Below are 144,179 nucleotides of genomic sequence, written 5' to 3' on the forward strand. Positions count from 1 at the left end.
TGAAAGTAATGAAGTAGTGATATTGTGATCTCGAAGAAGGTAGAGGTCCACATATATCAGTATGAACAAGATCCAATACGTCATGAGAATGAGTTGTATTTGAAAGAGAAAAGGGTTTACGATTGTGTTTTCCAAGAGCACAAAACTCACAAATTCCCATATGGGGATCCATGCCATGAACAAGAGCACGACGCTGAAGTTCAAGGAGTTTAGAGAAATCAGCATGAACAAAACGGTGATTCCATACTTTGCAATCATGATCACCTGGAGCAGTGACAACATTTGCTACAACATCGTTGAGAGAGAGTTCAAACAAATTACCATTTTGAGGAGTAGTGGCTATAGTCTATCCATCTTTCTCAATTCGCCATTTGGTATGATCAAATCCAACAAACAGACCAAGATCAACAAGTCTAGCAACTGAAAGAGATTACGTTGAACATCTGGTATATATAATACTCCTCGCAAAATTCGAGCGAAAGAAGATAAGGTACCAAGATATAAGTCTCCAATACCCTTCACTTGACAAGTAGTATCATCAAAAAGATAAACAACACGTTGAACTAGTAGTGGATGATAGTTATGAAGCCACTTAGAATGATATGTCAAACTTCCTGTAGCACCAGAATCGACAATAAAAAGTAATCCATCATGTACATGAAGTATTCTTTCTGGAGAAACTGAACATACGACGCATCTTGTTTCGAGTACAATATTGTTTCAATATGCAGTAGCATATGCTCTATTACGATCCGTGTCGAATCGACGCTTATAGCACATATGAGTGGGATGATCAGATCGTCCATCATATTCACAAGAAGAAGAAGAAGAAGATTCTCTAGATAAACGTGGTTGTTTCATGGTAATATTGTGTTCTTCATCATATTGACGTGCCCAACAATCATCTTCAGTATGGCCATTTTTGTTGCAGTAAGAACATTGCTTATTGGGAAATTTGAGACGAGAGAAAACATTATCGTGACCGCCACCTCTGCAGTTTCCTCGTTGAAATGGACGCCTTCGAGCATAAAAAGCACATTCCATCTGTTGTGACTCGGTCTCCTCTTGTGAAATCATAGTTGTATCATGACTAGCATTATGACGTTGTCGTGTTGTGGCACGTATATAGTGGGAACGGGCATTAAACGTTTTATCTTGTGACTTTTTGAGGCATAAGTATACTTCATATAATACTCATATGCATATATAAAATCTTTCTACCATACCTTAGTATTTACCTTTGAAGTAATATAAATGTACATACTATTAGAAAGTACTGCAAGAGAAGTATCAATGATTGTGCCTCTTTTTGTCTGGGGGAAAAGCATTTGTATATTTCTTCTAATATCTCAGCTATACCCTACCATATATAAATTATTTTCTTATTTTCACGTTTATTTAATAATATAACCCTTCAATAATGCATACCTTCTTGGATACATACAAGAGGGAAGGGCCTACTAGAAGACTTTATGAAAAGAAAGATCCAAAGCTTCTTGGACCATCCCAATTTGAAAATCCCGACCTAAGGGCATGGACAAAAGGCCAAACCCAAGTAAATCTCTTTTAGTAGGCCAATTTTTCTTTTTGAAGCATGTCAATCCGAGTTACAGGTGAAAAGTTACAAGGAAAGCAGTTAAAAATCCTCTCACAACTACACTGCAAAAAGAGATGGTAAACAGGTGAATCAAGTGAAAAGAGGTAATCTTTGTCTTTTTCCATAAAATAAGATATTTTGAGGATAAAAGACCCAAGCATGTGAATGTGACACCTCAAAGATGCCTTAAAGGACAAGACACACAAGTTGGGACCCCTTGCTGGAGCCACACAGAAGATGCCTAGGTGGGACTCACATACATCATGCACCCACATGGAGCCTCAACGACCAAAAATGCTGAATTTCATTATATTTTGAGTTCTAATAATACCCATTTTAAGAAATATCCAAAGAACATTTGATTTGGGCTAATTCTTTAGCCTAATCAAGTGATTATGTAAAACATGGCTCCCTCACCTATAAAAAGGGCAACCTTCTCTTCATTGGGGCAAGTTATGAGTGAGTGAGAATAGCTCAATTCCATAGTGACACACTCATCTTAGTGTCACACTTTCTCTTGAAGAAATGTTGAAGTCTTGCCTCATCTTCTCTCTCCATTAAGGTGGTGGCGATTGCTCTCATGTAAGATATATGTTGCTAGTTTTTCTTTCATTTGCATATCTAGTCCAATACTTGTCTCTAACTCTATCTCCATCTCTCATTATCTATCATTAATACCACCACCACACTTAGATCTATCTCTAGTTCTATCTTTACTCCTCCTTTCATCTCTCTTGTTGTGTCCTAATTGTTTCATTGGAAGGTATTCAAGCAGCAATCTTGTCAATGTAACGGGCACAACCTTCTTGCAGGAAACAATTATGTGCACAAGGTTAGTAACCATATCTTCATCTTTCACAAGCATCTCTCTCTCTTAAGGTTCTCATTCTCTTCCACAAACTCTAGAATCTCCTTGCTACAGGTACTTCTCTCCCCGCAGTATCCTTATTGCCTAAGGGCAACAATAGGGCTTGGGAGAGAAACTCTCTTCTTCTTCTCCTTTCACTTCTTTACACCTTTATCTTTGAACATACTAAGCATATCATTGATGAATAACCATAATCCACATGGAGGCAATTTCTTTCATTTCCATTATGTGCAATCTATTAGGGTCAACATTTGGATTAGTCGAAAGATTCACTTTCAGCAACGCATAGTGTTTCTATTTGTCCTGAAAGGCTCAGCGAAATACTTCTCTCACCAAATCCCATCATACTACCTATTATTGACTATGACTTCTCTTTTGATGTGAATGTGGTTATTTTATTATGAATCAAGAGGATTTGTACTCACAACTAATCCCAATCGCTAGACAAAACATATACATTGTAGTAAGCATAAAGCTACAGTTCCAAAGAGAAATCCGTAGCTTATTTGGACAACAAAGATTAAATATCATTAACTTATCCATTAACCTTTTTATCCTACCCATGATACGATATGATCGTAATCTCGATGTTTTCATTTTTGTTTTGTTTTGACTATCTTTCATGAGTTCTCTCCATCACGTGTGTGTTTGTAAGGGAAAGTGATCGGCTTCTTTGGCTACATTTATTGTTTAGCTCTAGAAGCTATGTTATCTGCATCTTAGCTCCTTCTGATAACCCTTGAGCTTCCTCACAAACTCTCACAACAAGAGGCCCGATGCCTTCCTGGCAAGACCGTCGATTTCTTCACATATTTTTGGTGAACCCGACGCAAATATGCTAGGGTGAGAGTTTGGGGGTAACCATGGGTGATCATGTTGAGCTACAGGGTATGCATTTTGACCCAGCAACAATGCAAATGTTTCAAGCATTTGTAGTTTCATGCAACAACAACATGCTACTGAAAGAAGGGAGATTTCAGCAACGAAGGCCATACAAGGGGTCGTCAACAGAATGGATCAGTTCAATAGCAAAGATATAACCAAGTACTTACACGAGTATGTGAAGGAGATGGAGCTGCATCGCGTGTCAGAAGGTGAGATGATTCAAAGCTTTGAGCTAGTTGTTGCTCCAAAAATTAGGGAGCATGTTAGGGCAATTAAAGATGGGCATGGGAGAAATTGGGAAGAACTCAAAGTAGCTTTAAAGGAGGAATATTTCATGGAGGACTCGGAGAGAGTGACCAAAAGGACATTCTTAGAATGGGTAGTCAAGCCAAAGCAAGGACTATCAATAACAGAGCTACTTAGAGAATTTGAGCGGCGCTATGCACAACTCACCAGGACAGAAAGGGCCACACTAGATGCAGAGAAGACATATCTTTTTTTACAATCCGCAGGTAAAGAGTTTCAAGAAAATTTGGAACTTCTTCTTGAAGATAAAGATGCTGAGCAAGGACTAAAGACCTACTGGAATGAAGTTGAAGGTGTTGTCTCATTGCTTGCCAAACGACAAAGAAGAAGAGACAAGATGGTAGTTAACACTACAAATCCTTCAACCTCAACTTCTAACAAAATGGTAAAGCCTACTTATATAGCTCCTAAGTTTGATGAGTCTATGCTAGATGAAATTGTGAAGGGAATGCGTGACTTAAAGGTGAAGCTTGCAAAGCTTGAAGAAAAAGGGACACCATCAGGGCCACTTCTTAGGCAAAGACAACAGCCCAAAGAAGGGTTTGTTAATAGATGTATTTGGTGTGATAGTATAGACCATGTAAGAAGGGATTGTGATGATTTTAGTGATGCTTTGTCAAAATATGTTGTCTTTTTTAAGGATGTTAAAATCCACTTAAGAGAGACAGGTCTACCCTTGAGAACTAACTTTGGGAAGGGGGGAATGCAAACCTTAGTTGAAGATATGGCAACTAACCATGCTAGCTCTTCAGTTGAAGCAGCTACTTATGGAGTAAAAATTGAGCATCTTAGTGATGAAGAGGTGAATGACCATCATGGTCAAATTTGGCCAAATGTCATGCAATTAGCTAAAAGGGAGAGCTTACAAAAGAGATTCTACATGAAGCAGGTGATTGCATACGTCTAGAAACAAGATGGAATGATCCAGTGGACTCATTGTCAGTGCATGCCTACATTACAAAATTCCAACAAAATGAGGCTATTGTAGAAGAAAAGTGCAGGCGTGAGAATGTTAATGAAGGACCATCAAAAAGAGCTTCTAGAAGTGGGGGAAGAAGTGACTCAATGCCTTCCCAAACAACCCCGACACAAGGAGCGTCTCCACCTGAAGTACTCATGGAGGAGTCTACAATAGAAAAGAAGAAAGTGCCAACAAAAGGTAAGACAAAAGGCCCAACTTATAAACTACAATCTGATATTGAGGTTGCTACAAATTTAAAGAAAGCCTTGGAGGAAAGGATTTTGAATAGCAAGATTGAGTTCACTCTGGGAGAAGTCCTTGGCATTCCAAAGCGTGAATTCCACGAGGAGATCATTGACATCATCAAGAGAAAGAGGCAAACTCTTGCTGAGGTTGCTCGTCCACAGATTGACGGAGAAACCTTGAAGACACAAGGGATGCAGTTGCAAAATAAGGAGGATGATGGAGATGTTGTAGGATGCTACCAATCTAGTGGGAGAGTGAAGCAAGTGCATTTCTCAAATGATGATGAAGAAGTTGAAGCTATTCCTAAGAGTTACTATTCACGAACTCACTGGGCAAGGGCTACTACAGAAACTTTGGTCAAGGTAGGTGATCTTGAAGAGCCATTTTTTGCCTTGATTGACCATGGTTCAGAAATAAACATAATGTCAAAGAGTCTCTACAACAAGTGAAAATGGCCGATGGTTGGACACAGATCATGGTTGGATGGTGAAAGTGGCAAACAATTCATCCGGTGAATTGTGTCCAAGTGTGAAGGTGACAATAGGTGATGTAAAGATTGACCAAAACTTCTTTGTACAGAATACATCTTCATATCATCTCATCCTTGGACAACCCTACATTGTGGGAGTTCGAATGGAAACAAAGGTTATGGATGATGGTTCAACATATGCTAGGATACGTAGCAAAGATGGTAAACGAGTTGTCCAATTTCTCACAGTTTGTGTAAACCATGAAAGAAATCGTGACAACCTCAGAGAAGATCCTCTACCAAAGGTGAGCAAAGAGTTTCATGATCATAGAGAAATGATGGGTTTTGGCCAAGTACCATTGTAAAGTGAGATTGCAATGGTACAGAAAGAAAAAGGGTCTCGCCTGATCCAAAAATAGGTGAAACTTTTCCAAAAGGCTCCTTGGTAACAAGGAATGGATCAGTATGTTTTACAAAACTTGAAGATTTGAAGAGATGTGAGAGGCAATATGTGCATAATGTACAAATAGGCATGAAAAAGAGTGGGTTGCTAGAGCCAACTAAAAATGTTTTGGGTTTGTGTGAACAAGTTTCTTTTGTAGATACTATGGGTGAGCTTGATGCTATAATGGGGTCTAGTTTGCATCTTGAAAATGAAGTTGTGGAAGTTTGCTCTATGGAAATGTATCAAGAAATAGAAGCCTTTAAAGAAAACCAAACAGTTGGCCCAGAATTCCATGTTGAAACTAAATACAAGAGTGTAGCAAAGAAGGTGAAACAAGTAGCTTCACCCTTACCACCCAACAATAGGGAAAAGATTGAGCAGGCTTCTTTACAACCAAGTTTGAGGAATCCTAAAAAGATTGGACATACCTTCACAAAGGAGTCTTTCCAAGAGTTGCAGATTGGTCGCGATGAGTTTCTAACATAGGAGGAGACAAAGTGCTTCAAAGAAATGCTTTCAAAGCATGGTAAGGCTTTTGCATTTGAGCCACATGAGATAGGATGTGTTGATCCTTCTATTGTAGCTCCTATGGTAATTTTCACAATACCTCATGTGACTTGGAATCTGCGGCCTATTCCGGTTCTAAAGGCTCATTTGCCAAAGTTAATAGAGCTACTAACTGAGAAAATCAAAATGGGAATCTTGGAGCCTTCTTGTGCTCCATACTCAAACAGGTGGTTCACAGTTCCAAAGAAGAATGGTTCTCTACGCTTCATCCAGGATATGCAACCAGTGAACAAGGTGAGAATTAGAAATGTAGGCGGGTCAAATTGTGGATGAGTTTGCAGAGGTGTTTGTAGGGAGGGCAATCTACTCAATGGGGGATGTCTTTTCAGGGTATGATCAATTTCAGCTTGCAATCGAAAGCAGAGACTTGACAACCATGAGGACACCTTTGGGTTTTGTAAGGATGTGTACCTTGCCACAGGGAACCACCAACTGGGTTTCACATATGATGAATGGGATGAATAAGGTCTTACGTGACTTTATTCATCAAATCACAATGCCTTTCAGTGATGATTTGCCTGTCAAAGGATGTGAAGAAAGTGACAAAGATGAAGCTTTGGAACTCAAGGGATGTCGCAGGTTTGTGGTAAATCACATAAATGATTGTGATAAAAAAAATTCTAGGTTGGAAGGAAGTGAATCTTACATTGTCAGGGAAAAAGTCTATGTTTGGTGTCAATGAAGTGCTCATTGTGGGGCACATGTGTGGGCCATATGGTAGGAAACCTTGTCCAACAAAGGTAGATGCCATCCAAAGAATGAAAGAAACATGCACTAGCATCACTGAGGTTAGAAGGTTTCTGGGAGCATGTGTCTTCTATGTTATTTGGATTCCACATTATGCACATGTAGCTGATCCTCTTTATCATTTTCTTAGAAAGAATCAAAAGTTTAAATGGACAGAAGCACATGTAAAATCCATGAAAAAGCTAAAGGAGTTGCTCCAACTTTGAGAAAGGTAGACTATGAGTGTCAAAGGCCAGTAATTGTAACAGTAGAGACCGGTCCTACAGGGATTGGATGGGCAATAGGGCAAGATGACAAAGAAGGACATAGGTATGTGGTAAGATTTGGAGCAAAGGTACTAAGTGCTCGCCAAAGAAACTATGCACAAATAAAGAGAGAGCTATGGGGTATGGTTACTGCCTTGAAAAATGGGAAAGTGTACCTAATTGGTGCATGTGTGGTTGTAGAAACCGATTGTATACCACTTCTTGGGATGATTACAAGCTGCTCAACACCAGACATTGCTATGTTGCGGTGGATTGCCTACATTAAGTCCTTAAATCCTGAGTGTAAGCACATTGCAGGTAAAGACAATACAGTGGCAGATATGCTATCAAGGGCAAGGTATGAAGATGAGTCACAAATGATTGATGAGGGAGATGATGTAGGCACAAAATTCTATTCTATCTCTCATGTCAAAGGTAACAAGGTCTGCATGACTAATTCACTTGAATTGTTCTTGAAAGATCTTTATGAAGGTGATTGGCTTCTTATTGGAAGCTACTTGAGTACTCTAACAAAACAGGATGATTGGTCTGAATAAGAATTCAAGAGGATACGCAGAAAAGCATATGGGTACTTTTTGAGGGATGGTTACTTGTGGAAGCATCCTAAACAAAAGGGTGCTACACCACAACGGGTTATATGTAAAAAAGAGACTCAAGTAAAGCTCATGCAAGAGGTCATGAGAGTCTATGGGCTGGACACAGAGGTGTGTGGGCAACCTTCTCCAAGTTGAAAGAAAAATACTGGTGGAAGGTTATGTATAAAGATGTATCTCAGTTTGTAGAGTCGTGTGTAACTTGTCAAATGTATTCAAATGTCCGACATCGTGATGGATTGCACCCTACATATCCACTAGTCATGCACTATAAATGGGATCTGGATCTAGTCACAATGCCTTTAGGACTTTGGCAGATGAGATACTTGGTTCTTGCATGAGAGGACCTAACTAACCAGGTTGAAGGAAGAGCATCAAGAGCTAAAACCACAGAAGCTGTGTGTAAATTCCTTCTTGATGAGGTGATTTGCCGTTATGGTTGTGTGAAAAATCACTGCAGATAGAGGTGAACTGGATGCCGAAGAAGCAAGGGAGTTCTTTTCTAGATTAGGAATCAAGCTTTCTCTTACTACAGCTTACAACCCTGAAGGCAATGGAAAGAGTAAAAGAGGGCATCCTCCTATCATCAAAGCTTTGGCCAAGGCTTGTGAAGGAAGAGTTGGTGAGTGGCCAAAACTGTTACCATATGCTTTATGGGCTGATCGTACAACACATAGCTTAGTAACTGGCTACATGCCTGCGGAGCTAATGTATGGTCAAAAGCTAGTGATGCCGATTGAAGATACAATTCCCACATGGAATGTACTACCTTGGCAAGAGGGGCTTAGCAGGGAAGATCTCCTTGCACTGCATATAAGGCAACTAGAGAGAAGACCTAGAGACATTGAAGCTGCAAAAGAACGACTCAAAAATGCAAGGTTGAAAAACAAGGACTACTTTGATAAGCGACATCGACTCAGGAGCAAAGCAATTGACAAAGGTGACTGGGTTTTAGTGTATGATAGTAGCCTTGATAACCAGCACACAGTCATGCGTAAGTTCTCAAAAAGATGGTTTGGACCGTATGTTTTAAAGCATGTGCATGAAAATGCTACTTACAGCTTGTCTGAACTAGATGGTACAGAAGTAAAGATTCCCATTGCGGGAAAAAGGATCTAAATGTTTAAGAGAAGGGGAGACAATGATCTAGAAGATGTTGATGACGAAGAAGAGCAAAACATAGGTGAAGATAAAAGTGAAAATGAAGCTCTGGAATCATCCAGTGAAGAAGAAAGCAAGGAAGATGTACAAGAGGGCTGATCTTACAAAGAGACAATGTGGCACATACCGGAGGATGTGCAAGTTTAGAGGGGGTGGATGTCGTGCTGTGGCACGTATATAGTGGGAACGGGCATTAAACAATTTATCTTGTGACTTTTTGACACATAAGTATACTTCATATAATACTCATATGCATAAATAAAATCTTTCTACCATACCTTAGTATTTACCTTTGAAGTAATATAAATGTACATTACTATTAGAAAGTACTGCAAGAGAAGTATCAATGATTGTGCCTCTTTTTGTCTGGGGGAAAAGCATTTGTATATTTCTTCTAATATCTCAGCTATATTCTACCATATATAAATTATTTTCTTATTTTTACGTTTATTTAATAATATAACCCTTCAATAACGCATACCTTCTTGGATACATACAAGAGGGAAGGGCCTACTAGAAAACTTTATGAAAAGAAAGATCCAAAGCTCCTTGGACCATCCCAATTTTAAAATCCCGACCTAAGGGCGTGGAGAAAAGGCCAAAACCAATTCAAGCTCTTTTAGTAGACCCATTTTTCTTTTTGAAGCATGTCAATCCGAGTTACAGGTCAGAAGTTACAGGGAAAGCAATTAAAAATCCTCTCACAACTACACTGCAAGAAGAGATGGTAAACAGGTGAATCAAGTGAAAAGAGGTAATCTTGGTCTTTTTCCGTAAAATAAGATATTTTGAGGATAAAAGACACAAGCATGTGAATGTGACACCTCAAAGATGCCTTGAAGGACAAGGCACACAAGTTGGGACCCCCTGATGGAGCCACACAGAAGATGCCTAGGTGGGACCCACATACATCATGCACCCACATGGAGCCTCAACGACCAAAAATGCTGAATTTCATTATATTTTGAGTTCTAATAATACCCATTTTAAGAAATATCCAAAGAACATTTGATTTGGGCTAATTCTTTAGCCTAATCAAGTGATTATGTAAAACATGGCTCCCTCACCTATAAAAAGGGCAACCTTCTCTTCATTGGGGCAAGTTATGAGTGAGTGAGAATAGCTCAATTCCATAGTGACACACTCATCTTAGTGCCACACTTTCTCTTGAAGAAATGTTGAAGTCTTGCCTCATCTTCTCTCTCCATTAAGGTGGTGGCGATTGCTCTCATGTAAGATATATGTTGTTAGTTTTTCTTTCATTTGCATATCTAGTCCAATACTTGTCTCTAACTCTATCTCCATCTCTCATTATCTATCGTTAATACCACTACCACACTTAGATCTATCTCCAATTCTATCTTTACTCCTCCTTTCATCTCTCTGGTTGTGTCCTAATTGTTTCATTGGAAGGTATTCAAGCAGCAATCTTGTCAATGTAACGGGCACAACCTTCTTGTGGGAAACAATTATGTGCACAAGGTTAGTAACCATATCTTCATCTATCACAAGCATCTCTCTCTCTCTTAAGGTTCTCATTCTCTTCCACAAACCCTAGAATCTCTTTGCTACAGGTACTTCTCTCCCTTCAGTATCCTTATTGCCTAAGGGCAACAATAGGGCTTGGGAGAGAAACTCTCTTCTTCTTCTCCTTTCACTTCTTTCACACCTTTATCTTTGAACATACTAAGTATATCATTGATGAATAACCATAATCCACAAAGAGGCAATTTCTTTCATTTCCATTCTATGCAATCTATTAAGGTCAACATTTGGATTAGTCGAAAGATTCACTTTCAGCAACGCATAGTGTTTCTATTTGGTCCTGAAAGGCTGAGCGAAATACTTCTCTCACCAAATCCCATCATACTACCTATTATTGACTATGACTTCTCTTTTGATGTGAATGTGGTTATTTTATTATGAATCAAGAGGATTTGTACTCACAACTAATCCCAATTGCTAGACAAAACATATACATTATAGTAAGCACAAAGCTACAGTTCCAAAGAGAAATCCGTAGCTTATTTGGACAACAAAGATTAAATATCATTAACTCATCCATTAACCCTTTTATCCTACCCATGATACGATATGATCGTAATCTCGATGTTTTCATTTTTGTTTTGTTTTGACAATCTTTCATGAGTTCTCTCCATCACGTGTGTGTTTGTAAGGAAAAGTGAGCGGCTTCTTTGGCTACATTTCTTCTTTAGCTCTAGAAGCTATGTTATCTACATCCTAGCTCATTCCCATAACCCTTGAGCTTCCTCACAAACTCTCACAGCAAGAGGCACGGTGCCTTTCTGGCAAGACCGCCGACTTTTTGACAATGTTCTTGACGTTGAGAGTATTCAATTAAAGACATGCAGGCTTGGTCAAAATCCAGACCATCTTTATTGGAGAGAATAGTAACAATGTTATCATAAGAGGAGTCCTTCACCGTATCAAGAAGAAGTGTAATCAGTTGTTTTCGTGGAACAGGATCACCGGCAGCAACAAGTTGATTAATAATAGATTTGAAAGATTCAATATGTCCTGTCGTGGCAATACCAACTTCATATTGTAACTTGTTAAGCAACCCTCTCAAATAAAGTATTTCTGCAACAGATTTCTTCTGAAAGTTTGCAATAAGGTACTTCCATACGTCATGGAAAGTAAGCAGTTCATACACATCAAGCAAAAGGGAATCAGTAAGAGCAGAAAGAATATACAGACAAGCTGCTTTATCACGTTGTTGCCAATCCGTATAGGCAACATTCCAATCTTCAAATATAGGTCTTCAATGATAAGCATGTTATCATGATCTGTATCAACAGACTAAGGCGGACAAACACGATTTCCAAGGACAACATCAGAGAGTTCATCAGCTTTAAGAATTAACAACATCTTTGCTTTCCAGCCTGGAAATCCTTGGCCTTGGAAAGGAGGAACAGAACGCTAGCCTGAAGGAAAGCCGTTGACGAGAATAGTCATAGCCATATCTTGTTGCGAGAACACGTATAAGATAAGATCGGAAAATCTGCACACCATTTTAGTGAAGGCCGCAATTGAGAATGAGAGAAATATGACGACTGCGTTCTGTCAACGATAAACGCAAGAAGTATGCTCAATGAACGTCCAAAATATGTGAGAGACGTCACCCAAAAAGCAAGGAAAAGGAGACGTTAATAATAAAAGAGTCCTCAAAATAGAGTGGCGTGGGATGCAAGATTGACGGCCACAATATGAATAGCAAAAAGCTAAATTTGCTCGAAAAAGTCGATGCCAAAAGTAGAGAAACAATCACGGACGCTTCACAAAGACGCACGAGGATGAAAGCTGCGTCAAGCTCAATTGCAATAAAAACAGCATAACTTTCTGCTGTGAACTCTGATTGATGCAAACCTAGAACTCAAATTGAAGAGCTCAAGGAGACGAACAAGTTTCGTATGAAAAGTGCCATGTACGCTACGCTCTATTGCGCTTTTTCCGTTTCTCCAAATTTTGACCAGAAGACCTCCAAAAATTGAGATGAAGTTCAGGGTGTCATCAACAAGAAAACGTAATCAAGGATTCATTAGATTGATTAGCAATAAACACCACACAAAACACTAATCATATTCTCCTTAACACAAAACAACCACAGTCAACAAGAATCAATGCTCAAAAATAAAATTTATAGCAATTTTGAATCTTACTGCGAATCGCATACACATACTGTTTTGTCACCATGATCGAATTGAATCGGCATGTGATCGTTACCACCCTGATACCATGTTGAGATGTAGAGATAAAGAGAGAGAGATGAGACAAGAGACACACACCATGTACGCTCCCAAAGACTGATTCATATTGAGAACAAGATACAAATATATAGGTGAGAAGAAGTTGAGTAGAGTGAGCCATATATAGCTCCAACAGAAGTAGAGCAGTAAGAACCCAAAATATAGACTGTATATATATGCATAACTTGCCAACAATAGAACATGAGCATCAAGTAGGAATCACTCGTACATAGCCTATGGCGAGGTCACAAAAAGGCTGCTCCAGCCACCTATATCACCGAAAGGATCTCACTTTTGAGAATCCTCTAGCTCAATAAAACCTCACGCTATCGGCCCTCTCATGAAAGCTTATGCAAATCTCGTATAGTCAAGTCTCAGAAATTACTATCTTCCAGACCAAGTCTTAGAAATGGCTAGGACCACCCAATAAAACCAAGTATGGCTCCACAAAGGCGTACATTGGTAGTATCCACAAGTAACATACAATACAAGACAATGCACTCAAACAGGTGCCAATTGATGCATACCCACAGCAATTGCAAATGACTCCCACTTCCCAGTGTATCACTCTACTCCAGCTACACGTACCTGTGTGAATCACCTGCACCCGTACATGTACCAATACCTATCCCTGTAACCTGTAACCTGTAACCTGTAGTCTGCAATTTGTACTCTCGAAGCTGAAGGTACTCGAAGAAGATCCTCCGTTGTGAACGGGATGGAAACACACACAACGTCCCTATAATGACCCAACACACACTCTTGGGATGATACACACACACACACACACACACACACACACACACTATGGGGCACTACTCGGCTTACACAACCCACCTGGCCGAGACAGGGAGCACACCGATGGAGTGAGAGGATAGAGACTATCCATTTACCCACTCAGCACAGACACACACACATACACACACACACACACACACACACAAAAAAAAAACTCAACTCAAAAGAGAAATATTTTTGATGATTAGATACAATTGAGCTTGGGCCAACACCAATGGGGCAAATAGCTCACACAATATGGATGAAATATGCCAGATGCAATCACAAATTGGAGCAGAGACTCCTTCGCTCTCACAGGAGAAACTTACACAGCCAAAACAACAGAAAAATAGTGAGGAATTTGGCAAAATGGATAGCGCCATTGCGTTTGGAACGGCCCAAATCCCTAGTCTACAATATCAAAGTGCTCAAATCCGAGCTGTTTATGGCCAAAACAGGCTCCAAAAACAGCAAAAACACAGTTGCAGTTGTTCCTCCTCTTCTCTCCATGTTTTTCTGGTCTTTTTCTTAGGTTTTCAGTGTCCACACTTCACGTTATCCCTTGGGCACCTTTTGTAGACATGTAGTAGTGTTAGTGTGTATACGCGCTTCACCAGGGGCACTTTTCTCCCACTGGGTTTTTCCCCCTGGACATCTGGTGTGAAAGGACACCTTATCTCTTAGGGTTTCATATAAGCTTTGTAGCTCTGATTTTGTATACACTATTATTCTAATACAGAGAGATAGACTACAGAGATCTCGTACGCAAGCTCTGTGTCTTCTCCTTCTCCATCTTCTTCCTACTCTGAGTTGCTGTCTTCCTTCTATTTCATGTTTCATCATCTTCAACAATTGGTATCAGAGCGAGGTGATTTCCAGAGCCTCTACTTGCGTTTTCGCGTCTGTGCGCGCCATCGCAGTTTTCAGGCAGTTTTCGGAAAATTTGCTCGTGGGAGCATCCTCGACGTTCCGGGAATATTCTGATCAGGTGACCAGGTGACCTGGGGTTTTACCCCCCTTTCGAAGCCATTCGAGCCCTCAGAATTTTTTTCTAAGCAACGTAGCAGAAGTTACTTTTCGGAGGCGTTTAGATCAAGAGGGTGTGCTTTTTGACAGATTTTCTTCAGGTACACAGTTCTTTTGGGAAGCAGCTTGTCTTAGCTTTGTGCTGAGATTTTTTGTAGAGTTTTGCTTGCATTGGAGAGGAGATTTGTGAATCTCTTGGAGGTTCTTTTGCTCTCTTGTGTGCATCCACAGTATGGCTCAATCTACGGAGAAAGAGATTTTTGGTGCGTTTACATCCGAAGACAAATTGGATGGTACCAACTATTCTCTTTGGTCTTTTATGGCCAAAAATGTTTTGGTTGGTAAAGGATTGTGGGATTATGTATCTCGAGATGAAGTTCGTCCAGTTAGCATTGCACTTGCCACGCCTGGTCGTGGTGCAGCTGTTGGTGCAGGACCCTCACAAGTCACTCCAGAGCAAAAGAGATGGGATACTAAAGATGCACAAGCTATGGCTATGATTGCCTTAACCATAAAGAGGACAATCACACCACATATCAGATCTTGCAGAAGTTTTGAGGATGCTTGGAACACTCTGCAAGCTATGTTTGGAGGAAGAAACGCTACCAGAATAGAGTTTTTGAAGAAACAACTTGACAAAATACAGATGGACGAAGGTGACGATATCGTCGAGCATCTTACAAAAATCAAGGATCTTAAAGAGCAATTGCTTAGCATTGATGAAGTGATTCCAGAGAAGGACTTGGTTTCCAAAACACTCAATTCACTACCACCATCTTATTTGACTTTTCAGACTTCCTTGACTCTGTCTTTGCGAGCTAATCCTGAGCCTCTTCATTTTGAAGAGTTAGTGGCTTTGCTATTGCAGGAGGATCAATCACGTAAGAACAAGTCTTTACAGGTGGATGGTATGGATCATGCTCTTGTTGTACAGAACAAAAACAAGGGTAAAGAGAGTGCTCATTACTCCAAGTCTAGTGTAGGACAATCTTCAAAGAAGTCTAAAGGTGATTCCGACAAGTCCAAGAAGAAAGGTAAATGTCACTACTGCAAGAAACCTGGTCACTACATTAGTGAGTGTAAAAAGCGAATTGCTAAAGAAAAGAAGAAAGAGTCAAGTTTGGTTGTTTCAGCTTCTGGTGATTCTTCTACAGCTAAAGAAGAGTCTGCAAACTTTGTGCAGGATTCTTATGCTTTTGTAGTATGTTCAGATTTTTTTGCTTACAGTGTTGACTAGACTCAAATGATTTGGTACTTTGATAGTGGTGCATCCAGGCATATTACTTCAAGGAAGGATTTGTTTTGTTCATTAGATGCAGCTCGAGCAGGAAAGAAGGTGACATGTGCAAATAATGCTTCTTATCCAATCAAAGGCGTTGGTAAGATTTTGATTACCATTTCAGATGGTTCAGATTTATGCTTGCCAAATGTCTTATATGTTCCAGGGATCAAGAAGAATTTGTTGTCTGTATCCTCTCTTGCAAAAAATGGTCTTCGGGTCATTTTTGAGGATGACGGATGTGTTGTACGAGATCGAGAGAATGGTTATTCTCTTATCACTACAGGTACGCTGGAAAATGGACTATTTTTGCTAGATCGTTATGAAAAGCAGATTCAGGTATGTATTGCAGAAACAAAGACTCAGGCCATGCAGGATGCTGAGTTGTGGCATGCTAGATTTGGGCATGTTAGTTATGGCAGTTTGATGACTTTACAACGTCATAATATGGTGCATGATTTGTCTTTATTGGAGATGCCACCAAGACATGTATGTGAAGGTTGCGTTCTTGGAAAGATGCACAGATTTGCATTTTCGCAGGATGGTTCAGTTAGAGCGACACGAAAGTTGCAGCTTGTACACAGTGATGTATGTGGTTCTATGAGGACGCCATAAATAGGAAACAGCCTTTATTTTGTGACCTTCATTGATGACTTTTCCAGGTTTTGTTGGGTGTATCCACTCAAAGCAAAGTCAGACGTGTTTGCATTTTTTCAACATTATGTCGCCATGGTTGAAAATGAAACAGGTTGCAAAGTACAGACTCTTCGTACCGATCGAGGAGGTGAATACATGTCAGGTGCATTTAAGGATTTTTTGGGAAAGAAAGGCATTAAACACCAATGCACTATGCCATACACACCACAACAGAATGGTGTTGCAGAAAGGAAGAACAGGTCTTTAATGGAGACGGCTAGATGTATGCTCAAGGCTAAGAGTTTGCCTCATAAGCTATGGATGGAGGCAGTTTCTTGTGCATCACATGTTTTGAACAGGTGTCCAACTCGTGCCTTGAAGACCATTACTCCATATGAAGCTTGGTATGACAGAAAACCTTCAGTCAGTTATCTTCGTGTTTTTGGTTGTCTTGCTTATGCTCACATCCCTCAGCAGTTACGTGGGAAGCTTGATGATAAGGCAATCAAATGTATATTTGTGGGGTACAGTAGTGGAAGTAAAGGTTATAGACTTTACAATCCTGCTACAAACAAGATTTTTGAAAGTCGTGATGTAATTTTTGCAGAAACTACTGCTCAACCTATGGTTGCTTTTGATGTACCTCATATGCAGACACATGATGTATTTGAAGGTTTGCTTCCTTCTTTTGTGGAGAATCAAGAATCACAACAGGTTGATAATCTTGATCAATCTTTTGATCAGCATGTGACACCTCATGATGTAGAGAAATTGTGCGTGAAGAGCAAGAAGTTCTCAGGGAAGAAAGAACCTTGCCTAAATGGGTTCAGAAAACTTTGCAAGATAGCAAGTTGGATGCACCGTTGCCACGAAAAACACGTGCTGGTACTACTTTTGGCAGAGAGCAAGTAGATTTGGCTTGCTTTAGCACTCTTTGTGATGCAGATGAGCCTGATTCATTTGAACAAGCTTTAGAGTGTGTTCAGTGGAAAGATGCTATGCAGCAAGAAATTGATTCTATTCATAAGAATCATACATGGGATCTAGTGGACTTGCCTACAGGTAAAAAGCCTATCGGTACAAAGTGGGTTTTTAAGGTAAAAAGGAAACAAGATGGTACTGTTGACAGGTACAAAGCAAGGCTTGTGGCAAAAGGCTATGCGCAACAGAAAGGCATAGATTATGATGAAACCTTTGCTCCTACTTCTCGTGCGTCCACAGTTAGATCACTAGTTGCAATTGCTGCTCATCATGGTTGGAAAGTGCATCAGTTGGATATCAAAACTGCTTTTTTGAATGGTGATTTGCAGGAAGAAGTTTATGTAATTTAACCAAGTGGTTTTGTTGTAAAAGGTCAAGAGCAAAAGGTATGTAGATTGCGTAAAGCTTTGTATGGTCTCAAACAGGCTCCAAGAGCATGGTATGAGAAGATACATACTTATTTGATTGGCCAGGGATTTCAGAATAGTCCAACAGAAAGTACTTTGTATGTCAAAAAGAGAGATGGAGTTCTCATTATGCTAACACTTTATGTGGATGATATGCTTCTTACAGGCAATAATGCAAATGAAATTGAAGCGTTTAAAGATGCTTTGAGAAAAACCTTTGAGATGTCTGATCTTGGTTTGCTACATTATTACTTGGGTATTCAGTTTGTGCAATCAGAGGATGGCATATACATGTTGCAGGCAAAATATTTGCATAAAATTTTGGACAAGTTTGGTATGCAAAATTGTAAGCCAATCTCTACACCCGTAGAAACTGGATCAAAGTTGAGCATGCATGATGCTGGAGAACCTTTTGATGTACATACTTATGCAGCAGCCGTTGGTTGCTTGATATATTTGGCAGGCAACACTCGTCCAGACATTCAATTTGGGGTTTCACAAGCAAGCAGATTTATGCACAGCCCAGGTATGCATCATTGGCAGGCTGTGAAGCGCATACTTCGTTACCTTTCCGGTACCCCTAATCTTGCCATGTTCTTTCCAAGGGGGGATATGTATAGAAAGCACAGTTCTATGCAGCTTCTTGGTTACAGCGATTCAGATTGGGCTGGTGATTTTGACACACGACATTCCACAAGTGGCAATTGTTTTTTCTTGGGAAATGCATGTATATCTTGGCTAAGCAAGAAGCAACCCACAGTGGCTACATCAACTTGTGAAGTTGAGTACAGGGCAGCTTTCACGGCAACAGTTGATTGTGTATGGATATGCAGGTTATTGGCATATCTTTGTGAGTGTCAACAGGCACCCACTACCATTTTCACTGACAGTCAGAGTGCTATGGCAGTTGCAAGGAATCCAGTATTTCATGCAAGAACAAAGCACATAGAGGTTCACTACCACTATGTCGAGGAAAGGCTACATGCAGGGGAGATCACACTAACTTACTGTCCTACACAGGATAACATTGCAGATCTATTTACGAAGGCGTTATCACGAGAAAAGTTTGAAGCTTTCCGAAAAGCTTTGGGCTTACTCTCATACACATGATGATCTGCTACCTTGTACGGATTCACACTATCACTACAGGGGGGATTTGTAGACATGTAGTAGTGTTAGTGTGGATACGCGCTTCACAAGGGGCACTTTTCTCCCACTGGGTTTTTCCCCTTGGACATCTGGTGTGAAAGGACACCTTATCTCTTAGGGTTTCATATAAGCTTTGTAGCTCTGAGTTTGTATACACTGTTATTCTAATACAGAGAGATAGACTACAGAGATCTCGTACGCAAGCTCTGTGTCTTCTCCTTCTCCATCTTCTTCCTACTCTGAGTTGCTGTCTTCCTTCTGTTTCCTGTTTCATCATCTTCAACACCTTTGGCCTTTAAGTTGACCTCAAACGGACCCCAAATAGGCCAAAAACTGGCCACGTAGTGCATTTTTGTCACCCTTCTACATCCATCCGCACACCTGGCACTCAACTTTTTCCAATAATGCATCCCTCAATCACGTGAAGTGGCCCCCAATTATAGTCCTCATGATGACCTTTCTGCATAATCATCACAAGAAAACACCCACGTTGTGTCCTCGCTTACCCACGTGCAAGTATTGACCCCATTCGACCTCCTGACGCCACTCGATGCCATCTGACGCACCTGCTTACCTCATGCCATCAGCCTGTGCATAGCTTCCTCGAGAAGTTTTACGTGCTACCACTCCTCATTATTATAGAAAAACATACTGGTATCGGTGATAATGAAAATCGATGTACTATGTACACACTGTCCTACATGTACACATATGGGCCCCACGTAACCACCTGGCTCTGGAAATGGGCAATTCTTTATTTGATGCACCATACATGGGTATATACATATGCGCAATCACTTCTTCTAAAAAAACTCATAACAACGTCTTGTACATCCCTTTCAATTTCTAACCACGATATCTCAATGTGAAATCATTCTCAAAAGACGATTGATTCCCCTGAATGACAAACCCCTTTATGATCAAGCAATTCGATAAATTTATTTTTTAACAACATGCACTAAATAATATAAACAACTAGTGTAAGTATCGGTTTGACGGATTTGAAGAGTCTTCACTTCTACAAGATCACTCAAATTCAAAGCCCAAAGAAAATAAGTCTCCTTTCTTGGAGGGAGGTCTATGCAAGCCAAGCCATACAATCTGTCTTCTTGGACCCACTTTGGATGTGAGTTCCAATCAATTTTTTGCAAAGTCCTGCAAAACCAAAAAAAAAAAATCTATGTAAAACAAGCATGTAATAAATAAAACTATCACAAAGATAGTATCTACAAACGCAAAATCAAACAATCATAATGGACCTCCACCAATTATCTCCAAGAATTGGGTCAACTATGGCTAGCGTGTGCTTTGTCATTCTTCAAGAAGTGCCATTTGTTGCAAAGAATCCTTCCTTGTATTTGTCTTGGAACTCTCATGGGATCATGGACTTTTTCACACATAATCTTCTTTAGGACTAGAGAGTACTTGTTATATCCATGTATGATTTAAACACTTCCATATATTATCCATGAGAACACTGTACCATGCCTTTTTTCCAACTCTTCTATCTATGCCTACATGCATCCAATTGTATACAACACATGGAGCTTTGTTATGATAGCATCTTTAAAGGATAGTCCCATTGCCTGCATCATCCGCGGAATTTCTCTGTATGATGTAGCCAAAAAACCTATGTCGTTCAATTTGCAATCACATGGATGTCATAGACAAAGTCAAAATTACATTAATGCATAAAAAGAGTGCATCAATAAAAGAAGTGTAGCCTACTTCCTTATATGCATTACAATATTGAGAAAATCTACCTCATTTGTTGAGTCTATTATTACTAGCTCCACTCGAACAGAGTAATGTCTCTCTCATAAGATGCACCTAAAACAAAAATAATACCAACACTCTAAGTGGGTTGTATTGATTTAAATTCTACTAATAAGGTATTACAAAACAAAGAAACATATTGTCTTTTAAGACCTCCATCCAAGCATCCAATCAATGGTTTCCATCCCATGTGTATAGATTTTTCTAGATACATCCACCCAAAAAGTTGTCTTAATGCCTGCTTCAAACTCATCATTTATCTCTTGTCATAAAGGGTACCAATGTTGCATTTTTTCATGATCGACATCGATGAGTGGATACCTCAACGCATCCAACAAACAAATAAAGGAGCCCTTGGGCTTGTAATACCCTTTGAGTAAGAATTTGTCTACCAAGGGTTTCAATCGTTTGGGGTCCCAACTCACCTGCCTTGCTTTTTCCAACCATGTTAGTTGACATAATGGAACCCATGGCAATGGAGTTTCTTGCTCCTCCTATGTGTTGTGCATTATTTCATAAATCAATTCTTATTATAGATAACCAGGTTATTGGATTTAAAATTTTCTACCTTTAAATTTTTTAGCTGTTTTGATAACATGTCTTGACGTAGAGTAACATCTTCATTTATTAAAAAAAATCACCACTTATAGTAGCTCCACTTTAGATGTATGCTTCTATCTCTTTGTCGTCAATTTAATCTCTAGAATCTTCCACTTCTATGAGACAGCTTTAGTGGAGGTACCTTCAAACACTGTTGGCTTCTCTTTTGCAACCTTGGTGAGTGTAGATTTGGTTGTAGTGTGTGGTGTAGGCACACTCCTTGCATGCATGTTCTGGGAAATTGATACACTAGATGTTGGGAACATCTCTCATTACTTATCCATTTTCTTGTTGTTTTTGAAATTCACTATAAATCATTCATGTTTGAATCTCAAAAGTTTTAGTGTCAATTTAAAATTAAGCTAAGACTCAAAACTTGAAGACTCTCACCAAATTGTCTTTTGGCCATGCTAAGATGTACTTCTCTGCTTTTTTCAAGGTGTCAGTCTCCATGTACATCTACAGTAGAATGCAAAGAGGCATCTTTGTCATTGTACATTTCAATAAAAAAGATAGGATAGCAACCTGATTGTAGCTTTCTTCCATGCAAGTAGGCTAAGTTTGATGTTTTCTCAAATTGTCCTTGTTTGACTGCTTCTCCATTAAAGATGAACTTGAGAAAAGCTCCAGCACCATGTTTATTTGTAGGTGCCACTTCAAACCTCTTCTAAAACAATTATACAAACACACAAAAAAAATTAAGCTATAACACATAAACACATCTCTCTCTCTCTCTCTCTCTCTCTCTCTCTCTCTCTCTCACACACACACACACACACACACACACACACACACACACACACTTACAGTACCTTTTTGACACATTGGTGACATCGGTTTTTCTTTATGGAGAAGTGTGGGACAAGAGCATCTCAAAGTCTACTTAGAAATAGTTTGAGAATATCCAAGAGTGTTTTCTCACAAACTTCTCAAAGTTTACTCACAAACACCGTGTATGCTCTTACTTCTTGAGTTGGGATGTTCTCCAATTGAGGTTATGCACATGGAATGGTTGTGGAGTACATGATAAAGATGTGTCAAAACCCCTCACATCAACCTCCTAAATTTCATGGGAAGCAAGGGAAAAAAGTTAAAAGATTAATAAAAGCAAGATCTTGAGCATGGGATGGATGTAAGACATAAGGAAGTGGTTTGGGAAATGGGATGCATTACACTTGCTACATGATGCCTCAATAGACTCCAAGGTGAATGAAGCTTTTCTACAATACCAATGTATTACGGCTTGAGAGGAATCCGGTGGGTCACGCTTCATACATTACACCACCCATATTGTGCCCAGTTACAAAAACATGCTCTTTGTTGAAAGAGGAAATTGTACTCAACCTTGCATGATTGAGCCTATCCCCTTGTCAGCGATACACATTATCGTATCCATTTGGCTTAAATAGCGTCCCCTTCAATGCAAGATAGGGCATTGGGGCAATGGAGAAGAGTCAAATTGATTGTGCACATCATGCTCATTGCAAGTTCGAGAGTTTGAGTACCACACACTACTAGAGTGCTCAACTTTTGGTCACATCCAAGCTTGCTTCCTTCACATTTTTATCCATGACTGAGACCTACACAATTTCCTCTCCTCCATAGTTTGAAATCTCCATTGCAACTATCATCACCACAATTTTGGAGAATTGAGAATCACTTATCATCACCATACATACTACATCACATGTAACTTTGGTTCCATAGGTCATATTTGATCTTTGAGGATGATATTAAAGTCTATCTATCTCCTCTCTCTCTCTCTCTCTCTCTCTCTCTCTCTCTCTCTCTCTCTCTCTCTCTCTCTCTCTCTCTCTCTCTCTCTCTCTCTCTCTCTCTCTCTCTCTCTCTCTCTCTCGCGCGCGCGCGCGCGTCCACAATCGTTTTTGACCTAGTAGATAGTTGTTCACTCTTTTGATCATAACTTCTTCATTTGAACTCCGATTTGGGTGATCTTTAGCCTCAATCAAAGAGCATGATGCCCTCTATGAGTGATGTAATTTTTAATAATGAAAGGTTTTTTGCAGTAGAATTTTTAAAGCGAACAGGTTTGGGATGTTGACTCTCATTTCTTATTACATACAATGTCTTTCGGCACGTGCAAGGGTTTTTCTTCTTCAACAAGTTCTACAACCATTGTAGAAAATGATTTAAAATCTCCTAAGTATAGAGATAGAAACACAACCACTCCACAAACAACATCAAAAACCATGATTATGGCATACTTGTTGGTATCACTACAAGAGACTATATGAACACGCATGGTGAAGACTTATGAGCTCTTGCAATGGCAAATGGCATGCTAAGTGTTCTATTTGTTGAGAATTAACATCTCAAAAGGACACTTGAGATGCAAACAACATGTTTGATGCAACTTGAAGAGAAGTTCAAAGAATTTAAATGCTCTCTCATGGACTTCAATGCTTTGAAGGAGCACATGAGCAAAGTGGAGGATGACCATGTATTGAAAGAGGAGAAATTTGACACCATGAGCCATGAACTATAAAACATGAAAAATGTATCCACAAACAAGTCTAAAGCTGATGAATGTGGTGGAAATGTGGTGTCTAATTACTCTCTCATACAAGTTGTGGCTTGAATAAAGAATGTTGAGAATTTGAATATAGAGGAGTTGAAGGAACGAGAGAGACATTCCAAGAACTTTTTTTTGTGGAATTCCCAAAGAAAGGTTAGAAATGCCTCCTTCTCTTATCATTATTATCAAATATTCCTTCAAAACCCACTTTGGCATGCTAGGAGTTATAGTTGAGAGAGAAAATAGAGTGGGGTAAGCAATGATCCCTCACTCAAGAGAATGGCCAATCGTATGCACCATGTTGGATGAGACCAAATGAAAGATTATTTTTTATAATAGTTGGATTTATTTGAGGGATACAAAATGTTTTGTATGTGAATATCGCACTATTAAGCAAAAACACGTGCATTGTTATTGGAATTAGGGCTGCAAGGAAACGCACACCCAACTTGGAGAAGATGAAGAAGCTCAAGGCACATAGCAAAGTTTCTATTACTTAGTGCACAATGGAAAGATAAGTTAGCCCTATAATGATGGGCATATATATGATGCACGAGGGAAGAAACCTCCTAGTGAGGGAAAAATACCCTGGTGGTCCTAAGTATGTTCACACACATCACTACCATGGTAGTAAATCCCCCTCGGTAGTAAGGCAGTGAAAGAGAGGTGGCACATAGTGTACATGGAAGTGTCATGCCCTAAGGACATGATCAATCCACAAAGGGAAGCAAGCCCAAAACTTTGCGGAAAGCTTCAAACTTCTCGCAAGGCAATGCCTTTGTGAATAGATTTATAAGGTTGTCCTATGTCGGCACATAAACCAAGCTAATCTCTCCGTCTGAGAGTCTCTCTTTGACATAGTGATAATGTAGCTCATGTACTTTGTGTGATCATGAAAAACTGGGTTTCTTGCAATTGCCAATGTACTCTGATTGTCAGTGTGGATGATGTTGGCAGTGTCCTACCAACACCTAAATGAGTCACAATAAATTATGATCCCTACATCAACCATAGCTATGAATATTTCCCTATACTCAACTTCACAATTGGAAGTGACCATAGTAGGTTGCTTTTACCTAAGCTATGCATAAATCTGCTAACCTGTGAGACTGCAAATTGATTATCTGGCCATGTATTGCATACATAAAACAAGGCATCCAATTTCAGTTTGAGAAAGAGTGACATTAGTAGGATCACTAACAACACTCAATTTCAAATTTGTTTCCATGGTAGTATCAATAGGTTTGCAATTCTCAAGTCCAAACTTCCTTAGTAATGTCTCTATGTAGCTTGTTTGACACAAGGCAATATCTCCATCACACTAGTTAAATTGTATGCCCAAGTAATGATGCAAAAGCCCTAAGTCTTTCATCTTGAAAGTGGCATTTAAATCACCCTTGAATTCAGAAGTGTGTGTCTCATTCAGACAAGTAATAAGTAAATCATCTACATAGAGAACAATGATGTGAAATACATCACCCTCACGCTTGGCAAACAAAGTGCTTTTAGTTGCACTATTACAAAAGTCTATTTAACCAAATGAGTGTCATCTTTCTCATACCAAGCATGAGGAGACTGCTTCAACCCATGCAAAGCTTTATTATATTTGCACACTTCTTCTCCATTCTTGACAAAACTGCAAGGCTACATTGCAGTAACTTTCTCAAATATAACACCGTTCAAGAAAGAACTAACAATAGCTGATTTGTAAGGGTAAGCCCAACTTGTGGCACCATGTGGGAAAGTCCTCTAGCCACCCATGAAGGGATAGATGTTGACATGGTCCTATAGCAAAAGTATGCAGCCCATCTAGCCAATGATTGTAAAGCACCAAGACTTATATTAGAGGCTACTTTCAATGAATCGATTTCTCTTTGAGTCCTATCATTGTGTTTATACTCTCTCTTTCTCTCTGCATTCTTGCTTTTGGCATAACCTAACCCTAATCACCATCTCTCTAAACCCAACTCTAACATCATGGTTAAGCTAAGTCTTCATCCTCCATAGCCCAATGCTAATCATTGGTGATTAGGGAGTACGCTTTCGCATCAACTAGCCCATCAAGTGGTATTAGAGCTCACTGTTTACATCTAGGCCTAATTAACCTCTCCCTCTCCCTGATCACTAGCATTGCTACATTGACTAGCTTGAAATTGTCACAAGCTATAGCAAAAAAGGCTCAAGGCACTTCTACTGATAAAGCAAGGGAATTACCTAGTACTCCACTAGAGACCATTGTGGATAAAGAGACTACTATAGATAAGGAAAAACATAGCATTAGAGTCAATACTTCTCAAAAAACTCACGTAGTTCACACTCATGTTCACCAACTTGGGTTAGATTGGCTGGAGAGACTTCAGAAGAAGCCCATGGTAGGAAATTTGATGATCAAGACGCTAGGGCAACTTCAGTGCCCTACTAGACTTCTCTTATGGTGTATGAATCTGATCAAAGTGAGCGCGATTGTGTCACTGATGGGTGTGTAACGACGATTCAGGCAAGTTGGAATAAATTGTGAATGCTATGGGTCACATAATGGAGGTCCACTAAAGTTGTCTTATTACTTCTAATTTGACCACTCTCACAACAAAACTAGAAAAACCAGATCCCAGGTTGAGGAATATAAATAGGAAATGATGCACCTTAAAGACTTGGTTTTGAAACATCGGATTGACTAGGATCATAATGAACGCATAATGTCTATTCAACAAGGGAAGATTGATCAAAACGGCTCAGACTACAGTTATGGAGAAAGATAAGAAGAAAGGACTCAACAAAAATGCTACTTTAAGTTTTCTCAGAGAAGTTAATAACACCCTGAAGGAGTCCATTATGGAGAAGTACATTTATCAGTTGTTGGTTTATATTTTTGACCTCCGAATTTGGAAGATTTGTAAAACCTAGTCGGGTCCATCAAGTTTGATCTAGAAGCTAAATTTGAAGAGTACACCACCACACTGGTAAATCATGCATTAATGGATTATTTGAAGACCAAAGATGAGGAGGAGGAGGATGAAGAGCGGGAGGAGGATAGTGCAAATGAAGAAGACCAAATGATGAGGAGGAGGAGGAGGAGGATAGTGCACGTCCTAGAAGGGCGATGATGATTATCATACTCCCCCCTCTCCTTGAGCACCAGGTTTAGCAACAGGTGCTCACTAGACCAACACTGCACAAGGGACAAATGGGAATAAGGGGGACATTGGGAACCAAACATAGCAGAAGGATCATACTCAATTTGATCACAACCAACAGAACCAGCAAGAAACTAAGCAATAGTCCACCAGACAACACGGTACTTCAAAAATTTAGAATTTGGAAAAAAAGAAAGATATTGTAATAGATGTGGATTCAAACACTGACTCGGATTATTCTTCTAAACTGTTCACTTTAAGTTACAATCAAATAAGGAAGCAGAAGGATACTCAAATCCAGTAGTGCTTACATGATGTAACCGCCTATTCCTACTTAGAACCTTTCCAAATGTTGTGTGTTGGAGCTAGGAGAATGGTAGAGCAATGGCAAATGTTCAACTACCACGAGTAGAACACTTGCCTCCTCATCCAAGTACTATTCAAGTGTTGGAGAGAGTTCCATAATATATAATTTTTGCTAATGATATGGTGGTTAAACCACAATTGGACCAGCCTTCTACAATGAATTTACAAAGTTTAGCACTACAACTTGAATTCCTACTAGGTAATAAACCGTCATATAGCTGCATGAAAGATATTCGCATTGAGATCAAAGCTATTCTGGTCAAGTTGCAAATTTCTAGGAATGTTCTGGATCAAAAGGTTAGTACATTGCTAGAAAATAATGCTACCAATAGCACGAGATGTAAGCCTCAGGGAATTGGAAATGGGTCTAAACAATCTCTTTCACTTGATTTGAATTTTCAAAATAATGTTTCTACATGAGAATTAGATCATGATGTTCTTGGCTCACCTACTTTGTTATATGATTTTACAATGAAGAGATAGAATTGCCACAATTTTTCCTTCTCTATATCCAAAGTACAATGAGCCAGCTGATTAGCAAAAGTACCTGAAGATAGTGAATCGGCTAAAAGAGTGGTATGAGCATAACAAAGCAGACCAGGTTTCCTGGAAGAATGTTCTAGCTGACACTAAACAAAAATCCATTGTGTCTGAGTTGAACAAGAATGTGCATTGCTTCAGAGGGAGGATAAATCAATTAGAGAGATCAACAACTAGTTCGACTTACTAATGAGCTCCTTCAACTATCAATTTTGAAGCTTCCAAAATCCCAAAAAAGGAGTTGGCAAGTAAATCAGCATCAAAGCCTCAATTTAGAGAGATGGTTGAGTTTTTGTTTGAAGTAAGGATAAAGGCCAATCACCCATTACCAGAGGGCTAGATTCACACCGCATCAGTCCGTCACAATTGGCTTGAGCCAAGCTAACCAAGGGAAGACGTACCTTGTATGATGTTGAGACAAGTCCCCGGAATGCTCTGACACCATACAAAATGGAGATAATGAATGATCATTGGGAGCAAATAGGGCAAGAAGCTATTTTTTGGCTCATTTAGAAGGAGAATGCTGGCACCAACGCTCAAGGTATGGGTCAATATATGGCAATTCATGTTCCACCTCAATCCAACTCCAAGAAGTATGGTGCACCCAGAGAAGCTTGCAATTTGTTGCAAAAGAGCCAGCTAGAAGGAAAGTGGGTGGATTCTGAACCATTTCCCAAGGATATCATTCATTTTTAGCGGCATCTTTGAAATTTGGAAAGTATTCCAAAATTCAAAGAAAAGTGTAGATAGTGGAAACATACCCTGATCAAGAATCAGACTAGCAATAGAAATTGATAATTATCGATCTCAATTACTGCGGTAATTGTACAAGGAGCAGTTAGTCAAATGCCTAATCCGACACCTATATATAGGGCCCATCACACTTGGAGCTAGTTGTACTCTTATACTCTTTTAGAATTAGCTTAGAGCGTCCCTTTGCTCTCACTGTTGTACTTGATATCAGTTGTACTTTCTTTATCTAAATATATATGTCCCAATATCAGTCTCATGTTCCATTTCAATTCAGTCTTTGTCTGACCTTGTGTCTAAAGTGTTCTTGCCTAAGCTAGTTTGACTAACTCTAATAATCCATTCTGAAATAGCTGTCAAAAGTGACCAACTCATTCTAGACAGATTGTCATGACATAGATAGAGGTAACATAATCCCAACCTTGCACAACCATGAGCTAATGCATCAAGTTGATGACCTAGAGTCATATCATAGTTTGGAATGCGTACAATGTCCAATTTAACAAAATCAAGACTAAATTCAATTCCACATTTGGTCATCATGATGTTTTCTAGTGTACCTCTGGGCTTTCTAAAGTTTCCATCGGCAAGTTGTAAGCACATGAGGGTCTTACATAATGGTTTTTCACCCAAATGTTTTTACATGGCCTCGGTAACCATTCTCACACCTACCCCTTATATCCAACATAGCTACAGGCCTCTTGCCGTTGCACTTTATGAGCAATGTGTTCTTAATTATCTCACATTTTTCTCTTGGTAACAAGTGGCCTTGTTTAGAGGGGACCTTGGCTTGGCATATTATTTCTTCTTCACTATCTAAACCTTGTCCTAATAGTTCATTATCTCCTTTGCAAAATTCCTTGAGTCAAAATGAGCCATCTACCTCATCTTTAGGTTTGTCCACATTTTTAGTACGATTTCTAATGAAACTATACGAGGGATTGATGATTAATTTATTGATTTTGGATTTAGAATGAATTTTCCCAAGGGAGGGGCTAGCTCTTAAAGGCACTACGTTAGAGTTCTTGCTATGTCAGAGTTCATTTCATACTTGCCTTGGTGATGTTTCCATTGGTGGTACTAGCCCTTCCACATATATTTTGTGCTTCTGGGGCAATGTCTAAGACCTTCCTTGTAGCCATAGGTTGATTTCCAAAAGTGTTTTCATGCATAAATCACTTGATGAGTATCCTTTAAACTTTGATAACCTATGAATTATTTTTTAGGCTTTTCAAAGAGTAGGAACATGCTTGCTTATCTACCTTGTAAACTACTCATAAAGAGTAGGCAAGCCAAGCCACTTGATGGCTTTATGTGCTAGGGGAGTGCCACATATATTTTATCTTTACTTCCTGCAAACTAGGGTTAAGGATGTTGGGATAGGCTATGCCTTATTATCTAGATACTATGAAGTCGTTCTAGTGGTCATGCCCATAAGGTATATATCTTCTATTGTCATCATCCAAAGTACATGTCTCATAATCCATAAGTCAAAGAATCACACACACAAGCAGCCACGAGGTGATTCTACCTTATAATGCATATTACCTCCACCATTAACTTCCTTGATGACTCAATGGTTCACTAATCTACTCAACGTAAACCCCAACAATTGGTGTCAAATCTACTGCTACAGCACCAAACCCTAACCTTGCCCTAATCCCAATCATACTGTCATTAGGGCTTATGATTTATGCATTTTATAAAATTAATCTTCAATAGTATTCATTTAAGTTAGCTTAGGATTAGTCACAACCAAGAAGAGCCAAGTTTCAATTGGGGCTTAACAAGAACTCATGATTTAGGCAGAAAGAGAATATAAAAGGAACCTACTTGCCTTAAATGCCACCTATCATAAAGTGTAGCCTCCCCACCATTGCCATTTACAGCTCACATTAAGGCACCATACCATCTCAACATGTGTTCATTTACTCAAGGCACAAACTCTTGGTTGCCTCAATTGAGCTATTTCTTCTTATTAGCAAAATTTGGAATTTTTTGTGTGTGTCGTGCAACTTGTGCAGAGCATTGTGCACCTACCATACACATTATCAAGCTAATTTTCTCATAATGCTCTTTAACTAATTAGCACTAGGAGTAGGATTAGAGAGAGTAGTTGTCACCATCTATATGGTAGTCATGTGTGAACACACTTAGGACCTTCGGGACACATAATATTTTTTTGCTTTGTATGTGTGCGGGAGCTATCTTATTTTGTATTTTCACACTTAGTAATATGTTCTCTACTGTGTGCCTTGAGATTCTTCTCCATGTCTTAGTTGTGTGTATTCTTGCAGCCCTAACTCCAACAATTGGTATCAAAGCAAGTTGCATTCTCCTGGATATCGTTGCCAATGTTGCCAACACCTATTTTTAGGAGATCGATATATACTTTGGGTGAGCTCACGAAACTCGGTGCTCTCAAAATTTTGATTCGGCCTTGTTTTGGCTTATGTTTCTACTACTACAAGTAGCGCAAAGGCAATTTCGTCCTTCTGTGTAGAATTTCTTCCACTACAAATTTTTGCATAACTCATCTAAAATTGAACGGGAATAGATTTTGCTTAGAGTGGTTATGAGAACTTAAGCTTAAGCAATTACCTCAATCACCCTTTCATGGCTTTGGCTAACGATCTAATGTTAGAAGAACTCTTATCAAATTCATATAAGAATTAGAAATCCAATAAAATTAGTGTTGCAAGAAATATTGTCAAAGTCACCAAAGGTAGTGCTTGATCTAAGATGGAACTAGGGCATAAGGGAAAACGAGTTGAATTGACGCATGTGAGTTAGGTTGTCAAGAGGCCATAGAGCTCAAAAGGCCTAATAGAGTTTCTCTTGAGTTCACCATTAAATATCTCTTGGACAACCTAGTTCTGGTAACATTACAATTCCTCACTTCAGCCAATCAGTAAAACATGGCCCTTGATGCCACATAATGTATTGTAGAGCATGAAGTGTCGTTAGTTTTGCCAATACACTATCAACCATTGTATATGGCCATCTTATGAAATGGTCCGCCCTAACATGCCTCTGTGTGTGTGTGTGTGTGTGTGTGTGTGTCTCAATATTATAGGCCGAACACGGAAAGGTGAAGTTTCACAGAGGACCACTGTCCTCGAAGCAAGTGCAGATTTTTTTATGTCTTGGACTTTGCAATCATTGAAGACGAGATGACGAGGTTTTATTCTTCTTAAGAAACTAATTAGTTTTTCATATGTTGTTTTGAAAAACTTTCTGGGTAAAAATGGCGGTCATCAATTGTTTTGCTCGAGCTGATGATTCGAGTAGTTTGCAAATCTTATTAACCATTATAACATCTCTCTTTCATCATGGAGGCCAACCCAATTAACTTATTGTTGCTAATTGTAACACTCGATAGGTTTTTTAAGAATGATTTTATAGGGAAGGAGTTCTTTTGGCCTCCCTCCATGTATAGCTTACTTGTGAAGATTGGATACTTCATCAATCATCTTTAATGGTTACTGTGTGTATCATATCATTTTTGGTGTGCCTAGCGAAGGTCTATGTGATGCGTTTAGAGGCAATGCACTTTTCTCTCTTGTTTCCCTAAAGCGCTCTCTCTCTCTCTCTCTCTCTCTCTCTCTCTCTCTCTCACACACACACACACACACACACACACACACCAGAAGATTTAGAAAATTTCTCATGTAGGAAAATGGAGTCTTTTCCGGTGTTTTTCATACAATGAATAACATTATGAGCTTCTGTTCGAGAGACACCGCATACCTAGCTAGGTTGATTGGGGGCAGGGGACCGTCCGACGGTCCCCTGCTCCCAATGGTACCTAGCTAGGTATGCGGTGCCTCCCTCACATAAGCTCATGATGTTGAGGTAAGTCACAATGTGGGAATTATTGTGAGAATTTGTCCAAAACTTCTTGTGAATGTCGCTATCTCCTTACCTGCATGGACATGTTGGGATAACACTTTATAAATGTGTGAGACTTGTTGTGCTTGCCATATTACGTCAACCGATGGCATGTGTGTACGATTCTGAAATATTGCTTTCCACAAACTTTCTCCTTTAAGAAATAGGGGTTGTTGAACACCTGAGCTCAACGCGTGCAGCTCTTCGATTACTTCGAAGAGACCACGGACATCGTGCCGTTCAGCGCTTTGAGACTCAAAATGATGACCTGGTGAAGAGCATCATTAACTCGTCGAAGAATTGCACTCACCTCCAGATAAATCATGTCCTTCGTGGCTGCATAAAAAGCTCCTTGCCCGCACTCGTTACATGGGCCTTCAAGGAGGCAAGAAGCTAAACAAAGGATCGGGGTTTGTAATCTTTGAAATTCTAAATTACTGCATAAGCTTCTTACAGTCAGTCGCCAGTCGGCGACTAGATCTGTCTGTTGAAACCCTTATCCCGCGGGCGGGCGGGCGGGCGGGCGGGCGGGAGAGACAGAGACCGAGAGAAATGCCATGCTACTGTGTTCCGCGGGAGAGGGAGAGAGCGAAAGAGAGAACCCGTAATCCCGATCAAATACATAGAAGAGAGAGACAACTCAGAAGGGAAACAAAGGCTTTAAATAGAAGAGAGAGAGAGAGAGAGAGAGAGAGAGCACATGACACGGCAGCAGCCGCCTGTTTGCGCACAGGACCTCCTGAACTAACAGCATCTTCACACGGTGAGTTATGAAATTCACACTAAACTCCTATGAAATAGCTTGAGATGCATAGTTTCAGCAAAAGTTAAAGAAAGTTTGGAATAGTTTTAAGTCTTTTTTTAATCAAAACTCCAACCCTAACTCTCATCATTGGCTACACGTTCCACCTTTCTGTGAAACTATATTGTGATTGGTACATACTTGCAGCTTGATATTAAACTGCCTCGATACCTGCGTAGATTCCCTACATTAGCCTTGATTTGCTGAAGTAAAAGCATCAAGCATAAACAGGTTTCGAACCTCTGTCGTCCGCGTGTAAGACCTACAAATACTACTCATGACCTACCATGCATGTGAGTTTTACTCATCCTCTTACCTGCCACATGGCAAATCCAAAGGGGGAGCCACCCCCAAAAAACATACAAGTTACTTGAAAAAAAATATGAGCCCCTTTGGTCTCTCAACTTTCCTTTGCTCACTACTCTAGTGAAGAAGCCGTAAAGACCATCTAAAAGCTTGTATCCCAAGCTTCAGCTTCAATGCTTTATTTTGCATCCTCAGATTCACGTGGCCACAAACTGGTGGTCCCAAAACAAAACAAAAAATCATCTATCTCACCACAATCACTACCTTCTACCAACTTTGACAGGTTGCATCTTGGTGTTGAGGGCTTCAATTGCCAAGCCATCATTTTTGGCTTGCTTCCTATGCTACATATTATCCCTTGAAACTCTATTGAGCTTGAAGAGAACTCCAATGGCACATTTCTTGAGTCAACCAAAATGGTGTACACCCGATCTCCAGTAAAGCATCATCTACTCATAACTTGGTTGTTTCAACTCCCATTGAAAAACAATCAGTGTGTACAAAAATTGAACACTTCAATCCTATAGCTTCACATATCCCTTGTGTCATCACCGTACATGCACTGCTTGATAAGGATTTGCAAACCACTTCGCCCCTGAATTTACAGTATCTTGCACACTATAGCTCCAATCGATGGGCCGTTTGGATGAGCTTGGAGAGAACTTTGAAGAGCACCATATGCACCTTTAAACCTATTATGGTAAACATCCATAGCTCTACTTTCCCAAGTTTCTAGCATGGACACTCTTTGGCTACACCATCATTACCCAACTTGCTTGTGCAATATTTACGTTCAATCAAAAACCCATTTATTGAACCTAAAAATGGAAACACTGAGTAGACCCTTTAATTAAAAGAAAAATCAGCCAGTACTATATGTAAAAGTTTTTAGTCTTGCATTTGTTCCGGCATCTAGGTGGGATGCCCAACCCCTTGCATCGCATGTTGACATCTACTTGGATAAAAAAACAAACACCTCTACCTCCCTTAGAAAAGAGAGACCTCCTCCAAGACCAAACCGATAGCTTGAAGTGTAGGTTTCAATTTGTATTACCCTCATGTGCTGCCCCTTCCAGGAATCAACCTACACTTTATAACTTTTCTCAAACATACCATCATGTGGCACGTATGGAGAAAGATCAAATGTACCTGCATGTATATCCATAGTGTATGTTAATTGCTTGCTTGAAAAACCTGCATTGATGCGAGACAACCTCTCACACATCTTGTATCCTACCGAGAGCCTCACCAACATGCATATGTGACACCTCATCTATGTGAATTTTAGGGTCATCAAATCCAATGAGCTTCATTCAAGACATGCAAGATCAAACAGCTTGTGTGTGGCTTCTCAATGTCATTGGAAAATGTAGCCCATACCTATTGCAGCTCAAAAACATTCCATAAAGTGTCATAAATAGCCATGCACACCACACTCCTTGCCATACAATCTATCATAACATGTCCCATAGCATAGCTAAGAGCATCCAAAACCTGTATTTGTGCACTTACCAAGATTCTAGCTGTAGGATCTCTACCTACATTTGCTTTATTCTTGAGACCATATTTGCAACAATGATAGCCTCAATGGCCATCCCATTAACTCTACATGTAGATGTTGACCCAAATTGCCTAACCAATACTTCATACATGCATGTTTCTTTATCTTGCTCTTCATGTTATGCTCTCCACCAAAACATCATATAGGAAAGAGAGGAACTCATCGCATACCTTCTCTTCAAGGAGGAGAGAATTGCCAATGACCTCCTTGTCATCATCAAAGGATGAGTAATCATCCTCCCAAACTTCAAATTTTTTGACTCCCAAAAGCTTGAATTTGTATCCTCTTCCTCACACCATAAACTATCTTTGTATGTACATCTTTTCCTACTTGCTACTCTAAGGAGGCTTGTCCACCCCTCTGGTCTTGGACATCATTCTCTTTTGCATTTATGTCTTTTGCTAATGTAATCTAGCTCCATTTGCATGCATAAAATGAATAGGAACAAGCGCTTTTACATCTTCTTGTTGATATTCTATCTTTTCATTTGCAACAATAGCCTTTGGCACTTGAATGGTTGGCTTGACCTCCTCTACATCATGATGATCTCTACAATTTGCTAGCGATTGAGGATCCACCACATTTGCTATTTTCTTTATCCTTGTGTCTGTTACCATATACATGTGGTAGTGATGTGTGTGAACACACTAGGACCGCCGGGGCATTTTTCCCCTCTTTAGGAGGTTTTTTCCCCCGTGCATTGTATATACGCCCATCACTCTAGGGCTATCTATCTTTCCATTGCACACTAAGTAACACACTCTCTATTGTGTGCCTTGAGATTCCTTCGTCTTCTCCAAGATGTGTGTGTTTAAACCTCTGCAACCCTAATTCCAACAATTGGTATCAGAGCAGGTCACGTCCTCCCGGGCTTAGTCGCCAGCTGCTCCAGCACACGCCTGCTCACTTTCTCCGATTTCAGTGAGCTTTGGCGAGCGTTCGCAGGTCGACAAATATTTTGGGTAAGCTCGAAGAGCTTGGTTTGCTCAGAATTTTGATTTGGGCTCGTTTCAGCCTCCGTTTCCACTACAGACAGTAGTGCACAGGCTATTTCGTCATTTTGTGCAGAATTTCTATCAATGCCATTTTCTGCATAACAGGTGCCTTATAGTCTTCTACGGTTTGTGCTCCGTTTCTCCTATTTTCGGGCATTTTTCACATCAGGTGCAGTATTTACCATGGCTGACAACAACAACACAGATGTGTTCAAGATGTTTGCTGCTGAGGACAGGTTGGATGGGGACAATTACCCTATGTGGGCTTATATGATGCAACACGTTCTTGTGTCAAAGGGTGTCTAGAAAATCTGCAAAACAGGCTTGGGATATTTTGGATGGTCTTTATGCAAGTCGCAATGAGGCTAAAATTGCTTTGCTGCGTAAAGAGTTGGAGTCGAAGATTATGCATGAGGAAGATGATATGGACACTTTCCTTGCTAGTGTCAAGGATATCAATGAGCAACTTATTTCTGCAGGTGAAGTCATTTCAGACAGTTCCCTTGTGCAGACTGTTCTTGATGCCTTACCAGATTCTTACCAGACTTTTGCTAGTACTTGGAGACTTATGACCCAAGGAAATCCTGAAGTTGTCAAGTTTGATGCATTATGCACATTGCTATTGCAAGAGTCACTTTCCAGAAAAAACAAGACTAGGCAGCGTGCAGTTGAAAAGGATTTTATTGCTTCTCAAAGAAAGGGTGGTAACAGTAATGCAGCCACTTCTTATGGTTCTGCTGCGAGTGGCAAAAATTTTGTTCCTAATGCTTCTGCTGGCAGCACTTCGTCTGGCAATTCTGGTGATAAGGGCAAAAAGAAGATGCGTTGCCATTATTGTAAAGCCAATGATCACTTGATCAAGTCGTGTCCTAAGTTGAAGGCCAAAGAGGCTAAGAAGAAAGAGGGTGGTTCCACTGCAAATGCTGGTTCCACTACAAATGCAGCCATTGTTGAGTCTTCTGTGAAAGGAGACTGTGTTGCTGATGTTGATGCAAAATGGACTTTTAGCGCAGAGTGCACTTACAATCCTGCTGTCCATGATGCATGCTTGTCAGTTGCTGCAGATTCACATGTCTGGTATTTTGACAGTGGTGCTACAAAGCACATTACCTCACATCGTGAATTGTTTACCTCTCTCGAGTCAGTTCCTCATGGGAATTCAGTCACTTGTGCCAACAACGCCTCTTATCCAGTTCAGGGAGTTGGAAAGATTGTGCTCACTCCTGCTAATGGCAGATCCTTCACACTTGTTGATGCACTTTATGTACCTGGGATCAAGAAGAATCTCTTGTCTGTATCCGCACTTGCTAGACTTGGACTTGTAGTCAAATTTGTGGATGACAGATGTACAGTTCATGATCTCAGTTTCGGTGATGAAATTGTTGCATCTGGGCTTTTGTGCCGTGGGCTGTATAAGCTCACTTTGTATGACAAGTGTGGACAAAATTTTGCAAATGCTGTTGCAGATTCAAGGGCTATTTTAGATGCAAAACTTTGGCATGCACGTTTTGGTCATCTGAATTTTGCCAGTTTGCTGCGTTTGCAGAAATCTGATATGGTTGCTTCTTTGCCACCTCTTGAAGCACCTGTCAAACATGTTTGTGAAGGCTGTATTTTGGGTAAGATGCAGCGTTCTAAGTTTCCAAAGGATGGTTTAGTTCGGGCCACATGCAGGTTGCAGCTTGTGCATAGTGATGTTTGTGGGCCCATGCAAACTCCGTCCTTGGGCAATTACTTGTACTTCGTGACTTTCATTGATGACTACTCCAGGCATGCATGGGTATTTCCGCTTAAAGCGAAGTCCGAAGTTTTTATGTGCTTCAAACAATTTCTACCTATGGCTGAAAATGTCTGGAAATGTACTATGGGCACCCTCCGTTCCGATCGAGGGGGGGAGTATATGTCTCATGAATTTAATGCATTTCTGGTTAGTCATGGGATAAAACACCAATGTATAGTGCCTTATACGCCTCAGCAAAATGGTGTTGCTGAGAGGAAAAACAGGTCACTAACGGAAATGACACGATGTATGATCAAAATTCAAGCTTTACCGCATTCTTGTTGGCTTGAGGCCATCATGTGTGCCACTTATGTACTTAATAGGTGTCCTACGAAAGCTTTGCAATCTATTACTCCATATGAAGCATGGCATGATAGAAAGCCTTCTATTGAGCACATGCGTGTTTTTGGCTGTTTGGCATATGCTTTGCTTCCACAAGTGCAGCGTAGAAAATTGGATGATAAGGCTGTCAAATGTATTTTTGTTGGTTATAGTGCTGAAAGCAAAGGTTACAGGTTGTATCATCCGCAAACAAAACGTATTCTGGTTTCTCGAGATGTAGTGTTTGTGGAAGATTCTGTTCAGCCCTTGCTGTCATGTACTAGAGACCGTAATGTAAGCTCACAGGACATTTAAGACACTTTGTTGCCTCTTTTCAGTGGTGGAAATACGAATGTAAGTTCCAATGAGGCAAATGTACAGCCTATGGGGGTTTCTGAAAATGTTCTAGATCAGCCTATTATTGGTGTAGATGTACATGATGTACTTGATGAGGAAAGGGCTGAAAATGAGCAGGCTAGAGGTATGCCAAAATGGCTGGTGCACACTTTGCGTGACAGTAAATTGGATGCACCTTTGTCTAGTCGTACTCGTTCAGGCTCTCGCCATGCATCTTATGCATCAGATTGTTATGCTTTGGTTGTGTCTAGCTTACATGATGTTGAGAAGCCTCTGACTTTTGATGAAGCACAAAATTCAGAAAATTGGATGGCTTCCATGCAATCAGAATATGATGCACTTATAGAAAATGACACATGGACTTTATGTGATTTGCCTCCTGGAAAAAAGGCCATTGGTACGAAGTGGGTTTACAAGTTTAAACGCAAGCCGGATGGTGAGATCGATCGCCATAAGGCTCGACTTGTTGCAAAGGGTTATGCACAGCAAAAAGGCATAGATTATGAAGAGACTTTTGCTCCCACTTGTCGTATGACTACTGTGCGTTTTCTATGTGCATTGGCAGCTCATTTTTGTTGCGATGTACATCAATCAGACATTGTTACTGCTTTCTTGAATGGTGACATATTTGCGGAAGTTTATGTAACGCAGCCTCACGGTTTTGTCATAAAAGGACAAGAGGACAAAGTGTGCAAATGTAACAAGGCTTTGTATGGGTTGAAGCAATCTCCTCGTGCTTGGTATGAGAAAGCTGACACTCATTTGGTCAAACAAGGCTTTCGTAACAGTCCAACAGAAAGCACATTGTATGTAAAGCGTGAGGGTGATGTACTTCTCATTGTGGTTCTTTATGTTGATGATTTGGTGATCACTGGACCAAATGAGAAACATATTGCTGAATTTAAGGCTGATTTGAATGCTACTTTCAAGATGAAAGATTTGGGGCTGTTGCATCATTATTTGGGTATACAGTTTAAGCAGTGTGATGGTGGTATTGCCTTGTGTCAGAAAAGTTACATAGAGACATTGCTATGTAAGTTTGGACTTGAGGATTGCAAACCTATTGCCACTCCCATGGAGACAGGTTTGAAGTTGAGTCTACATGATGCTGGTGATCCTGCTGATGTCACTCTTTACCAAACTGCTGTTGGCTGCCTCATTTATGTATGCAACACGAGGCCGGATATTCAGTTTGCAGTCTCACAGGTCAGCAGATTTATGCATAGCCCAGGGTCTAAGCATTGGTAGGCTGTCAAGAGGATTTTCTGCTACCTTAGTGGCACTTTACATCTTGGCTTGTTTTATCCCAAGGGGGGATCATTGCCGCCAGACTTACATGCTTTTTCGGACTCAGATTGGGCTGGTTGTTTTGACACGCGAGTGTCCACAAGTGGTTTTTGTTTCATGCTTGGCAGTTCATATATATCATGGTTGAGCAAGAAGCAACCTACTGTGGCCACTTCGAGTTGTGAGGCTGAGTACAGGGCAGTCTTCACAGCTACGGTTGAGTGTGTATGGCGCAGACACCTTATGGCTGATTTGGGTGTTGGACAGGACACTTCCAACACTATCTACACTGACAGTCAGAGCGCATTGGCAATTGCGAGGAACCCAATTTTTCATGCTCGCACAAAGCACATTGAGGTGCATTACCACTATGTCAGGGAGAGGCTCTCAGCAAGAGAGATCAGCTTGGCTTATGTGCCAACACAGGACAACCTTGCAGATCTTTTCACAAAGGCATTGTCTCGTGAGAAGCTTGAAGCTTTCCGCAAAGCTTTGGGCTTACTCCCCTTTGTGGACTGATCTTGTCCTCAGGGCATGGCACTTCCCTTTACTCATGTGCTAGCTCCTGTTCACCGCATCACTCCAGGGGGGATTTGTTACCATATACATGTGGTAGTGGTGTGTGTGAACACACTAGGACCGCCGGGGCATTTTTTCCCTCTTTAGGAGGTTTTTTCCCCCATGCATTGTATATACTCCCATCACTCTAGGTCTATCTATCTTTCCATTGTACACTAAGTAACACACTCTCTATTGTGTGCCTTGAGCTTCCTTTGTCTTCTCCAAGCTGTGTGTGTTTCTCTGCAACCCTAATTCCAACAGTGTCCTCATTTAGAAATCCTTTATCCTTGATGATGAGACCCTCCTCTTTAGGCATGAATGCATAACACCCAGGGGGCACCAATGCAACACAATCTGGAATAGGGTTTACCCATGGAGTATTTTCAAACTCTGCATGTTGGCAATCTAAAATGGTTTTTGCGTGCACAGGTTTGTTGCATGGTCATCTCAAAACAAGAGTATAATCCCCATGCTTAAGAAAACCCATATCCAACTTCTTCTTAACGTTTTAAAGTTTTGCCTTTGCCAATAGACAACATTTGCGATCGTTGTTTGTAAACAAGCTAGAAATCTCTCCATCTTAAAAAGCTCATTGCTTTGTGACTATGTAGCAACTTCCAACTACTACCAAAAATCTCCAATTTTCTTTTAAAATTAGTGAAATTACCATTTACATTTTTTTTCAAAATCCTTATTTTGCATCAAATTTTGTAGGAGAATCCGTCTTCTTGAAGTCTTGGATGACCCTCACCGTTACTGTCTCCAATGATTGTCGAGCTAACTCTTGGACTTCCCTCACATCATTAGTGGCAAGGCCTTTATTTTGGCTTCATCAATCACCATTCATAGCAACATCAAGTACAATTCTATGTGTGGAACTTATTCTTCAACATCTTCGTCTCCGATGAACACATGGCCACAATCTTGCATCATCTTTGGTCTTGAACACGTTACCAAGGAGAAATCATATGCTCCTCCTTGGGGGCACCAAAAGATGGAAAGGGGAATACACCCTAAACCAGATGCCATACCTCTCTATAGCCTAGGTGGTATTACAACACCCCGGTCCTCTCAAAAAACACTAGAGATAAGAAAGTTCCACTGCCAATGCTCACCTATACACACTCAAGCACACATATGCTCATAAAAAACACCACTTGCCGCACACCAAATAGAACAATCACCTCTCAAATCTCAAGCATACACTCAATACCTCTCTCTCTCTCTCTCTCTCTCTCTCTCTCTCTCTCTCTGTGTGTGTGTGTGTGTGTGTGTGTGTGTGTGTGTGTGTGTGTGGCTTGGGGGTATCACACACCACTTGTCACGCACCAAATAGGACAACCACCTCTCAAATCTCAAGCATACACTCATCACCTCTCTCTCTTTGCACACCATAAATGGCTCAAGGAGCTCACACACACACACACACACACACCTCTCAAATATCAAGCATACACTTAACACACCTCTCTCTTTGCATACCACAAACGATTTAGGGAGCTCATATACACACACACACACACACACACACACACACACACACACACACACACACAATTGGTACCAATGCACATGAGAAAAGCATAGAAGAAGGGGATAGGGGAGGTGACTTAGAATGCCTAGGAATGGCTATGGTAGCTTGTTCTTACACAAAAATCCTTTGCAAGGCTTGCTCCTCAAAAAACATGGCTTCTCCTCCATTGTTCATGCTCCTCTCTCTCATCCCATGTGAATCCTCCCCTCTTTCTTTAGATCCATTAGTGGAAGGGGGGGAGATCTTGCCCTCATAAAAGGTTCGGGCCCCAAGGGGCCCTTGTATGTGTATTGTCCTTGAATCAAATGCCAATAAATGGTGGCACACTATGTTGCAGTAGGTAGCGATGAAAACTTCCAAAATCACCTCCGACTAGCTCTATCTACATGCATGCAAGTTTGGCATGCTCCATGGCAATGCATGGAGGGATCTCCCAAGGATGTGCCCCTTCATGATGCTATAGGGGAGGACTATGTACTTTTTATATACTTTGAAGACTCCGCTCCCCACTACATAGGTGGGTTTTACTCCTCCTCTTACCCACTAAGTGGCAAGTTCAAGAGGGGAGCCACCCCCAAAAAACATACAAGTTACGTGAAAAACATTAGGAAAAATATGAACCCTCTAGGGGCCCTTTGGGATTAAGGTTAATTAGAGGCCAGCCAATGAGAAGAGGGTGGTGGACACACTCTAAGCCCTCAAAAATGTAGGGGGACAAAGTAGTCTTACACTTTTTAAATGGGCTCTTACCTAGTGAGAAGGGGGGGGGGGGGTGGGTGGGCCATATGGAACCTCCAATTTCCCTCCTTTTTGATCCGGTTTTGAAAAAATCCCAAAAATTTCAAAACTCAAATTTCATCTTCTGAAAACCCCCCTAAAACTATTTTATGGTCAAAAAAGCATTTTTTGATCTCAAAAAGTCAAAACGTGCATCCAAAAACCCTAAAATTCAAAAAATTTAAAAAACTTTTAAAAAATCTTTTTTTGCTATCCAGAGCTCCCCCAAAATTAGTTATTAGGCAAAAAGGGATTTTCTCTCTCTAGAACCCCTTTTCCAACCCCTCCTTGGTTGCAACCATCACACTCATCCTCTACTCCAACTCTCTCTCTCTTTACACTATCTCCATTGCTGCAGCAAGGAAGCTCCTCTCTCCTCCCCTACCACCTTCCATTGCCACACCAAGCAAAGCTTATCCACCTTCTCCTCCCAGTGCCACACCAAGCAAGGGTTGTCCACCTTCTCCTCCCATTGCCATAAGGGTTGACCATTTTCTCATATCACTTTATCACACCTACATTGTAGCAACAAGCAAGGTTCTTCTCCTCCTCCTAGTTTGCTTTGCTCAACCATGGCCAACTCTACTTCGCAAAGGCGACCAAAGGATGAGGTCACAGCACTTGCATGCCACAACACTAGAGGTGTAGATGATGAGTGGGTGCCACAAGAGTTCACCAAAGGTGCTTGGGTATACATGCAACCATCTGCTATTGACCCTCATCGTGTGCGGAATCGTGCAAACTTGGATCTTCATTGGAAAGGAAAGCTCCTTGGCTTCAAGAACCGCAAAGACAAGGGGACCATAGCCATTGTGCAACATGTTTTCTCAATGTCAACCATGCACTTGCAACAACCACCTCGATTTCCAACACATTGTAAGTACATGTTTTGAGAATACAAAGCTAGGTGTGAAATCACAGTGTAATGTTATTATGGATTCATACTTAACATTTGTCATGCATTTATAGTCATATTTCCATCCACGTTCGTGGAGGAGCAGCCACTACATAGTCTCTCCGGCACATTCAATGCTATACATGCGGATATTGGAGCAATAATGTTCCCGCATCTTTGCCCAACCAAACTGGTTCAAAGAAGGATTTTCTTCTATTCTCACTCCTATATTGTCCCTACTTCTACACAAGCATTTGGAACGCTTGAACCCATCAAAGTAACTTCCTTATTAAGTATGGAGTGTCCGGTCCCAGATTTGTGGTCGGTAGCATCTTTCAAGCAAAAGATGATAATGGATGTCCAAGCTCTTTGAAATACTCTAAAGCTTCTAGGTCTGTGGGCTTGAGCTGGTGTTTGCCTATTCATTGTTTTGTGCACATTTTTAAAGAGTTTGGATTTGTGGAGACTACCACAATGTTTGTATGTAAAGATGCGCATTACGAGGAATTAGGAAGGCTTTTAGAAGAGGACTGGGGTTTTGTGGAGGGCATGCACAACGGGGACCGGTACCGTTGTAAGGTTGGAGCTTCAGGTATTGGAATGCGCTATTTGAAATCCCGCACCTCCTTGTACATACCATTTCACTATGATCGTTGGATGTGCAAGCTTGGAGTGTGGACTCCCTTACAGAGTGTAGACGGCGCTATTGCAAGCTTTGACATTGCAGTGAAGATGCCCAACGATGCTTTGGAGGCAGTCCAAGTGAACAAGCATTGGACTCTCAGTAATGTTCGAGAACATTTGGTTATTATGGGTTTTGAGGCCCTTCAACAAGCACAATTTCGTTTACAAGGTCACAAGGTGAGAATCCTTCCACCACATTTTCAATACATCATGGTTTGTCGATCATTAGATGCTTATTGTAATGAATGTCCGCAGATTGGGAAGAGAATGGAAGACAAATTGAAGGTCGAGGAGGACTGGGGGATAGATGGAACTATGCTATCGATCTTATAACTTTGTAACTCTTGCAATTTTCATATTGATCTTCGCTGTAATCAACATGATTTGCTTCGGCAAATCATGCCTTTGAATATAATTTTTTGCATTGGGATGAGAAATCATTTTTTGGTGAAAGTGTCTTTTTTTTTAATGTCTTTAAAAAAGGGTACATTATAAAAGGGGGGCCACCTAACTCATTCACTATTTTCACTTTTGCAACTCTTGAGCTCCTCCACTCTCTATCCACACCCCAGGCTAAACATGGATGCTGCCACAGCCTCTGCATCTGTACCCACATCCACCCCTTTGTCACGCTTCATCCTCTTCCTCGAGGACACCAAATACAAAGGGAAGTTGGACCTCCTCACCTTTTTTACTCGTCTCCCTGACCTTGACGCCACAATTGCCCTTTACATGGATGCAATGGAGGAGATTTCTGCGTTCATGGAGGAGCACATCATAAAATATTCTGTATCTATCCCCCCACATGCAGGGATCTGGGTGCCTTGCGATCTTTTGCGCTATATACACAAAGGTGATCGCCCATTCGCCAAGCGGTTGCAACAATTCCAAGAAATTGCAACCAATGCAGGCCATTACTTGGACGAGCAAGCCCCTGGGGTGTCAGCGCTCAAGAAGCGCAAGTTGGGGGTGGAGTACCTTTCTCGGCTCGCAACATTTATCTTCTTGGTGAGCGAGGAACCTGATTTGGAGGAGCTCCGCTTACCACACCTTCAAGTTGGGTCCTTTATCAAGGACACCAAGGAGCAGCAGGTTATCCCCATGAACCCTGCAGCGGAAGGAAAAGCACACCAACTCGAGTACCCTAGGGGTCTTGAGGAAGTGGTTGAGAAATCCATAGTTGCGGCTGGCCCTAGTGACACTCCAGTGCCACTACCACTGATGGATGTGGCTATCCCAGAGGTAGAAATTAGCCGCTTCTCCTCAGTGTTAGTGGATGGGAAGGAGTTTGTGTTCCTGCATGATTTGGAAAAAGCATTTGGCCTGCGCATGGATGAATGCTTGAGAGTGCTATGCAACAGCAGCAAATGTTCCTTAGACAATATGCCAAATGCCCTAGAAAGCAAGCTCTTGCCAGATGGGGACTCTGTTGCTGACACTATTGCAGTTGTATGTGCGGAGGTCCTGGCAGCAGAGCAGTTGCACGTGGCTGATGAAGATTTCCAAGCCACGCAAGCCAAGGTTGAGGCTGCTAGGATGCCTATGCCATTATGCAACCTCCCATCTGATGATCCAAAGCTTGTATCTGTGGTGCATGGGACCATTGACTTGGATGCAAAGGGCAACAGGGAGGAGGATGACAAGGAGCAGGAGGTAAACCGTATCCTAATTTTCATGTTACTATTTTATCCTTCGTTGTCTTTTTTCTCAACCTTCATCGGTTTATGACAGGATGTTGTGGAGGTTGATGATTTTGCTGCAAGGACGGGTGGCAAGCGGACGGGCTTTGGACCTCAAGCTTCCCTTGCGCATTACCTCGGACAACTCCCCCCTGGCGATGTGGCCATTATCCATAATGAATTTACTCCCCAAGCCCATTTTATGACTTGGTCGTTAAAAGCTTTGGGCAAGTTTTTGTGTTTGAGTACCATTGCTCAAACTGCGCATCAAGTGTTCCTAGTGCGTAGATCCCTTGTATGCACAGCGTTTGGCACTGGCTTTCGTGGTAAAGTGCTTGCCCAGATAGGGATACATGCTTCCATTGGCTCAACTGACCCAAATGCCATAGCGCAGTCCCTCTTGACTGGGGAGTTGCCTTACGCGCAAAATAGGCGCCAGGAAATGGTCAAAAAAATTATGAACTCCTCAGATACATGATGTAAAATCACCGTGCTAGAAGGAATAAAAAATATTTGAAATTGTCTCTCTATATTGCAAATTCTTTTCAATCTGATTTGTCAATCTTGAAAATTGTTTCAATTGGTGATATGAATTGTTTTTTGACTTTGTTATTTCAAGGTATGTAATTGCAGTCAATTTGAGTATAATTGTGATTTTTAAGTACCCTAGGGGGTTAGATTAGCCTATAAGGGGCAAAAAATGTCTGGCCACAAGGGCGCGCAAATGGCCCATCCATCAGTTTTGGATGGGCCATTTGCGCGTCCTTATGGCCAGGCATTTTTTTTGCCCCTTATAGGCCAATCTACCCCCTAGGGTACTTAAAAAGCACAAATTTATTGCAATGGATTGGTTTTGCATCATTCATTTAAATGCAACCTTTTTATGGCAATTCCAGTATATGTTCACACTCAAGGACACTAGAAAAGCTCAAATCAATTATGAAATGAAGTTTCCAGCAAACTATCACTTGCTTTAGGTCTACCTACTACACCCTTGCACCAAAAAGTCAAATTACATTGGACACTTGGTTTCACAATATGTTATTTGTTTTGATATCCTATAAGGAATTCAAAGCTTGAAATGACCAAAAAAAAGGTGTCCATAAAGATCCATATAAAATATTGATGCAAAACCAATAGGTTTTAGTAAATTTGGTTATTTTAAGTACCCTAGGGGGTTAGATTAGCCTATAAGGGGCAAAAAATGCCTGGCCACAAGGGCGCGCAAATGGCCCATCCATCAGTTTTGGATGGGCTATTTGCGCGCCCTTGTGGCCAGGCATTTTTTTGCCCCTTATAGGCCAATCTACCCCCTAGGGTACTTAAAAAGCACAAATTTATTGCAATTGATTGGTTTTGCATCATTCATTTAAATGCAACCTTTTTATGGCAATTCTAGTATATGTTCACACTCAAGGACACTAGAAAAGCTCAAATCAATTATGAAATGAAGTTTCCAGCAAACTATCACTTGCTTTAGCTCTACCTACTACACCCTTGCACCAAAAAGTCAAATTACATTGGACACTTGGTTTCACAATATGTTATTTGTTTTGATATCCTATAAGGAATTCAAAGCTTGAAATGACCAAAAAAAGGTCTCCATAAGGATCTATATAAAATATTGATGCAAAACCAATAGGTTTTAGTAAATTTGGTTATTTTAAGTATCCTTGGGGGTAGATAAGCTTACAAGGGGAAGAAAAAGGCCTGGCCACAAGGGCGCGCAAATGGCCCATCCATCAGTTTTGGATGGGTCATTTGCGCGCCCTTGTGGCCAGGCATTTTTCTGCCCCTTGTAGGCTTATCTACCCCTAAGGGTACTTAAAATGCATAAATTTACTGAAATTGACTACAATTACATACAGAACTTGAAATTACAAAGATAATAGACAGAGTAGACACAATTGTTGATCATATTGTCATTGGAAAGTCAAATCATTACAAAGATAAGGGTGTGCAATACAAAAAGAGGGGTAACTTCGGCTAATGCTCGAAGTCTCGTCGCAATCGTCGTGCAAGCTGCATATCTTTTGGCTGTATTGTCACTCGCTTTGCATGAATGGCACATAGATTGGTATCTTCCAACACTGAAATGATGTGGGTCTCTGCAGCTTCTTGAATAGCCTCTAGCGCTATTGCTTGCATTCTGTGCTGATTTCCATAGCTTTGAAGCACTTCCTTCACAGTGCAAACAAAGGGGGCGCGTCGAATCAAGAGCTCCGTCGTCTTCTGGTAGTGGCGGATTTCTGCAAATGCCCTTGCTATTTTTCGGCGCCGCTGCGGTTGTCTTGGGGGCACTTGCACATTTGCTGGCGGGCGGCGTGAAGGCTTCTTGAAAAACTTAGACTTGCGTCTGTTTACATGCTTAGGGGCTGGTTCTGCAGCCTATTCTGATTCTTCCTCTTCCCTTGGCTGCCGATCTTGTCGTGTGGGGAGAGCTCCCTTGCCTTGAGGCAATGTCTTCCCCCCAACGGCCACCCGGTGTGTGCGCGGTATTTTTTCTCGCAGCCATGGTGGCTCACTCTCTGATTCGGTGTCTGTATTGACCACCCGAGTCCTGGATGGTCCTGCTTGTGATTGGGGGCGCGACGGCTGCTCCCTATCGGACTCTGATGATGGTTGGCCCTCTGCTTCTCTCCAGCGCTGGGCACGTTGCTTCATTCTCTTTCTAGGTGTTATATCTTGAGGAGGTGGAGATTCAACAGTCCTTGATGACTCTCGTGCCCTACCACCATGCCCACTACCAGAAGAGTTCCTGGAACGGCCAGGTGTTCGTGGCCGTTTTCTTGTGCCTTTAAGCCATGACGGCTTCTCACATCCTTGGAGGGTGTTTTTGTTGGCGGGCGGATGCTCTTTCGCGGTTTGTTTGGTGCGCGCCATTTCGTTGGTAAGAGCTCACCCGTTCTTAAGAAATGAGTGATTTATGAGAGCATGCAATATTTATAAGGGCCCATTTAAAAAGGGCCCTGTTCACACTAATTTTTTTAAAAGAAGTATTATTTTTTAAATAAACATGTCGCTAAGAATTGGACCCTGCGTTCACGTTTAGTGACTCGCGCAGTATCCACTTTGATCCTTGTCGCACTCTGCATCGCCGCCATGCAGCATGCTTGGTGGGACCTTGCGACATTTGCCACTTGTTGCTATGCTCTTGACGACTCCATTTGCGCACTTCAATAGCAATCTTGGATTGTCGCGCACACTCCATTGTGAGCTTACGAGAAAATGTTGTGCGAAAAAACCAGTTGAACATCTCCTCCAAATAATTGGATTGCACCATTCCACCACCATGTCGAGTATTTTTGAAGTACACTCCCCTTGCTCGATAATGGGACTTCTCCATGCCTTGAGTGTTAAAAATTTCAAGCGATCCATACTTGTGCATAAAAAATGCACCATGCGCAAACAAGATATGCTGTTCACATGAGCAAACGATCCACATTAGTAAATAAAAACAATCCCTTGTAATGAATACACCATGAATGACTTACCATGTAATGTGTGATGTTATTTTCACCCCAAGAAAGGGTGAAGACCTTGGTAAAATCCGCCAAAGCTTCTTGAAATGATTGCCGTTTGTTCTTCTGTTGTGTTGTTAAGGCTCATAAGCTTGACCATTTTATCAAAATGGGCCCAAACTTGCTTGCGCTTGTTTGCAAGCTCACCATTTGAATCATTGTCAGTAGTAGCTTTGCATAACTCCTTCCAAAGCTCCCAAAGGTTACCTGCCTGCTGGTTGGAGCTGCTTTGAGCATCATATCGACTTGGCTTTCCTTGGGAAACTTTCTTCAAAAAGTGTCTAGCTTTTTGTCCAATCATTGACACTTGTTGAGCAATTTCATGGGCCTCCCCTGTGTTCTTTGCAGCAACTATAGACACATTTCCACCGTGACAGCCAATGGAATTCAAGAGTACCTCCACTCTTTCGATCGCTTCCTGGGACTTTTCCAACGGTTTCATTGTGAAAGCATAGTCAATGTGGAGCTTCAATAGCCTATCAAAAATACGCATGAATGCGTGTAATGTACAAAAATGTACATTCGATAGAGGAAATCGAAAGATTGGATTCCAAGTGTGGTCCTTTTGATCATGGTCTCGGACATTGAGCATGGGACATCTCAGAATAGACGCTTCCCATTCTCTACCTTCATCTCCGACATCATGACAATCTAACCCTTGTTCTCCATGCCCTTGCCATGGAAGCATGTAACTGGCCTTTGCAGTGCTCTTATGTGATTTTTGTCCATTAGGTTTGTACCCTCGAGTCCAAAATGGACAAGGCATGAGAGAAGAAGCCCCTTGTTTGCAGCCAAGCAAACACTTTATGGTCTTCAAATCCCCACCTAAGTGCCACTCCACATCATAACTACCAAAGCCCTCAATCCCCAACTTCTGACCTGCAATTTGGGAGTGTATTACTTCTGTGATCCATGGAGTTCTCTCAAAAATCCACGAAAGTACTCCATTGGTCTCTTTGGGCACCTCAATAGCACCCAACCACCAAATGTCTTTCTCTGATTGCACGCTAAAAGATAGGGTGGGATATGGCTCGACTGAATCCCTTCGCTTGGTTTGCAGAAGGGCCTCGTTCATTAGAGTGACACTTAGCCTCTCTAACCTTCGGCCTTTCACTATTTGACACTCATCGAGTTTCAGCACAAAAGCGACTTTTGTGCCAAGCACTACAAATAAATAGTGCTAAGACCTTAAACTTCAGCTTCTATGAAAAGAATAATACCAAAGAAAAAAGTAAAGTGTGTCACCTTCTTCAGGTAACTCGTAAAATCTAAGCATGGCTTCTTGAAGCCTTCTAAGATCCACGAAAATATTGTTCCACATTGTGTAAGGAAAGCCCTTATTCGAAGGTCTTATGGATTGTTTCTTACCTTTTCCCCTTGTCTTTGTTGCGCACGAAGCATAAAGGGAAGTTGGCATTGTGTCCTCAATGTGTAGGTATGTCCCAATGCGGGAGAACACATCTTCGTTTGTGTCCTTCTTTGCGAGCTTGACCTTGTGAGGAACGGGAAATAGGTTTTCCACAATGCCATGTTCTTTGAGGGCATCCTTTAGGAGTTGAAAAATAGCCTGATAGGCTTTGGTGCTGATTCCAGCCTCATCACAAGCTTGTTGAACGTCATCATCATTAACCACATTTCTTAATTTACGCATAAGGTCCTTGGTGACTGCATCCTTAATGTGCTTACCTCCAGGTGATTGTAAGATAGAAATAACGTCCTCGGTATTGAGACAACTAGTGAGAAGGTTGACTCGATTATCTTGGCTTGTTCCACCGCATGCCTCCTGGATGAAGTTTCTAGCAACAAATAAACATAAATGTTAGAAAATAGTGTGAAGTAAGAATGCAGCATGCAAGTAAAGACCAAATCACCTTGTGGCTGTAACTCGTCGTTTGCGTGCTCCTCCGGAATGTGCAAGAGTTTCAATGGATGAATACGGGCGTTTGCGTTCCCTTGCACCAAGGGGTGTTTCTTTCAAGTATGTGATGGTGTTGGTAAGCTTCTGGATGTGGGACTCCTTTTCTTGCATTTGTTGTTCAAGACTTTTAACTACCCTCTCCGAAGAGGCAACACTCTCTTATAATGTCATCGTCTTGAGGTGAAGAGCTTGACATTCGTGCATCCACATATGCAAAGAAGCACCTGCACCCATACACAGCCGCTTGCAATAGCCTAACAAGCCTGCTTCTCCCCTCCCAAGAAATTGAAGAAATGTGGAAAGGCTATTAAACGGTGGATGGAAGCGGCTTATAGGATTGTAAGGGTACAAATGGCCATCCACCCAAATGTCAACATTGGTCTCACAAGCGGTGCGATGTTCCTGTGATGACCTTTGATCACCTTCACTAGTGGTCTTCGGTGCAAATGTCGTGGGTAAGCGAATATGTATGCTTTTGGTGTGCGGAGTACATGGTGGTGGAAGCAAACCATTTATGATGTCCGTGAGCACCATGGAAGCTGTTGCGTGAGGAAGCAAATGATGAAAAGATAGAGGGGGAAGGGTAGAGAGGCCGAGCAGGATGGGAGGAGAGAAGGAGGGAGGGAGGGAAGGGAGAGATTGGGGAGGAGGAGGAAGGTAGGGGCAGAGAGGGAGAGGAGAGGGAGAGGGAGAGAGGAGGGAGGAGGGAGGAGGGAGGAGGATGAGAGAACAAAATGTTTATTACTTTTTGGGGGAAAAGATTTTTGAAAAAATGGACTTTCTAAGCTTGTGGGTTTAAAAATGGGTCAAAAAATGAATTTTGGGTATGTATATATGTTGGGAGGGAATTTTAAGTAAAAAACAAATAAAAATGAAATTTTTTAAAAAAAGTCAAATTTTGACTCTTTTTGACCCACGGAATTGCTGATGTGGACACACCCCTATGCTTCCTTCACTTTAAAAAAAGCTAGAGAGAGAAAGCAACCCTTTAGGTCCACATCCTACATTTGTTTAAAAAAAAGGCTAGAAAAGCCTACTCAAAACTACCTTCTTCAATGCCCTTGCCCCCTAAACCCCACACAACATTAGCCTTAATCCCTAAAAATTAGGATTCCTTACAAGGCCCATGCAAGGTTCATATTTCTCCTAATGAAATTGATCGTTTTTGGGTTCCCTTGGTCTCTCAAATTTCCCTTGCTCACTGATCCAGTGAAGAAGCTGTAAAAAGACCATCTAAAATTTTGTATTCCAAACTTAACCTTCAATTCTTTGCACTGCATTTTGACATTCCTGAGACCTTGAACCAATGGTCCCCAAACAAAAAAAGATCATCTATCCCACCATCCTTACTTCCTCTTGCCAACTTTGACAGGTTGCATCTTCATGCTCAGGGATCCGATCGTGATCCATCACTCTAGCTTGCTTCATATTCTACATATTATACCATGAAACTTTGGTGAGCTTGTAAAGAACTCTGATAGCACATTTCCCAAGGTGACCAAAATAGTGCAAACATAATCCCTAGTGAAACTTCATTTGCTCATGACTTGGCTGTTTGAACTCAGATTTTGAACTCTGATTGAAGATGAAAAAAGACAAATATGTATGAAAAATTGAACGCTTTAATCCTATAGCTTCAAATATCCCTTAATTCATTTCCGTATATGCACTAGTTAGTAAAAATTTGCAAACAAAATCGCTCTTCAAACTATGATATCTTGCATGCATAGTCTCAATTGACAAGCCATTTAGACGAGATTTGAGAGACTTTATGCACTTACAAACCTATTCTAGCACTTTGCCATACACCTATAAACATCCATAGCTCTACTTTCCTCCATTTTGTCATTGACACTCTTTTGATGCACCAACATAGATTTGTTAGTGCATTGGGGTGTTTCTATTTGGAGAAAAACCCCCTGTCCCTATGTGTGCAAGTGTTTTCTCCCATGTGTTGGTTACACCCTCAAGCTTGCCATGGCACACACACACACACACACACACACACACACAGAGAGAGAGAGAGAGAGAGAGAGAGAGAGAGAGAGAGAGAGAGAGAGCATGCCATGCAACTCATGCAATGCTCCATGAGTCTCCCTTTTCCTAGAACCTTGAATTCTTTGATACCAATGTGAGAATAAGAATATAGTATGCTCATCTCCACCATTCGTACTCCTCTCATAGGTTGTGTTGCCCACCTTTAGGAGACTCCTTGCCTACACATGCTTAGAGGACCTTATTAAGGTTGTGCCTCCCCATCCTAACCTTGTCCTAACACATCACTCAAAAGAAACAACGTTTGGATGAAGAAAAGTGATACATGAGACAATATCCTCCACTCTCGTATGCACACTAGTACCATCAACCTTAGACCTATAGCCAGGAATAGTTTCATCAAGAAAGTTACATCTTGTAATTTTCAATCTGATCAGCTTTCTCAACTTATTGAATGGCTAGATCTTGTTTACTGGTTCAAACACTTGACAATTTTCCTCAAAATCAAGAGAAATCCAAGTGCTTACCTTTCTTCTCCATATTTTGTAATCATACCCTAAAACTAGGGATGGAACAGAAATTTGATAGGAGATTGACATAAAATTTGAGCTTACCCTACACAGAATGGTTTCACCAATTTGAAAAGTCTATTTAGAACCCCCTCCCTTTCCAAGTACATTATCCACTTTGATTGTTGGAAATCTTTTGCTCAACCACATATTCATTGTCCTTTGCAAGTCCATAGATTTGAAACATGCCCAAAAACATGGGTTGGTGTAAACCATTGAATTTTGATCCATCTTGAAATCCTTCCTAATGTCATTGTGCTATGTATATCATCTTTGATTTTATCTTTGAAGCTATCTATGGTACATGTATCAAGGGTTTCTCAATCTAGTGATTTAAAAGTCAAAATTGGTAGATCATATAGCTGTCCATGTGTGCTTTCTCTAGTTGGAGCCTTATATTTGGTAAAATACACAAACAAATCATTTTTTTTGTAAAACAAAGGTGAATTTTTTGCATGCATAATATCTGAAATTCTTTTATGAATTGCTTTGAATGTGCCACAATCTTTCCACAAGTTGCCACTCTAGAATTGAGGATGGACTGACGTTTACAAATACAAGAAAACAATATTTGAAAAACCCTTCTTGTTCATTGAATACGATATGAAAGCATACTTCTTTTTATTTATAGAATGAACGTAGATCTAAGTTCAACACTGTTTTCTTGTCTAAGTAAAAATGTTGTACTCTAGCTAGCTAGCCAATGTTTGTCACTAGATGAATGCAAGGATACGACCTTTTACCTTGTTTTTGACCCCATTTCATTTGGTCTTCTTCACTCTATATGCACCTTCACAAGATGGAAACATGATTAACTATTCATTTACATGAAAAGACATAGGTTTTGAAAGTCTATTCTCTTTGATATAATGCTAAATGCACAAAAAATGTTGCTAGAAGAGAGACGAGAAAAAGTCAATGAAGCTATATAAAAAATAGATACAAGGGAAAAAATATTTTTAAAATAAACGTTTAATTAAAAGGAGGACAATAGAAAAGACATGTTTGGTTCATGCCTAGAGGGTGGGGGACGGTTACGGAGCGAGCTCAATGAAGCGAGCTTTTTTTTTTCATCTCACCACCATTATCTCCCATTGCCGCCCCTTAGCACTCATCACCACCCTCCGCCCTAGCCCACCACTAGTGGTTACTATTGCTAGTACCACCATGTGCCACCCCTACTCCTACCTCCATCGCCCATTGCCGCCCCTCCCTCCAGTGGAGTAGCAAAGGACCTACTCTCTCTCTCTCTCTCTCTCTCTCTCTCTCTCTCTCTCTCTCTCTCTCTCTCTCTCTCTCTCTCTCTCTATCTATCTATCTATCTATCTATCTTCTTGACTGTCTCACTATCTATCTTGATCTCTCTCCCATACTCTCTCTCTCTCTCTCTCTCTCTCTCTCTCTCTCTCTCTCTCTCTCTCTCTCTCTCTCTCTCTCTCTACTTTTCTATGTCGTTAAAATTCTCCTCTTTCTCTCTCAAAAAAAAAACCCAAGACATAAGCGATTTTGCTAGTGCCTTCAGAATTTTTTTTAATCATACCCTCTCACCCATCCCCCTCTCATGATCCCTCCAACCCATTCCCTCTCTCTCTCTCTCTCTCTCTCTCTCTCTCTCTCTCTCTCTCTCTCTCTCTCTCTCTCTCTCTCTCTCTCTCTCTCTCTCTCTCTCTCTCTCTTACTTTTCTATGTCGTTAAAATTCTCCTCTTTCTCTCTTAAAAAAAACCCAAGACATAAGCGATTTTGCTAGTGCCTTCAAAAAAAATTTAAATCATACCCTCTCACCCATCCCCCTCTCATGATCCCTCCAACCCATTCCCTCTCTCTCTCTCCCCCCCCCCCCCCCCCCTCGCTCTCTCTCTCTCTATCTCCCTCTCTCTAAAAGAAAGGCACTAGCGATATCGCTAGTGTCTCATTTTAAAAAAAAAATCTCCCATCTCTCTCTCTCTTGATGGGGTTTCATCTATGGAGGATGCCAATGCGGTGCCATGGCGAGATGCAGGTGCAACAGAATGAGAGTGAGAGAGAGAGAGAGACTCAACATGATAGTTGATATTGATAGATAGTTTTTTGTTTACAGAGGCTTAAACCTTCTAGCCAAATACCAATTGGATACATACGATTCCTTCTATTTCACACTTTTGTACCTTTGGGTGTATTACTTATATTCCCCAAGAGTTTCTTTAAAGATTAGAGTCTCTAGGAAAGAAAGTCTTTTTATTGGAATTTCTTGTAGCTCCAAAGGCTACAAGTTCTATGATCTTAGTTCTTGAAAGGTAATTGTGAGTCAGGATGCCATATTTGATGAGCAATCAATGGGAGGTACATGTTTTTTTGAAGATGCTGATGACACACATTCTCTACTTATAGCTTTTTCTTTTATGTTTGATAATGATTCTACTCTTGAAGAAGTTGAACAAACACCCTCTCTAAAAGAGAAATCTATCAAGAATTTGTTTTTGGAGAGAATGTTGACATTTATGTTGATGTGTCTACTGATTTGGGGCATGGTTCTCAACATTTGGGATGAGAATTTTGACAATGGCATTTGCTACATAGTTTAATTTGGAGATTCACCAAATGGATGTGAAGACTGTTTTTCTTTATGGGGTGATCTATATATGTATGTATGTATGTATGGAGCAACCAAAAGGATTCCTAACTTTTGTAAAGGAGTCCTTAGTTTGTCAAGTTCATCGTGCTCTTTATGTCTAAAGCAAGCTTCACATTCATGGTACATAAAGGTTGACTAGTTTCTTACATCACATGGCTTTACTTCCTATCTTTTTAGTCCCAAATTATATAGGAAGGGCAATGAAGCATGATGGTTAACATTTGTTTGTGATAATTGCTCTTTATGTTGATGAAACAATACTTATTTCAAAAACTTTAAAATTCATGCAACATCTGATGAAGATTTTGCCCTCAGCACTTGATATGGTGGATCTTTAAGACATACATCCATGTCTTGGAATTTAAATTTATTGACATTGTGACACTCTACAAATACTCATTGTCTTGTAACCGCAACAAAATGTATTGCATCCATTTTTGTTGACAAATACTCAACTATCTATTAGCCATATCCAACCTTATGGAATGTTTATAGTTTATGGGTTTAAACATAAGGATTGACATTCCTTTCACTGCAAATTCTCTTTCAAGCAGTGTCTAATATTGAAGGCAAAAGAGGATGGTTCCACTACAAGTGTAGCAATTGTAGAGTCTTTCGTGAAAGGAGATTGTGATGCTAATGTAGATATAGAATGGGATTTTAGTGCAGAGTGCACTTATGATCCTTTTGTCCATGATGCATGTATGTCAGTTATTGTAGATGCTCATGTGTGGTACTTTGATAGTGGTGCTACAAAGCACATTACCTCTCATCGTGGCTTGTTTTCCTCTCTCGAGGATGTCCCTCATGAGAATTCAGTCACTTGTGCCAACAATGCCTCTTATCTGATCAAGGGAGTTGGAAGATTATGTTGATTGCTATGAATGGTAGTTCTCTCACACTTGTTGATGCACTTTATGTACCTGGGATTAAAAGAACCTTTTGTCTATATTTTTGCTTGCTAAACTTGGTCTTGTTGTCAAATTTGTGGATGACAGATCTATAGTTTACGATCTCAGTGTTTGGTGATGAAATTGTTGCATTTGGCAGTTTATGCCGTGGGCTGTATAAGCTCACTTTGTATGACAAAGTGTGAGGAGAATTTTGCAAATGAAATTGTGGATTCAAAGGTTGTTTTGGATGCAAAACTTTGGCATGCACGTTTTGGGCATCTGAATTTTGTCAGTTTGCTGCGTCTGCAAAAATTTGATATGGTTGCTTCTTTGCCGCCTCTAGAAGCACCTGTGAAGCATGTTTGTGAAGGCTTAATTTTGGATAAGATGCAACATTTGAAGTTTCCAAAGGATGATTCAGTAAGGGCTACATGCAGGTTGTAGCTTGTGCATAGTGATGTTTGTGGGCCTATGCAAACTCAGTCCTTAGGCAATTACCTCTACTTCATGGCTTTTATTGATGATTACTCCATGCATGCATGGGTGTATCCACTTAAAGCTAAGTTCAAAATGTTTATGTGATTCAAGCTATATTTGGCTATGGCTGAAAATGTTATTTATCTATGGGTACCCTCTGTTCAGATCGAGGGGGGGAGTATATGTCTCATGAGTTTAACGCATTTCTGGCTAGTCGTGGGATAAAAAACCAATGTACAGTGTCATATAAACCTCAACAAAATGGTATTGCTGAAAGGAAAAACAGGTCACTTACGGAGATGGCATGATGTATGGTCAAGAGCCAAGCTTTACTACATGTGTTTTGACTTGAGGCTATCATGTATGATACTTATGTAGTTAGCTGGTGTCCTACGAAAGCTTTGGAGTCTATGACTCCATATGAAGCATGGCATGATCGAAAGCCATCTATTGATCAGATGCATGTTTTTGGTTGTTTGGCTTATGATTTGGTGACACAAATGCAGCATAAAAAATTGGATGATAAGGCTATCAAATGTAATTTTGCTGGTTATAGTACCCAAATCAAAGGTTACAGGTTGTACCATCCACAAATAAAGTGTATCTTGGTTTCACGTGATGTTGTGTTTGTGGAAGATTCTGTTTAGCCCTTACTGTCATGTACTAGAGACAATAATGTAAGGTCACATGACATTTATAACATTTTATTGCCTCTTTTCAATGGTGTAAATTTGAATGTAAATTCAAATGAGGAAAATGTACATCCTATGGTGGTTTTTGAAAATGTTACAAATCGGGCTATTACTGATGCAGATGTACATGATGTACTTGATGTGGAAAGGGTTGAGAATGAGCAGGCTAGAGGTATGCCAAAATGGCTGGTGCATACTTTGTGTGATAGCAAATTGGATGCACCTTTGTCTAGTCATACTCATTCAGGTTCTTGTCATGCATCGGATCGTTATGCTTTGGTTGTTTCTAGCTTATGTGATGTAGAGGAACCTCTATCTTTTGATGAAGCACATAATTCAAAAAATAGGATGGCTAGCATGCAATCAGAATATGATGCACTTATAGAAAATGACACATGGATTTTATGCGATTTGCCTCCTTGCCAAAAGTCCATTGGTACAAAGTGGGTTTACAAGTTGAAACGCAAGCCGATTGGTGAGATTGATCGCTATAAGGCTCGACTTGTTGCAAAAGGCTATGCACAACAGAAAGGCATAGATTATAAAGAGAATTTTGCTCCCACTATCGTATTACTACTGTGCGTTTTCTATGTGCACTGGCAGCTCATTTTGGATGGGATGTACATCAATCAGATATTGTTGTTGCTTTCTTGAATGGTGACATATTTGAGGAAGTTTATGTAACGCAATCTCACGATTTTGTCATTAAAGGGGAAGAAAATAAAGTGTACAAATGTAATAAATATTTGTATGGGTTGAAGCAATCTCCTCGTGCTTGGTGTGAGAAAGCTGACACTCCTTTGGTTAAACGAGGCTTTCATAACAATCCAGCAGAAAAGCACTTTGTATGTAAAGCGTGAGGGAAATGTACTTCTCATTGTTGTTCTATATGTGGATTATTTTTTTATCACTCGTCCAAATGAGGTTGAATTTAAGGCTGATTTGAATGGTACCTACAAGATGAAAGATTTGCAGCTGTTGCATCATTACTTGGGCATATAGTTTAAGCAATGTGATTGTGGTATTTCCTTGTGTCAGAGACAAGTTACATAGAGACATTGCTATGTAAGTTTGGACTTGAGGATTGCAAACATATTGCCACTCCCATGTAAATAGGTTTAAAATTGAGTCTTCATGATGTTGGTGATCCTGCCAATGTCACTCTTTACCAAAATGTTGTTCGATGCCTTATCTATGTACGCAACACGGGCCTGGATATTCAATTTGCAGTCTCACATGTCAGTAGATTAATGCATCACCCAAGATTTGAGCATTGACAGGCTGTCAAGTGAATCTTTCGCTATTTGAGTGGCACTTTACATCTTGGGTTGTTTTGTCCCGGGGGGGATCATTGCCGCTAGATTTACATGCTTTTTTGGACTCAAATTGGGTCGGACTAAGATTGGACTGGCTGTTATCACACGTGATTGCAATGAGTGGTTTTTGTTTCATGCTTGGCAATTCATGCATATCATGGTTGAGCAAGAAGCAACCTATTGTGGCCACTTCCCATTGTAAGGCAGAGTACATGGTAGTCTTCACAGCTATGGTTGAGTGTGTAAGGCTCAGCCGCCTTATGGCTAATTTGGATATTGGACATGACACTGCCAACATCATCTACACTAACAGTCAGAGCGGATTGGCAATTGTGAGGAACCCAATTTTTCATTCTCACACAAAGCACATTGAGGTGCATTACCACTATGTCAGGAGAGACTCTCAGCAAGAGAGATCAGCTTGGCTTATGTGCCAACACAAGACAACCTTGAATATATTTTCACAAAGGCGGTGTCTCATGAGAAGTTCAAAACTTTCCACAAAGCTTTGGGCTTACTCCCCTTTGTGGACTGATCATGTCCTCAAGGCATGGCACTTCCCTATATGTGCCATCTCTTGTTCACCACATCACTCCCAGGGGGGATTTGTTACCATATACATGTGGTACTGATGTGTGTGAACACACTTAAGACCGTCGGGGGCATTTTTTCCCTCACTAGGAGGTTTTTTGCCCCATACATTTTATATATGCCCATCATTCTAGAGCTATCTTATCTTTCATTGCACACTAAGTAATACCACTCTCTGTTCTGTGTCTTGAGCTTCCTTCTTCTCCAAGCTGTTGGAATTAGGGTTGTAGAGAAACGTGCACAGCTTGGAGAAGATGAAGGAAGCTCAAGGCACACAATAGAGAGTGTGTTTCTTAGTGTGCAATGGAAAGATAGATAGCCCTAGAGTGATGGGCGTATATACAATGCTCGGGGGGAAAAACCTCCTACAAAGGGAAAAAATGCCCCGGCGGTCCTAGTGTGTTCACACACATCACTACCACATGTATATGGTAACAAATCCCCCCTGGAGTGATGCGTTGAACGAGAGCTGGCACATGAGTAAAGGGAAGTGCCATGCCCTAAGGACATGATCAGTCCACAAAGGGGAGTAAACCCAAAGCTTTGTGGAAAGCTTCAAGCTTCTCACGAGACAATGCCTTCTGAAAATATTTGCAAGGTTGTCCTGTGTTGGCACATAAGCCAAGCTGATCTCTCCTGCTGAGAGCCTCTCCCTGACATGGTGGTAATGCACCTCAATGTGCTTTGTGCGAGCATGAAAAACTGGGTTCCTCGCAACTGCCAATGCGCTCTGACTGTCAGTGTAGATAGTGTTGGAAGTGTCCTGTCCAACACCCAAATCAGCCATAAGGCGTCTGAGCCATACACACTCAACCGTAGTTGTGAAGACTGCCCTGTACTCAGCCTCACAACTCAAACTGGCCATAGTAGGTTGCTTCTTGCTCAACCATGATATATATGAACTGCCAAACATGAAACAAAAACCACTTGTGGACACTCACGTGTCAAAACAACCAGCCCAATCTGAGTCCGAAAAAGCATGTAATTCTAGCGGCAATGATCTCCCCTTGGGATAAAACAAGCCAAAATGTAAAGTGCCACTAAGGTAGCGGAAAATCCTCTTGATAGCCTGCCAATGCTTAGACCCTGGGCTATGCATAAATCTGCTAACCTGTGAGACTGCAAACCGAATATCCGGCCTTGTGTTACATACATACAATGAGGCAGCCAACCCTGTTTGATAAAGAGTGACATCAGCAAGATCGCCAGCATCATGTAGACTCAACTTCAAACCTGTCTCCATGGGAGTGGCAATAGGTTTGCAATCCTCAAGTCCAAACTTACATAGCAATGTCTCTATGTAATTTTCTGACACAAGGCAATACCACCATCACACTGCTTAAACTGTATACCCAAGTAATGATGCAACATCCCCAAATCTTTCATCTTGAAAGTAGCATTCAAATCAGCCTTAAATTCAGCAATATGTCTCTCATTTGATCCAATGATCATCAAATAATCGACATAAAGAACCACGATGAGAAGGATATCACCCTCACGCTTTACATACAATGTGCTTTCTGTTGGACTGTTACGAAAGCCTCGTTTGACCAAATGAGTGTCAGATTCTCATACCAAGCACGAGGAGATTGCTTCAACCCATACAAAGCCTTCTTACATCTGCACACTTTGTCCTCTTGTCCTTTTATGACAAAACCGCGAGGCTGTGTTACATAAACTTCCTCAAATATGTCACCATTCAAGAAAGCAGTAACAATGTCTGATTGATGTACATCCCAACCAAAATGAGCTGCCAATGCACATAGAAAACGCACAGTAGTCATACGACAAGTGGGAGCAAAAGTCTCTTCATAATCTATGCCTTTTTGTTGTGCATAACCCTTTGCAACAAGTCGAGCCTTATGGTGATCGATCTCACCAACCGGCTTGCGTTTCAACTTGTAAACCCACTTCGTACCAATGGCCTTTTTGCCAGGAGGCAAATCACATAAAGTCCACGTGTCATTTTCTAGAAGTGCATCATATTCTGATTGCATGATAGCCATCCAATTTTCTGAATTTTGTGCTTCATCAAAAGACAGAGGCTCCTCAACATCATGTAAGCTAGATATAGCCAAAGCATAACAATCTGATGCATAAGATGCATGGTGAGAGCCTGAACGAGTACAACTAGACAAAGGTGCATCCAATTTACTGTCACGCAAAGTGTGCACCGGCCATTTTGGCATACCTCTAGCCTACTCATTTTCAGCCCTTTCTTCAGCAAGTACATCACGTACATCTGCATCAGTAATAGGCTAATTTGTACCATTTTCAGAAACCCCCATAGGCTGTACATTTGCCTCATTGGAACTTACATTTGTATTTCCACCACTGAAAAGAGGCAACAAAGTGTCATAAATGTCATGTGAGCTTACATTACTGTCTCTAGTACATGACAACAAGGGCTGAACAGAATCTTCCACAAACACTACATCGAGTGAAACCAGAATACGTTTTGTTTGCGGATGATACAAATTGTAACCTTTGCTTTCAACACTATAACCAACAAAAATACATTTGACAACCTTATCATCCAATTTTTTGCGTTGTATTTATGGCACCAAAGCTTATGCCAAACAGCCAAAAACACGCATGTGCTCAATAGAAGGCTTTCTATCATGCCATGCTTCATATGGAGCAATAGACTGCAAAGATTTTGTAGGACACCTGTTTAGTACATGAGTGACACACATGATGGCCTCAAGCCAAAAGAATGCGGCAAAGCTTGACTTTTGACCATACATCATGTCATTTCCGTAAGTGACCTGTTTTTCCTCTCAGCAACACCATTTTGCTGAGGTGTATAAGGCACTGTACATTGGTGTTTTATCCCACGGCTAGCCAGAAATGCATTGAATTCATGAGACATATACTCCCCCCCTCGATCGGAACGGAGGGTGCCCATTGTACATTTCGAGACATTTTCAGCCATAGCCAGAAATTGTTTGAAGCACATAAAAACTTCAGACTTCGCTTTAAGCGCAAATATCCATGCATGACTAGAGTAATCATCAATGAAAGTCACGAAGTAAAGGTAATTGCCCAAGGACGGAGTTTGCATGTGGCCCGAACTGAACCATCCTTTGGAAACTTAGAACACTGCATCTTACCCAAAATACAGCCTTCACAAACATGTTCGGCAGGTGCTTCAAGAGGCGGCAAAGAAGCAACCATATCAAATTTTTGCAAACGCAGCAAACTGGCAAAATTTAGATGACCAAAACGTGCATGCCAAAGTTTTTCATATGAAATAGCCCTTGAATCTGCAACAACATTTGCAAAATTTTGTCCACACTTGTCATACAAAGTGAGCTTATACAGCCCACGGCACAAAAGGCCAGATGCAACAATTTCATCACCAAAACTGAGATCATGAACTGTACATCTGTCATCCACAAATTTGACTACACGTCCAAGTCTAGCAAGTGCGGATACATACAAGAGAATCTTCTTGATCCCAGGTACATAAAGTGCATCAACAAGTGTGAAGGAACTGCCATTTGCAACAATAAGCACAATCTTTCCAACTCCCTGAACCGGATAGGAGGCATTGATGGCACAAGTGACTAAATTCCCATGAGGGACAGACTCGAGAGAGGTGAACAATTCACGATGTGAGGTAATGTGCTTTGTAGCACCACTATCGAAATACCAGACATGTGAATCTGCAGCAACTGACAAGCATGCATCATGGACAACATGATTGTAAGTGCACTCTGTGCTAAAAGCCCATTCTGCATCAACATCAACAACACAGTCTCCTTTCATAGAAGACTCAACAATGGCTGCATTTGTAGTGGAACTAGCATTTGCAGTGGAACCACCCTCTTTCTTCTTAGACTCTTTGGCCTTCAACTTAGGACACGACTTGATCAAGTGATCATTAGCTTTACAATAATGGAAACGCATTTTCTTTTTGCCCTTATCACCATAATTTCCAGACGAATTGCTGCCAGTAGAAGCATTAGGAACATAATTTTTTCCACTCGCGGGCAGAACCATAAGAAGTGGCTGTATTGGTGCTACCACCCTTTCTCTGAGAAGCAATAAAAGCCTGTTCAACTGCATGCTACCTAGTCCTATATTTCTAGAAAGTGATTCTTGCAACAGCAATGTGCATAATGCATCAAACTTGACAACTTCAGGATTTCCTTGGGTCATAAGTCTCCAAGTACTAGCAAAAGTCTGGTAAGGCATCAAGAACAGTCTGCACAAGGGAACTGTCTGAAATGACTTCACCTACAGAAATAAGTTGCTCATTGATATCCTTGACACTCGCAAGGAAAGTGTCCATATCATCTTCCTCATGCATAATCTTCGACTCCAACTCTTTACGCAGCAAAGCAATTTTAGCCTCATTGCGACTTGCATAAAGACCATCCAAAATATCCCAAGCCTGTTTTGCAGATTTTGCTGAACGGATGTGAGAACAATGGTGCGCTTCATAGTCAACACAATCAATGCATGAGCCTGCGCATCCTTTACATCCCAACGAGCTTGTTCTGCCATAGGCAAAACAACTCTAATAGCAACAATCCTTGCAGCAAGACCTGCAACATCCTCAACATTGCCTACATCCTTAGAACCAGGACGTACATCAATGCCCTGCACAATATTCTAGACACCCTTTGACACAAGAACGCGTTGCATCATATAAGCCCACATAGGGTAATTGTCCCCATCCAACCTGTCCTTAGCAGCAAACATCTTGAAGACATCTTGTTGTTGTCAGCCATGATAAATGCTGCACCTGATGTGAAAACAACCCGAAAATAGGAGAACGGAGCGGGAACGACACGTGCTGTATAGCACAAACCGTAGAAGAGTGTAAGGCACCTGTTATGCAGAAATTGGCATTGACAGAAATTCTGCACAAAATGACGAAATTGCATGTGCAGACCTGCTTGGAGTGGAAACGGAGGCCGAAATGAGCCTGAATCAGAAATCTGAGCAGACTGAGCTCTACAAACACGCTCGAAATATTTGTTGACCTGCGAACGCTCGCCAAACCTCACTGTAATAAGAGAAAGTGAGTAGGCGTGTGCTGGAGCAGCTAGCGACTAAGCCCAGGAGAACGTAACCTGCTCTGATACCAATTGTTGGAATTAGGGTTGCAGAGAAACGCACACAGCTTGGAGAAGACGAAGGAAGCTCAAGGCAATGGAAAGATAGATAGCCCTAGAGTGATGGGCGTATATACAATGCTAGGGGGAAAAAACCTCCTAAAGAGGGAAAAAATGCCCCGGCGGTCCTAGTGTGATCACACACATCACTACCACATGTATATGGTAACACAAGCTATGTGTGTTTCCCTACGACCCTATTTCCAATAGAAGGGCACAACAAATTTGGACCTATATATCAACGGCAAGCAAACGGTCTTCTCAAATCTCTCTTGATCTTCTTGGATATTCCAATGCGGATTGGGCAAATTCACATCTATGTATGTGCTCTACAAATAAATTTTTTTCCTCCCTCACAAGCTGTCTAGTATCGTGGGCAAACAAGAAGCAACGATGTGTTGATGTTTCTATGAGAGAGCCTGAGTATGTGGTAGTGCCTTTGCCTGCTTGTGAATTAGTTTGGATTCGTCAAATGCTTACAAACATTGAACATTCTCCATGCTTTGGTACTCCTCTTAGATGTGACAACCAAAGTGACATTAGCTTCAAAAAAGATAGTAAAAACAAAGCACATTGCAGTGTTAATTGCTTACAGACATTAGACATTCTCCATGCTCTAGTACTCCTCTTAGATGTGACAACCAAAGTGCAAGCAAGGAGCAATGATGTGTTAATGTTTCTATGATAGATGCTAAGTATGTGGTAGTGTCTTTGATAGCTCATGAACTAGTTTGGCTTTGTCAAGTGCTTACAAAGATTGGACATTCTCCATGCTATGGTACTCCTCTTAAACATGACAACCAAAGTGCAATTAACCTCGCAAAAGATAGTAAACTAAGCACATTGCAGTCCATTATCACTATGCGAGGCATGAAATGAACAAGGTTACATTCATGCTTAAACATTTCCCAGATGATTGTGATTGCATACAGTCTTACAAAAGAATTGAATGAGGCTCACTTCACACAATTATGTTCAAAGATTGAAGTTGTGGTAGCACATCAACTTGGAGATTAATGTGGTCTCTTCAATCACACATTAGATAGAACTTAGCACCAAACATTGGTATCAAACATTGTATCATAGCATTATGCACATGCACATCTAAAACTCATTGATCTAGATTGTACATTCATATAGGGGTTTGGTTTTTTTGCTTGTACTCCTCGAGGGTTTTTTGATATGTTGATAGAGATTTTTCTTTGAGAGGGGGTGTTGGAGCTAACCCTAACTTGAACATATCTCACCTATATATATGACTTGTGAACAATATATTTTAGTTCCAGACATATGTGTTGTTTCATCTCTCTCTCTCTCTCTCTACCATCTCTGTTGTCTATCTCTATCTCGTGTATTGTCTATTCAACAACTTGGACTAATTCTTGCATTTTTCATAGTACTTGCAAAAATATGTGCACCAATGCTTGTCAAACATCAACCTTGGAAATAAACATCTCACAATTGGCAAGAACTTTAATTATTATGAGTGTTTTAAAGTTATCTATCTTTCAAATTGCAATCCTTTGTGTTTGCACTTTTTTGTTTTAGACCGGTTTTTCTCTCTCTCTCTCTCTCTCTCTCTCTCTCTCTCTCTCTCTATAAGGTATCAATCGAAGACTCATCACATGTATCAATTTGGTCTCTTGGTATAATGTTAAATCTTTTTTTTTTCTTCTCTTGTAGTAAGAATGAATAACCAACTTGATTAGTAGCATGAGAGTGTCTTGAAGAGGTGCCAAAGATGTGAAAGGTGGCATCAAAGAAGACATGTAAGTAGGTAGGCATATAAAAAAGAGTCTCTCTTTCTTTCTCTTTTAAATTAAGAGCCTTGACCAGTAGTGTGTGTTTTAGGATGTGAATGACTAAACTAAGGGCCTTGATTAGAGAAGGTGCTCATCAAAGAGGACATGTAATAAGGAGAGTTAAGAGAGGAAGAGACGACGATTTCTCTGCCTTCGGGGCAGCAATCACTGTTTCTCATTGCACATATTTTGTTATGCTGTGTTGACCCGATCTATCTGTACATACACAGAAGGAGAGCAGCGATAGAGTGAACGACAACGAGAAGTAGGGCAATTAACGATGATTCCCACCAGGCAGTCCCCAAAGCCCATGAACTCCATTAACTCCCTCCCCCCTTACCTTCAGACTTTCTCCCCCAGCGCTGGCCACTCCCCTCACCATCGCTCCTCTTCTTCAAGTGCCTCCGAGCTGGACAAGTAAGTAATCCCCTCTCTGGGTCTCCGCCTTTTCAATCAATCTGCTGTTTTATGAGCTGTAGGTGTGAGCTTTTATTGGGTCAATCCCCAACCATCACTCTGTTGAATCTGGTTTGTTGTGCTTGGTTTCTATGTGCGACACGCCACATCGGCCTGTGTGTTCTTTGGATTGGCCAATGCTTGTTGAAGTGTTTTTGTGTAATCTATACGTGAAACCATCAGAAGTATGCTTCGGTCCAAATACATCAGATGTGTGAAATTCTTGTTGCATAAATGATCTTTGTTCTCTTCCAAGTCCAGGGCCAAACTATGTGCCATGATAGACTGTGTCGATGCTAGCGCGTCGATTCTTCTTTGTGTGCTTGCTTCTGCATTGTAGTTGGAACTTAAGCTTATTGAGCCAGTAGCTTGGGAGTTTTATGAATTCCAATCGATTGTTTCTCTTACCTATGCTGGCTTGTCTTTTAGATATCTCTCCGAACTATTAACTGAACGTCAAAAGTTGGGTCCTTTCATGCAAGTGCTACCCAATTGCAGCAGGCTTTTAAACCAAGGTACATATGCTCTTGCCTATCTTTATTGGTTCATATGAAGATGCTTGCACTTTTTCACATTGCAAATCTCACAGTGCTGGAAGGTGAAAAGGTTTCCATGTTGTAGAACATCTTAATCTGAATCCTATCATGGGCAGAGTAACGTAAAGCAAAGGTGAAGTCAGAGTATTTGTGAGCATGAATCTACTAGTTGACGTAACATTTAGTTTGTTTCAAAGATATATTGCTGTGAGCTGTGGCGATTGGAGTTCCAAAGTTTGCTGAATATGCAACCCTAAATATTCTCCTGCATGCGGTTTACTTAGCAAAATCCTGCTAGTGTAGAGATATGGGTGACTAACGAGTAACTGCCATTGATGATCAAATATTTATGCCTAGTAACTGAAACGCTCTTTTAGATTCCAGGTTAATGAGACTTTGTCGTCCTATCACCTTCATGGTCATCTTTGTGCACTATCGTGTGCTCAAGATGCATCATTCAAGGTACATCACGTAGTCCTTTAGGATTGATTGTGGGATGGCTCTTGACTAAAGTCTTATCTTTTGTGCTTATTACCTGTCTTAATATTCCATACTGTGAGTCTATAATTGGCTTAAAGCACCAACAGATCAGGGTTGAGAGTACCTTTCCCTATTGGAAGGGAACGAGTAGTATAACCTGAAATGGTGAGATAGAGAGGTGTCCAATGACAAGATACACATACATCTTAGCTGTGTTTCTGTCACATAAGAGCTGACATGATAGGCTGTACAGACGGCAGACCCTACGAATGCCGATGATTTTGTGGCAGGTCGTACATACCATAGACACTGGCTGATGTGGCTGACTTTACGGGCAGCCATCGCAAATGCCTTTTGGGAGCACCCCACGGAGCAGCTCTGCAACTCGTTGCTTTCTTGTGGATAAGTTTAGTGAGTCGCTTTCAACAACTGGACCTGTGTAAGAAGGCCATCATGTCCAGATTGTGAGAGTGGCCGAGCAAAAGACAGCTGTACTTTGTTTCGTTTGATGATTGATCAATAAAGATACCACCAAGGGCGCTTAGTTTAGGGTCAAATGGGGTACTCCCCCCCTCTGACTTTGTGCACAAGTGTTTCGAAGATTGTTGTCCGTTCACCTCTTGTTCTTCAACAGCCAGCCGGTTCCAATGGTATCCGAGGGCAATTGATTGCTCTTTTTTGGTCAATCAAATCAGATCTTCTCAAGAGCTTCATGCGCCATGGAGTGTTGGAAGTAGCAACGGAAGATGGATAGATATGGCTGAAAACTGCGGAATGTGGTGCACAACCTCTCATCTCTGATGGTGGACAGCAGCAACCTTCGAAAGTGGAACCTTCGAGAGCAATCCCGTTGTGGTGATCTCCTAGATCTGCCTGGTGCACCGGAATTGAAATGGTGAAGATTTAGACTTTACACTTTCACAAATCTTTACTTCTTTCCTTGCGTTAATGTGTGCTACTTAGTACGAGAGACGGTTCCTTTTATTTCCGTGAAGAGAGGGGAGGGAATGAGAGAGAGAGGTAGGGATGTGCAGAGGGAGAGAGAGAGAAAAGAAGAATGACATGTAACAAACTTGGACACCCCAAGTCTAGATTCTGTCGCGACACAGCAGAGATTCACTTAAAAACAATGCACAATTCAAGAGAGAGTCGACACGGCCCGGCGTAGTTCCGTGCCAAGAGAGATTGGCCCCAAAGATTGGCGCTCCTTTTTGGCGCTCCTTTCTGGATTTCTTCTATATTAATCTGTGAGCAAAGTACAACTTCCCGCGCGTGCTCGCTCTCAGACTCTGCGTCCAGATGCTGTGAGAAGTGAGCCCCCTTGGGTCACTTATAAAGATTACAAGGGGTGCTAAAAGCAAAGCCCCAAAAGCATGAAACTCAAAAGCAATCGAGTCCCAAAATCTACCAGTAAAAATACCTAGTGCAAAAAGCAGAAATTTCCATATAATTCTGCCACCTCAGCCTGTCAGCGTGAAAAGCGGGATTTTCGTATAGCCTGCCACGTCAACAGCTGTCAGCACAAAACACGAAAATCCATGTTGTCTGCCACGTCAGCATGCCAGCGCAAATTCCGTATTTTCGTACTGTTTGCTGCCACGTCATCTGGTAGCCCGCGTCTGGTCATGCCACGCCATCAGTTTGTGACATGACATCCGATGGGGTCCCAATCAAACCTATCAAGGGTCCCCCACACTGTTGCTGATGCGGTATTTGCTTTTGATTGCGTAAATGGAATATACACACATGCAATACCTCAAGTGCTCTATTGACTCAAGTGAGGAATGTTACCGCGGTAACTCTTTAAAATGAAGTGTTCCCATACAGTTGCATTAGTACCCAGCCTAGGTATTTATTTGCATGTGAATCACCTCTTATTAGTAGTTCATCAACTTGTTAATGAGTGACATTTTTGCATCATTTTAGAGATCGTTTTTATTTGGCATTGCCCGACCCAGCTTTAAGCCTCTACGTATGCAAAGTACAAGGGAGTCTGCGGGGACTCACACTCAGACTCTACGTCCAGATACTTTGAGTAATGAGGCCCAACAAACTTATTTATTGTTACAAGGGATGCCCAAAAGCAGATCTCAAACTCAAAAACTTTTGAAACTCCAAAAGCTTCTCAAAAGTTAAAGCATAATGCCCAAAAGTTGGCCAGCGTAATTTTCGGAAATCTGTACGGCCTGTTAGCGCAAAAAGCGGAACGTCCGTATTGCTGTCCGTACGGCTTGCCATGCCAGCATGTCAGCGCGTTCTGCGGCAAGATATTGCGTTGTATTTTTCGCAACTGCCACGTCAGCAAGACTGTGTGTATCCTGGAGCATTGCACGAGCATTGCCACGTCACGATTTTGTGACATACCCCCCGCTTGAAAGAATTGTAATCGCCCTCGATTACGCTTGCAAAATAGACAGGGGCCATAAACTGTCTTAGTAGACGCTGACTGTTAGTACCGACGCACAAGACACAACACATCTAGCACTTGTACAAATCGACGGTTACATCATTGGACATCACAGGATATCACTTGACATCACAGGGCATCACATGACAAATCACATACAAATTCATTTCAAATCTCAGACCATGATTAATCGGCAACGTATTTAGTAATCGTATCTAAATCCAGTCGGGACCTCATAGATGCCCGATTAACTAATTCTTATTGCAATCATGTTTATAGAGATTTATGAGACCAAAATACTGCAGTCATTTCGTCTGTCAGTTCTTGCACTCAAACAAGTCAAGTACAAATCAATCATTGTCATTTTCATTTTCAGGAATTCCAATTCATAAAGTCATACAACAGAATATTGTCAGCCCATCAGTATCCCTGAAACCCAAAGGGACATCAATGACTCTATTCAAAATTGGGGTAATCCGTTGACAAAGGAGCGGAGTGACTCCCCTCTTGTGCAAACCCACTGCACTAGATTCACCCATGCTGAAAATCGGGGTTCTATTGGAGTAGACTATGCTAAACCGAATGCTTCAAGGTAAAGTTCCAAAATCTGAGGAGTATCTGCTAGGTCCTCCTTCTCCATCCACTTCGCATCCAATGCAGGATAGTTCTTGAATTTAACCAAGAACCGCCTAATCGCTTTACCTTTTATCTTTCTATCCTTCTGTGCCAAAATCTGTTCTGGAACGAGTATCTCCTTACTTTCCTCCACTTTGGGTTGCTCATCTGTCTCCCCATCATCGAGCACATCGCCTTTAAAAGGCTTCAATAGACCCACATGAAATGCATTGTGAATCTTCCAAGTATCGGGTAGCTTCGGTCTAAAGGAGACATCATTTATCTTTTCTTTTATGTGGAAAGGGCCATAGTACCTCATGCTAAGCTTTGGAAAAAGCATCTCCTTTCCCTTTTTCTTTCTTAGGCGTTTCTTCAAAACATAAGAGCATCCAATCATCGTGACGATGTCGATCTGTTGCTTTCTTGTGTCGTTCTTGAGATTTTTCTAAAGCCTCGCGGACCTTGGCAAAAGCAGTGCCCAAGTCCCTTGTGTATTGGTCGACTTCAAAAATCTTGTCTTTAGTGCTGAGAAAGGGTGGAACCTTCGGAGCACCTCCAATTATCTCAAATGGCGCCTCCCCGTCGAAGAGTGAACCGGGTTGTTGTAGGCAAATTCCACCGAAGGCACAAATTTTTCCCATTGAGTTTTCCGATCAGAGATGTAAGACTTCAATAAATCCAGAACAACTGAATTTGTAATCTCAGATTGCCTATCTATCTGCGGGTGGAATGATGACGAGAACTGCAACCGTGTGCCAATGTTCTCCCAAATAGCCTTCCAAAACAAACTCGTGAATCGGGGATCTGTGTCAGAGGCTATTGTCTCAGGCATGCCATGTAATCTGAAAATGTGTGCAATAAACAGTCTTGCTAAATGATCCGGCTTGACTGTTTTCTTCACTAGAATGAAGTGAGCTTGCGTGCTAAATCTATCGATGACATTCCAAATGCCATCATGCCCACTTCGTGTCTGTCACAAACTACTGACGTGTCAAGCCACTGAAGACCTAAGTCAACCTTTGGATCACAGCCGAGGGGCCTAAACCCTAAGAAGAACAAGTCCTACCAACCTATGGGGACCCCGTCGGATGGGGCCCCAGTGACAAAGGAATTAAAATAAAGCAGGACCCACACAAAAGCTGATGATGTGGCAAGGGACATGATGACGTGGTACTGTACGGATTTTCGTGTTTTGCATTGACTGCTGACGTGGCAGCTGTACGAAATTCCGTGATTTACGTCGGCAGCTTTTTGGCATTGCTTTTGGACCAGAAGCTTTTGAGTTTGAAGGCTTTTCATGTAAAACTGCTTTTGGGGCCTAGGGTCTTTAAATATGAGGCTAGGGCTCATTCACTAGCATGCTTCCCGGAGAAGGTGCAGAGTCTGGAGTACCGGCTTGTGCTGTGTTGATGCAATATAAAGAAATACCGAAAGGGGTGCCAAGGTTTGGGGCCAATACTCATTGGGGTGGAATTCCACCACTCCGTGTCGCGTGTCGTCTCTCTCTCTCTCTCTCTCAGTTCAGTTGTTATTGAAGTGCTAAAAGTCTGTTTAGTCTGTTCTTTTCTATTGGCACGTGGTGCCCGTTGTGTGACAGTGGTATCAGAGGCTAGAGCATTAGGCGGGTGCTTTTTTGAAAGCATACCGGTCCTACCAAAGAGCAGACACAACAAGATCGCACTTCCAAAGTTCAGTGGAGAAATTTTGGCTTCATGCTCTGACCCCGGACTTATTAGCCACTCCCACCCTTACTACATCGCGCATCGGGCGCGCTCTCGTCTTCACCGCTCATGTCTTACAGGGCATAAGCCATAAAGATCACTTGCAAAAGAAGGATCCAAATTTGTTTGGAGTCAGTGTTTTTCTGAGAAGCAGTGCCATGCAAATGTTGATGTCTATAGCTACCAAGCCGCACACTTCAAGGACTTGGCAAGCTTTCAAGAAAATTTTTGCCCGAGGTTATATGGTTTCTGACATCTTCCTTCGGAGTGCAACTTCTGGCAGAGTGGGGTATCCTTGCCATGGAAACCCTAGCAGATTATAACTTGAAATTTGTCGACATCTCTCAGTAGATGTCTCTTCACGAGCAAATCACTTTAGAGGTCCAGTGTGATTGCTATCTTGGGGCTACCATCGTGGCCAAAGAAAACACTGTCTGTCCAAGAGCTGATGGACCATGCTGCGGTCGGCTACGACCTTATGGAAGGAACCTAACCCTAATTTTTGATGGAAAGTCAGTCCACTTTTTGAGCTATGCTGATGTCGAGATTCTTTTTAAGTTTGAGTTATGCTTGAGAGCTTGTTTGGTGATCCTGTCTGGAGTTTGTTTGAAATGGATTGTATCTGTTTTGAACCTGTCTTGGTGCCGATTTGAATTGTTTGACTCTGGTTTTAATATTGGTTTCAATGATTGGTGATTTTACTCCCGGGTGGAGTAGTGAGAAATGATGTTTGAGAATGCTTGTTCATACTCATGGCCCGGACCCTTGTGGTTATTTGCGGGGGGAGTATTGAATGATTGAAAAGTGTTGTTTTTACTCATGGCCCGGACCCCTGTGGTTATTTGCGGAGGGAGTATTGAATGATTGAAAAGTGTTGTTTTTACTCATGGCTCGGATCCTTGTGGTTATTTACGGGGGGAATATTCAATATTGTTGTTGTTACTCATGGCCCGGACTTGCATGGTTATTTACGAGGGGAGTATTAAGAAGTCTGAGCAGTGGTTACTCTCAACACCTCCAAACGACGCAGGCTACGGTTTGGGGAGCGTTTGGTTGTAAAAGGCCTCTATATCTCATGGCCCGGACTGTTTTGCGGGAGGAGTGATGAGGGAGTCGTTGAACAACTCATGGCCTGGACCTAGATGGTTATTTGCGGGGGGGATGTTAATCGGTGGCTTTATGTTTCTCTGTCTTGTAACATGCATATGTGAGCATTTGTGTTGCATTGTGATGTGCCAACCACTGAATATTCCTAATTGGATGAGATTGCGTGGTATGTAATTTTAGTGCATCAAGACACCCGTGGAAGATTAGTGCGGTCTGGGTGTGATGGCTAATTTTACTATGCCGGAATATGAAGAGTTCCGATATGGACGAAAGGAGAAGCCAACTCCTTGATCAAAAGAGCCGAAAGGAGAAGCTAACTTCTTAACAAAAAGAGCAAACTGATCGTCCCTTGGAATGTCCCTCGGAATGACCCTCGAAAATTCTTGAGCTAACTTGAGTTGTTTTGGAGATATGCTGTCATCGCGGACGATTACTCTCTTTCAAGAAAGGGAGATGTCACAAACTGCTTACGTGTCAAGCCACTGAAGACCTAAGCCAACCTTCGGATCACGGCCGAGGGGCCTAAACCCTAAGAAGAACAAGTAACAGAAGAAGAAGTCCTACCAATCTATGGGGACCCTTGTAAGGTGCAGCGGAATGAATATTGTTTTTTCTCTAGATTAGTGATCTTTATTGCTCAAGGTTCCTTTTAGTTCTTAGGGAAAGAGAGAGCTTTCCGTCTTATGGAGAGTGCTATGATCATGAACAAAGTGAGTGGATATTGTGCGTGCAAGTGAATGAGACTGAGAGAAGGAGAGAGAAGAGATACAACACCCGAGAGGTTGTAAAACCCTCCTCCGAAGGCCCCACTCTCGTCGGCGAGAGTGGTCTACTTTGATTGCACAAAGGTGTACAATGCGAATGCAATGGACTGATGCAATGGGACTATGCCGATGACGACGACGACTTGGTGGCTGAAATCTGTGGTCTCTAACTGCTGTTTTTCGTGGAGTGTTTCGGGGCTGAATTGGACATGATTTACTGCCGTCTTAAGGGCTGAAATCGAGGACTTTGCCGGGGTTCCTGCTGAAGGTGAAAACGCTGATGTTATGCACCTGTCAGGCTGCGCTTTTATGGCTTTAAGTACCTGCTGAAAACGCTGCAAAAATGCTGCAAAACGCTGATGATCTGCAACAGTTGACTGGCGTTTTTTGGCTGAAAACGCTGAGGGAAGAACTCTATGGCCTGCTGATGTTTGCAATCCCAAAACGCTGGCTTGAGGGGCTGCCTGAAGGGGGAACAAGCGCCAGAACAAGGAGGTTGTGGGTGATGGCTTCCTGTAGGGGAAAACGCCAAGGGATGGGAGAGGATGGCGATGGTCTAATGCTGAGGGGGGTACTGCTGAGAAGTTGCCTGTTGAGCGGGAAGCTCCTGTTGCCTCTTCTGCCAGAAAGTGCTAACTTGGGTTTGCTTATATATATTAACTTAGCAAAATTGCCCTACCTATTTTTGTTGGAAAGTCACTTAAAAATAATAAGTGAAAATAACCAAAAATAGGAAAATAGGCTAAATGCACTCGAAAATTCCCCTAACTGATGCTAATGGATTCTGATGGGAATTCCGATGATCATGCTGTGTGCAATCGGAGGATATGCATCTACACTTAGTGACTGGGCATGCACGGTCTACGAATAGACTCACAAAAGTGCCAGATCATTGCTAATCTAAATTGATTGAACTGACGGGAACCTTGCTATGGTGTAGCTTGTCATAGGGTTGGGATGTGTCACGTGACATCCCCTCCTTTTCAAAGCGAGGTACCGGTACCGAACTATATGGCGTCGAGGGAGATCACCAATAGCATCCGGAATCCTGGAAGGGACTCTTCGCCGGCCCACTCTGCTGTGTGGGTCGAGCGGTACTTGAACTTCATAAAGGTCTGCAACGCTTGCTTCTTTGGGCCGCGCCGAAAGCGACACATAGTCGTTTGAATCTCCTTTCTTGCGTCAACTGCGTCTAGAGATCTGCTTCCTTCGTCTTCAAGAATCTCCATGGCTGAAAATTCTTGAAACCATCTCCAACACAAAACCACGAACATACCCATTGCATGTAAAGTGAAGGGAAAAAATCTTGTCTTCTCTAAAGACTGTGTATGCAATGTAGATGAACATAGAGACAGAGTGACAAACCGTTCATCAAACACAAGCAAACCATGAGGTCGAATCTTTTTTGTTTGATCGAAATCAATCAACTGTGTCAAATCCCAATGGAAATGCCCATGCTTGGTGCTCATACTATCATGTGCTCGTTCGAAAACTGTGTCATGCCAAGGAAGAGACATGGAATGTGACTTCCTGACATACAAACTTTTCAGCTTTTCACGAACAATCCACATACATTCGTGCTCATCCATGAGAGAAACGTGCTCAACATACAATATGTCATGCCTAGTAAAAGGGATCACATAACGATGCTGACTAAAATACAGGAAACCTTCACGAATGAAACACTCGAACAATGCGTGCGTATCAATCATGCGAACACATAATACTTCCTGTGAGGGTTCTTTGGACCAAGGCTCGAGAGCCAAGATCGGTTCTTCCTGAAGGGGTTCTTGGGACCTAGGCTCGAGAGCCAAGATCCATCCTTCGTGATTGATCGAATGTGCAACAAGGTTAGCTTCGCTAGAAAAAGCATCCACTAACACCTCATCCTGGTGAACAATCACATCTTCTTCATGCAAGTCATCATGCTTGTCTTTGTCATCCAAATCATCATGCAAATCATTATCATTCAAATCATCATGCTTCTCATAATCATGCAAATCCTGTGTCATGCTTTGGAGAAAAAGAGACTGAGAGAGTCTCCTTCTCCTGAATCCTTTCAACCTTGTCCTGCATATTAGCAATGAGAGATGGAGAAGGAACAATGTCCACTCCATGAAAGACAGTAGGAGAATCACTGTCGGCATTGAGAGTTATAGTGTTAGCCGAAAAATTTATTAAAGCATCAGTTTCACGAAACCACTTAATGCCTAAAATCATATCACATCCTGAGAGAGGAGAAACAACAAATCTTTAGTGAAGGCAGTCTGTGGAATTGCAAACAACACATCAAGGCACTCCTCCGTGATGAGAGCGTCCATACTGGGACGAAAGCCAGAGACCTCGATAGGAGATCTCGGACTAACTTCGAGGCGGGCTCTCTCAACAAGAGAGGAACTGATCACATCATGCATACTACCTGGGTTAAACAATATGACAAAACGGTGCCCCGACGTACGACCATAACATTTAATGAGAGAATCATCAATGGGAGGGTCCTGAGAAACTTTGGGCACAATCGTGTTATCATTCATTGCATTCACAGATGTAGTGGGTGCTGTGGGTTCTTTAGATTCATTCGATTCAAGCTTAGGACATGTTCTTTTTATGTGACCCTTAATGTGACAATGAAAACAACGACCTTCCTTAGAATACGTGCTTTGTTCTTCCGACGTGATGTATCCTCCTACAATTCCTTGTGCTACCTTTTCATCTGGAGTAAGCTTAGGTTTAGCAGTTGTGTTAGCCTTACCCTTAGATTCATTGGAAGAATTCTTTGATGAGAGACTGTTGGAAGATTGGTTAGAAGAGTTATCATTCTTACCATTCTTACCGTTCTTACCGTTCTGCGGGTTCTGAGAAGTCTGCGAGGTACTTGTGGAAGTCTTGTTCTCCTTAGGCTTTCCCTTGTTGTGCTTCATCTCCTGTGCGAGAGCAATGGCTACCGCCTTGTTGAGATCGATTGGATCGAATACCTCGACATCGTACTTGATATACTCATCCAATCCAAAGAGAAAAGCCTCTTTGCGCTCATCATCCGACATGCGTAATTGGGTACCTAGCTGCAAAACACGATTAGAAAAAGACATAACCGGCATACCATTTTGCTTGAGAGCGCGCCAATTGTCCTTCAATCGTGCGAGGTACTGAGGTGGCATAATCCGCGCCTTGAGCTTGTCTTGGAAATCAGCCCAACTAATACAGGGGCGTGAAATCGTCGGTTGTCTCTAGGTGCACGGCTAGCTGTGCCTCTTGCCATGCGTGGTACCAATTAATGGCATCACCGGCAAGGTACATAGCGGCCGTCAAAACTTTGCTATTTCCTGTCTTCTTAGTTGTCGCAAAATAAGCATTAAATTGATGCAACCAAGAATGAATAACTGTAGCATCCATCTTACCGTCATACTTACTGAATGTCAACTTTTTTGTAACTGGATGGTTGGAATCCGCGTCGTGGCTTGCTTCACTTGACGAACTCCCATGATCTTTGGGTGGTTCGGTCTTCGAGGCTAGCAATTGGGAAATAAATTCTTGATTGCGAATCTCCCTTTGAGCTTCACGCTCGGCGTCCTTTTCTACTTTTCGTTCATTTCGTTCATCGCGCTCGCGTTCGAGAGCAAGTCGATTTTCTTCTTGTTGTGCGGCAAGTCTTGCGTTTCTTTCATCGTGCTCACGTTCCTGAGCAAGTCGATTTTCTTCTTGTTTTGCGACAAGTCTTGCGTTTCTTTCATCGCGCTCACGTTCTTGAGCAAGGCGACTTGCTTCTTGTCTATCCATCATGGCCATCATCTGCTTGACCAGTGCCTCCATAGCACTTGGTGGCGTAGATGGCGAAGGGGGAGGATTGAAGAAATCATCTCCGGGTGGGGACGAGTCTTCGTCGCCTCTCTCATGCTTATCAATTGTATGCGAAGTATCCATTCCGCTTCGGGTGACGACCATGCACTATGATCTTGGGTTCATAAGCTCGCGAGGAACTTGGGTTCTGGAGGGTCTTGAGGTTCTTGAGGTCCTTGATTCGTGAGAATCTTGGGTTCTTGAGGTTCTTGAGTCTTGAGGGTCTTGGGTTCTTGGGGTTCTTGAGGTTTTCTTTGGCTTGCAAATCGTGTTGGAGAAGGATCTTCTCTTCACCCGAGTTCTACCCTTTTCTGCGGGCCCTCTGGCGACCTTGCGCTCACACTAAGGCTGCTTTTTCCCACCTCACGTCGATTGGCAGGCCGCTAAGTGCACGGTCCGCTCTCAATGAGTGAAAAGAGACACAAGGGGAGGCTGGACAAGCCCTTCTTTCTTGGGATTCTTGTCACTCTTCAACAAAACACGATTAGGAATCGCCACGCCCAAGTAAACTTGGGTTCGTGCGACCTCAACAAGCAAAAAAATTCTTGTGGTTCTTTCCTTGAGTAATGCAGAACACTTCCAAAGCTCTGATACCAATGTAAGGTGCAACTGAATGAATGTTGTTTTTTCTCAAGATTAGTGATCTTTATTGCTCAAGGTTCCTTTTAGTTCTTAGGGAAAGAGAGAGCTTTCCGTCTTATGGAGAGTGCTATGATCACGAACAAAGTGAGTGGATATTGTGCGTGCAAGTGAATGAGACTGAGAGAAGGAGAGAGAAGAGATACGACACCCGAGAGGTTGTAAAACCCTCCTCCGAAGGCCCCACTCTCGTCGGCGAGAGTGGTCTACTTTGATTGCACAAAGGTGTACAATGTGAATGCAATGGACTGATGCAATGAGACTATGCCGATGACGACGACGACTTGGTGGCTGGAATCTGTGGTCTTCTAACTGCTTTTTTTCGTGGAGTGTTTCGGGGCTGAATTGGACATGATTTACTGCTGTCTTAAGGGCTGAAATCGAGGGCTTTGCCAGGGTCCTGCTGAAGGTGAAAACGCTGATGTTATGCACTTGTCAGGCTGCGTTTTTATGGCTTTAAGCACCTGCTGAAAACGCTGCAAAAACGCTGCAAAACGCTGATGATCTGCAACAGTTGGCTGGCGTTTTTTGGCTGAAAACGCTGAGGGAAAAACTCTATGGCCTGCTGATGTTTGCAATCCCAAAACGCTGGCTTGAGGGGCTGCCTGAAGGGGGAACAAGCGCCAAAACAAGGAGGTTGTGGGCGATGGCTTCCTGTAGGGGAAAACGCCAAGGGATGGGAGAGGATGGCGATGGTCTAATGCTGAGGGGGGGTACTGTTGAGAAGTTGCCTGTTGAGTGGGAAGCTCTTGCTCCCTCTTTCTGCCAGAAAGTGCTAACTCGGGTTTGCTTATATATTAACTTAACAAAATTGCCCTACCTACTTTTGTTGGAAAGTCACTTATAAATAATAAGTGAAAATAACCAAAAATAGGAAAATAGGCTTAATGCACTGGAAAATTCCCCTAACTGATGCTAATGGATTCTGATGGGAATTCCGATGATCATGCTGTGTGTAACCGGAGGATATGCATCTACACTTAGTGACTGGGCATACACGGTCTACGAATAGACTCACAAAAGTGCCAGATCACTGCTAATCTAAATTGACTGAACTGACGGGAACCTTGCTATGGTGTAGCTTGTCCACGGACACATAGGGTTTGGATGTGTCACGTGACAACCGTGTTCGATGGGGCCCCAGTGACATAAAGGAATTAAAATAAAGCAGGACCCACGCAAAAGCTGATGATGTGGCAGCTGTACGGATGCTCTGGAATTTTCGCTGACATGATGACGTGGCATTGCATGGATTTTCGTGTTTTGCGCTGACTGTTGACGTGGTAGTTGTACGAAATTCTATGATTTACGTTGATAGCTTTTTGGCATTGCTTTTGGACTAGAAGCTTTTGAGTTTGAAGGCTTTTCATGTAAAACTGCTTTTGGAGCCTAGGGCCTTTAAATATGAGGCTAGGGCTCATTCTTTGGCATGCTTCTCGGAGAAGGTGCAGAGTCTGGAGTATCGGCTTGTACTGTGTTGATGCAATATAAAGAAATACCGAAAGGCTTGGCAAGGTTTGGGGCCAATACTCTGTGGGGTGGAATTCCGCCACTCCGTGTTGTTTGTCGTCTCTCTCTTAGTTTAGTTGTTATTGAAGTGCTAAAAGTCTGTTCAGTTTGTTCTTTTCTATTGGCACGTGGTGCTCGTCATGTGATAGTGTCTGCGGGAGATCAAAAATGAAATCCATAGCAATACTTTCCCAGGGGCAGGTGGGAATGGGTAAAGGCTGTAACAATCCCTGTGCTTTATGCTTGTCAAACTTGACCTTTTGGCATACCAAGCAACCGGGTACAAAGTCGTCCACATCCTTCTTGAGTCTCGGCCAAAAGAAGTAACGCTCCACGTAAAAGGTGGACAATGGCACTGTGTCAAAACCTTTTCTCTCAACGGTTGTGTAACGCACAACATCGTTTTCTTCATCAAGTAGCCATCCTGTAAGGAATATCCCGCTAATACCTCCCCATTCTGTATTCGAGTGAATACATCTGAAAAATCCGGATTTGTGGCGTATTGATTAACCATGTCTTCGAAGTTGCTATGGTGTATCGCGGAATAGCCAAGACTAGCGGCTTTCTAGACAAAGCATTTGCCACCAAGTTCTTCTGTCCCTGTATATGGACAATCTGGAAGTGAAACTGTGACAAGATGTTAGCCCACTGCATCTGCTTTTCCGACAGCTGCTTCCGTGACAAGAAGTAGCGTAAACTCTGATTATCAGTGAAGATCGTAAAATCGGCTCCGAGTAGGTAATGTCGTCATTGAGTAAGAGCGTAGATCACTGCCAAAAGCTCTTTCTCATAGATCTGTGCTGTCAATTCTGGCCTTGAAGACAATCGGCTTTCATAGGCAATCACATGGCCTTCTTGCATTAAGACTGCTCCCAGACTACAACCGCAAGCATCAGAATATACTTCAAATGACTTTTACAAATCCGGCAAAGTCAATATTGGTCTAGTACTCAATTTCTCTTTCAGTGTCTGAAAGGCAGCCACCTCTATGGGTCCCCACGAGAAAGGGACTCCTTTCTGTGTCAGAATGTGCAAAGGGGAAGCTACCTCTGCAAACTTTCAAACGAACCGCCGATAATAAGAACATAAGCCCAAGAAGCTTCTTACTTCATGAACATTCTTCAAATCGGGCCAATCATGTATAGTCTCAATCTTGGCCGGGTCCATCTATACTCTTGCTGCTGAGACGATGTGTCCCAAAAAATGTATCTCTGGTAAGAAAAAATCACTTTTTTTGGCATTGATAACTAACTTGTGATCTCGCAATGCCTGAAAGACATGTAGCAGATGGTGTCTATGTTCTGCTTCATCCTTGGAGAAGACTATAATGTCATCAAAGAAAGTGCCGACAAATGATTTATACTCTCTGAAAATCCTATTTATCGTTTGGTTGAAAGTCGCTGGAGCATTGATGAGACCAAAAGGCATCACCAAAAATTCATACAAACCGAAGCTCGTCGAAAGGCTGTCTTGTAGAAATCTCTCGGTGCGATTCTGATATGAGGATATCCGCTTTTCAAATCAATCCTGCTGAAACAAGAGGATCCCTGTAGTCGGTCAAGAAAATCATCGATCCTTGGAATCGGAAATCTGTTTTTGATGATGATTTTGTTGAGAGCTCTGTAATCAATGCACATTCTCCAAGAACGGTCTTTCTTTAAAACCAACAATACCGGAGTGCAGTAGGGTGAAGTACTTGGTTGGATAAGACCCTTTTCCAAAAGGTCTTTCACTTGGTTCATAATCTCTTCATTCTGGGCTCGGCTAACACGGTAAGGTGGCCAGTTCGGTGGTGTGCTTCAAGGTATCAGATCGATAGTGTGATCCTCAGGACGAGATGGTGGCAATTCGCCTGGCAGGTCCTCAGAGAAGCAATTGGCATGAGTATGGAGAAAACCTTGGCGTTCTTTATCAAGTTCAGACATGTTTGTTCTGTGTTCATCAGTTAACTCTTTCAAGTAGATTAAGTAAACGAAGAGATTGCATTTCATTAATTTGGAAAAGGCCGAGGCCAATACAATAGGGACAGACTCGCCCTTCAGTTTTACATCAAGTACAATTTTTCGGCCCTTTACATTTGTCAAAGTCGCTTTCTTTGCCCGATAATCGACCACGGCGTTGCTTTTATGGTACTAAGGGACACCTAGGAGGACGTCACAACCTTCCAAGGGTATTATGTAAAAGTCCTCGTGCCCCAAATACCCCTGACAATGCAACCGAAGCTTACCAATGATAGGTGTAATAGCTATGTCCCATGCGGGTGCCGCTAGAACTGCCTCTGCTGGTGGTCCCATCCTATCGGGTGTAATCTCGAGCCGCGCCGCCAATTCGGGTGAAATGAAGTTTTTTTTGGCTCCTTTATCGAAGAAAATCAAGGCTTGTTGATCTTTCACTTTGCCCCAAGCTCGGCAAAGTTTTGTACTTTCATCAATCAGGCTTGGGTCAGTACCCATGCAATTTTGGAACCAGTCCTGCTTTCATCTTGCCTTTTCTGCCACGTTCCTTTGCTGCTCTCGAACTGTGTGGCCTGTTTTCATTTTGTTTTTGCTGTGCCTTTTTCGGGCGCTTTGGGGAGACGTGCTCATGTTCCCTGCAACCAAAACACTTCCCTTCTTTGATGTAATGGGCCCTCTCTCGAAGAGTGAGCCGGGGTCGTGTATCCTTATCTTTCTTTTCTTGGGAACTCTTTCTCTTTCTACTTTCATTGTTAGAGGTCTATTGGGTTCTCTGAGTCAAGATCTCATCAGTGGGTAAGTCAAATTTCCCGAATGTATCGCAAAACTGCGTTTCACATGACCCATCAATTTTTAAATAGAATTCGACTTTTGTTCCAGGCAGGAGTCTCGGATCTCTGTAGGGAGTCCGCAACAAAACCGCTCAATCTGTGCCTTAAAAGTGACATTCTTAAATGAAGAGGTTAATAGAAAAAAGTTCCAAAATCTCTCGCAATAAGCGTCCAAAGGATCTCCCTTGGTCATCCGAAGATGATTCCAAGCGGTTCGTATATCTCGTTCATACTCCCGAGTCAATCAAGAAGAAATAACGAGCCTTTTGAATTTCAACCTTTTGAATGGAGCTTCCTTTCTTAGAAGAAGATTGGACCACCATGTTAGAGCATTTCCTTTGAAGAAAGATGTAGCCCTCCTAATCTTGGAGTGCTCTGAGTAGTGCCCTCAAGAGAAGGCTATGTCAAATTGCTGAATGAAGGCCAAAGCCCTCGGAGCATCTTGGAACCTAGAAAAGGATTCAAATTTAATCGGCTGTCCACCTTTGAATTCTTTTACTTTCTTGCTTTTGTCTTCAAGGAAGTCATATTGGTTGGCTCTATAAAAATGCTTTTTCTTTACATAAAACATATGGTCGTCGGAGTCCGAACTGTCAGAGGATGACTCCTCTGTAGAACTATCAGAAACTGGGTGAAATCTGGGTTTCTTTGCCTTTTTCTTGCTTTTTGCTTCGCTTTTTACCTTTTCTGTCCTCCTCGTTGGAGTCAGAAGAGCTAGAAGAACTGTCAGAAGAAGAAGAAGAAAAAGAACTGGGTAGTCCTTCAAATCGCAGATGCTTCTTCTGCTTTCTTGCTGATGCAAAAGAAGATTGACGACCCAAATAACCAGGGTAGTCAGTCCCCTTCTTGCGCTTTTTCTCTTGCTTTTTGGATTGGTTGTTTGCGTTCAAAAGCCGAGTGATCTGTGTCTGAACCACCTCTTGTAATTCTTGCTCTGTAAACATCCTCGGAGAAGGAGGTTTCTTGATTGCCGGTTTGATGGGTGGTTCTGTGGCTTTCTGCCACTGGGTGTGCACTTCTGCGATGGATTGTTGAGACAAAAATTTTGCAAACTCCGGATCCTTCGCAAATTTAATCATCTGCTTTGTGCACTCGTCAACCTGTTGTCGACGTTCCATCTCTTGAAGTTCGTACTGAGTAGGCCGAGGTGGCCCGTACTCTTTCTTTGTTAAATCATCAAAATCTTCTTCGTGATTGCCTCCCGCATTAGCAGATGCAGAAGAAGTCGACCGATTCTTGTTGGAATCCATAAGCGTAGCGAGAAAAGGATCGGATTTCCTGACAGAAGAGAAATCGGCCGCGCTCTGATACCACTATAACAAACTTGGACACCCCAAGTCTAGATTCTACCGCAACACAACAAAGATTCACTTTGAAACAATTCACAAAAGACGACACGGCCCAGCGTAGCTCCATGCCTAGAGGTTTTGGCCCCAAAGACTGGCGCCCCTTTCGATATTTCTTTTTATATTAATTTGTGTGCAAAGTACAAGGGAGTCTGCGGGGACTCACACTCAGACTCTACGTCCAGATGCTTTGAGTAATGAGGCCCAACAAACTTATCTATTTTTACAAGGGATGCCCAAAAGCGGAGCCCCAAAATCTCAAACTCAGAAGCTTTTAAAAAATCAAAGCGTAATGCCCAAAAGCTGGTCAGCGTAGTGGAAATCCGTACGGCCTGTCAGCGCAAAAAAAGTGGAACGTCCGTACTGTTGTCCATACGGCCTGCCACGTCAGCATGTGACGCGTTCTGTGGCGGAATTTGCGGCGCATTTTCCGCAGCTGCCACGTCAGCAGTGCTGTGTGTGTATCCGGGAGCACTGCCACATCACCAGTTTGTGACAGAAGTGCTAAAAGTCTGTTCTTTTAGTTGGCACGTGATGCCGTCCTGTTTCTGAGGTGCACCATTCCGAAGTGTTGCCAGGGGTACATCATTCATTCGAGTCAAGTCGAGTCTTGCATTGAAGATTTGCATTTGTGTACATTCCATTTACGCACTCTAAAGAAAATACTACATTGGTAATGGTGTGGGGGGCCCTTGAGAGGGTTGGTTAGGAGTCGGACCCGATTGGTGCGTCTTTCTCCCCTCTCCATCTCTCTCCATCTCTATCTCATCTCTCCGAGTCTCTCTTCTCACCTCTTTGATGGGGTTGCCTAGCAAGAGATATTCCTTAACACATTTAACAGTGACCCACCAAGAGTTTGTGGGCACAAGAGTTCACTAACAATGGAATTTTTGCACAGCATTTCTTTTGAGTGTTACCTCTGTCTTGTAACCATTCTGCCCCCTTGTTATCTAAGCTGGTCATGGCCAAGTATGTAGCTGTGGGGAATTACTGTCGCCTGGCTGTTTCAATTCCTGTCATCTACTGCTTGTGCATAAGCTGTAAAGAAATTGTTCTAGGAAAGTCAGTGTTCTTCTACCAAACTAGGTAATTTACAATTTTACTGTAATGTAAGCAAACATGAAAGGTGTCGTGTAGATGTCTGCTCAAATCCCTTGTTCATTGTAAGGAGTCACGATGCCAAGTGGGCGGAAAAACCAAATGTGGGATGAAATGTGCGAGTGGAGTGTGGATGACCGTGTATATTATGTATCCGTGCATGTGTCCATTCTTTGGAGCTGTATATATTTATTAGCAATTTGGTGGCTGTTCGATGATGCAGAGATCATGAGATTAACAAGTCTAGTGGGGACAACTTCATACGGTGAACATGATTCTATAGAGCATGGCAGCCTCCTTTCATCTGGGGGTATGATGTCAAATGGAGTGGGACTCGATTCAAATGGCTGGTCTTCCTTCCAATCAGAGGTTACTTTTTGTTTCTTTCAGACCAATGTATAGGGCATGATAAAGTTGTGAATTAACATTCTCCGTTTTATTCTGGACATCAATTTACAGAGGCTGGTGTCTGCCATGTCATGGCGTGGTTTACCTGGAGGTTCCCCAGGTCCTGTTATTAAAAAGATCATACGAATTGAAGTACCTGTAGACAAGTACCCCACGGTAATATTATATAACTTTTTTTGCTTGCTTTAAACATACCAGGAGTGTGCTCCATTTTACATTTCTCATTTTATTTTGATTTTGCAGTTCAACTTTGTAGGTCGTTTACTAGGCCCAAGAGGAAACTCTTTGAAACGCGTGGAGAGCAATACTGGGTGTCGCGTTTTTATAAGAGGAAGGGGTTCTGTAAGAGATACTGATAAGGTAATGCACTTGACCAGGAATTCGCAGTCTTTTGTAAAGAATGCCTTGTTAAAGCCAATGTGGCTTGGTTGGACAGTACAGCTGAAGTTTATTTTAGGTGTAATAGTCTTGTAACAAGCTGCAGAGTCACTGTTTGACATGCTATACCATTTATGGGCTCATTTACAATGTTGTCGTGCAAATGAAGTGGTTTGGCTCAATTTTGGGGCTGCTTTTTGCTTATTCTGTGATTGAAATTGAATGCTGTACCATTTTTTGCATGTCTACAAAATTTTTTACTTCTGGGAGAAGAGTACCCTAATCTGTAAAAGCAGATACTTGCCGGTAATTTTGTAAATTTAAGATTCTGTAAGTGTATGCTTATGCGTACTGTTTGGTAGAGAGTACGGTCAGTGAACGTCCTTTCTGCTAGGGTTGGCTTATGTGGTGACCCCTGTCCGTGCCAGGAGATGCATTTTGCTTATTAGATCCCTGTTTTGGGCACCACCCTTGCCCCTTCCTTCTGTGTTCAAGTCCTGTAGAAGGCACCAATAGCCATATCTTCATTCAAAGGACTTTGAAAAGAGATTAAAAGCACTAAGATGGCTTCATTTCAAAGAGGTACATGAGTGCAAATACGTATACCAACCCATTAATCTTTCACAACGGACAAATATACTCCTCGCAAAATTGCGGCCTTCACAAGTATTAACACATTTATGGCGTCCAAGAAACCACTCAATTTTCCGTATTCAACTTCCATAGAAGAAAACCTCTCTCTCTCTCTCTCTCTCTCTCTCTCTCTCTCTCTCTCTCTCTCTCTTTAAGGTCTCTTGGGATAGTTTCCTACGACGTTAAAACTCTCTTCTTCTTCTTCTTCTTCTTCTCTCTCAGTGTGGGGCATAGAAACAGGAAACGACGCTGCAGATTTGCGGCTCAACTTTCAGCTCGTTCTCCAGAGATGGAGACATCATACTCCTGGGGGATTTCAATGCCCGTACAGGCAGCTCACAGACAGTCTTCTATGACACATCAGAGGAGATGCTTAGAGAGCTAGAGCCAGAGGAGTTGGGACTTGAGAGATGCTCACACGACAGAGAGCATACAGAGTATGGGAGATACTTGAGAGAGATGACGACTACTCACAGTTTAGCCATACTGAATGGCTTAACGACTTTCCCATTGTCTACAGGTTTTACTTGTTTTCCACATAGACATGGGTCCAGCACTGTAGACTATGTTCTGACACATCCGAGCTTTATCTCTCACATTCAGAATTTCACAGTGGGGCCCAGGCCAGTTGGGATAGCAGTAGATCATGCACTTTTAACATTATCAGTCTCCTTTGAGTACAATACATCTCAGGCCTCACGGACATACACGCTATACTTTTACACCAGAGACTGACTCAGTCTATGTAGAGGAGATACGTAGGCTTTTATGCACATCAGAGCCAGTATACACAGTGGAGGAGATCACATCTATGCTGACAGTGACATTACATGGGGCAGCGACAGAGGCATATCCACACACTCAGCCTGGGCAGAGACGTCGTTCTGGGCACATGCCTCAGAACAACTGGTATGATGAGGAGTGTCGACAGAGGAGAGCTCAGATACAGCGGGACCTTACATTGGGAGTGATCACCTATAGACAGTCTCGCATTGCTACACGACGACTAGTGCGGCGGAAGAAGCGAGCTTTCTTGGTCCAGATGGAGCAAGATTTATATCAGCTCTTCCTTAGTAGAGATTCAGGAGAGGCTTGGCGTCTATTCCATGAGAAGTCTCCCCCACCAGTGATTACTTCTACAGAGATATGGGGGCAGTATGCAACATCTTTATACACTGTACCTGGACAACCACCATTACCAGACCCACCACAGCCATGTCCGGCTACGAGCACCTTCTTTACCACTGAGATGGTAAAGGAGGCCATTGACAGGATGAAGACCAGACGGGCACAGGATCATGAGGGTTTGGTAGCAGAGCACATTATACATGCTGGGGATTTGTTGGCAGAGATGCTTGCACGGATATTCAACCGTGTCATGTGTGAGGGTCTCCCTGAGTCTTGGAGATTATCTACTATTGTACCTATCTTCAAGACAGGTGACCCCACAGTGCCGGGGAATTACCGTACTATCATGGCAGGACACACATTGGCACGGTTATATGCATCCATCCTCGAGCATAGGCTGAGCAGTTGGGCAGAGATTATGGGCATACGAGCACTTGGGCAGGCTGGTTTCAGAAGGGGTTTCTCCACACTAGATCATGTCTTTACACTCAGAGCTATCATTGAGGAGGGTCGAGCACATGGTAGACGGATATACTGCAGCTTTGTGGATTTTCGCAAAGCCTTTGACACAGTGTCGAGGGCCAGATTGATGCACCGGCTTATGGAATTGGGGGTACCCACAGAGCTGATGTGGGGGATCATGGCATTGTACAGTTCAGTGATGGGTCATGTACGCACATCAGAGGGGATATCCGACATAGTTCACTCCACCATCGGAGTGAAACAGGGATGCCCACTGTCCTCTACTTTATTTGGTATGTATGTTGATGGGGTCTCTGGTTATATTGACAGAGGAGGTGATAGAGGTGCTCAGCTTGCAGGGACATGGATCCCTCTTTTATTGTATGCTGACGATATCGTGTTGATATCAGAATCGCCAGAGGGAATGCAGAGACATTTGGACGCATTGCATAGTTTTGCAGAGGATAGTGGATTGTCTGTCAACCTCGGTAAAACCAAGGTCATGGTATTTAATACCACGCCACAGTGGGTTAGGAGATCAGCACCTACTTTCACATATGGACAGGACAGTATGGAGTACACTGATGCATACACATATCTTGGGGTGGTCTTTAGTGGACCGAGGTTCACACTGAAAGTAGCAGCAGACACTAGATTGACTCGTGCCTATGCAGCCCTAGGTGGTTTAGAGAGGATTTGCTCGCAAGTTCAGTTCCAGGAACCTCGAACAAAGCTCTGGCTTTTCAATACTTTGGTCGCTTCAGTTATGCACTACGCGGTTCAGGTTTGGGGACCGTCTATTGACAGTGCTGGATGGACTAATATGGAGTGCTGGATGGACTAATATGGAGAGACCCCTGATATCTATGATTTCTAGGCTGATTAGAGCCAAGGCCTCAGTCCCACATAACATCATACGAGCGGAGCTGGCTGCCCCACCTATGGAGGTTGAGGCACTCACCAGATCAGTATCATTTGTACACAGCTTATGGGACACCACCAGGGACAGGTATGCCAGGCTTGCTCTCGAGTCATCCAGACAGCTGGCATTACAGGGAGATACATCATGTTGGTATGCACAGATGAACTCATGGTTTCAGAGGCATGGTTTCAGCATGGACAGGCTGCCCCCTTTCCAGTATTCTCTTGATGCACCATCCTTGGCTCTTACACGGATGGAGACTACTAGACTCATTCGGCAGGATCTTATCCAGCTTGATAGCAAGAGGACATGGATAGAACCATCACGGGAGTTGGGTACGAAGAGGGTTTTCTATAGAGAACATCTTCTTCAACTCACGACAGACGGATTTGTCACACGGCCCAGTTACATGGACACACATCTATCTCATAGGTTACGATGTGCTATTGGCCAGATTCGCACATCTTCACACCAGCTTGGGATTGAGACAGGTAGATTCAGAGGCATACCAGCAGACAGTAGGATATGTCAGTTATGTCATGCAGAGCCAGAGACAGAGTTTCACTACATATGTCGCTGCACAGTCTACTATGAGATACGGGGACGCTTTCATTGTCTATTCAGAGATGGTTTTGACTCGTTAGACAGAGTCATGAGATATCAGGATCAAAGATGTCTTGGATTATTCCTACTTGAGATTCAGAGACATAGAGACGCTCTATTGAATGGGCAAAGACAGAGACAGTCCCAGAGACGCATCTCAGATTTCTTCAGTCTGAGTACCACAGAGTCAGAGGAGACACCACCTCCAGAGAGCTCGGTTCCCACCCATACACACATCAGCGGTACTCTCATCGATCGAGCTATAGAGTTAGGGAGATCGAGACGACCGCGACTGAGGAGGGGAGCCACGCAGCACCGGCGGAGATTGCGGCAGAGGATCCACAGGATTCTAGCACGACACCCAGAATGTCGATCGGGATAGGCTTCATGCTACTGCTATATTGTATCATGGTGACACTTATCCCCACTTTGTACCTTTATGGCATGATACCATTGCTCAGCCTACCAGCCACCCATAGGAGTCGGTAGCACTCCTATCGTTTCTTTGTTTGTAGTTTTCTTGTTTGTACCCAGACTTGGTACTAGACTCATCATTGTAATCAGTTGGTCTCATAGGTCATTTTGGCCTCTTGTAGACGATAATTTATCATTTCATTTCATTTCTCTCTCTCTCTCTCTCTCTCTCATAGACACACACACACACGTGTATGGCATGCCGTTTCTAGACCCATTTCCGTTTCCCAATACCCCTCGTTTCCATTCCCTAGTTGTTAACCGTTTCAGTTTCCGTTGCCGTTTCTTGGTAACTATGGTGTGGGGGCTCCGTCCCATGGATTCATCTAGGTATATACTCTTTGTGAACCCTACCTTGTATCTTGTTAGAGACTTCATGTGTAGCACCTGTTGTCTAATCAGATCCTATGTGGCAACTAGTCATGTGACTTCCATGTGTGAGTCTAAATGAGGTGTACATCATACCCAACGAGTCCCCTATCTTCATGGGTTCACCCCCCTCTGTAGGGGCTGCTTTGAGGGATTCTTGATACCCTCACATGCTTGTACTACCTAGTTGTAGGAATTTTTGTAACCACTATCAGTAATGCATTTTTAGTTTTCTATTTGGGTTATCTAAGGTGTCATTTAGTACTCTCTTCATTATCAAGAATGCTACGCTAATTAATTATGCCTAACCCTACAAATGGAATCAGAGCCCCAAGAGGGTACTAATTACCAACTTATTGGGCCTAATAAGTCTCAGTAATAATTACTTCCTCTAATCTTTTGTGACATAGGTCAAGTATATGTCCTTGGGCACTATCATCTTGATTAATCAAGTTTTGGTTCGTAGAGAATCAGTTTCATTTGTGTGTGTGTATTAGAGCAAATATGCCTCTCTAGTTTGTCCAATAATCCTTCATTGGTTCCACCAGTAAGTACTCGGCTATTATCCCATCTTCACACTTAAATTTAACATTGAGTCGATAACAACTATCATTGGGATGTGTGAATGATTGGCTATTATCATTGTGTGCAAATAGTTTTCACCAAAATTGTGTGTTTTTTAGACTCATTTTTACCTATTTGCATCCATAGTTTCTTTCCCAAAGACACAATTGGTCGCATTAGCTGTGTGTGTATAAAGTTTTCTTCATTATGTAGCTGCTAGATATTTAACTTGCGGATAAATACAATGAGTCTATACCTTGCACTTTCCTTTGAAGGTGAATTTGGGCATATCTTGGATAAAGATGAATTTGAGCATATCCTCCATTCATCTAGGTAAATATATTCTCTTTATTAGCTTTCCATTGAGCGCTTGAGCACTTTATTTGGACACCATTAGGTCCCTTCATTATCTCTCAAACACGTTGCATAGCACTCTTTGCATCCACCCTCAAAGACAAGCAAAGGGACTAGCCTAGTGGCTAGTGTAGTATCCTATCCTTGGATGTGTGGGGAAAGCTCAAAACCCACGAGCACATTGGTTAACTTGGCCACATTGGCTGGACGTGGATTGGTGATAAACTGTCTTTGACAGTCTTTTGGGTTCGGTAGAGATTTTTCCCACGGACATTATGTTTTGGGAAGCAATTGGATGCCAACCCAATTCCAATTGAGCATAAAGATTTTTTGGGTCTGACAAGGGATAGTTCATGCAGCGTGTCTCATAGCACTAGAGCGTTTGACCATTAGCACCAAGTTCTAAGTCACGAGGGTGGTTTGTCACCAAAAGCACGTAGTGCCCCTTTTTTGTATAGAGGGCTGCCCCACAGGCAACAAGCAGAGAATAATTGAGAATAAAGGCTGATCCCATAGGGAATCAAAGAAGAGGTGATTCACATTAAAGGGCTACCAAGGTACAAAGCTTCAAGACTCACCAAGCAATTTTCTTATCTCTTCTAGTCTCTCCCCACTTCACTTGAAAAGTTTTTTTTTTGATCCCTCTCATACTACATCTTGTTCACTAAGAAAATTGCAATGTATGCTCTAGATTCATGTATTATATGGAGATAATTTGATTTTGTGCTATGGTGATGAGATAGACATTGTCCTTGGAGAGTCTTCAGTGATTAGACCTCTCCTAGCACCTTAACGGGGAGAAGCATCAGTAGTGTTACCTAGTTTGGCATTATTGTTAGAGATTCTAGTTTTGCATTGTATAAAGGTATAAGGTAGTGCTATGAATGTAGAAATTTAGGGCAGACAAGTAAGGATTGTTGGTATCTTAAAACATGTGCATATTTTGGGAAGAAGGGGCATCTCTTTTCCAAATGTCAAGGGACACCACCGCCAAGGGAGCGGCATAGTAGGAGAGAAGGACGAAGAGGAAGAAAGAAGACAATAACTTGATGGTGACAGTGACAAGTCACACAATATGGGCGTTCCTTGGCCTCATCATTGAAGACCTTTTGGGATAGCTTATTCCTTATTGATTCTTTGTTTAAGGGGAGGAATCTTCTGTCACAAAGTGATGACATGGCATGTCCACCTGGACAAACCCCAGTGGAATCTGATAGATAAAATGTTACAAGTTGTTCCAACTTTTGGGGTCCAGTCCGATGGGGGCCAGGGGACACTAGGATGATTAAATAAAACAAAGGCTAAGAAAATTGCATGGGTTGCTAACGTGGCACTGAGTATGGACTTTCACGATTTACGGCAGGATGTTGACGTGGCACAACGTACGGGTGTCCGTGATTCCTGCCGCAAATTGTGCTGACAGCTATTTGCGCAAGGCCATGAGCTCAGATGCTTTTGGGCCAAGATGCTTTTGAACCTTTGGGCATTCCTTGTACTGTTTATAAGTGCCCCTGGGGCCTCACTCTGTAGAGCATCTGGACGTAGAGTCTAAGAGTATAGGACCCTCGGGAGTTGTACCTGGTTGTGATCAATAATAAAGAAATACCGAAAGGGGCGCCAGTCCTTGGGGCTAGTGCTTCTGGGCGCGGAACTCTGCCGTGTCGTGTCGACTCTCTCTCTCTCTCTCTCTCTCTCTCTCTCAATTAAAGTTCAATGATGTTTTTGAAGTTTCTGTTCGTGTATTGCTATTGATTTCTCGCTCGGAGTGTCCAAGCCTGTCACAGTGGTATTAGAGCTCAAAAAGATTCTTCTTCTACGGAGGATGCGATCCCTTCTGCAACACATGCAGGTTCAAGAGGAGAATCTAAAAGAGCATATAAGATTTCTTTTGTGAAAGAATCCTCTTGTCCCGACCCTGGACTTATTAGCCACTCCCGCCCTTCGTCCATTGCGCATCCGAGGACGTCAAATTCGGAAGTGACAAGCAGATCCAAGAAGCATGCTGGTTTCGAGGATGGCTCAGATTTTCCTTCGTCTTCAGAGAGTTCTGACAATTCATCGTCCTCTAGCTCCAAAGAGGATGAGAAAAGGTAGAAGAAGCAGAGAAAAAGCAGAGAAAAAGCAAGAGAAGCAGATTTCTAAAAAAATCCAGAAGGCATGGAAGGCCATCTAGCAATTCAAAGGAGGAGGGCTCGTCCTCTTTTGACAGTGAGCAGATGAGCAAGAAGACCAAGGAGTGCAAGGAAGGGGGGCTAGATCATCAGGTTTGAGACGTTTTCAGGCTACCAGGACACCCATCGAAGCCCTTGAGTTTGTACAACAGTTTGATGTCGCCTTTTCTGGAGGTCCATTCCTCACAGAACACTCTAAGGTGTGAAGGGCGGCATCTTACTTGAAAGGAACTGCACAGACATGGTGGTCTACTTTGTCGTTATGCAGAAAAGCACCTGCGACGTGGTTAAAATTCAAGAAAATTTCCACGTCAACTTGGATATCAGATGAATATGAAAGAGATGCCATCACGGCTTGACATCACTTGAGAATGACTAAGAAAGATACATTGGATGACTACTGCCAGAGGTTTTGGAATACTTATTTACCAGTGTCTTCGTTTCGGAAGATTACTTTGAGAGACCAGATTGATTGGTTTTGCTGTGGTTTGCCAAAAGAGATTCGAGAATATTGTCTAAACCAGAAGTCTGACTCTATTCAGAGACTTATGAGACATGCTAAGCAACGATTTGGAATGCATGCCAGCTCAATAATAAAGAAATACCAAAAGGGGCGCTAGTCTTTGGGGCCAGTGCTTCTGGGCTTGGAACTCCGTCGTGCCGTGTCAACTCTCTCTCTCTCTCAATTAAAGTTCAATGATCTTTTTGAAGTTTCTGTTTGTGTGTTGCTATTGATTTCTCGCTTGGAGTGTCCAAGCTTGTTTACATCTTCACGCTCGTGGCACCATAGTCGATTGAGATATTGTATAGCATATATGACTTGATATAGTGATGTGGCATAACCTTTTTGGTACTGTGGTCTCTTTGTAGTTTGTCATTGGTCCAAACCCTACGGGAAGTATGTGTGGGTGTGTGGGCTTTGTTCCGTGGCAACAATTACTCTTTGTGAACCCTACCATGTATCTTGTTAGAGTCTTCATGCGTAGCACCTGATCTTATGTGGCTATATGTGTGACTTCCATGTGCACTTGGTGAGTTGTAGATGAGTCCAAATGAGGTGTACATCATGCCCAAGGAGTATCCTACCTTCATGGTCGACCCCACTCCACTCTGCCGATAGCTACACTCCGAAGAAAGATGTCTGAAGGCATATAACTTCGGGCAAAAAATTTCTTGAAAGCTTGCCAAGTCCTTGGAGTGTGCGGCTTGGTACCTATACACATCACCATTGCATGGCACTGCCTCTGATAAAAAATATAGCGGCTTGGAAAATCTTTGATCCTTTTCTTGCAAACAAGATCACCAAACAAGTTCAAACAAAATTCAAACTCAAAAAGCAATCTCGACATCAGTCGAGCTCAAAAAGACGATTGGTCTTCCATCCTGAAACCTGCACCAAGATTAGGGTTAGATTTCTTCCATAAGGTAGTAACCGCCCACAGCATGGTCAATAAACTCTTGTCGAAACAAGCCTCGATAGATAGTCTTCTTGTGGCGGTGATGGTAGCCCCAAGATATATGTCAGTTGCAGCGGAAGTGTTTTAGCTCAGATCTAGTACTCCGCATACAAACACAAGGGTTGCTTTACTTCACTTCAAAGAACTGAATCAAATTGAAAGAAAGAGAGACACAAGGGAGAGAAAAGCGACGACACAGGGATGTCGGGTCCTAACCCTCAAGGGCCCCCTTGCTCTGTTGCGAGAGCAATTACCTTCTGTATTCTTTCACAATGCTGATACAATGACTAAATGCTGAGAAGTTCTATGTCGACGACAACGACGACGACGACGAAAACGGGTACTGTTGGGTCTATGTCGACGATGGTGATGTCGAGGACGAGGTACTGATGGAGTCTGTGTCAATGACGATGATGTCAACGACGAGGTACTGATGGAGTCTAAGTCGACTATGTCGACGACGACGACGAGGTCTATGTCGACGACGACGACGATGCCAACGACGAGGTACTAATGGGGTCTACGTCGACGACGTGGTATTGATGGAGTCTATGTCAACGACGATGATGTCGACGACGAGGTAGTAATGGGAGAAAGCCATCCATCGCGACAGTTTTTAGATTTCAGCCCTAGCGTTTTTCAACCTCATCGTCGCCGTCATCGACATCGTCGTCGTCACGACACAGTTTCCAGTTTTCAGCCCTAACCATCAACGTCATATTCAGCCCTATAGATCAGCCAACGTTTTCAGTTTTTAGCCTTGACGCCGTCGTCGTCATCGTCATCATCACAGTCACATCGTTGTTGACATAGAGGCGAGGATGTGCTACCGGGAATGAGATCTAGTATGCGAGGAGGCTAAGGGCTGGTACTATGGCAAAAACGCTGATGGCTGAAAATTGCCCAAAAATGCTAGGCTTTGCAGTGGATGCAAAGCGCTAGCTACTGTTGGGACTTCTGTTGAGAGGCTCCTCCTGCTGTTGGATTACTACTCCTCTGCCTCTATTGAGTGCCCAATGGTTTTTTTTATAGTTTCTTTAGCAATTTGCCCTACCTACTTTTCCAACAAAAGTCACTTGTTAATAAATAAGTGAAAAATGTGTACTTTGGCAAAAAGGGTTCTATGCTCTGGAAAATGCTCATGATGGGATAATTGTTCTGTGCAAGAGGGGGTAATGCAATTGTGACTAGCATGGACATGCACGTCCTGCTAGAGGCTCACGAAGTGCTAGGCTCAGTCTTGAGCTAGGCTATGATTTATGCTAGACCATGGCAAAAGCATGTCCACGTGGTGCAAGTGAAGTGCGCACTGACATCCTCCCTTGTTAAAATTGAGGCACAACTGCCGAACTTCTATCTGTACTTTTGATGCTGAGTGCTTCCGATGCTTGTGGATGCATCACCAATTAAAATTCCTCCAAACCGGTGGATACTACGGATGTAGGTATTGCTAGGCTGAAAACACCGACCATACGAGTTACTAGGTAGCCTTACTACTGTCGCAGAATACCAGCCTTGATGTTGACGAGCAAGTACTACCACTCGAATAGTCCTGTCGTGAAAACATTGCGGGTGAAGATGAAAGGTAAGGGTGCTCGGAGGTATTTCCAAGGGTTTCTTGTCAACGGAAGTGGCTGCACCCTACATGCGAATGCGAATGCAGAAGAGGCTAGGGATCTTGTCTCCAACTCCTTCCATATTCGCATAAGAGGCAAGTAGATCTTGGTACTCAAGATCCGGATTTTTGTGAATTCGATGTCGATCTTCGTTAAAAGACATGGCAATGAAAATGGGATCTGGTAAGTCCATGTCGGGACTCAAAGATTCTTCAGGAAAAAGACTGGGAGAGGTTCTTTGGGTTCTTTGGTTCAACTTGGGTTCTTGATTCTTATGGGGTTCTTCTTTAGGTTCTTCTCTTGAGTTTGCGAAGCCGAAGCACACATAGAGCTCTGATACCAATGTCAGGTGCAGCGGAAGTGTTTAGGATTTAGCTCGGTTTTAGCACTTCGCACACAAACACAAGGGTTGCTTTACTGCACTTGAAAGAACTGAATCGAACTAAAAGAAAGAGAGACACAAGAGAGAGAAAAGAGACGACACAGGGATGTTGGGTCCTAACCCTCAAGGGCGATGTTGGGTATTGGGTATTGACGTCAAATGGTACTACGGGGACTGAGGTATTGAGAGGTTCTATGTCGACGACGATGACGTTGGCAACGGGTACTATTGGGTCTATGTCGACGACGAGGTACTAATGGAATCTGTGTCGATGATGAGGATGAGGTACTGATGGAGTCTGTCAATGACGATGATGTGGACGACGAGGTACTGATGGGGTCTATGTCGACGACGACGGCGATGCCGATGGCGAGGTATTGATGGGGTCTATGTCGACGACAAGGTACTGATGGAGTCTATATCGACGACGAGGTAGTAATGGATCTATGTCAACGACGATGGTGATTGTGCCGATGATGACGATGGTGTCATCGTCAAGTCCGGGATCTGCGACGACGACGACGATGACGATATCGATGACGACGATGGTGTCTACGACGACGGTGTCAAGGCTGAAAACACTTATTCTATAAGAGGTGGTTCCTATGCATGGGTTCATGCGGTACAAATGCTCATGCTAACTGACTGTGCAAGAGAGGGTATGCAACTGTGACCGGCTTGGGCATGCACGTCTTGCTAGAGGCTCACAAAGTGCTAGGCTCAATCCTAAGCTAGGCTATGACTGATGCTAGACCATGGCAGAAGCATGTCCACGTAGTGCAAGTGAAGTGCGCACGTGACAGTCAGGGCTCGAAGATACTTTAATAAAATCCTTGTAAAACTTGGAAGTGCCATCTTGGTTCGTCTCCTCTTTGGTAGGATTGATATGCTTTCAAAAAAAGTAGACGCCTGAAGCTCTGATATCACTGTCACGAGACGGCCACCACGTACCCACGGAAAAGAACAGATTGAGTAACTTCAAGCACTTCAAATAACAACTAGAGAAAAAGAGAGACACGACACAAGACGGGAGTGGCGGAGTTCCAACCCAAGAGAGCACTGGCCCAAACATTGGTGCCCCTTTCGGTATTTCTTTATATTGCTTGAACTCAGTACATCGCCGGTACTCCATCCTCTGCACCTCCACGCGGAGCTTGCCAGAGAATGAGCCCTTGGCTCATATTTAAAGGCCCTTGGCCTATGAAAAGGAGTTACATGATAAGCTTCAAACTCAAAAGCATTTGGTCCCAAAAACTGGTGTGAGAAAGCTGCCAACACATTTCACGCAAATCCGTACAATTGCCACGTCAGTAATGCAAAACACGAAAATCCGTACTGTTCGCCACGTGGCACTGCCATCATGCTCCACACAATTCTGTGTGGGGGTCCCGCTTTTAATCTCTTTAGGTCACTTGGGCCCCGTCAAACGGGGTCGCGCAAGTTGGTGGGAACTCGTCTTTAAAAATAGGCCACTCGGTAAAACTTTGCTAGTTGGTGAAACTTCTTCTATTGCTTCTGCTTCTTCTAGGGTTTAGGCCCCTCGCTTGACACGTCCGCAATTTGTGATAGTGAGGGCTTCTTTGTGATTGCTCCGGTTATCCCAGATTCTAGGCATGTGTGGGAATGCTCGAGAGTTTGTCTGGTTGGCCACTTGTAGGTGCCTTTTTGTGGGCACCCCATATTTATGGGTTGAGGCTCTGAGGTGCAGCTGCACACGCAAGGCAAAAACCATCTACAGTGGGTTGCGCAGGGCTCTCTCTCTCTCTCTCTCTCTCTCTTGCGCGTGCGCACGTTGGTGTGCCCAAGTTGGCAGCGTGAGGTCACGACTGCGTGCAGCACCGAGTCACGCCAGTTGGTCACGGCAGCAATAAGCCGACTTGGAGCTGACGGGCAAGCAGGATACAAGGCAATAAATTAAACCTTACGATAATGTTGGATTAATACACGTGCAACAACGGCCAATGTACTGACAAGTCACCGTGTGATGCAGAAGGGTGACCACGCGTAAGATGCAGCAACACGTAGGGAAGCTATAGGGCAGCAAGCACCACCTCTCTCTCTCTCTCATCACGCGAGTGGCATAGTAGGGCCAGAAGAGGTTTACTGCAGAGGGGTAACTGGGAGAGAGGCAACATTGGACACGTTGTAATAGGCTGTACGGGGCTTTGCAGCAGACTTGGGATAGTTTGCGCAGTAGGTTGCGACAAGGTGGGTATATTTGCAGCAGACCTGAGACAGTGTGCACAACGTTTCGCCATTGCATTTAGCCGGTGCGGGTTGGAGCAGCAGAACCCCATCAGTACTCAACAGTGTTACTAAACACGAGCAAAACCGAGGACCTGCGCAACAGGGGCCGTTACGATGGAGGTCATGAGCGCTTCACTAGTTTGCAAGTCCCGTACGAAGGCGACCTTCATGCTTACAAACAAGCGGATGACACAAGTGGAAAGGGAGATGAAGGAATGGAAGCAGAGATGGAAGAATGGTGGAAGGAGAAGGCCAACCTTTTTCAAATGTTCCTCAACGAAGGCACGCAATGGAAGGAGCAAAAAGAGGACTTGCACATAGAGATACAAGCACTTAAGGCGGATTCACAAGCACTCAAAGAAGAGGTCTTAGCCCTCAAGCGAGAGCTTGCTGATAGAGCAAGCAATGGACTAGAGGAAGGTGAATTCCAGCCCTCAGAGATGGAGGAAATCAAGGTCATCAAGGAACAGGTACGGATGATCATAGAGGAAGAGAAACAGAATGGGGCAAAGACGTCTATGGATGATCAAAGAGGAAGAGAAACAGAATGGGGCAAAGATGTCTTCGTGGGTGGATGTAATTACAAAGACACAGAAGAAGGCGGATGAGGCTGAGAAATGGATAGAAGTCGCTAAGAAAGGGAAAGGGAAAGAAACCACGTCTATCCCCACTCCTACAATCATCAACATGACTTTAGAAGAAGAGCAGTGAAGGAAGACTAGAGCTTTGCACATACGAATAACCGGTCTAAAAGACCGAGATGATGTGGAAGGGGAAGTGAAAGAACTTCTTTGCATGATGGGTAGTGAAGGTACTCATACAAAGGCATGGAGGGTAGGGAAGAAGACACAAGGAAATGGGGAGACTGCAAAAGAAAGAGCTCTAATCATGCGCTTCCCATCCATGGAAGCAAAGAAGGACTTCTTGAAGAAGCGTCCTACACTAAAGAAAACGGGCATATTCCTTGGAGATGACCTCACACTAACACAGCTTGCTCACATGAAAGAAGTTATGTCCGAGATAATGACAGCTCGAGAGAAGGGAAAAGTGGCCTTCTACAAGGATGGACGAGTGGTTATTCTGGAGAAGCGCCCCGCATGAGACCTGTGGGACCACACTCAGAGTGGCTACATGGAATTGTACTGGATCTTTGTGCCTTGATGTAGGGGCCTTTGAAGTTTCACAAGGAGAGACATCATTTTCTACTCTTGAGACGCATAAGGCCCTGGAGCAATCCATGCCCCATGTGAGCGGATATAGATGGGAGACAACTTGTAGACAAGAGACTCGATCAGAGCGCAGAGGATGAGGTTCAGGAGGAGTGGCAGTCTTATTCAAAGAGGAGCTACAATCTCTAATACATAAATCTCGGAGGGATGAGCATGCTAGGTACATGTGGGTGATATGAAGGCAGAGACAGACAGATATCTCTACATCGCTATTTTCTATTTCCCTCCTAGTACGTCAGTATATACATCACCTAGAGGACAGTCCCCGTTCTCTATTTTAGATGATGATATGTGGGAGTTTTCTAGAGATGGCGACATTATTATCCTGGGGGATTTCAATGCTAGGACTGCCCATCACCAAACAGTATTCTATGATACCCCAGAGGAGTTGATGCGGGAGCTTGATATTTTGAATGGCCTACAGAGATTCCTTGCAGCTGGTGGTTTTACATGCTTTCCACATCGGCATGACGCTAGTACAATGGGTTATGTTATGGCTCCGCCAGGACTCGTTCCTTCCTTTTAGGATTTCGTAGTGGGAACTAGGCCGGTTGGGGTAGCAGTCGATCATGCTATCTTGTCTTTCACTCTATCGTTCTAGTTCAACACAACTCCATTGGGAGAGGCCTCCAGACATACTCGGTATACCTTCACGAGGGAGACGGATCACGTGTACACTGATGAGATATACAGGCAGCTATGCACTCGGGAGCCAGGACGACCACTAGATGAGCTCACCCAGATTCTGACAGAGATGCTACATGATGCAGCATCAGAGGCATATCCCCACAGCCAGCCTACACGCAGACGATCTGGGAGCATGCACCAGACAGGTGGTATGATGAGGAGTGTAGAGGGACGAGGATCAAACTACACAGAGAGGTGCTCATGGGTACTACTACATATAGATAGTCACGGATTATCTTCCGCCGCCTAGTGCGACGAAACGAGAGGGCTTACCTATCTCAATTAGAGCGTGATTTGTATTAATTGTTTATGAGTCAGGACTCTAGTGAGGCATGGAGGCTTTTTAATGAGCATTCTCCACCGCCAGCCATCACTTCCACAGAGACATGGGGAAAATATGCTACGTCTCTCTATACAGCATCGGGGCAGCCACCTTTGCCTGACCCTCCAGAGGCATGCCTAGAAACATGTACTTTCTTTACTGCTGAGAGGGTAAGGAAAGCCATTGACAAGATGAAGACAGGAAGAGCAAAGGAATATGATGGTCTGGTAGTAGAGCACTTTATCCATGCCAGAGATATGCTTGCAGAGCCTCTTGCTATGATGTTTAATAGAGCCATGTATGAGGGTTTCCCTAAGACTTGGAGTATGTCCACTATTGTGCCTATCTTCAAGTTGGGAGATCCTATGCTTCTCGGGAATTACCGAACCATCATGGTTGGTCACACTTTGGCTAGGCTATATGCATCAATTCTTGAGCATGAGTTGAGTGGATGGGTAGAGAGAGAGGGCATACGGGCAGCAGGACAGACAAGGTTCATGAGAGGTTACTCCACTCTAGACCAGATTTTGACACTTAGAGCCATTATTGAGGAGGGTAGACACCATGGCAGGAGGATATATTGTAGCTTTGTGGATTTCCGCAAAGCCTTTGATATAGTGCCACGAGCCAGACTCATACGTAGATTGCAAGATATGGGGGTGTCCACAGAGCTGATCTGGGGGATCTTAGCTTTATACAAGACAGTGGTAGGACATGTACGCATTACTCAGGGCATGTCCGACATGGTTCACTCCACCATTGGGGTGAAGCAGGGTTGTCCCCTATCTCCGACTCTCTTTGGGATATATGTAGATGAGTTTTCAGATTATGTACATACAGAGGGTGATAGAGGTGCTCAGCTTGCAGGGACATGGATTCTGTTGCTATTATATGCTGATGATATTGTGCTGCTCTCCGATTCTCCAGAGGGGATGTAATGTCATTTGGATGCATTGCATGTATTTGCACGGGGGACAGCGGATTGTATGTGAACCTTGGTAAGACCAAGGTAATGGTGTTTAAGACCACGGCGCAGTGGATAAGGAGGTCCGCCCCCACTTTTACATATGGTTGAGAGACTGTGGAGTATGCAAATACATACACTTATCTTGGGGCAGTTTGCAGTGGTCCAGTATTTTCCCTGAGGCGTGCAATAGTTACGTGATTGACCAGAGCCTATGCAACATTGGGGAGACTTGAGAGGATATATTCGTAGGTTCAGTTCTAGGAACCTCGGACAAAGCTTTGGCTCTTTGACACTTTGGTCACTTCGGCCATGCTGTACGGAGTGGAGATATGTGGCCCCTCAATTGATCATCATAGCAGAGCTGGCAGTACTGATGGATGGAGATGTATAGAGAAGCCCTTGGTGTCTATGATTTCTTGGATGATTAGGGCCAAGGCCTCAATACCACATGGCATTGTTAGGGCGGAGCTTGCTCCTCCTCCATTGGTAGTGGAGGCACTCACTCGATCAGTTTCATTTATGAATAGCACTTGGGCTCTCCCTAGAGACTGATATTCTTGATTAGCACTAGTCTTCGCGACAACTGGCATTGCAGGGAGATAGATCATGTTGATATGCAGAGATGCATCTTGGTTTCAATTACATGGCTTTAGTATGGACCGGCTACCCCCATATCAGTACTCTCTGGATGCACCCTCCATCTCCCTCACTAGGGCAGAGATTACCAGGCTCATTAGACAGGACTAGATTCAATTGGATACGAAGAGGACATGGATACAACCTACACATGAACTAGGTATGAAGATGACTTTCTATAGAGAGCATCTTCTCCAACTCACGGAGGATGGTTTTGTGATCAGGCGAGGATACATGGATACTCATCTATCCCACGGGATACGATGTGCTATTGGTCAGATATGCACATCCTCACATCAGCTAGAGATCGAGACATGCAGATTTAGAGGAGTACCCGCTGAATCCAAGATTTGTCAGGTGTGCCAAATAAAGCCAGAGACAGAGCTACATTACATATGTTACTGCCCAGTATACTATGAGATACAAGGCCGCTTTCACTGTCTATTCAGAGAGGGTTTTGGGCCACTTTCTAGAGTCATGAGATACCGGGATCAGAGATGCCTCGGATTGTACTTACTGGAATTCGCAAACACAGAGAAGACCTCTTGAAGAGGGGCACAATGAGAGAGATCCAGCGACAGCGGAAGATTACAGATTTCTTTCAGTCACAGACAGAGGAGTTCGAGCAGCCCCCACAACATAACAACACCAGAGGCATATTGCTTGATCGGGCAATAGAGTTGGGGCGGTCCCGTCGCCCACGGATGAGGAGGCCCTCTCGATATCGACGCGGATTGCGATAGAGGATCCATACCATACTGGCGCAACATAGGAGCCGTCCCGGATACTGATGTATATGTATATGATGCCTCGAGAGCTCCATTGTATCAGCTCACCCTTTGTATTTCCTATTCCCTTTGTATCAGCTTTCACCCCACCCCTACCCACCATTTTCTTTTCAGTTCTTTGTACTTTTTGTACCCAGACCTGGTATTAGATTCACCACATGTAACCTTTTGGTCTCATAGGTCATTTTGGCCTTTTGAAGACGTTAATATCATCTCTCTCTCTGTCTCTCTCTCTCTCTCTCGCGTTCTCTTGCCACCACACCTTCCGCTTGACTTTGACATGAGCAATTATGTTTATGTTCTTGGGTTCTATTATCTTGGCTAATAAAGCTTTGGTTAGTAGAGAATTAGTTTCATTAGTATGTGCGTGTGTATAAGAGCAACCAAGCATATCACCATCTTCAAACTTCAATTTGGCATTGAATTGATCTTTATTGTCATTGCGATGTGTAAATGATTGAGTATTATAGATCAACCTATAACTTTTCATTAAATGAATTTTGCAAATTTACACTTTTTTAAAGAATGTCCGGCCGCCCAACTTAGAAGTGGACAGCCACTTACTAAAAAAGCACCCAAAAACTAGGCGCCCCCTCTTCCTCTCTATTCTTGCAGCGAATCAGTCCCCCTTCTTGTGTTTTTGGTGTGAGAAAAGCAAACGGCTTCTCTCTTTCTCTCGGCGCCCCAAACCTGCCCTATTTTTGCAGAAAGGGCAGCCTCCTATTCTTGGTGGCTGCTCAGCGCCTGTAAAAGAAGTATTAGTTTTTGAAGGCGCCCCAGCTGTGGAGAGATTTTTGCGAGTTTCTACCATGATCGATTGTCAAGTTCACGCAAGGAGACCATATTTGGAGGTTGCTTTCCGTACCAGAAGCAAACAGGTGATGTTCTTTGTGAGATTCACAGAGTTTGCTATTGTGTGTTTGATTTGCTTCTACTTGATCTTCGAGAACAGAGTAGGAGAAGGCCTTGGCCTCTACTTGAGGGATTGCAGGATCGGAAAGGTCTGGATCTGAGTTAGTTTAAAGAGTGGATTGGCTCTAAGATCAAACCGAAAGATCGTTGGATTGAGAGCATTGTCTCTTGAATTTCTTGAGGAGGAAAGGAAGCACCAGTAGTCTGCGATGTGGAACGGAGTGTGGGAATAGTGCCCCAACTTTGGTTTATGTTCTTTCAAAAGAATTTTCCTCGACAATAAGATACTCTTCTTTTGGTCCCCAATATTGTGTCGATCTTCCTATTCTCTCTTCTCTCTTTATTCTCTATGTGGGCCAATTCTTTTAGTCTATTGATATTCGTGTGCGCTCATTGTTATCAGAGAAGGTCGCCTCTCTTTTTCTGAAAAGGACAACGATTTTGAGGAGATATCGAGAGAGCCATGACAAGGAAAGGAAGTACCATCGAGTTCGAGATCTGGAGTGGAGTTTGGGAATACTGTACACCTTTGGTTCATGCAGCTTGTAAAAGATTTTTTTTTTTCCAAGAAAAAGATCCTTCTATTAGTTAATGAAACTGCCCATAGGGCTACAACCACCTCTGCGAGAGAGGGCTAAAACAAGCATGATGGGGAGACTCTCCCAATGAAAAAACATCAAATGTACAAAGAGGCTAAATCAAGAGATGGGAGGAGGGAAGAGCCACACAGGTGGTCGGTAGTGCCATCTGAGTACACCCTGGACCATGGTGTAAAAAGGCCCAGGACACCAGAGTCAAAGGAAAGCCTCTCTGCGCTCCCGCATGCGGTCGGAGCTGCCCTGGAGTCTCTCGAGCTGTCCTCTGAGAGTGTGGATCAGCTCTAGCCAAAGATCGCAAACAGTCTCTGTTGGTGGCACAGGGAGAGCCTCAAAGATGCGGAAGCAATGGGCCCGCCAAATGAACCAGAGTGTCAGGCCATTGATGAGCTCCCAACACTCCTCTCTCTCATTGCACCACTCCTGTGGAGTAAGCTCTGTGGTAGGCTGGAGTGTAGGTCGCCCTCCCTGCATCACTATCATCCTGCTGGTGGAAGATAGCTCAAACTGAAGTGCCGGGCCCGTGAGGGTGGACCAAGCAGTTGCTCCCCAAGTGTACTGTCGAGCCGTGGAAAGAGCAGGCATCGGCCGAAGAACACGAAGCCACACCTGTTGTGCCAAAGGACAGTCCCAAAGACAGTGACGCTGACTCTCCACAAGATGGTCACAAGCTGCGCATGCGGCGGAGAGACCACTATGCACTAGCCAGCTCCCAACTGCTGTAGCTCTGTGTGCGACCAGCCACTGAAACAAGGTGACTTGCCTCGGCTGTCTGGAGTCTCACAACCTCTCCCAAAAGGCTGCCAAGAACTCAGCTGTGAGACCCTCCTCTTGCCAATGAGGTGCTGCAGCGGGGCGAGCCTCTCTCTGTGTTGCTAGTATGTGACGTCCCAGTCGAACAGTGTACTGGAAGAAAGGGACACCTGGGTGATATGCAGAAGAGAAAGGGTCACTCCAAAGCCACTCTCCAGGATCCCACTGTACTCGTGCCAGTGGACAACACTCCCAAGCCCCCAGTCTCCAGTGTCCAGTCTCAAGAGCTGCTGGGTCAGGATCGATGATACAAGTCCTCCCACAGATGCTCCTCTGGAAACAACACTTTGCCACCTGCGGGGCCTCTACTGCAACTCGCTGTAAGCGTCCCTCACCCTGTAACTTGAAAAAAAGGGAGGGAACAGTCTCGGAGCAAGCCCGAACTGAGATGAGAACCTCCAGTCGTGTGAAGGCTCCCATCCACCTGGTGCTATTGGCTCGAGAGGTGTGAGCCACTCACCTGGAATTGCCTCTGAGATGTCGTGGCACATGCTCTGTACCCCTCTCATGCCCTGTAGCTGGAAACCTTGCAACTCCTCTGACAAGCCTGACAACTCTAACCAGTCACCTAAAGAGCGTGCTGGACCTGTTGCCATGGGACCCCAGGAAACATGAGGTCGACTACCAACCAAGTGGCCTCTCTGAGTGCTAACCATGGGGTTCCAGACAAGGGGCTGTCGTAGGCACTCCGTGGAAGTAGGTTGTTGCTGCTCCAGGCCTCGCCGCAAATGCTCCCAAGATCAAAGCAAACTCACAGCGAAGCGGTCCTCCAGTCTCCTGCTCAAACCAACTCTGCGCATCTCTGTGAAGATCCATCTGGTCGAAGGTTGCCAGGGGCCTCCTACCTGAGGTACCCTAGCACAAAGCCGCTGTAGCAAGAACTCCTTCCAGGGCTCCTCACCTGGAAGAAGTCCTCTGACTATGAACTTCCCAAGAAGGGCTCTGCTTTGCTGTGCTGGGTCAATGATCCCAAGCCCTCCCTGTGAACAAGGAAGAGTGATGACCTGCCAAGCCACTTTGGCTCGTGCTATCTGAGTGTCACGTCCTGACCAAAGGAAGTTCCTAATGAGCCTCTCTACCTGGCTAATACAAGAACTCGAGAAGAGATGTACCACATAGTCGCCAACAACACTTGGTTGGCCACTACTACTCTGCCAGCCAAAGAAAGTCGTGCTGAGCTCCAATGTAACAACTTCCTCCTGATAGACAGGAGGAGGGGAGCAATCTGCTGCTCGGGAGACAAGTCCAGACCAATCTGACAGCCCAAGTACTGAACTGCAGTCGCTGGGGGAATCCACCTGAAACCCTCACCTCGCATCCAATCGGACATAGGAGCACTACCAACCGAGAAAGCCACTGTCTTTCTCCAGTTGATCAGTGCGCTAGATGCACAACAGAAAGTCTCAAGAGCCTGCTCACACCTGTGAAGGTTGGCCTCCTGACCGTCCGAGTACAAGGCTGAGTCGTCAGCAAGATCAGCGTCCAATAGCTCATCTCCCCGAATAGGAAGTGCTAAGCCCCGCAAACCAACCTGCTGTGACACCAAAAACCTGCTCATTGCCTCAGCATAGAACAGAAATAGGAAGGGGGCAAGAGGGCAGCCGTGTTTGACCGAACGTGTGAGCATGAAACGATCGCCTTTCCCTCTTGACAAAAGTACCTGACTGTGTGCTCGTCTGTACAAAGGCCCATTCTGCGTAGAGTGCCTTCCAGAAAGTCCCAGTCAACTCTGTCGTAGGCCTTCTCAAAATCGAGAGGAAGAATCACCAGATCCTCACCAGGGAGCCTCGCTAGGGCAGAAGCCTCCCAAAAAGTAAAGATGTTGTCAAGGATACTACGCTCCTCGACAAAACCAGTACGAGTCCCATGTATAAGGATCTCTAGAAGTGGCTGGATCCTCAAACTCGGAGCCTTGGCAAGAATTTTGTAGGCTGAGTTGAGGATGATGATGGGGCGCCACTGTCGAATCTCTTTTAAAGAGCCACCCTCCTTGGGAATGAGTAGATCAGACCCTCACTCATGCTGTCAAGCATCTTGCCTGTGTGCAAGATGTACTGGAAGGCACTACAGAGATCTGGGCCAAGCAAGTCCCAGTACTTCAAGAAAAACTAGGAGTCAAGCCATCCTCACCTGAACAACTACCACGGGGGAGTGCACTAAGAGCCGTGTGCAACTCAAGCTGAAGTGGAAGCTCAAGTCTCTGGTGCATCTCCTCAGTCACAAGGCAAGGCATCTGTGTCCACACCTGCTCCCTGCATGCATCCTGACGCTCTGATTGAGGCTCTGCAGATAGTAACTCACGGTAAAAGTCAGTAGCAATTGCACGCATGTCCTCTGGCTTAGAAGCAACCGACCTGTCGGGCCTCCTCAATTGACTAACCTTGGCATGCGTATGCCGAGGTCCCACTGCCTCGAAGAAAGCACCAGTCACTCTGTCACCCACTTGCGACCACTGAGATGCTTGTCGGTGAAAAGCAAACTCATGGCGCGGCTCCTCTGTGCTAACAAGCTCCTGGCGAGCCTGCTGTAACTGCTCCTCCAACCAAGGACTGTTTGGATGCTGCTCTTGCATCCTCTGCAAGGAAGCAACGCCCCGTTTGAGACGCTGCTCCTCTCTCGTTGCAGTCAGGCGAGTCAAGGACTCTTGGAGAAAGAAACGACTAAGCTGAGCTAGTCTTGAGGCCACTCTGTCAGAAGGAGAATCCTGCATGTCCAAGCTCTCTGTCCAAAGAGCCTCCACTCGCTCTTTGAGTGCAGAATCCAGCAAGACCCTCTCAGGATGTGTAGCATCGTGCTCCCCCGCCTCTGCCTATCTGTCATTATGAGGATCACTGGTGCATGGTCCGAGAAGTCAGTCCCTGCCAGAATGCCAACTGTCCCACCCAAGTCACAGAACAAGTCACTAGTGTAGAAACGATCTATTCACGATAGATTCACTCCTCCCACTCTGCGGTCCGAACGAGAGAAGGCCAGGCTGTCTGGGGGCCTCGCAAAGCTAGAGTGTTGCCACACATCCGAAACCCTCAGAGTCATACAAAACCTCTCCCAAGCTGCCAGCTCAACTCCCTGCACAGTAGCGTGTCAGAAGGGTCTTCCAACATGTTGAAGTCACCCCCAATGCACCACTGCACTGCTTGCGGCAGAGACTCAACAAGCTGTGACCAAAACTCTGCTCGTGCACTGGCCACATTGGGCGCGTATATGTTCAGGAAGCCCACAAGGCAACCTTGAACCTGCATAGCGATCCACTGAACCTTGCCTGGCACAATAATCCCTCTGCCCACAATGGCTTGCTGTAGAGACTCCGCAATAGTCATACATACCCCACCCTGGATGCCTCTAGGTCCAAAAGCAGCTGACCAAAAAGTATCATATCGTCCACGCAAGAGCTGACCACATCGTCTAATGCGTCTCTCACATAGATGATGCTCCTGTAGCATAAGGAGATCAATCTCTTCTCCCACAAGGCAACGCTGAAGCTCTTGACGCAATCGACCCCTCTGTCGTTGAAACTGGGGCCCACCTAATCCCTGTACGTTCCATGAGACGATCCTCATGGGGAGCGAGAAAGAACAGACGCTGCCGCAGCAGCTAGACGTGCTATCTTCGAGGCTGGCTTGGATGGGGAGTAAGAGTGTGAGTATCCCTAACCAGAACGCGAACTGAGGGAATGCCGGCCGCCTTGGCAGCCACCGAGGCTGCCGTGCGAGGTGTCTCCAGGACGGTCCCAATCGTTGTGCCCATCCTGGACAAAAGTGGTAGGTATTCTCTCCGCAAACCAGGAAAGCAGATGGAGATGGGAATGTCTGCCTCCTCTACCAACACATCTGATGTAGGGTCAAAACCATGTCTCCACTGTCGAAAGTGGGCTCGAACTGCTCGGATGGTCAAGGGACTCATGACGATGATCTTGGACGCCATCTCGGAGGTCTCAAACTCGATCTGATAGTAGCCTCGTCCGAGGATCTGGACGTCCAAGATCTTGCCCAGCTCTGCAAGAAGGCGGGCCTGGAGAAGGTCACGCAGCTCTCCTCTGCTAGGTTTGGTGCCGAGAATCTTGCAGATGATAGAAGTCGCCTGCAAGCGCTTTACCTCTGCGGCTAGGTTCGCTTGCTCTGTCGGTGATAGAGCAAGTCGAATGGTGGGCTCAGCGGGGTCGGGCGTGGGGGCTTCATTGGAGTCCCTCTGCGGTGGAGCATGAGCCTCCATGTGTTTCTGCTACTTGTGAAGAAGAGGCGGAGGATCGTCGACGAAAAGGGGGGGAGACCTGCTGGACCGAGCACGTCGATGGTGCTGACGACGCCTATCAAGCAAGAATGGAGAGGGAGAAGGCTAGCGGTAAAAAGCAGTCGAGGGGCGGACACTGGGAGGGGGCGGGCGGGCGTGATTGACAGCGGGAACGGCTGCGGGCTGGCTGGGCAGCGGGGGCAGCGCGAGGTGGACAGGGCGGGAGAGCAGCGCGTGTGTGTGAGGGAGGGCGATGGCGAAGGGGGGGCGGGTGCGAGCAGCAGCAGCGAGCCCAGAGCTTCGTAAATTGTTATCTCTAGCTTGTAAAAGAATTGTCCCCAAAAATAAAGATACTCTTCAAGATGGGACCAGCCCATTTTTTGGTCCCCATGTCTTTCTTCTTATTCTCTCTTCTCCCTTTATTCTCCTTGAAAATCAGTTATTTAAGTCTATTGATATTCGTGTGCGCTCTTGTTTGAGACAATTTTTTTGCATCCGTCTCACACTACATCTTGTGCACCAAGAAAATCGCAATTTGTCTTAGATTTCATGTATGGGGATGATTTGATTTTGTGCTATGGTGAGGAGATAGTGTCACATGCGCAGTGCACTTGAGTTGCGTGGACAAGCTACTGCTATAGATGGGCATCAGTCTTATTTAGCTTAGGATCTAGCACGGCACCTTGTGAGCCTCTAGAAGAACGTGCATGATTAGGCAAGTCGGTAGTTGCATACCCTCACTTGCACAATATAGTCACTTAAGCATACAGGCATATGAACAATCACTCTAAGTCATTTATTAAGAAGCGAATTTTGACATGACATTCATAAAAAATAGATAGGGCAAATGGCTAAAAAACCTTAAAACAGTCGCTTGGCCTTGAATTTTGAGAATATCAAAACCCAGCACCCGCAGGGACATCCAGTGCCCATAACACCTCAGCACCTAGCATTTTCATGGCCAACACGCCAGCATCATTAGCATTTTTGGCATTTGCATTAGTTCAGCCCAATGTTTTTGTACTAGATCAGCCTTAGCGTTTTTTGCATCAGACCAGCATCGGCTTGAAGCATTTAGTATTCTAGCATTTGTGCAAGTAATCAAAGCAGGTACTTGCTCTTGCAATAGAGCAAATGGGACCTTGAGGGTGGTTGGGACCCCACATGTGATGTCCTCTCTCTCTCTCTCTCTCTCTCTCTCTCTCTCTCTCTCTCTCTCTCTCTCTCTCTCTCTCTCTCTCTCTCTCTCTCTCTCTCTCTCATTGTGTTCAGTTCTCTCAAGTGAAGTAAAGTAACCTTGTGTTTGTGCGAAGTACTAGATTTGAGTTAAAATCCTTAAACCCTTCCGTTGCACGTGACATATAAACACTGTTCTTGGAGAGTCTCCGAGTGATAAAACCTCTCCTAGCACAAAAATTCACCTTAAAGGGGAGGAGCATAATTAGTGTTACCTAGTTTTGCAGTAGTGTTAGCGTTATCTAGGTTTGCATCCAATAAAGGTATGAGGAAGTGCTATGAATGTAGAAAACAAAGGCATATAGCCAAGGATTGTTGTAATGTTGAAACTCGTGCACATTGTGGGCAAAAGGGGGCATCTCTTCCAAATGTCGAAGGGACAACACCACCAAGGAAGTAGCACAATAGGAGGGAGAAAGAAAGAAGACAGTAACTTGATGGTGAGAGTGACGGTCCGTAGACAATATGGGTAATCCTCGGCCTCAACATTGGAGTCTTTTTCGGATGGTTGGAATAGCTTGGTACTAGGTGGGTGATTCTTTGCTTGAGGGGAGGGATCTTCAGCCTCGTGGGACCATCGAGATACTATTTTATAGCCTCTTTGGCTTGAATTTCTGTTGTGGCATAGCTTTTGTGGTAGTGTGATCTCTTTGTAGTTTATCATTGGTACAAACGCTGAGGGGAGGTTTGTTGGGTGTGTGGACTTTGTCCATGGCACCTAATACCATTTGTGAACCCTACCTTGTATCTTGTTAGAGTTTTCATGCGCAACACCTCTCGTCAAGCTAGACCCTATGTGGCTATACATGTGACTTCCATATGTATTTGATGAGTTGTAGATGAGTCCAAATGAGGTGTACACCATACCAAAGGAGGCCCCTACCTTCATGGGTTGACCCCCTTTGCAAGGGCTGATTTGGGAGCTTCTTGATACAATCACATGCTTGTACTACCTAGTTGTACTACCCCCTTGAGTTAAGAGCAATTCCACTTTCCAGAGTTGATTAGTATTGTATTTCTAGTTTGTTATCGGGTTATCTTTGGTGTCATTAAGTACTCTCTTAATTATCATGATTGCTACTCTAATTAACCCTCCCTAACCCAACAAGTACACTTCTCCAATGGGCAAGAGATCTAACGTAGGGTTCTAAGCTATACCCTTGACTTCAAATGTGCAGAAAAGAAATCTTCAATGCAAATAGACATTGGTTCAAAGCTTACCCGTTTTAAATCATCAAAAAGCCTCTAATTAGGCAAGGTGGATGATAAGATAAGGCTCATGCAACCTTCCTTCTGTGAGAAAGGCCCACATTTAAAGGAGCGTGTATAATAAGGAACCCGAACACTTCAACTCTAATAAAAGTTAAAAGGGGGTGAAGTTTGTTGCATTAAACTTAATATGTGGGTATGTTGTATCCTCTCGTTTATTATCCCTTAGTTTCCTTTGAGCGTGTGTTCTTAGTGGTTCCTTAAAAGGCTAGCCTAGGCTTCAAAACCTCACAAGATACAATAAATTAGAAGGAGAGTAAAGCATTCACGAAGTAGCTTAGAAAGGTGGCAACAAGACAAGGGGGTGTTGACGTTATTTTGTTAAATGTTTAGAACTGCGTTTGTTTTTGCAGTGTGCAAGACCTGAACCATTAAGGTCTATCCAGTGCTTGTGCTTAGGGCCACCATCTGCAGTTTATTTTATTGCACTTGTATGCAACAGCCCCTAGAAAAGTGTATATAATTGCGCCTTCAGACTTTGTATTCAAGTGTTCTTGTTAAGTGGTGGCATGTAGCATGGGTATCACATTGCTTTTGTGGGTTTTTTATTTGGTTTGGGACAACACTGGTATTTTTAGGAACACCATGTTGTGAGTGGAGAAGTCCTGTTTGGGATAGCCCAGCAGCAAGCGTCTCCTGATACGTGTCGAGAACAAAGAGTGATTGACAAGGAGATCAAGAATCACCCTCAGCTCTTTTTTGCTGGTCTTAGGTCATCGTTTTGCCAATTTTTGGGAGTTGCAATTTTATGAGGACTTCACATAAACTTTTCTATTTCGCATGTTCATGTGTTTTTGTGGGAGCGTATACTATTACCTAGTTCTAAGTCACCATTGAGCACTGAATGTATTAATTTTTTTTAGCCAAGGTGTTTATGGAGTTTATAACTTGCACTTTTCTTTATTCGTGTATTTTGGGTTTTCTTTGGTTCTTCTCAAGTATCTAATATTGAGCTTATAAATGTTGAGTATGCTTAATCATAATATTTGTTGAAATTTAACACACCATAGAAATTTTAAATTAGCTAGTTTAGGCATTCTAACAATTTTGTTTGCCTTTTGTGAACCTGCTCATTTTTACAACTTCATAATTTTGATTTTTTGGACTTTGTGAAGATACACCCAAGCTTGCTACCATACTATCTATATCCTATTTTTTGTAACATTTTACTGTTTTTTCTGCATTGCAATTAAATATCCTCCTTAATCAAGCACAAAAGTCATTTTTGTGTTTGTTCAAAGCTCACTTTTCAGGTAGGTGCGGCACGTGTGGAATGCATGCAACATTATGGCTACACTAGCGATCCTTCCTCTCAGGTGTACATTGGTCATGATCATCTGTATGAACAAGTTCTTCTTTCAGTCTAAAAGGAGGTTAATACTTCAGGAGTTGGAGAAACTGTCACTTTTTATAGGCACAAACTGCTGGCTTTCATGAAAACTAGTGTATATGAAGGATAAAACGAAGCGCTTACTCAATTGTGGACCGTTGAATAAAGCTTGTCGATTAGTGCCACATGGCAAGTTAATGATGGCAAACCTGTTTGCTTCCTTTTGGCCTACACGAGGCCTTAGTAAAGCATCGAAGCAATTGTGGACCGTTGGATAAAGCTTGTCGATCAGTGCCACACAGCGGCTTAATGATGGCAAACCTTTATTTTCTTCCTATTTCTTGTAGAATAGGCATTAGCTAAGCGTTGTCTTATGCATATGCAGGATACTCTGAGAGATAGTTGGCTTTTGTTTTCCTATTTCTATAAAGAATGCATTGAATAGTGGGTCTCACACACCTCGTATGTAGGCCGTTGTGACTTTACCTTGTTCAGAGTAGTAAAGTATTGGGTCCTATGGCTGTCAAGCTTTGCCATGAGTGTAACTTTAGTGTTGTAACTTGTCTCGGCATACATGATAAATAATCACCGTCCTGGTTGTGTTCAGGAGGAAAAGCTTCGAGACAAACCAGGCTATGAGCATCTTAATGAGCCGTTGCATGTTCTTATAGAAGCAGAGCAACCTGCCAACGTCATTGACATCCAGCTGAATCAAGCTCGTGAAATTATAGAAGACCTTCTTAAGCCAGTGGTATAACTTCATGTCACATGATTGATGTACATAATAAACGATAGGGAAAATGACCAAAATGACCCTGAATTTAGTTTAAATTCCCAAAATACTCCCCAAATTTAAAAAATTGGTACAAGAATATTTTGGTTTTTTTAAATTAAATTAGAAGGATATTTTGGGGGTTTCCACAAATTTCTGGGGTATTCTGGTAATTTTCCTCAACAATAACCTGATTTGATTATTTGGTTGTTCTCCTTGGATTTTCTTATGTACAGGATGAGACACACGATTACTTTAAAAAACAACAGCTGCGTGAGCTTGCCATGCTGAATGGTACATTACGGGAAGATTCTCCCTCTTGGAGTGGGAATGCATCACCTTTCAGCAATTCAGGGATGAAGCGAGCAAAGACGCGGGGATAGTTGGGCGCTGATAGATCAACTATCGCGGTAAATCATTGTATCAAAGTTGTGTGCTTTCCAGAAAGTAAGGGACTAATGTGGCAGCAGGCATTTACTGCTTGACATAACAGCAGGCAAAAAAGGAGTGTGCTATATAATCTGCCTCCCCCTCCCCCTCTCACCAGCTCTTATGTCGAAGCACGTGCTTCATTTCCAGGACTGCGGAGCTTCTAAAGAGTTTTGACTAGGATGGGAATTAGATGGCCCTAGGATTTTGATGGTGTATACATCGTTGGATGTCGATATATCGCTCACCTAAGTAAAATAAGGATGCCAAAGACTACTACTCCATGCCTTCGTTAAAACTATTCTGTACCATAATTATTCTTGAATATTCTCATTACATGAGGTAGTTCCACCTTTCCAAAATTTTTACTGGCTTTTGGGTTATTGTTAGCATGGTCTTTTCAGGCTTTGTCACATGCTCTCACTGCAAGTGCTTTGGAGAAACTTAAAGCTGATAGTGAGCATGGCAGATTCATCAAATTCTGCATCAGTAGTGATGTACATTGATTTGGTGATTATTTTCTCTACATTTGGAGGCAACAAATAATGTACTGGCAATCAAATAGATTCAATTTTCTGATCCGTGCTAGTTTGGCTTTTGTGCGAGCTTTTGCTTCAGCGAAAGATGTCATTTTTCTCAACTTTGGATTTGTTAGTCTTGGCAACTCCATGTGTACTAAACGTGACTAGACTTGAAGAGGGTGATGGGCATGGCAATCAAAACTTGGCCCCTCCATCTCCGATGCAAGTATTGAAAAAACATTGGTTTAAGACTCTCAAGTGAAGGTAGACGCTCTGCTTCTGGAATGTATTATTATTTATTTATTTTTGGCAAAGAAAAGAGGTTGATTTCTATTACTGCAAAGATCCCTCAGAATGCCCAAATGGTGCGGAAGTACGTAACTGTGTACAAAGTTGGCACAACCCTCGTCCATGAAATGTGTCTGTCGTCCATGAACCCCCCCCCCCCCCCCCCCCCCCCCCCCCCCCACCCACCAAAAAAAAAAAAAAACAGACACAGGAGAAATATTGACTAATAGGAGCAATCCCAAGAGGTTTCAAATATCTATGAGAGAGAGAGAGAGAGAGAGAGAGAGAGAGAGAGGTGGAATGTAATGTAGATGTTTGGAAAAGGGAAAATGACCTAAGAAACTGAGAGGTAGAGCAATCATATGAAAAGATAAAACAATCTTGGCATAATTAAACTAAGAATAATTAAAGTGTGCATAAGGCGGAGCAAAAATTCGGAACAAAACATGTCATGAGCTTGGGGACTATAATTGGAAAGGAGAATAGTCTAATGAGGGAATTGGGATTACCTTTCTATCACCCAAGTAGTTTGTTATCTCAGTTCCCTCTTGAATAACAAGTCTTGAGTTCTCTCTCTCTCTCTCTCTCTCTCTCTCTCTCTCTCATGTGAGGAAGTATGTACTTGGCCAATAGCACATCTCAGCCCAATGTGACAAGTGTACCCATGTACTTGACCCCAACTTGGTATGGAAAAGGTATTGTCAATTGAAAGCTCTCTTAATCCCAAGCTTGTATGTTGTTGCATCAATTTGTAAGATACCTTGTCTATTGAGATGGTTAGTCTATGAGTATGACTGAAATTAAACCATGTCTTGCGTTGTTAGAGAACTCCATGGCTATGGGATAACCAACAGGTAGTATCTTTTTGACTAGCTAGTTGTTTGCTAACTCCAGGCTATGCCAACAAGTAGTATCTCCTTGATCGCCTAGCAGTTAGATAACTCCACGGCTATCTGTGCATATTTATGTTGGGAAGCCCCCTCAAGCTATGTAGGTAGAGAGAGAGAGAGAGAGAGAGAGAGAGAGAGAGAGAGAGAGAGAGATCGCCGTGCGTGTGTGAAGATACAAACATCACATGCTCTTAATTCTTAAAGTCTTCCCATTGAGGTTATGGGTATAGTCGTGGAGCACATGGTTAAGATGTGGCAAACCCTTAACATCGATTTTTGAGAATTGCATGGGAAGCAAGTTTAAAAAAATCCAAAAGTTGCTCAAAAGGGAAATATTAAGTTTGCAATGGATGCAAGACATCAAGAAGTACTTTGAAAGATGGGATGCATTATGCTTGCTTCATGATTCCTCAATAGACTCCAAAGGAATGAGGTTTTTTTACAGTGCCAATTTATCAAGGCTTGGGAGAAATCCGGATGTTCACATTTCATACATTCCACTATGTACCACCCTTAGAATCACATGCAAAAAAGAGCATTAAATTAACAACTATGCCTACCCTTTGTAACTATGCCAATTCCGCCATAATTGTGAAGTTCAAGGCATAGGTGGGAGGTTGAATGAATAACTAGGCCTTGTGTGACCATGCAACATGCGTAATTATTTTATTTAGTGATTTATAAGGGCCTAGTTGGCATAGTTATCTATAATTGATAACTAAGCCTCATGTGCCTTATATTGTAGTTTGCATGGACTAGCCAAGTCGCCATTGCAACCAACTTACTTTTATGTTTACTATATGAATGTAAAATATTGATATTCCATTGTGGAATTGTCTCAGGAGTGCCTATCTATGGCAAGTCTGGTTGGAAAGAAACAAAGCATGTTTTGGTAAACCTCACACTTCTTATGCTACTCAACTTAGGCTCAACTTCATCAAGATCATGAGACAGAGAAATCTCAAATGAAAGGAAGTGGATATCAAAGAGGTTCAGAAATCTATAAGATGGCAAAAGTGGAGATATGTTCTTCTTGGTCTATATGATCCTTCTTAGCTCTCTTTGATTTATGGCTATTTGTTCTATGTCGGAACCCTTAAGTGATATAGTTTCATTATGGACCTTTTGTATTGTGACCACAATTTTTGTGTCGGTTAGCATTGCCCCTATCCTTTCTTGGAGGCATTTGTATCTTTTTCTTTTCATTAGGTTCTTTAAAAAAAACTTATTTTTATATGGAGTTACAAGGTGACCAAAGGTTGGCTCTCTCAGGAGGGATGTTGCAATGAAAAAAAATGGCATCTAAAACAAGGTTCAAGTGGTCTGTTAGACTACTCCCACGGAAGTGAACATTTATACTAGCGTAAGGCTCTCGTGAAGAGTTTTTTTCACCATCAATACAAGAAAGGTAGTAGGGAGAACCTCCGAGTATTTAAAACCGCACATTGCTGTGCACATTGCACCCACAAGGGTCACACCATGGGAACAATTTTCCCAAACACCTATGAAGCGCAACTCCTGAGCTTCAAACCCTCAACCTTGGGGTTACATCACGAATGCTCAACCAACTGAGCTACACTCTTTGGGTGTCATAAAGGGTATTGACTATTTGGACCTCTTTCAAAATATCAATATTATAATAGAGCTTCAAAAATGAAACTCCTATGGATGATGTAATGGAAAAATTAACCCTCAGACATTTACGGATGACAAGGTAAAAACCCTTGAAGGGCCAAAAAATTTGACAACATTTGCTATGAATGATCTAGAGGGAAAAAAATCCTTCCCAAGATCTCCTTTATCAACATGGTCTTCAAGTTATTCATGCTCCCTAACAGAAAGTCAGCCCCATAATTTCTTTAAATCGCATGCCATATGATCCTAAACGATGACCTTTTTTACACTTTGTTTTCTTGTAAATGTACCCATACTACATCATAGACATATATGAAGAAAAAAAAGATAAATATAATGTGTAGTAGCTACTTCATAGAGGAAGGAAAAAAGAGAAGTAGAATAGCTACTATCACCATTAATGTGTAAATGATTTCCACACTCAAAAGCTCACACAATTGCCTATGGAAGTTCACATTATTGTAAGCAATGATTTTAAAAGCTCACTCAAGCATCTCAAAGCTCAAAAAGAGAGCATTAAATAATCACAGTCCCTTTCTTGTTGTCGTCATTGTAATTTCAAGTGTCGATTGGCCCAATTCATCAATGCAATAATGCTTACATACCATTTCAACATCATTTCAATGTTAACAAGTAGGCATATGGAAAATCATCATTGACACCTTGAAGTGATTGACTACTTGTAATCCTAGACAAGTAATTGGAAATCTCAATTCACTAATAAAATAGACTATCTCACTTTGCTTCCTATTCTGCATGCTTTATTGACTAGATCTAACAATGATTTTTGGTCCAAGGATTTGTTTGCTAAGAGATATTACCTCTCCTCTGCCTCCATGTTTGGTTGCTTTGTGGCTCATTTGTTTAGAGATTCATTCAACATCTTAAAAGAATCTTCATAATTGTCCATCCAACAATAATAGTGATAAGATTATATTAAAGAGCTCTTGCAAGAAAAACATATAAGTAATGACGACCATTTTCCTCGAGCTTCCTTCCTTGTATTTGGTCTTGGATATTTTAACATTGGTCTTGTGAAAAGAAGTCCCTTTTGTGGCATTAACGGGGTTTTATAGAAAGGATTTCCACTGTTTCTCAAGATATTTAGACAAAAATCCGTTTAAGGAAATATGCCCAACAAGCACTTTGAGTTGAGAAAAAATTTAAGACTGTAGATCATAAGGTGAAGGTGTCTTCCCATGGCCATCTCTAAGCATTGATTATTCATTGTGCACAAAATTTTACTAAAATCTCTCAAAGGTATATCAAATAATTTCTCACACTAAATCGATTTCTAACTTTGCTATAATCTTATTGCACACATAGTGAGAAATTTGTACATTAGTGTTAACACCACAAGGGATGTAGTAGACATGGCTAAGTCATGGAGGCAACAAGAGCTTGTGACACTCTTGGAAAAAAATGTCAATGTGAGTTGCAATCAAGTACTCACTCTCAAAAGTCAATGAGAGTCACAATCAAGTACTCACTCTCAAATGATCTCAAGGGATGTAGTAGATGTGGCTAACTCATGGAGGAAACAAGAGCTTGCAAACTCTTGGGAATCAATGTCAATGCGTGTTGCAATTAAGTACTCACTCTCAAATTATCACCAAATCATCAAAAGCATTGCTAGTCGACGATCTCAAGCATTTCAACTACCAAATGAAATCCAAATGCACTATAGCCAAGATTACAATGGCCAATCCTATGGTCTTGGAATCACCAAACAAAAGTAGGTCACAAAAAAAGGTACTTAACTTTAACCCTAATTTTAGCAAGTCAAAGTCAATGTTTAAGGCATCATACAATTTAGGAGTGATGAGCTCTACCTACATAATTGTGACAATTCATCAAATGGACACTTAAAACACAAGATACAACACCAAAAAACATGCAGGGAGTCCCAAACAAAATTTTGATATAGCATGAGAGGCTTACATCAGTGTGAAGAGCCTTCACTTGGCAACATGTAGCAATCCTCAAAATTAAAATGCGTTGTCGTAAGACATAGAAACGAGTAGATAAAGTCCATAGGCAAACACAACTCAACATTCATGATAGCAAAATCTATTCTCATTTAAACTTATGATTTTAAGACCTTTATACTTTGGCCAAATGTCTAGAATATGGCCTTTGGCCAAAACAGCTCAATAACTTGGCAATCTAAGTGCCAACAAATAGGATACTTATTCTTGTATCCCCGATTAAACAATTATGGCTCACGTGTGTGTGGTACATCTGTAAAACTAAGAAGTTACAAGTCAAGACGTCTACCTTAAGTACATAATAACATAGGAACACAAAAATTTCACAAACAAGCACCTCAATCTACTGCTTGTGTTAACCAGACAACTAACATTGCCTCCGTCCTAGTTCTTGGTGTCCCTTGACATGATGGTTAGAGTTCTAAGTAGTGATCCATGGCTCTGGCTTGAAGTCTTTTGCAGCTGTTCCAATCTTGCTCTTTATCTGTTTCTAACATAAAATCCATGGGAAGCTTATTTTTGAGTTCCATAGCAGGTATCCAACATACCTTGCTTGTAGATTGTTGGCTGATACAGTGCGAGAGATACCCTTTTTCCAAGTGAAAAACCATGTATAAAAGGAATCTTCAAAGGTCTAAATATAGTGTAATGGTAGAAACATTAGCATAACATAGAATCCATATAACATTTCTTTAGTGGGTTCTTCTAAAAGATTGTAGCATAGGCCCTTAGTGCCTTCAAGAAAGACATCCAAGGTACATATGGCTGTTCCACTTTATGGAATGTCTCAAGGCAAGTTACCATCATCTTTGATATTTTCAATATCATTGCATGTGAGATGTTTGGAATGCCTCTAAACGTTGTTATGGTGCTCATTAGGGTTTTCACCATTTAATCTCTAGTGGTAGGTCCTTCCTCTGGCTATGGTAGTCGAGGGTAGTGGAGCCATGTCAGCCTCTTTTCTTGAAATCTAGTATGTGATTTTCGTCTTTGATTTTGGGCAATGGGCAATAGACCAGATCGGGGATTTTTTGTAGCTTCCTATGCTTCCTTTCTCTCTTTAAGCATTCTTTTGTTAATCATCAGAACTTCAAACTTTAACAGTGGGAACGATTGTGCTTGTTGACACCGGTATTAATTGATCTCCTTTGTTGTGAGCTGGCCAACATTGATTGAATGCAAGGCCCTTTTCTCCCACTCCATGGCCCCTTTCCATACGTCATCTGCCTCTTTTAGAATAGCCTCCTAGAGCACTTTTTCAGCCACATAGAACTTATGTTATCAATGGTTTCTAGAGTATTTTCTTTGGCTTGTATCAATATGAGTTCTTGGCAATCAATTGCATTTGGCGCATCAAAATCTAAAAACTACAAGGCCTCCTTGTCTTTCATTGGCCCTTTAATGGCGTCCTCTTCTATGGTCGGCCCCTTTGAGCTTGATTCCTCTTTGACCTTCTGTAGTTCATCTTTTAGTGTGTATCTATCTCTTTTTGCATGGCATCTTTTCTTCACTTATGTTGTAGTGCTAGATTTCTTCTTTCCCTTTGTTCAAGCTTAAGTTCCATCTCCAATTCCTTGTTTTTCTATTCCAATGCGGCATATGCTTCATCTTTGCCAGAGAGATCTACGAGAGAGGGATTTTCCCTTGCTTGCTTTAGCAAATGATCTTGCACTTGTAGTCTTTCTTCTATGTGCTACAACTAGGTGTTGGAAATATTTACCTGCATCTTCTTTGAGCTTGCTCGTTAGTACTCTACAAAGTTGTGGTCATTTCATTATTTTCTCCTCTTACTCTATGTATATATCAGTAACTATCTATAGCCTTTCTTCCATCACTTATGTATCTTCTTGTTGATTATCCAATAGTTCTTGTAAGCTTTGGTTGCCTGCTTTGCAGAAATGAACTCCTTCCTGTAGTCGCTGGATACTTTGGGCCCGATTTTCTAACTCTTTGCTACACAGTTCTTGATAGTTTTCAGAATCCTTTAAGTGACTTTCTAGAGACAACACTTCATTGTTCAACTAGTTTATTTGCTCTTGGTGACTGTAGGCTCCCCCTTTCATCTTTAACACCAATATGTACACGTGTTTGAGCATAAACCTCTACCTCTTGTAGATCTCCATGTGTCTTTGTTCTTGAAAGTGCAAGCTACCAATACTCTATCTGCTTCTTTTGCTTCAATGCCAGTAGCTTTTGGCTTTTTCTATAATTTCCACAATGGAATTAAAATGATCTTGAGTAGTTGATAATCTAGAACACTTTGGTTTGCTTCCTTCAAATCATCTTTTTGTTGCGACCTAGCATTAGAGATAGGTTGTTTCATCCTTCCTCCTTTGCTCTTATGCCTCTACTTGGACTCAAGATCAACCTTCTTTTGATCAACAATTTTTCAGAGAAATTATTCCTCATCTCTTTGGATTTGTTCATGTAATCTCCATTCTACTTCAGCTTGTTCTTGTCTTCTCAATTCTACTACCGCCTTGGTCGCATCTTCTTGTTCAAAACCTGATCTGGATTTCTTTTCAGTAGTGGTCTGTAGCTCTTTGGATTTTTCATTGCTAGACTTAGTAGAGCTGAATTTTCTTGGACTTTAGATCTTCCTACCATATTTGCTTTGAGAAATTGTATTTCTTCATCGTCTTCACTAGAACATTTATTTTTCTTGTGGTCATCAGAATCCTCTTTGTTTGAAGAGGTGTGGATTACTTGTAGCTTTCTTTCAATCCAAGTTCTTGGCCTTCATGCTTTTCTTTGAGCCTCCTCTTCAGAAAAAAGCTAGTTGTTTTGTTTGAGAGCTAGCGATAGACTAGCTGCCATACCCAATGCATGAGAAGCTAATCTACTAAGAGCTTCACCTCCTTTGATGTGGTTGAATTTATCAATCTTCTTTGTTGGCAGCTTGAACAAACTTTCAGGACGTATTTGGTAAATTTCATTGGATTATTTCTCTTCATTGTCTTTAGCTGATAAGCAATCAAATCTGCTAATGCATGATTGGGTGTAATGGAATTGGCCTATTTACTTGAGAGTAGCAGAAATTAAGGAGAGTACTTTTGTGAAATTACTTTGTGAAGGTAGTAACATAAACATAGCATTTAGTTAACTTGGCATGAAAAATACTTTTGCAAGAGAGAGAGAGAGTTTAGAGAACATGACAACAGTTGAGGACCGAATTTATGTGGAGCCGGTCCCCCCTCCAATAGGCATTTGTATTATAGTTTCTCCCATCAAGAGAGACTTGTTACAATACAATCTGTGTGTTCCTTGTGACCTAGGTGATGCAATGAAGATGGAAAGCTTCATGCATCACGAGCATTACAAGCCTCAGTCCCAAGACTTCAAACACCTTCGAAGTTGGAGAGAGGTAGCAGGGAATGAGGGTAGGGAAGAGGAAGAAGAAACATTTCATAGGAGAGGTAGCAGGGAATGAGGGTAGGGAAGAGGAAGAAGAAACATTTCATAGGAGAAAGAACTAGTTCCTCACTTATCATCACTCTTCTTGCTAGCATACTATTATCATAGTGATGAAGATGGAGAAGATGAAAAGCTTAAGCATTGAAGCATGGCTTTTGGTTGAATTTGCATTCCATAGCCAAGAGTGTTGGTGTAGGATCTCAACCTCTCTATTTGCTTGGAGAAGGAGAGGGAGCTCTTGCACTTTGCACTTTACGCGGTGTGTGTGTGTGTGTGTGTGTGTGTGTGTGTGTGTGTGTGTGTGTGTGTGTGTGTGTGTGGAAGAGTATACCCCCCAAGCATGCCCCTAGATTCCTTGGTCGACCCCTCCTTGTAGCTCATGCTTGAAGCTCATTGGAACCCTCCAAGCCTAGCCAATCACAAGCAACAAGGGTAGTCTTGGGACAAATGTCCCCCTTTCCCCTTTGAGAGAGAGGACTTGATAAATGCTAAAACAATCAATTAAATTTAACTAATTCATCATTGGACCCCTTGGGAGGCCAACCAATAGGCTTTAGGCACACCATGAGGGCAACATGAGGAGGAACTTGACAAGTGTCCCTTTTGCTCCCTTTATACTAAGCATGCCTTGTGTGAGTGTGTGTGTGTGTGTGTGTTCTCTCTCATCCCCCTCTTGTAGGGCTTACCCCCTCCTTAAAGGGATTGATGTTGACTTTTTGGCACACCTTATCTCAAGCACCTTAGTCAGCAAGCATGACAAAGCACCTCAAGCTTGGGTGGTGTTCCCAAGAGCACCTCAATCTCCCTAGTCGGCAAGCACGACAAGCACCTCAAGCACCTTAATCTTGGGTCGGGTTCCCACCTCAAGCACAACCCTAGCTTACCTAAGGTCAAAGGACTTTTAACACTAACCTTTGGAGGTCTTTAATGAAGCTAACCCTAAGGTATTTATGCTCCATTGGTTAGCCTTGCTCTTTGATGGACCATCTCTCATTTGGGCCCCTTTACCATTGGCCCCATGTTGAGATATATCTACAAGCACATGTCTATATCCTAACCCTTGTTCTCGTTTTTTCTCCCACATTAAATGATCAGTTCAATATAAAAAAATCATTTGGACTGGTTAGATATTAGATTTTATGACATTACCGCTCTCTTGAAATCATAGTTGTCCTTGACTATGAGGAAGAAGAGATAAAGCCTTAGTTATTAGTCAATCTTACTAGCGGGTAGAGGATCCATTTTTACCCTACAACATCTTTCCAAGATGGATGACTAATTCATTTGGTGCTTGGGAGACATAGCTACCGCAAGCAAGTTTGCTCTTTAGTCCATTTCATTCTCCCAAGTAGAGTGACAAATTCTACTTGGTGTTTGAGAGACGTTATCATCACAAACATGATTCTAAGCATGCATAGTATTTAAATTTGTGCACAATAAAAAGAGAACTAGTCTTATAAGACAAAAACACTGGTCATTTAAAAGAAATTTGTACATGTGCTTACTCTAATGCAGCATTGTAAGCATTGACAAGGTTCATATTATCCTTAAGTTGTATTCCTTGCATCCATCTAGCATCTTCAAAAGGATAATTTTTTAACTCAATAAGATGCCATCGGATAATCTTACCATGTCGTAGTACCTTGTCTTCATGCCGAAGAATAGCTTTAGGTTGTAGCACCTCTTCTTGGTCTTCAACTTCGGGAGGGTCTTCAATAATTGGTTCACTTGGTGGATCTCCTTTGTAGGGCTTGATTAGGCTCACATGAAAAGCATTGTGTATGAGCCAATGGTTGGGCAACTTGAGTTGGTAAGCCATCTCATTGATAGGCTTCAAGATTTGGAAAAGACCACAATATCTTTTTGCTAGCTTAGCATAATACTTTTGATGGCCCGTGGGATTTTTGCCCGTTGTTTGCCTTAATCGAACCTTAGGAAAATTAAGGAAGACCCAATCATTTTCTTTGAACGTTAAGACCCTTCTGTGCTTGTCCAGTAGTAGCTTTTTTCCTTTGTTGAGAGATGGATATAGTCTCCTTAATCTTTTGAAAAGATTCTTGTAGGTCACGGCTATACTCATCGGCAGCGAAGATCTTCCCATGTACTTTGAGCAAGGGAATTTTAGGTCTTCCCTCAATGATCTCAAAAGGTGTTTTTCCTGTAGAATTATGTATAGTATTATTGTAGGTATACTCTACAAGAGGTAAGTACTTCTCCCATTGTGAGCGTTGATCTACTTCTATAACATAAGTCTTTGGTAGATCGAGTATCGTAAGATTGGCTATCTCACTTTGGCCATCCGTTTGTGGATGATAGGCCGAAGATAATTTCAATCTTGTTCCTAGATTTTTGTGGGATGGGTGTCTAACCTCACTCCTATCTTATTGCAGATTTAGCGAGAACCACGATTAAATTGTCAATCCATGGGACGAAGCTGACTCGACTAGTGCATAGAGGCTACAAGAGGTTGTCAATCTCTCGCAAAACAATAAACAATTCGCATCTAACTCAAGCTACACTCAAGTGACTGAAATCTCCAAAAGCCAATCGCTTAATCGACAAACAAATCACATCTGTTACATCATCAAATAACATCCACACGTAACAAAACTTCTAGGCCAAGTTTATAAGACCTAAGTACACATGCTTATGGTCTCAAATCCCATTTTAGGTCAAGTGCAAAAATCACGATTATTAACAGCAGTGGATTTTTGACCTAGTCGTTTTTGACCCAGAATGCATCTAAATGCTTAGCAATGATGCCCCAATACTCCACCTACCCTTATTTTTTTATTTTTAAGTGCAAATTCCTACTTATGATGATCAACGATGCCAAAAACTACGAAATACCATGAAATGCTTATGTCGATGCGTATAGCTCTTATCTGCGGTTGCAATGCAGCAGACACGACTGCAATGTGACAAGCGGAGAAAACTTAAAAATAACTTACAAAAATTGGCTTTTATACCTTAGCCAAGGTTTTTGGTGGTCAAAACTAATAATCTGGGAACTCTAACTAAAGATGGGTAAAGACAGGTTGATACAATCTGGAAGCTTGTGGCATTGGCTCATCAATTACAAGGTTTATCCGAAAAATAGAAGTTATAATATTCTCGATTTATCAAAATAATTAGTGTTTTTACAATGAGAGCTCCAAAAAATCGAATCCGAGTTAGCTTGCTGCTAACATTCCCCCCTCCACACATGTGTCGTCCCTTGACAGAGCTTTATGGGCTGAAATAATCTTCGGGCTGACAGCTGGCAAAGTGGTCTTTAAGTGCATGCAGAGCCTTTTCATATATGATCTTTCGCTCTTTATCTAGCACCTGCAAAAATTGCATAGTGACTTTGTTTTTAAGCTTGACTGCAGAGTAGCCGATGAATCTTGAAGTCAGGTTGCTGATCATTGGCCCAAAAATCTTCGTTCACTAAGTGAAAAACCCTGTGTAGAATGCTTCCCAAACGCCAACATATTATGGGCAGGTAAGAACATGCACCGGGCGTAGAAGCCTTAGAGGACTTCTTCGGAAGGTTGGCCATTGAAATCGTAGCACAAACCTTTATTGCCCTCGAGGAATGACATCGACGGGGCCCCTGCTTGCTCTGGCTCATGAAAAACTTCAATACAGGTGAGCAGCATTCGACAAATTTTGTAAAGCATAGCACATGAGAGATCAGGGAGGCTTTTGAAGAATGACATGGCAGCCGTTAGGGTTTTCACCATGTATTCTTCTGTTGGCGATCCCTTTTCTGGAGCTGGCAATCTTGGAAAATTTAGCCATGTAGGCCGCTTCTTTGCCATTGCCTCATGTGCTTGCCACATCCTTACTCTTGGTACAAGACAAAAAGTTGGATCCTTTTGAAGTGTGGCAGATGCTCTCGTGAACGAATCAGGTATCTTGGATTCTTGTTTAGCCAGCTTTTTCTCTACTTAGGGTGGACTTCATCTGCGCCTTCTATTTGCATGTCTTTATAAAGTCTTTTCTTGACTTGGAGCAACTCTACCTTTATCAAGGGATATGGCAGGGATTGCTGATGCCATTGTGCATTGATTTGATTGGGAGTGAGTTGAGTAACATTGACAGAGTGAAGAACTCTCAACTCCCAATCCATCGCTGCTTTCCACTGCTCATCTATCTCTTGTGTAACCTTTTCCTTAAGTGCATCTTCCTCAGCTTTTGTTAGCTGGACCATTGGCTCTTGATCGGCATCTGCTATTGCTATTTGAAATTCTTCTTTGCCACCTAGCCCTTCTACTGGCTGCGTTTCCATGTCATCGAAAGAGACTGAGGGGATATTAATATGTGTCTATTCTGACGTGCTTGCTTCTTCCTGCGTCTCTTGCCGTCCATCTCTCAGTAGGTGGTTGACTCTCTTTAGCTCGGCTATTTCCTTGAGCAGCTCTTCTTCTCGTTGTACCTGCATTAATGCTAGGTCTCTGTGTTGTGATTGCTATAGCTTTAGCTCTAGCTTGAGATCTTTATTCTTTTTCTCTAGTGCCTTGTACACTTCGTCTGTACCTTTGATCAAGGCAACTGCGGGATTTTCTATTATCTATCACAAAAAGGTTGCCTGATCGTTGATCCTCTGCTCTGAATATTGCAACGAGGCGTTTGCTACGTCTAGCTGTACTTGGATCTTCTGCACTGATAGAGTTATAGTTAAAAGTTTATTAGTAACCTCTGTCAGCTATTTGTCTTTGGTTTTGCAAGAATCTGTCAACTTCATGAGAAGTTACCTAATTCTTCTATTTTCTTTTGCTGTTTATCTCTTTCTAGCTGGTGTTGTTCAGCTTCAGCTTTCAATTACTGGACTTGTTTTTGCAAATCAGTGATGACATTCAATTTGTCTTCCAACTCTTCTTAGAGAGTGTCGATCACCATCTCCAGTTCTTTAGCCTTTGTGTTGTGGCTAAGTGCTGTGTCATATCCTGCATCTGCTTTGCATATTCATTGACTTGCAGAATTACCTCACCATTGGTCTGCCAGTCTTCATTTCTTGTGAGGTGCCTAGACGTTTTGGCAGTCTCTTGTGACTCTCTTGGTGGGGTTGTGGCGGTTGTTTGTTCCTCCCCTTGAGGCTGTGCTTGGGCCTCTTTTGCTTTGTCTGCTTGAGGCTTCATGGATGCCTCAGCCGTTTCTTGCTAGGTGGTGGTAGATGGGGTTCCCCTTGTTTCCTGTTCCTTTGTTTGCTCAAATCTTGTTGACTCCTCCGGTGCAGGACTTGCTGCCCTTTCCGGCTCTGGTTCTTTTTCTTTGGCTTGCTCCGGAGTAGTTGCTGCCTGTTGTGCAGATTCTTTTTCTTTAGTGGGCTCACCTTGTGTGGTTCTATCTGTTGGTGATGGTGGTGGGCTTGGCATGGGGTGGTCGTGCTGTTCCAAAGTAGGTAAAGATGGTCGGGGAGACATATCACCTTGTTCATGGATCGACAAATGTTGTCGCAGCGGTTTCCTTGGTGAAGGTACCTGCTGTCTTTCTATCTCTAGCTCTCACGGTCATCCCTTCTGTCGGCAACTTGAGAGCTTCAGCCACTATCTCTTTCGTAATTACCACTTCGACCTTGTTCCCTTGTTGGTCAGAGATCTGGGATGTTCCATCTTCCTTGATTGTGGACAGAAGCTCATAAGATTTTTGAAAATCTACTCCACATGGCTGTTGTTCGTAGAACTCTCTAAGCCCAAGCCTTCTGTTAGCCTCTTTTGTCTTAGGCTTTGCTGTGACATCATAGACCTCTTTTGGTAGAAGTTGTAGTTATACCTGATGTCCTTCTTCGCTTTTGAATCTACCTATGAAAATCTTTGTGTTATTCTCCTCAAGCTGTTCTTTTGACAGGTAGGTCACTTTGGCCGTCTTTATTGAACTGGGGTCCAGTTGGTATGGTGGTAGCTCTTGCAGCGTTTCCTTTTGAGAGACCCTCTTCTTGGCCTTCTCTGCAGCTTGCATGGCTCCTGCTTAGTGAATATAGTGTCAAAGTTAGACAATTTGGCAGATTTCTCCCTGAATTGTCCTTCGGTTTTGCTTCAAATCAATTTTTGAACATGTATAGATACATAAAAACATGTAAAGATCAAAACTATGAAGTCCAAGCATAGATGCATAAAAACATGTAAAGATCAAAACTATGAAGTCCAAGCAAAAGATGCAACAAAAGTAAATAATCGTGATTATTTACACAGCTAAGTAATTTTGGCATTATAGTTTTGATCTTTACATGTTTTTATGCATAGATGCCTAAAAACATGTAAAGATAAAAACTATGAAGTCCAAGAAAAAAATGCAACAAAAGTAAATAATTGTGATTATTTATAGCTAAGTAATTTTGGCATTATAGGCTTGAAATATATATCAATTAGATACTCTGAGTGAAGTGTGGGATCATTTGAGTGCACAAGGTGAAAACAATGCTAGATTTAGGCTTTAGGTCTTTGAAACAGTAGATGTTAAAGAATTTTGAGATTTTGAGTTCCAAATTTATTCAAACTTGGTTAGTGGGCTTAGGACATCATGTACTTTGGTCCTATAATGGCAAAGTTACAATTTTTCCCATCTTGGCCAAAAAGTAAATAATCGCGATTATTAACTTTTTCATCAAAATGAACATTTTTGGTGCAACTTGGTTATAGGCATGGTGTAGACCCTGTGTGTGATATGAGGTGATTTGGAACAAAAAATATGACTCATAACTCAAAATTGGCTTGCAGGTTTTTCCAAATATGCCTTGGTTTCCTAGTATATAACCAGATCTAAGGTTCATACAGACTTGTGAAGCCCTGGATAGAGTACTTATTCTTGGATTGACTTGTTATCAAATTTTTCCACTTGACTTGATTGCGACTTCCGTCAAGCTGTCGATTCCTTGTATGCAACCTGATTCCTGTATCAATTTTGATCAAGTTAACTATTCTTTCACAAAGACTGTGTAGTTTTTGCTAGCTATTGTGATTTGTCTATGTGGATAACTTCAAATCGAGCTATAGGAGTCAGCAATTGAGACTTTCAGATTCGACTTTTGCAAAAAAAAATCAAAGGACTAATCTGCAACCTAAAAACTGAGTGAGCATGTATGAATTTGGATCCGATTGAACCCAAAATTTTCCGGTGGCCTTGTATTATGTTGGTCTAATACTGTACAAGTTCAAAAGTCAAAATTGGTGTCTCTTTGTAGCAGTAGTAAATAATCGTGATTATTTACTTTTCTCAGTTTTTTGCACATTTTGGCTTGATTTGCCAAGTGTACAACCTGTTAAGGTCCCTGGACAAGTTTCTCTAAGTTTGGACAAAATCTGTTCAAGTTTATCAACTGTTTCGTGTTTGCAAACTCGAATTTCAAGAATCTGGCTTAAGTCTCAATTTTGTGATCCAAATTTCACCAAAATTGATTTGTGTGGTCTACTTGATATGCTTGACCTTGTAGTATACTCAAGTGTGTTGGATTTAGGGTTGCAGAGAAACGCACACAGCTTGGAGAAGACAAAGGAAGCTCAAGGCACACAATAGAGAGTGTGTTACTTAGTATGCAATGGAAAGATAGATAGCCGTAGAGTGATGGGCGTATATACAATGCTCGGGGGAAAAAAACTCCTAAAGAGGAAAAAAATGCCCCGGCGGTCCTAGTGTGTTCACACACATCACTACCACATGTATATGGTAACAAATCTCCCCTAGAGTGATGCGGTGAACGAGAGATGGCACATGAGTAAAGGGAAGTGCCATGCCCTGAGGACAGGATCAGTCCACAAAGGGGACTAAGCCCAAAGCTTTGCGGAAAGCTTCAAGCTTCTCACGAGACAATGCCTTTGTGAAAAGATCTGCAAGGTTGTCCTGTGTTGGCACATGAGCCAAGCTGATCTCTCCTGCTGAGAGCCTCTCCCTGACATAGTGGTAATGCACCTCAATGTGCTTTGTGCGAGCACGAAAAATTGGGTTCCTCGCAATTGCCAATGCACTCTGACTGTCAGTGTAGATAGTGTTGACAGTGTCCTGTCCAAATCAGCCATAAGGCGTCTGAGCCATACACACTCAACCGTAGCTGTGAAGAATTCCCTGTACTTAGCCTCACAACTTGACATGGCCACAGTAGGTTGCTTCTTCCTCAACCATGATATACATGAACTGCCAAGCATGAAACAAAAACCACTTGTGGACACTCGTGTGTCAAAACAACCAGCCCAATCTGAATCCGAAAAAGCATGTAAGTCTGGCGGCAATGATCCCCCCTTGGGATAAAACAAGCCAAGATGTACAGTGCCACTAAGGTAGTGGAAAATCCTCTTGACAGCCTGCCAATGCTTAGACCCTGGGCTATGCATAAATCTGCTGACCTGTGAGATTGCAAACTAATTATTTGGCCTCGTGTTGCATACGTAAATGAGGCAGCCAACAGCAGTTTGGTAAAGAGTGACATCAGCAGGATCGCCAGCATCATGTAGACTCAACTTCAAACCTGTTTCCATGGGAGTGGAAATAGGTTTGCAATCCTCAAGTCCAAACTTACATAGCAATGTCTCTATGTAACTTTTCTAACACAAGGCAATACCACCATCACACTGCTTAAACTGTATACCAAAGTAATGACGCAACAGCCCCAAATTTTTCATCTTGAAAGTAGCATTCAAATCAGCCTTAAATTCAGCAATATGTCTCTCATTTGGTCCAGTGATCAGCAAATCATCGACATAAAGAACCACAATGAGAAGTACATCACTCTCACAGTTTACATACAATGTGCTTTCTATTGGACTGTTACGAATGCCTCGTTTGACCAAATGAGTGTCAGCTTTCTCATACCAAGTACGAGGAGATTGCTTCAACCCATAGAAAGCCTTCTTACATCTTCACACTTTGTCCTCTTGTCCTTTTATGACAAAACCGCGAGGCTGCGTTACATAAACTTTCTCAAATATGTCACCATGCAAGAAAGCAGTAACAATGTCCGATTGATGTACATCCCAACCAAAATGAGCTACCAATGCACATAGAAAACACACAGTAGTCATACGACAAGTGGGAGAAAAAGTCTCTTCAGAATCTATGCCTTTTTGCTATGCATAACCCTTTGCAACAAGTCGAGCCTTATGGCAATCGATCTCACCATCCGGCTTATGTTTCAACTTGCAAAACCACTTCGTACCAATGGCCTTTTTGCCAGGAGGCAAATCACATAAAGTCCATGTGTCATTTTCTATAAGTGCATCATATTCTGATTGCATGGCAGCCATCCAATTTTTTGAATTTTGTGCTTCATCAAAAGACAGAGGCTCCTCAACATCATGTAAGCTAGACACAACCAAAGCATAACAATCTGACGCATAAGATGCATGGCGAGAGCTTGAACGAGTACGACTAGACAAAGGTGCATCCAATTTACTGTCACGTAAAGTGTGCACCAGCCATTTTGGCATACCTCTAGCCTGCTCATTTTCAGCCCTTTCCTCATCAAGTACATCATGTACATCTGCATCAGTAATAGGCTGATCTAAAACATTTTAAGAAACACCCATAGGCTGTACATTTGCCTCATTGGAAATTACATTCGTATTTCCACCACTGAAAAGAGGCAACGAAGTGTCATAAATGTCCTGTGAGCTTACATTACTGTCTCTTGTACATGACAGCAAGGGCTGAACAGAATCTTCCACAAACACTACATCCCGTGAAACCAGAATACGCTTTGTTTGCGGATGATATGATCTGTAACCTTTGCTTTAAGCACTATAACCAACAAAAATACATTTGACAGTCTTATCATCCAATTTTCTACGCTGTGTTTGTGGCACCAAAGCATATGCCAAACAACCAAAAACATGCATGTGCTTAATAGAAGGCTTTCTATCATGCCATGCTTCATATGGAGTAATAGACTGAAAAGCTTTTTTAGGACACCTTTTAAGTACATAAGTGGCACACATGATGGCCTCAAGCCAAAAACAATGCGGCAAAGCTTCACTTTTGACCATACATCGTTCCATTTCCGTCAGTGACCTGTTTTTCCTCTCAGTAACACCATTTTGCTGAGGTGTATAAGGCACTATACATTAGTGTTTTATCCCACGACTAGCCAGAAATGCATTAAATTCATGAGACATATACTCCCCCCCTCGATTGGAACGGAGGGTGCCCATAGTACATTTCGAGACATTTTCAGCCATAGCCAGAAATTGTTTGAAGCACATAAAACTTCATACTTCGCTTTAAGCGGAACTACCCATGTATTCCTGGCGTAGTCACTCTCCAGTCGGATTGAGTGATTGACAGTTCTTTCATGCTATTTCTGACCGTAGACCTGAAAGTCTGCAACTTCAAATAACAACTCACAATTATTTATTCAAAGAGAGCAATATTCTGAAATCCACTTCCACCTCATATTCTACTTACCCTACTCCTAGGTTCTACTGCAATGGGGTTGTGGAAAGTGTCCACAAACAGTCGTTTTCTTGTTTTTTATGATTTTTTGAGTATTGATCTTAAGATTTGTTTTGTCTATCAATCATTTTCAAAATCCCAACCTAATTCTACAATCCTAAAGCTACTAAGCAAGTACGATTACTTGCAAGCTACCTCTACACATCAAAAGACAACAATCTTAAGCTATGCGGTTTCTAAAAAGAAAGTTTTTACTCTAGGAGATTCTAGAGGAAGTTAAAGGATAATTTCACAAGACGCTCGTGTTTTTCCCTAGTTTAGGTCTCTTTGATCCTTGGTAGCGGCGCCAAATGTGGGACTGGTGTCTAACCTCACTCCTATCTTATTGCAGATTTAGCGAGAACCACGATTAAATTGTTAATCCATGGGACGAAGCTGACTCGACTAGTGCATAGAGGCTACAAGAGGTTGTCAATCTCTCGTAAAACAACAAACAACTCGCATCTAACTCAAGCTACACTTAAGTGACTGAAATCACCAAAAGCCAATCGCTCATCGGCAAACGAATCACATCCGTTACAGCATCAAATAACATTCAGACGTAACGAAACTTCTAGGACAAGTTTATAACACCTAAGCACACATGCTTATGGTTTCAAATCCCACATTAGGTCAAGTGCAAAAATCGCGATTACTAACAATAGTGGATTTTTGACCTAGTCATTTTCGACCCAGAATGCATCAATGCTTAGCAATGATGCCCCAATACCCCGCCTATACTTAGTTTTGATTTTGAAGTGCAAATTCCTACTTATGATGAAATTAGGCCGCAGATCGATGACGCCAAAAACTACAAATACGTCAACGTGTAGAGCTCTTACCTGTGGTTGCAATGCAACGGACTTGACTGCAATGTGACAACCGAAGATGGAGTAGGAAGCATGAGAAGGAGAGAAATGAGCACCATTAGCTCACGCTGTATATTTCATTATCTAAAACATAAAAAATAACTTACAAAAATTGGCTTTTATACCTTAGCCAAGGTTTTTGGTGGTCAAAACTAATAATCTGGGTGCTCTAACTAAAGATGGGTAAAGACAGGCTGATACAATCTGGAAGCTTGTAGCTCCGGCTCATCAATTACAAGGTTTATTCAGAAAATAGGAGTTACAATATTCTCAATTTATAAAAATAATAAGTGTTTTTACAATGGGAGCTCTAAAAAATGGTATCCGAGTTAGCTTGCCGCTAACAATTTTCAAAGAGACCTTTCCAAAAATTACCGGTCATTTTAGGAGAGTCTATATGACACGATGGATGTTGGTAATCCATGGTGTTTGAAAATCTGAGATATGAAGAGATTTGCCATTTGGTGTGCCTTCATAGTCTTTTTGATAGGAATAAAGTGTGCTTGCTTGCTAAACCTGTTGCCTATTGTCCATAAGCTTGGGCCGGGTTCCCACCTCAAGCACAACCGTAGCTTACCTAAGGTCAAAGGACTTTTAACACTAACCTTTGGAGGTCTTTAATGAAGCTAACCCTAAGAAATTTATGCTCCATTGGTTAGCCTTGCTCTTTGATGGACCATCCCTCATTTGAGCCCCTTTACCATTGGCCCCGTGTTGAGATAGATCTACAAGCACATGTCTATATCCTAACCCTTGTTCTTGTTTATTCTTCCACATTAAATGATCAATTTAGTATGAGAAAATCATTTGGGTTGGTTAGATATTAGATTTTATGACATTGGTTTTGTGTACCTTGTGGATCAATTTTTTTGGAGAAATCAAAGTTTCATTATTAGATCTTAATACTTCTAATTCTAACCTCACAAGATCTGCAAAGGTTGATGAGGGTCCATATATTGGTGAAGGCTTTTTTGGTGGTCCTTCCTCTAGACCTCATTGCATCCCCACTTGCTGGCAGCTTCAAAGCCTCTACCACAACTTCCTTTGTGATTTTGACCTTTATTGGAGTAGAGTTAACATTTGTGAGGGTGGTCATTCCATCTTCCTTGATGGTGGAAATGAACACACGGGATCTTCTAATGTCCACTTTGCATGGTGGTAGGGCAAAGTAGTGTTGAAATTTGAATTTTTGGAGTATCTTCTTTGCTTCTTTTTTCTTTGGTAACTCCTCCATATCGTTTATCATCAAGGGCATCTCCACCATGGTACCCTAGGAATCTCTAAATTTATCTTGAAAGGTTGTGGTGGAATGTTCTCTGAGGTAGTCTTTGTCCAACCAACATGCTACGGGTCGTTTGATTGTATCTTCACCCAATGGGTATGGTTCCAAGTCTTTCAACTTGTCACTTTGTTTCTTTTTTTTGGGTGTTTTCCGTGCTAGCCATGCTCCTTGAAAATTACCAACTATCAAGGGTAAATTTTTTGAGTTAGACTTATATGCATCGGATGAACTTCAAAAGTTTAGAGCAAGAAATCCAACTTCAAAAGATGCATAACATGTCTATAGGCAGAGAGGGTGCACAAAAATGGTCAAAGGTGAAAAATGACACAATTTTTGGTATTGCGATGTTGAATTATTACACATAGTATACACTTTTTTCTCCATAAGCTGGATGTTTATATGCCCCTAATGATGTACATGATGTCTTAAGTGATTTGGAGCACTAAAAGCTGGTGAAAAGTCTCATACGAGAATGGAAGAATCTAAAATTGGCTCTCTGTATTATCAATGATGTTTTATAGGTTTAGATGAGTTGAAATTTGGTGAGGGGACTTAGCACACAAGTTCCAACATATTGGTGACGAGGGTTGCTCCCATTGTGAACAACTGTTGAGTATCGTAATACTGAACAATATCACATAACATGGTGTTTTGGCAATGGCAATGGGATACTCATCTTATTACAAAGTTAATTGGAAAATTTTGATGAGTTTGGACCACTAGATGAAAATTTATAGTCAAATTTGACTTTAAAGCTCTAAACTTGGCCTCTCTTGGGGTCTATGGTGACTGTGACTCAAACATGGTAAAACTTGCTAGGCATGGTTAGAAGACGTTGTGGGACACACTAGTGATGTAAAACCCCTTAACTGTGAAGATATGTTATCGTGAAAACTTGCTAGGCATGGTTAGAAGAGCATGTGGAACACACTGGTGATGCAAATACCCACAATTTTGAGATATGTTGAGTATTTTGATACTGAAAAATCTTGTCCAAATGCACCCAAATTTCCCCCACACATCTCCAATGGTCTATAGACTTTAAACCAAAATTGCCCCTTGGTAGAAATTTTGTTGTAAAGTCTTTGAAATGCCAGCATTTGGCCTTGTGTGATGACCTTGAGTCCATTTTGACCAAAATTGGCATCATTGGTCTTGATTGAACTTGTAGAATCATTTTGATGCTTTTCTTGAAAAATTTGGAGTGAGGTGTGGATCTCCTGTATGGAATTTGTAGGGCTTGAAAGTCTCCGAACTGCACCTCTTAGCCTCTAAGTTGACCTATTGATCCAAATTGTATCACGGAAATTTTTGTGGCTTGATAGTAGCTTGGTGAAGCTATCTAGTTGAGTATTCCCAACTTTTGTACTTTATTGGTTCTACTTGCACTCTTTTTGTCTATCTGATGGTCTAATGTCCCTATAGGTCCCCAATCTAAGATTTGACTTGACATACTGCACCTAATTCTGGAGTTTCAATAAGTTTGGTCCATTTTTTTCCTGCGTTGGTGCGATATGCACTTTGTAGGCCTTCTACCAAATCTGATGATATGGTGGTCATTTTGAACTTACCTTTATGATTTGAATACGTATAAGTGTTGTCCTATGTGTCTTGGAGTTGCTGGTGAAGTCAAAATCAAATTCTAAATACTTGAGATTTTGGACACTTATCATGATGAACACATTGCATCTCAACAAAAGTGACATTTGTCACCTCAAAGCTGACTATACTAGGCCCTAAACTTATGGTTCAAATTTGGTGAGATTTGTGTTGGATCTATTCCTTAGGTCACTTTTGTACCCAAGTTCTACTCTTTTGACCTACTCTATTTTCTACCCATCCACTACTTGACATCCCCAAAGCATGAATAGAAATGGTCTTTAATGGTCTATAATCATACCTCTCATGTCTGTCCGTAGGAAGAGGGTGTCTTCGTGGCACGTTAGCTCAACGGCTATTGAAGTAGATGCTTCATGTTCCCTTATTGGTTCACCAAATAGTAGATTTTGCAATTGTAATGCTCTTTCCTTGATTCTAAGCTTTGGTCTCATGATGGTGTTGGAATTAGGGTTGCAGAGAAACACACACAGCTTGGAGAAGACGAAGGAAGCCCAAGGCACACAATAGAGAGTGTGTTACTTGGTGTGCAATGGAAAGATAGATAGCCCTAGAGTGATGGGCGAATATACAATGCACGGGGGAAACAACCTCCTAAAGAGGAAAAAAATGCCCCGGCGGTCCTAGTGTGTTCACACACATCACTACCACATGTATATGGTAACAAATCCCCCCTGGAGTGATGCGGTGAACGAGAGCTAGCACATGAGTAAAGGGAAGTGCCATGCCCTGAGGACAGGATCAGTCCACAAAGGGGAGTAAGCCCAAAGCTTTGTGGAAAGCTTCAAGCTTCTCACGAGACAATGCCTTTGTGAAAAGATCTACAAGGTTGTCCTGTGTTGGCACATAAGCCAAGTTGATCTCTCCTGCTGAGAGCCTCTCCCTGACATAGTGGTAATGCACCTCAATGTGCTTTGTGCGAGCATGAAAAATTGGGTTCCTCGCAACTGCCAATGCGCTCTGAATGTCAGTGTAGATAGTGTTGGCAGTGTCTTGTCCAACACCCAAATCAGCCATAAGGCATCTGAGCCATACACACTCAACCGTAGCTGTGAAGACTTCCCTGTACTCAGCCTCACAACTCGAAGTGGCCACTGTAGGTTGCTTCTTGCTCAACCATGATATACATGAACTTCCAAGCATGAAACAAAAACCTGATGTGGACACTCGCGTGTCAAAACAACCAGCCCAATCTGAGTCCGAAAAAGCATGTAAGTCTGGCGGCAATGATCCCCCCTTGGGATAAAACAAGCCAAGATGTAAAGTGCCACTAAGGTAGCGGAAAATCCTCTTGACAGCCTGCCAATGCTTAGACCCTGGGCTATGCATAAATCTGCTGACCTGTGAGACTGCAAACTGAATATCCGGCCTCGTGTTGCATACATAAATGAGGCAGCCAACAGCAGTTTGGTAAAGAGTGACATCAACAGGATCGCCAGCATCATGTAGACTCAACTTCAAACCTGTTTCCATGGGAGCGGCAATAGGTTTGCAATCCTCAAGTCCAAACTTACATAGCAATGTTTCTATGTAACTTTTCTGACACAAGGCAATACCACCATCACACTGCAAAAACTGTATACCCAAGTAATGATGCAACAGCCCCGAATCTTTCATCTTGAAAGTAGCATTCAAATCAGCCTTAAATTCAGCAATATGTCTCTCATTTGGTCCAGTGATCAGCAAATCATCAACATAAAGAACCACGATGAGAAATACATCACCCTCACGCTTTACATACAATGTGCTTTCTGTTGGACTGTTACGAAAGCCTTGTTTGACCAAATGAGTGTCAACTTTCTCATACCAAGCACGAGGAGATTGCTTCAACCCATACAAAGCCTTGTTACATTTGCACACTTTGTCCTCTTGTCCTTTTATGACAAAACCGCGAGGCTGCGTTACATAAACTTCCTCAAATATGTCACCATTCAAGAAAATATGTCACCAAAATGAGCTGCCAATGTGTCAAATATGTCACCAAAATATGTCAAATATGTCACCAAAATGAGCTGCCAATGCACATAGAAAACGTACAGTAATCATACGACAAGTGGGAGCAAAAGTCTCTTCATAATCTATGCCTTTTTCCTGTGCATAACCCTTTGCAACAAGTCGAGCCTTATGGCGATCGATCTCACCATCCGGTTTGCGTTTCAACTTGTAAACCCACTTCGTACCAATGGCCTTTTTACCAGGAGGCAAATCACATAAAGTCCATGTGTCATTTTCTATAAGTGCATCATATTCTGATTGCATGGCAGCCATCCAATTTTCTGAATTTTGTGCTTCATCAAAAGTCAGAGGCTCCTCAACATCATGTAAACTAGACACAGCCAAAGCATAACAATCTGATGCATAAGATGCATGGTGAGAGCCTGAACGAGTACGACTAGACAAAGGTGCATCCAATTTACTGTCATGCAAAGTGTGCACCAGCCATTTTGGCATACCTCTAGCCTACTCATTTTCAGCCCTTTCCTCATCAAGTACATCATGTACATCTGCATCAGTAATAGGCTGATCTAAAACATTTTCAGAAACCCCCATAGGCTGTACATTTGCCTCATTGGAACTTACATTCGTATTTTCACCACTGAAAAGAGGAAAGAAAGTGTCATAAATGTCCTGAGAGCTTACATTACTGTCTCTAGTACATGACAGCAAGGGCTGAACAGAATCTTCCACAAACACTACATCCCGTGAAACCAGAATACGTTTTGTTTGCCGATGATACAACCTGTAACCTTTGCTTTCAGCACTATAACCAACAAAAATACATTTGACAGCCTTATCATCCAATTTTCTGCGCTGCACTTGTGGCACCAAAGCATATGCCAAACAACCAAAAACACGCATGTGCTCAATAGAAGGCTTTCTATCATGCCATGCTTCATATGGAGTAATAGACTGCAAAGCTTTCGTAGGACACCTATTTAGTACATAAGTGGCACACATGATGGCCTCAAGCCAAAAAGAATGCGGTAAAGCTTGACTTTTGACCATACATCGTGCCATTTCCGTCAGTGACCTGTTTTTTCTCTCAGCGACACCATTTTGCTGAGGCGTATAAGGCACTGTACATTGGTGTTTTATCCCACGACTAGCTAGAAATGCATTAAATTCATGAGACATATACTCCCCCCCTCGATCGGAACGGAGGGTGCCCATAGTACATTTTGAGACATTTTCAGCCATAGCCAGAAATTGTTTGAAGCACATAAAAACTTCGGACTTCGCTTTAAGCGGAAATACCCATGCATGCCTGGAGTAGTCATCAATGAAAGTCACGAAGTACAGGTTATTGCCCAAGGACGGAGTTTGCATGGGCCCACAAACACCACTATGCACAAGCTGCAACCTGCATGTGGCCCGAACTGAACCATCCTTTGGAAACTTAGAACGTTGCATCTTACCCAAAATACAGCCTTCACAAACATGTTTGACAGGTGCTTCAAGAGGCGGCAAAGAAGCAACCATATCAGATTTCTGCAAACGCAGCAAACTGGCAAAATTCAGATGACCACAATGTGCATGCCAAAGTTTTGCATCTGAAATAGCCCTTGAATGTGCAACAGCATTTGCAAAATTTTGTCCACACTTTTCATACAAAGTGAGCTTATACAGCCCACGGCACAGAAGCCCAGATGCAACAATTTCATCACCAAAACTGAGATCATGAACTGTACATCTGTCATCCACAAATTTGACTACAAGTCCAAGTCTAGCAAGTGCGGATAGAGACAAGAGATTCTTCTTGATCCCAGGTACATAAAGTGCATCAACAAGTGTGAAAGAACTGCCATTAGCAGCAGT

The 144,179-nt window shown here is 42.3% G+C and overlaps 1 protein-coding gene across 4 annotated transcripts; it reads left to right on the forward strand.

Moving 5' to 3' along the window:
• The first annotated feature begins 67,859 nt into the window (after nt 1-67,859).
• LOC147434407 (KH domain-containing protein SPIN1-like) lies at nt 67,860-118,037 on the forward strand. Of its 4 annotated transcripts, none has more exons than XM_086490877.1 (8): nt 67,862-68,194; nt 68,663-68,748; nt 87,301-87,446; nt 87,537-87,641; nt 87,729-87,845; nt 116,169-116,243; nt 116,865-117,008; nt 117,266-118,037. In XM_086490877.1, the coding sequence occupies exons 1-8, from the start codon at nt 68,058-68,060 to the stop codon at nt 117,410-117,412; spliced, it is 957 nt and encodes a 318-aa protein (XP_086347003.1). In that variant the 5' UTR covers nt 67,862-68,057; the 3' UTR covers nt 117,413-118,037. The 4 variants fall into 4 exon arrangements, with proteins under 4 accessions (XP_086347006.1, XP_086347003.1, XP_086347004.1 ...); XM_086490878.1 differs by having other exon boundaries at nt 67,863-68,194; nt 116,181-116,243; XM_086490879.1 differs by lacking the exon at nt 116,169-116,243 and having other exon boundaries at nt 67,866-68,194.
• The last annotated feature ends 26,142 nt before the right edge of the window (nt 118,038-144,179 follow it).

The sequence above is a fragment of the Adiantum capillus-veneris genome, chromosome 19 (genome assembly GCF_014529385.1).
Source record: "Adiantum capillus-veneris isolate H3 chromosome 19, ASM1452938v2, whole genome shotgun sequence".
NCBI lineage: Eukaryota > Viridiplantae > Streptophyta > Polypodiopsida > Polypodiales > Pteridaceae > Adiantum > Adiantum capillus-veneris.

Bases quoted from the DNA above. Each gene is read 5' to 3' on its own strand.
- LOC147434407 (XM_086490877.1), top strand. From the start codon at position 68,058: ATGATTCCCACCAGGCAGTCCCCAAAGCCCATGAACTCCATTAACTCC. The intron at 68,749-87,300 runs GTACATATGCTC...TCGATGATGCAG, and splicing joins CAGCAGGCTTTTAAACCAAG to AGATCATGAGATTAACAAGT. The intron at 87,642-87,728 runs GTAATATTATAT...TTGATTTTGCAG, and splicing joins CTGTAGACAAGTACCCCACG to TTCAACTTTGTAGGTCGTTT.